The sequence below is a fragment of the Triturus cristatus genome, chromosome 7, assembly GCF_964204655.1.
Source record: "Triturus cristatus chromosome 7, aTriCri1.1, whole genome shotgun sequence".
Lineage (NCBI taxonomy): Eukaryota > Metazoa > Chordata > Amphibia > Caudata > Salamandridae > Triturus > Triturus cristatus.
The window spans coordinates 1,165,681,848-1,165,825,579 of record NC_140590.1 but is presented as its reverse complement, the minus strand read 5'-3'; positions in this window follow the sequence as shown (position 1 = coordinate 1,165,825,579).

Below are 143,732 nucleotides of genomic sequence, written 5' to 3'. Positions count from 1 at the left end.
ACTATTTCTCATTCCCCGCATTTTATTAATTTTACCGCAAATATATTACCCTTGACTTCGACTTTCTTATATCAAGAAGTAAAACAATCAGTTTTTACATATTACGAGAAGGGTAAACAGACATAATATCGAATTCAAAATATCGAGAGGACAGAATATCGAGTTTTTAATATAGAATGGACAGAATATCGAATTGCCAAAATATAGTGGTGAAGAATATCAAAAATCAGGTAAGAAATAAAATATCGATTTAAATAATATAGAAGTAAGTAATATCGACAGTCATAATATTGTTGTTAAAAATATCGAATTTTTTTATAGTGTTTTAAGTGTTAGTATATGTGTTAAAAGTATGTATACATTTTTGAATGTATGTTTGAATATTTTTTAAGTAATTAATTTTATGTTATTTAATTTTTGTGTAATTTAATTCCGTAGCGGGTTGTGGGTTTATAGGGGATTAGGGTGGGAAGTAATTTAATTATAGTACATTAAGGTGTTGATTCCGATCCTGTAAAACCTGGGTACAAATGGTCGTACGGAGCATTTTTTCCGTCCGACTCGTACCCGGGAAAAACACCTTACAAACTCGCAAGTACGATTTGCACAGAAATACCATTACCGCCCGAGTCGTAAAAAACACCGACCGGCAAAAAATTACATACAAATCTCTGTCTGGACGGCGCACACGCGACGTCCGGACGGAGTCAGGCAGCGTTTCACGGACCAGCAAGTACGATTCGTGCCAACATCACTCCGCACGCAGCAGTTTTTACGGGAGCCAAAAACTGCCGGGAAATTGAGGACGACGCCAACAAGGAGTCCCGGCACGCCACGGACAGCGATGGACCCCAACCTACGGGTCATCCCGGCCCTCATAGCCTACCACCTCGTATACAGAAACGACGCAGACGCCACAGAAGGTCAGAACAACCCCCAGGGACAAAGGGGGGTGTGTGTGTGTGCAAGGGTTAGGAAGCATAGCCCACACCCCACAAATCACTAAAACATCATGCACAGTAATTACCACCATGGACTGGTCACTTCGGGGGGCGTGTCCACCAATCCCACGTCCCGCCACAACGGAAGTGGATGTGGACGCGTACCCGTCACCACCACAATGGTGGTACGGAACATACCACGCCCACCCCTACGTCACACCAACAATGGCGGTACGGCCTGTACCCACGTCCCAAAGGCATGGGTACGGGCCGCACCCCCAAAGTTGGGGTGCCCTAGGGGTACAGGCCCTACCCAGGCCAACAGCGCGTGTGTATGGCACATACCACACCCACCCCTACGTCACACCAACTACGCCGGTACGGCCTGTACCCACGTCCCAAAGGCATGGGTACGGGCCGCACCCCCAAAGTTGGGGTGCCCTAGGGGTACGGGCACCCCAAAAGTTGGGGTGCCCTAGGGGTACGAGCCCCACCCAGGCCATCAGAGCGTGGGGACGGCTCGTAACAAGACAGTGGACAGATACATAGGGGTGTGTACCTATCACTCCCAGCAGTGGCCAGACATATGAGGGGTGGGTGCCCATCACTCCCAGCAGTGCCCAGACATATGAGGGTTGGGTGCCTATCACTCCCAGCAGTGCCCAGACATATGAGGGGTGGGTGCAGAGGACCCCCAGCAGTGCCCAGACATATGAGGGGTGGGTGCCTATCACTCCCAGCAGTGCCCAGACATATGAGGGGTGGGTGCAGATGAACCACAGAAGTGTCCAGACATATGAGGGGTGGGTGCCCATCACTCCCAGCAGTGGCCAGACATATGAGGGGTGGGTGTAGAGGACCCCCAGCAGTGGACAGACACATGGGGGTGGGTGCATCGGACCCCCAGCAGTGGACAGAGATGTGGGGGTGTGTACATCACCCTCCGATGAGCAAAACTTCATGGGTGCATGAAGACATCCACAATGTGCGACAATGTTGAGAGTGCCATGACAACACATCACTGACAGCAGTGTCCCACTCCCATGAGGATGGACGTCCTTCCCCCACTGCATGACACACCACATGTGGGTGTGATGACAAATTACACATGCATACCCACCCCTGGCGGAGGCAGCACAATACACACACTGAGATCATGCCACAAGACTGCATCCTCATGTCAAACACCACTAAACTAACAGAGCCAATGGGAACACACACTGTCACCCACATTCCAGGAATGATAGGAATGTACAGGTGCCGGGGCAGCCAACAAGTCGTTGCCTCCCATGGAAGTAAAAGGGTGGAGTACACACAGATACAATGCCCACAATTGTCAGGCAGGTGCCCAAATACCCTGCAGAACACGTAACACGTGTGTGAGGCAGGGAGTACACACATGCAAAGTGCGGAAAAGGGAAAATGTCCACATGAAGTCATGTCAATATACTCCATACACAAGTACAGTGTCCACCAAGGATGCCACAAACGATGCAGGTGGAGACATTGCAGAGCATGCATGGCCAAAGTCGAAGGGATGTGTCACACACCGAGGAAATGTTGACACAGCTCAGCACAACAATTGGGAAACACCCTGCAGGGAAGATGACAGGCGCCACAGAGGAAGGAACACACCTTGGGACAATGTCACCATGCAGTAAGAGCTAACATGACCTACGAATATATGCAGACACCTTGTGACGGCATGCAGATACTAGGGTCCACCCCATGAGCAGGACACAACAACATTTACCAGACACCCAACACATCATCACCACCCCAACTCAGGGAGCAGCAGCACCAGCAATACCAGAAAAGAAATAGTGTGCAAACGAAAAAATAACAACCACATTCAGCATCTCGAAGAAAAGTAGCTACAGTACACCATTCAACAAGCCCATAGGCCACGGCAGATGCGAAGTCCAGGGGGGGACACGTTGGGACGCGTCTCCCCAAGCTCGCCTGCACAGTTCACTGTACCATATCATCCACAGAAGGGGGGGCATCATGTGGGGGGGAAGAACCAGGCACCGCAGGGACAGGAGGGGCACGGGTAGGTGTCGTGGCTGCAGGGACGGACGACTCCACCACAGGGGGTGGGGCAGCGCCAAAGAAGGAGGGCAGTATGGCGCTGCACACGGCCGCAAGCTCTTCCAGTGTCTCCCCTACACCCGAAGGCACTACAGGCCCCAAGGAGGGGGGGGGGTCGGAGGGATGGGTCGCAGCACAACTGGGGGAGGGTGTGGATGGGGGGGGGACTCAACTACCCTGCCCGGGGAATCCCTCAAACGCTTGCGGGGTGGTGTCACACTGGGGCTGAGGGACGGACTTGCCATGAAGGACACTCTGTCCGACTGTTGGGCAAGAGAGCCAAGGGGAGTGGTATTGGAGGTAGTGGGTCGTGAGGAATGCGGACTCCTACTGTGACAGCGTGGCTGCTGTTTGCCCCCCGACCCAGTGCCTGTGCCTTCTCCCCCCTGTGTGTGCATGACAGGAGGTGTGCGCTTGGCCTTCCCTGGTTGTGTGCTGCCTGTGTCCGGTGGGGTGCGTGCATGGGGACGTCTGGGTGTGCATGGGACAGGCATGGGAGTGGGAAGTGCGGATGGTGCCGGGGTAGGGGGGGATGGAGCGCTGCAGGAGACCCACCGCTGCCGTCAGTGACAAGTCCATGGACCTCAGCAACATCCGGTGGTCAGACATCGCTGATGACATGCCCTCCATGTACGACACCATCCGTGTCAGCAGTCTGGTGTGGCCATGGAGGACATGCAGAAGCGATGTCCGAGCACCCTGCAACTGGCGCTGAATGTCCACAGACTGCATTGACGGCAGCAGGGGAGACAGGGGCAGGGGGTGCGGTGCCTGGCACGAAGGAGACATGTTTGGCGTACCACAAACTCCCCTCAGAACCCAGAACCCCTCATCCGACTAGCTAAGTGTCCCATTCGTTAGCCGAGGTTGAGCTCGGCGGTCCCAATGTATAGACAACCCAGAACAAGCGACTTACAACATCCTCAGGAATGGTGGGAATCAGACATACCTGTTCGTCATTATTCTCAGATCAGTCCACAACAGAATAGACACAGACAAGGTAAAGTTGAAAGAGTTCATTCAATGAACCTCGCGTCCTAAGATGCAGGACTGTGGCCAACATAAGCAGACAAATGGTTAAGGCCAGAAGCATCAGCATTGTTGCAATATCATAGACATTGAAAGGAGCAATCATAAGAAACTGACAGTGGAAACAGCAACCTTCCTGTCGCCAGTAAACTAATAGTAGTATCATTCGACTAATAGAAGGTCTCTAAGCTAGAACGGGGACCCCCCACCGTACAGATCAGCTCAGTGGAATCACATCACAGGATCATCTAGTCCCATCTCCTGCTAAAGTCCTCCATCACAATGAAACTAAAACGTGCTGCACTGCAATATGGCAAGCACTCGGTATCTGCAGCTGCGTGCATGTTATGGCTAACTAGTGGGACGATCAACCTGCACACAACAACATGCACCGTCTAGTCACCCAGACTGTGTGTGTACACAATGTACAGTACAAGCTCGCTGCTCACTGTGAAGGATGTCAATCAACAGACAGTCCTCATGTGAAGTAAACTCGAGTAGGCATTTCAAAAGTAATAACACGCAACTACAGTGTCGCGTGCAAAAGCAGCAAAATTGGCAAGATGGCTTACTAACAACTAACGCGGTGGTACCAACTTAGCATTGTACATAGGGAGATAGGAATCGTCACTACACCCCCCCTTGTTTGTACCACTAACCACTAGGGGCGCAAATTCGAGAACGCAGAGTTCAAGTTTGATAGAACGGAACCAAGGGCATGAACTGGAAGTCCATAGAAGGGAAGCGAAAAAGTCAGAAAAGAAATGTCAATTATGAACGATGTTGAAGGGCAATTAACCATGTAAAAGGGGAAAAAATATCACATCAACGGATGCACCATGAAATGAGCAGGGCTAAAGTCAATCCATCAAGGTATAAGCACAATAAGTTGCAACAGCTTCCAAGAGGAAATCATCTGAACGTTCTGAAAAATTGTCTGCCATCCAGTTCAGCAGGGGGAAAGAACACACGTGTTCCTCAACAATCGGGGCATCCAGCACAATTTGTGGACAACAGGTGGGGACATCAAGATAACTTCTGGATAAGAATTCATTTGCAGCCGTTCCGATGTCCCAATTGTCTAGGACTCCATGTGCAGCAGCACAGGCCATGATACTGACGGAAGAACAGTCCAACTCATGAGCCACTAAGGGGCTCATCAGTCGATCAAAATCCGGGTCAGGAGACACCGAGTTACACAGGCACAAATCCAGAGCCCATTCGAATGGACAATCTAGGCAATGAAAGACAGGTTGCACGCAGGTAAAGAAGGGAAACCGGAAGGACAATCCATAGGCACTGCTTAAGGTCGCCAGCGGCAGAGTGCCGTAGAATTCAAGCATCTTGTTCCGAAGATGGAGCAGCCGGTGCATGCTGCCTTGTAACGCAAGTTGTGAAGCCACAGCGTAGTACGCAGATCAATTATGGCACCCCAGCAATGTGGGCGAGAAGCAAAGGGACACCTCCGAAGACGCTAGACAAAATCGAATGATGAAATGCGGGGATCACACCAAACAGAGTTTGGAAGGAGGACACGAGGCCGGAGCCCACAATGTAGAAAAAAACAGCCAGGCCACCTGTTGACGAGGCATGAAAGATAGTCTGAATCCGAGTCCAAAATATGTAGTGGGAGATCAGTGTTAAAAAGCGCTTGCACCTCTGTGCGCGTGTGAGCTACGTGAAGGACAAATGTTTCTCGGGATGAAGTCAACACGACTTGTTTTTGAGACAATGGAGCCCCTATTCTGCTCATCTTGTTGAACTCTGCTTTCAAGGTTGGAATGGAAGGCCAGATGGATACATCCAGCCGGCCATGCAGGGGTGGGAAAAGGACGTAATGACAGAAAACCACTCGTAGTGATACAGTCACGATGTCAGGAATTTCCGGAAGCATCCCACAGCAAGCTTCATCATTGGATAGCACATAATTACCGTTAGCAAGCAGCGTACAAGACGGGGTCATGACTGGCACACGAATCCCTATCAGAATACAAGCTACATCATGAGCGTGCATGTGACAAGCACCTTGCTATTGAATGTGCCTACACACCACAGAATGATCCGGACTGGAAGTGCACCCTTCACCTCTTAAATACACCTCCTTGCCATCTCTCACGCACCTGTTGTCGCCTAGCACGGACACAAAGGACCCGAGCTACTGGGAGGGCGGTGATGAGAATGGAGGGTGCGGCGAGAGATGGAGTGCTGCTTTCAGCTCTGGGAGCAGCCTCCGCCCCCTCTGGGGGCTCAGCCTCGGACCCGTCAGCGTCATAGTCGGTGTTGGGACTGGACAGGTCCTCCGCCTGACTCCCCTCGGCCTCCGTGCCACTTGCTGCGCCAGACTCCCCAGCACTGGTGGCCCCGGTGCTGGATACCTCCCCCACGCCTGTGCCTGTGTCTCCCTCGGTTTCCCCCGACAATGCTGTGGCCAAGGTGAAGAGACAGGAAATGATCAGACACCTGTATACATATGACACATGAGTCCAAACTACATAGGACACAGCGCATAGCATGAACAGCAACATGAGTGACATCTACAATACTACAAACATATGTAGGCCCTGCACCACACAGTTGGTTTACCCACCATGCCACTGGGAAACAATGGGGAGCATGACACAACAGCAAATCACTTGATCTAAATCGATACAGAGGAGCTACTCTCTGGGGACAGTCGAGCACTGCATCACTGGCATGGCACAGTCACCTACACCCGCAACTGTCCCCCGATGCCAGGGACACGGATAATGACACCTGACATGTGACTATGTCATGTGTGTGTCATGTGTTCCCATGAGCTTGCTGTAGTTGTTCCGTGACATGCATCTGCAGTTGCTGCATCCAACATATGTGTGTGCGTGTCAATGGGCATGGCACATTATTACGCACACCAGGCCACATGTGGAATCAAACGTAACGGGTGTATGTATGCATCGCACATGGACTTGTGAGACAAGGACATATCTGCGTAGTCTCAATGTATGTGTGATCATTCCTGACATGTACCCCTTCATGGCAAGGTGTGTGGACTGTCCTATTTCAAGGACATGTGACCTGTGCCTCTAGTGTCCCGCAACCGGTCTGTGTGATAATATATCCTTCTTATGTCTGTCACTCCTGTAATGCGTCAGCCTCTTCACTTACACTGGCCCACAACTAGTTCCATGGCATGTCATGTTGACCTTGCGCACCCACGTGTGTAGCTGACTGTTGTTAGGGGTGTTACCTGGCTGGCATACGTGTCCTGGATGCATTGCACAGTACAGACTCTGTATGTAGCATATGTGTAGTAGCTGTTGAACATGTGCTCAGTCCATTGACAGTGGTGTAGTGCTGTACTCAATCTCCGTATTCCTTCCAAATTTCTGCAGGGCACGGCCTCTCCCCCGACCAATGCCAGACTTGGCTGCCATGAGGGAACGTGACTGTATACGCCGCTACCGCTTCTCCCACCCGTTGATTGACAACTTGACCACAAGGCTCGAGCCACACCTCCAACCGCTACACAGGTATCCTATTGCACTGACCCCCAAGATGAAGGTGATGGCAGCCCTACATTTCTTTGCCACGGGTACGTTTCAATTGACCATAGCTGATGTAGGTGGCATGTCCCAGACCATGTTCAGCCGTGTCCTGCATGATGTGTTAGAGGCCATGTTGTTACACCTGGATGAATTCATAACTTTTCCAACTCATGAGCAGTTGACAGGTGTCAAGGGTGAGTTCTATGCCCTGGGAGGGATGCCCCATGTCATTGGGGCCATTGATGGGACACATGTGGCTTTGGTGCCACCACACACACAGGAGGTAGGCTTCCGTAACCGCAAGCATTACCACTCCATCAATGCCCTTGTGGTATGTCTTGCTAACATGATGATATCCCATGTCTGTGCCCGATTTCCAGGATCAGCACACGATGCCTACATCATGAGACGTAGCAGGGTGCCTGAAATGATGCTGCAGCTGCGCAACGAACGTGCATGTTTTGTTGGTGGGTATACTCTGTCAGTCCTGTATTTAGCGGTTTCTTCATATCTTACTGCTTCTCCTGACCCACTTCTGTCCATGATGTTTCCATGTAGGGGACGCTGGCTATCCCAACATGCCATGGCTGATGACGCCTCTCCGCAACCCCAGAACAGCCGCAGAACACCGGTACAACGACACCCATGGGCAGACAAGGCGCGTGATTGAGAGGACATTTGGACTCCTGAAGAGCAGATTCTGGTACCTCCACAAGACCGGCGGCGCCCTCCCATATGCCCCGGTGAAGGTCTGCAAAATCTTCCTTGTGTGCTGCATGCTGCACAACATGGCAGTGGAGAAGGCCGTGCCACTCATCCTGGATCCTGATGAGCAAGATCATCCACCCGTGGAGGATGAAGGGCTTGGGCACGGGGCAAGTGACGATGAGGATGAGGACATCTGGAGTCAGCTTATCCGCAGCTTCTTCTCATGATGGTGAGTCCCTGTGTCTGAGTGTGCACGCTTAGAGCCTTGTGTGGCATGTGTTGCAATGTGTGTGTCGAGCTGACTGTGTGCCAAGTGACTTGGAGGTGTGTTCTGATGTGTCATACATGTGATAATGTCATTCCCCATATTTGTGCAGGAACACAAAATTCATTATTACCATGGTGTCATAATCAATCCTGTAGAGTGCATGTACATGTCTGCGGATTACTAGCTCCTCGCTGACTTGTTGTGTGTCTGTCCTCCCCAGGTTCCTGCGGCTGTCGTCTGCTCATGTCATCATTGCACTCGGGCTATTCCTCATGAGTATTGCAACGTGTGCTGGATCAGAGTTACATGCACAGAGATGGTGAAAAGTCATTTGGGGTAAGGAGTGCAGCAAGGCGTTTTGTGGGTGGTACGTGTTTGTGATATGTGGGGACTGCTCCTGTGCATGTTGTGTTACCATGCATACATGTCGACTCACCATGGGCCATGTGACGTCTTGCATGGCTCCCATGAATTGATAGTCACCCTTCATGACAGTCATCTGTCATGGATTGTGGATTCTGATGAAGGCATCAATGTGTGTATAACGTCCCTTAGGAACATACGGGATGGCCATGGTGGACATGGTGTGGGACATCCCCATATGAGGCTCAATGTGGAATTGTAGACTCTCCGTGTGCAGCGAGGGGTGTGAGGCTCAACCCCTTCATTTGTGTGCCAGCTCAGTAGGATTTACCACATCTGTGTGTTGCAGGGGGTGTCCAGTGTAGGTCACACATGTTCAGCCGAATGACCTGTGCTTCTGTTCCAATGGATGCAATTCCATTAGTGTGAGGATGAGTAATAAAGGTGTTCGTCACACTCCAAGGTGCCTCGTCTCTGTCAATGCAGGTCTCTTGCCACTTGGCATGCGGCATCTCTGGCATACTTGCTGTAGATAATGCATAGGAGTCCATGTGTAGTTTAGCGACATGCATGCAGTTGATCATGGATTAGGCTCCCTATTGGGCATGTAGTACATGGTCGTGTATGTTTTTTGGCGAGGTCAACCACACAATGGGCCATCACCAATTGCTGAGGGTGTGTCTCCAGTGCGAAGGTCGACCTTCAGTTACCTGATCCGGTGTAATGGTTCTTTGGTGACTGTGCATGCATTGTCTCTGGGTGTGCCATGTGACACTGGACACTCCTCACTTTACACACGCGCCTGTTGCAGTTGTCCTTCTGACATCCTAGTCTTTGTGTGCAAAATGGGCCATTTGGCAGGGAGATGGCGCCTGCTGCTGCAGGCCCTGCACAAGCACCCAGTGGCCACACACACAAGATGGTGTGCATCATGTTTGGCTCGCTCACATATGCCATGCTAGTCCACTGCATCTGTACCTCATGCTGCAACGCCCTCTGCATCATGCACATGATCCACAGATATATCCACTCCAAGTTACGACAGACCATCCCCCAGGTCTATGACAACATCCATCTCATATACTGCCCTGCCCTCTACGGAGCAAGTACATCCAAACTCCAAGGACACTGGTCCACTTCCAGGGGGCATCTGCACACCTCAGCTTCTACACCCTGCGCCCCAGCCACCTCACCGTCCACCATAGATAGCTGCAATGGATCACTGTCTGCTGCAGGGTGTCCTCCACACACCCCACCCACACTCAGGAGGCAATCCACAAACCCGACCCCACACCAACCTTTTACGTCTGTCATCCCAGATCCCGTTGGTCCATCTCCGTGCATCCAACCTTGCCCTGGCCACCGTTCTTCACATCCACTGTACTCCAGCATACAGGACATAGTTCTCCCACCTGGCCACAAATACCTGGGACTCCCTCCCCGGGTACCTCCACATGGGCCATGGCCTCTACGCCCTGATGATGATCTCCCAAATAGGTCTGTCCGCACAGTTTAGCAAGCACCCCCTCAGCAGCCAGAGGCCATCACAGGTGAGTGTTGTGCTCCATGCCTACATTGAATGATACTTGTGACCCATGTTTGTCCTGTACCAGACTCTGTTCCCAGGGGATGGATGGCTGGAGTTGGTTCAACACTCAGGCATAGTTAGACATTTCCACACGCATATGTCGTGGAATAATGCAAAATGACAGCAACATCTCATGTGCAGAACAATGTGAATTTATTTTTGGTGGGGTGAGTCTTTTGGTAGATGTGCTAAGGTGCTCTACCGGGGGAATAGAATCCAAAGTTCACTGGGGGAGATGGCATTCTTGGCATTGGAAGTCATCAGAGTCCAGACCACAGTGTTGGTCATCATTGGTCAGACTGTGACCAGCAAGTGCATGTGGCAGAGAATGTCATTGGGTGAGGTGCTGCTGTTGCGCCAGAGGGCCAGGTGCCAGGCCAGGTGACCTGGCAGATGGGGATGGTCCGCTGACTCTCACGGTCTTTTACGTGGACGACCCACTTTCCTCCGGGGACCCTCAGATGCAGGCCTTGTCGATGCTAGGGACGCTCCGTCAGATGAATCCTCCTCCTCCTCCTCCCTCCCTGTGTCTGGTGCTGGTCTACGCCTGGTGGCACAGGGAGGGTTTGCCAGACTTTGGGCGATCTGACGGAGTGATTGGCTCACGTCCCTGTGCACCGCCAGGAGCTCAGCCAGTCTTGCCTCCATCCGTCCTTTGTGTTGTTGATGACTGGCATGATGCTCGACCTGCAGGTTCTTTATCTCATCGAGGGTCCCCTGCATCCCGGAAAGTCTGGACACGACCTGGTCCATGCCTCTGGTGTCACGCCGGTATGAGTCCAGGATGTTGCGTATGTGTGACATACCGGTGTCCTGAGCTGGCTGGTCAGGTTCGCGCCTCCGCCTGCCTCCACTCCCACCACCCCTGCCCACACGAGCCTGGCCTGCCGTTGTGGGCACATCGGGTCTACGGGACCCCTGAGGGATGGCATTGGCAGGGTTGTCTGCCTCCTCCTGGGTGCCCGCAGAACCTTGTCCCTCCTGGTCAGACTGGCTGTGTTGTTCAGTGCGAGCAGGGATCCTGGGTGTGTCCTGGGATGTGGCGGGAATGGGGGTGGTGGTTGGCACAGATGTACCTGACGCAGGTGCTGCAGGTGCTTGTACACCAGAGGGGCCAGGTTGGTCGGGGTCATCCACGGAGTGGTGAGAGTCGTCGCTGCCGGTGGGATCCTCTTCACGCGGTGCCTGGGACTGTGATTCTTTCCCCCCAGTGTTGGGGGGAGATCGTCGATGTTGCCCTGTGTGTGAGAGAGAGGCAATGTTAATGCTGTTTCATGCCACATCCATGTTTCATACATATGCAAGTTGACACAGTTCCCCCAGGTAGTTGGATGTCCCTAGCATTCCTCTCAGTGTCCACTTGGGGATGGGTATGTTGCGGAGGACAGATTGGGATGTTCTCCTGAGTGTGTGACCTGTAGATAGTTGGCTCTGATCAGGCGCGCAACACCCATTGGGCTCACCGGGCTTCAGCCCCCCCACGTCATGTGTGTCAGCCCGGCTGAGACAGCCTTGCGGGCTGGCGTCCGTCTAATTGCAGCCGGACCCGAGTACTTCACAGGTCTTTGGAAGACCATTTACTCGTTAATGAGGTTTTTGTTGTGTTTTCACCCCTTCTTACAGCCACTCTGCCTATGGCTGGAAGATTTAGCCCCCCCCCCGAAATCTTCTGCCCCCCCGGGATTTGGCTCTAGTTGCCCGCCTGGCTCTGATGCTTACTTGGCTCTGGATTGGTCTTGTTGTGTCACATGTCCATTGTGGGAGTGTGTGTATCCGTTGCCTGCCCCGGGGGTGTGTGCTTGTGTTGGGGGGGGGGTGTGACCAGGCGTGCTGTTGTGTGTAGTGTGAGTTGTGATTGGGTCTCCCAGGTGATGTGTGTGTCCCCTCATGGTGTATGCTGGCATGACAGTGTGTGTGAGTTCCTGTGCTAGATACCTGTGCTTGTGGAGTTGGTGTTTGAGTGTACAGTGGTCCCAGGAGGGCCTTGTGCTGCATACAGCAGGGCCCAGTGTCAGTGACCTTGTTAGTAGTTTGCCAGTCCCTGTGCATTGTGCATGGGTATGTCCCTATGCCATATGGGCTGAGGACATTGTTGTCTGCGTCTCATTTTCACGATGTGTTGTGTGGGGCCCACACTCCCAGACTCCCGGACATCCAGTCTTGTGTTTGTGGTTGTTGTAGCCTTGGACATGGCCGTGCCTTGATTTGTGAAGGGTGAATGGTGACGTTCGTGGCATGGGCGTGGTTATTGAGTGTGGTTGTGTGTGGTGAGTGCTTGGGGGTAGGTGCATGCATTTGTTGTGGTTGGGGTGTGGATGCCATTCCCCCCATGTTACGTGAGTTGTTTGTGTACTCACCAAGCTCTGCGACTCCTTCCACTCCGTGTAGTCCCACCGGCGGTAGCATGGCCATCACCTTCTCCTCCCAGGGATGGTAGTGTACGGGTCTGCGGGGCGGCCCACCTCCAGTGATGTTGGTCTGGGCATGTTCTTCATTCATCTTCCTCTTGACCGCCCCTGCGCAGATCGTACCACCTGGCTTGGCATTCATGCCTGGTCCTTCGAACGGGCGCAACAGCATTCACCTTGTCGACGATCCTCTGCCACATGGCAGATTTTTCAGCTATGCTGGTCTGTCTGACCATTGTTCCAAACAGCTGTGGCTCGACTCTGATGACTTCGTTGACAAGGAGCTCCAGCTCCGCCGTAGTGAACTTTGGATTCTTGTCTGTGGGCATGGTGTGGGGTGTGGGTGTGGGTGGTTGTGGGTGTGTGGGTGTGAATGTGTGTGTGTGTGAATGTGAAGAGGGGGATGTTTGTGGGGGAGGTTGTGTGGAGGTGTGTGAGTGGCGGTGTAGCGGTGTAGCGAAGGTATGAGTTATGTGGGGTGGTTTGTGTGTGGGCTCTGTCCGCAGTAGGTCTGTTGCAAAGGCTCATGGTTTGTGTGTGTGGGCCCTTTTTATTGGTCAATTTTTGGGTGTGGCTGTGTTTGACTTTTGGTGGGTGTGTTATAAGAGGTGGTTGTGTTTGGGGCCTCTGTTGGCCAGTTTGGATGTGGCAGGTCAGTCATTGAGTTGTATTTTGTCGTGTAGACGTGTTTTGTGTTGTTGTGCGAGTCGCTTTGACCCTCCTTGTGCTGTTTTCCACTGTCCTGGTTCTGTATGTGTCTTTTTGGTGTAGGCACGATCCGTACATACGCGATGCTGGGTGAGGGTGCTGGGGTACGGTGTTGGTGTGCGGCACGTACATGCGGTGGGGGGGCTGGGGGCACAGTGCGTACATGCGGTGTTGGTGTGCAGTGCGTAAATGTGGTGGGGGGCTGGGGGTACAGGGCGTACATGCGGGGCTGGGGTACAGTGCGGACAGGGTGGTGTACAGGTGCTGGCATATTTGGGGGTGGGGGGGCTGTACGGCTTGTACACGGGCATGAGTTTACCCGTGTACATGTGTGCTCCTGCGTTGGCTCCGGACGGGCCTTTTTACGTGCGATTGTGTATTCGGACGGACGGTCGGGATCGTACTTGCGCGCTCGGACTTGTGTTTTACGATTTGTACGTGAGACTGTCCGGCTCACTTTCGTACACTTTTCCCGACGATATTTGGACGTGAAAACATTCCGACGCACTCTCGTAGACTTTTCCCGACGCTATTCGTAGATATCTTTCACGAACGAATCGTACTTGGCCGTTTGTACGGTGCTTCTACGACTCGTACGTAAAAAAATACGGATACGAGTCGTACGCGAATTATTTTTAACGGATCGGAATCGGCACCTAAATAATAATTTTTAGGATTTATTAATTATTTTTAATTTCATTTTGCGTTTTACTTCTGTAGCGGGTTGTGGGTTTATAGGGGAATAGGGTGGGAAGTAATTTAATTGTTATTAGGTAATTATTAATTGGTATTGAAAATTAATTGGTTGTTGATTAATTATTAATTGGTAAATAATTTGTATTAATTGGTAATCAATTAGTATTAATTGTTTAATTGATAATTATGTTAATTGTATTAATTGATTATTTGTAGCGGGTTGTGGGTTTATAGGGGAATATGGTGGGAATTAATTTAATGTAAATAATTAATTATTGAAATAATTGTTGTATATTGCTAATTAATTTATTCTTAAGTAATTATTAATTGGTATTAATTTTATTTATTCATTTTTGGTATTGAAAATTAATTGGTTGTTAATTAATTATTAATAGGTTATTAATAAAAAAACATTGGTATTTATAATAAATACATTTTTAAATATCGAGTGATTGGTAATTAATTTTAATATTTTTATTTGGTATTAATAATTTATTTATTTTTAATAAAATATTAAATTATTATTTGCCCTACTATTGCTTTCAATGGAGTGGGAATAGTAATTTTTACCCCTACGCTATCCAACGCTTTCCCTACTATTGCACTCTTTGGAGTGGGAATAGTAATTTTTACCCTCCAGCTATCCAACGCTTTCCCTACTGTTGCACTCTCTGGAGTGGGAATAGTAATTTTTACCCCTACGGTATCCAACGCTTACCCTACAGTTGCACTCCCTGGAGTGGGAATAGTAATTTTTACCCATACGCTATCCAACGCTTTCCCTTCTGTTGCACTCTTTGGAGTGGGAATAGTAATTTTTACCCCTACGCTATCCAACGCTTTCCCTACTGTTGCACTCTCTGGAGTGGGAATAGTAATTTTTAACCATACGCTATCCAACGCTTTCTCTACTGTTGCACTCTTTGGAGTGGGAATAGTAATTTTTACCCCTACGCCATCTGACGTTTTCCCTACTGTTGCACTCACTGGAGTGGGAATAGTAAATGTTGCCCTACCGATATCCAACGCTTTCCCTACTGTTGCACTCTCTGAAGTGGGAATAGTAATTTTTACCCCTACGCTATCCAACGCTTTCCCTACTGTTGCACTCTCTGGAGTGGGAATAGTAATTTTTAGCCCTACTCTATCCAACGCTTTCCCTACTGTTGCACTCTTTGGAGTGGGAATAGTAATTTTTACCCCTACGCTATCCAATGCTTTCCCTACTGTTGAAGTCACTGGAGTGGGAATAGTAAATTTTACCCTCCCGCTATCCAACGCTTTCCCTACTGTTGCACTCTCTGGAGTGTGAATATTAATTTTTACCCCTACGCTATCCAATGCTTTCCCTATTATTACACTGTCTGGAGTGGGAATACTAATTTTTACCCTCCCGCTATCCAACGCTTTCCCTACTGTTGCACTCTCTGGAGTGGGAATAGTAGTTTTTACCCTACCGCTATCCAACGTTTTCCCTACTATTGCACTTACTGGAGTAGTAATAGTAAATTTTACCCGCCCGCTATCCTACGCAAAAAATATAGCATTTTCTAAATAAATATTACGTTAGTATATATGTATTATTATTATTTTTTTACTTACATTAATTCTTTATTAATTTTAAACTAATTGAAGTATTTTTAAGTATGTTTCAGTTAATGATATGTTTTATTTCATTAATTTTACATTAATTTTAAGACATTAAAAAAAATTCGATATTGTGACTATATTTTTTACAACGATATATAGGATTCTATATTTTTGTACTTACCTGTTTGGAGATAGGGCTTCGATATTTTGGCATTCTATATTTTTCCTTTGATATTTTGGCAATTCGATATTCTTCTTCTCGATATTTTGTCAGTGATCCTACGAGAAGCATTAGCGCCTATATACTTCTTGCACTTCGCACTCAGCACCCTTAGAGAATGCTACGCTCTTCGTTCTGTACAAATACTCATTCGCCACATTAATGAAATTCCATCCTTCCAATACCTTAATAAGCGGTTTCCATCTCCGTAACCGGTTTCGTCTGCCTTGGTATGTTGCCAGAAAGTCGCGGTAAACAAATAACTCCATATTTATACCCCAAACCAAATTATTCGAGATGGAGTACACCTGGCTTCCGCGTCCGCATTCGGCATGGACTGATGACATCATGAAGAAGTCGGACAATTAGAACAGCTATTTTCACTACGGACATACCGAAAAAGGTGTCGGCCATTTTAAAATGTCTGTATATTCTACATATACATTGAAAATATAATCCCACATTTTAATTTAAAAGGCAAAAAAAGGGTTGCAAAAGACAAAATTTGTAGAGTTATTCTTCCCATATTCTTCTAAAATTAACACTTAAATAAAAATGACATATTAATTTATATGTCGTTATAGTAGTATTTATATTCTGTATTCTAAATTTTAAATTCTAGACTATAGAGCGGTATCCTATTTGTCTCTTTCTCTGAAAGATATGTTTTGCAGGATTCTGCACTTTTCCGAAGAAACAGTGAATAGCTTTTCTCTGGATTGAGTTACGAATTATCTATTTTTTCACTCTGAGGTGAGAAATGTCATGCTACTATAAATAAATATTATGTTAAAGAGAATTAGATGCAAAGTAGGAATGTTTTCCGCCCTCCCTTTTTTCCTCTTTTCTTCATTCTCAATAGTACATTTGATTTTAATTAATCTAAAGGTTATATTTCTCTTTTTTAACCTTTATATATGTTGTTGTCTTAAAAAATTTTCTTTGAGGCGTTAAATGTTTTTTGCTCCTTTTGTATTGTATATGTCTTCAAAATTACATGTTGTTATGTTTATTTTTAGTCTGTATTATGTTATTTTGGATAAGACTCAGCTCTTGCTTTGTGTTTAAGAAAGAAATATGCTCAGTTAAGCATTATGTTAGTTGAGTCCTCTTTTATGTCACTGTCCGGCGTTTTTTAAAATGTATTTTAATGTATCTTATATAAATGTTTTTATGTTTATTTCAGCCCTGAAGAAGTTCCATTATCTATCTATTTAGGAACGAAACGCGTTGGCTGTTGTTGTGTACACCTATGATATAAAACTCAGAAAAAGAAAAGAAACAATTTGGACTCTTGTGTTTTACGTTTAGTGCACCTCCTTTTTGAAAAAATTGTTTGAATCTGTTCACAGAGGCACCCTTAGGTGACGGGTGCTGGAGTTCTAAGCGCACAAACGGCCTGATAAGGCGGCATTTGAATAAGTGAGGTGCAATCAACTATGTCCGTCACCTGGTAGTTTTTTGTTGTTATCAAGCGCGATGTACGATGCGGAGTCTTCCTGGCATTGCGTACTACGGTAATTGGGACCTTGGGTGTGCAGGCTCAGGGTACGGTGCGTAAGTACGGCACTTTCCAGCTCGTTGCGGCGTTCGCGCCGTACCGTAAGATCGGCAATCTTGGGTTCGAAACGCTGGCTACAAACACTCGTACGCTCCGCACAGTGGAGATGTATGCAACCACCACACGCGCCGCAGCCTTCCCAAAAGCAGGGGAAAGGAGCGTACGCTGGCAGTACAGTTCGTAGGCGGGCAGAAGCAAGTACGGGTCACAGTCCTTCCGTTACGGTGCGAGCTACGGCTCGTAGGGGCCAGATAGTTGCGTTGCTCAGGCCGGACGATACCTTCCTTTGCGGTGCGAGCTACGGCTCGTAGAGGGGCCTCAGTCACTTTGTTCGGGCCAGACAGCGGGTTCAAGCTTCCAGGGGGGGTACGCTTCGATCGGGAAGCGCACAAAGCAGTTCTCTTCAAGATTTCTTTTCTTCCTCTTCTTCAGCAGCAAGGCAACCACTGCAGGCCAATCTCCCAGGTCAGGGACAGTACTCATCCATGCAGTTTTCCCTGTTCCTCCTCGTCGGACAGAGGTTTCTTCTTGGCAGGACAGGATCTAGTTTCTTAGTAGCAGGGCTCCTACATTTATACCACAAATCTTTTGTTCTCCCCGGCCAGGGGGGCCCTTGCCTAATTCAGTCCAGTTCTGGAGCACTTTGTTGATGCGATGCAGGCTTCTTCTTTCAGGGTGCAGGGCAGAGTTATCAGACGCTCCACAGGGGGTGGAGCCAGCATTGTGGTGGCAGAGCACAGTCCTATTCAGAGTCCAGGTGTACTCCTCCCACCCATCTATATGTCAATCTTTCTATTCACCACCAGGCTACCTAGCCCTGCCCCTCTGGGATTCACCAGCCCTGTCACTCACACATGTCAGACAGCAGATACACATCAGCACAGAGGCGGGCCGAAATGGTTAGGCAAACAAATGCCAACTTTCTAAAAGTGGCATTTGCAAACGCAGAATATTAAAATAAACCTTACTAGAAGATGTACCTTATTATTCTGAGTTCAGGCATACTAAACTCGACTTTCTACCATGTTCCCTGGGCCTGTTAGGATCATAGGATGTAACAATCTTAACAGCCCATTCTGGCCTATGAGAACAGGGTAGCCTTACAATAGTGAAAAAACGAAAAGGGCTGTAATTCACTATTAGGACAGGCCACACACATCAGGGCTTGTCCTACCTTATGCTACAATGCACCCTGCCCTTGGGCCTACCATAGGGGTGACTCACATGAGTAAAGGGAAGGTTTAGGGACTGGCAAGTGTGTGCACTTGCCCAGTCAGCAAGTCAGTACAATACTGCACGCAGGTTCTGCAATGGCAGACCTTAGACATATTTTACCAGGCCGCGTCTGTGGGTGGCACAACCAGTGCTGCAAGCCCACCAGCGGCATTTGTATTTACACGCCCTGGCACTCTGGGTGCACTTTACTGGGGTCTGATAGTAAACCAAATAAGCCAATCATGAAATCCAACCAACATATACATTTTACATAGGGAGCACTTGCACTGTGGCACTGGTTGGCAGTGGCACAGGGCTCTGAGCGGCCAACACCATAAAAACACATGAGGCACAGCGACAAAAAGTGGAAGGGAGACTCACGCCAAGGTGCCAGGTCTAACATAGGGGGTCGTGCTGGGGATAGTGTTTTAGGGTTTAGGGCTGTGCAGTGGTGTTCAGGTAGTGTAAGGGGTTGTGCTAGGGTTGGTGTTTTAGGGTTTAGAGCAGTCCAGTGGTGTTTGCACAGTGTACGGAGATGTGCTGGGGGTAGTGTTTTAGGAAATAGGGCAGTGCAGTGCTGTTCGGGCAGTGTAGGGGGTCACACTGGGGTTGGTGCTTCAGGGTTTAGGGCAGTGCAGTGGTGTTCGGGCAGCATAGGGGGTCGTGCAGGGGTGGTGTTTCAGGGTTTAGGGCAGTGCAGTGGTGTTCGGGCAGTGTAGGGGGATATGCTGGGAGTGGTGTTTTAGGGTTTGGTGCAGTGCAGTGGAGTTCGGGCAGTGTAGGGGATCATGCTGGGGTGGTGTTTTAGGGTTTAGGGCAGTGCTTTGGTGTTCGGGCAGCATAGGGGGTCGTGCGGGGGGTGGTGTTTCAGGGTTTAGGGCAGTGCAGTGGTGTTTGGGCAGTGTAGGGGGTCATGCTGGGAGTGGTGTTTTAGGGTTTGGGGCAGTGCAGTGGAGTTCGGGCAGTGTAGGGGATCATGCTGGGGGTGGTGTTTAAGGGTTTCAGGTAGTGCAGTGGTGTTCGGCAGTGTAGGGAGTCGTGCTGGGGGTGGTGTTTTAGGGTTTAGGGCAGATCTGTGGTGTTCAGGCAGTATAGGGGGATGTGTTGGGTGTAGTGTTTTAGGGTTTAGGGCAGAGCAGTGGTGTTTGGGCAGTGTAGGGGTCATGCTGGAGGTAGTGTTTTAGGGTTTAGGGCAGAGCAGTGTTGTTTGGGCAGAATAGGGGGTCATGCTGGGGGTGGTGTTTCTGGGTTTAGGGCAGTGCAGTATAGTTCGGTCAGTGTAGGGGGTCGTGCTGGGGGTGGTATTTCAGGGTTTAGAGCAGTGCAGCGGTGTTAGGGCAGTGAAGGGGTCGTGCTGGGGGTGGTATTTCAGGGTTTAGGGCAGTGCAGTGGTGTTCGGGCAGTGTAGGGGGACATGCTGGGGGTAGTGTTTCAGGGTTTAGGGCAGAGCAGTGTAGTTCGGGCAGTATAGGGGGACATGTTGGGTGTAGTATTTTAGGGGTTAGGGCAGAGCAGTGGTGTTCGGGCAGTGTAGGGGTCGTGCTGGAGGTAGTGTTTTAGGGTTTAGGGCAGAGCAATGGTGTTCGGGCAGAGTATGGGGTCATGCTGGGGGTCGTGTTTAGGGTTCAGGGCAGTGCAGTGGTGTTTAGGCAGAGTAGGGGGTCATGCTGTGGGTGGTGTTTTAGGGTTTCAGGCAGTGCAGTGGTGTTCGGGCAGTGTAGGTGGTCATGCGGGGGGGTGTTTCAGGGTCTAGGACAGTGCAGTAGTGTTCGGGCAGTGTAGGGGGTCATGCAGGGGTTGGTGTTTCAGGGTTCAGGGCAGTGCAGTGGTGTTCGGGCAATGTAGGGGGTCATGCGGGGGTTGTGTTTCAGTGTTAGGGCAGTGCAGTGGTGTTCGGGCAGTGTAGGGGGTTGTGCAGGGGGTGGTGTTTCAGGGTTTAGGGCAGTGCAGTGGTGTTCGGACTGTGTAGGGGTTTGTACGAGGGTGGTGTTTCAGGGTTTGGGGCAGTACTGTGGTGTTCGGGCAGTGTAGGGGGTCGTGCGGGAGTGGTGTTTTAGGGTTTGGGGCAGTGCAGTGGTGTTCGGGCAGTGTATGGGGTCATGCTGGGGGCGGTGTTTTAGGGTTTAGGACAGTGCAGTGGTGTTTGGGAAGTGCAGGGGTTTGTGGTGGGGCTGGTGTTTCAGGGTTTAGGGCAGTGCAGTGCTTTTCAGGCAGTGTAGGTGGTCATACTGGGGTTGGTATTTCAGGGTTTAGGGCAGTGCAGTGGTGTTCGGGCAGTGTAGGGGGTCGTGCTGGGGCTGGTGTTTCAGGGTTTAGGGTAGTGCAGTGGTATTTGTGTAGGGTATGGGTTGTGCTAGTGATAGTGTTTTAGGGTTTAGGGTAGTGCAGTGATGTTTGTGTAGTTTAGGGGGTCGTGCTTGGGGTAGATTTAGGGTTTAGATTAGTGCAGTGGTGTTTGTGTAGTGTAGGGGGTAATGCTGGGGGCAGTGTTTCAGGGTTTAGGGCAGTGCAGTGGTGTTCGGGCAGCGTAGTGGGTTGTGCGGGGGCTGGTGTTTCAGGGTTTAGGGTAGTGCAGTGGTGTTTGTGTAGTGTAGGGGGTTGTGCTAGTGATAGTGTTTTAGGGTTTAGGGTAGTGCAGTGATGTTTGTGTAGTGTAGGGGGTCGTGCTTGGGGTAGATTTAGGGTTTAGGTTAGTGCAGTGGTGTTTATGTAGTGTAGGGGGTCATGCTGGGGGCAGTGTTTCAGGGTTTGGGGCAGTGCAGTGGTGTTCGGGCAGTGTAGGGGAAGGTGCTGGGGTGGTGTTTTAGGGTTTAGGGCAGTTCAGTGGTGTTCGGCAGTGTAGGTGGTCATTCTGGGGGTGGTGTTTCAGGGTTTAGGGCAGTGCAGTGGTGTTCGGGCAGTGTAGGGGGTTATGCTGTGGCTGGTGTTTCAGGGTTTAGGGTAGCTCAGTGGTGTTTGTGTAGTGTATGGCATTTTGCTGGTGGTAGTGTTTTAGGGCTTAGGGTAGTGCAGTGGTGTTTTGGTAGGGTAGGGGGTTATGCAGGGGTAGTGGTTTAGGGTTTAGGGCAGTGCAGTGGTGTTCGGGCAGTGTAGGGGGTCGTGCTGGGAGTGGTGTTTTAGGGTTTGGGGCAGTTCAGTGGTGTTCGGGCAGTGTAGGGGGTTGTGCTGGGGTGGTGTTTTAGGGTTTAGGGCAGTTCAGTGGTGTTCGGGCAGTGTAGGTGGTCATTCTGGGGGTGGTTTTTCAGGGTTTTAGGGCAGCGCAGTGTAGTTCGGTCAGTGTAGGGGGTCGTGCTGGGGGTGGTATTTCAGGGTTTAGGGCAGTGCAGTGGTGTACGGGCAGTGTAGGGGGTCGTGCTGGGGGTGGTATTTCAGGGTTTTGGGCAGTGCAGTGGTGTTCGGGCAGTGTAGGGGGACGTGCTGGGGGTAGTGTTTCAGGGTTCAGGGCAGTGCAGTGGTGTTCAGGCAGTATAGGGGGGCATGTTGGGTGTAGTGGTTTAGGGTTTAGAACAGAGCAGTGGTGTTCGGGCAGTGTAGAGGTTGTGGTGGAGGTAGTGTTTTAAGGTTTAGGGCAGAGCAGTGGTGTTCGGGCAGTGTAGGTGGTTGTGCTGGGGGTGGTGTTTAGGGTTTAGGGCAGTGCAGTGGTGTTTAGGCAGAGTAGGAGGTCGTGCTGTGGGTGGTGTTTCATGGTTTCAGACAGTGGTCTTTGGGCAGTGTAGGAGGTCGTGTAGGGGTGGTGTTTCAGGGTTTTGGTCAATGCAGTGGTGTTCGGGCAGTGTAGGGGGTCGTGCTGGGGCTAGTGCTTTAGGGTTTAGGGCAGTGCAGTGGTGTTCGGGCAGTGTTGGGGTTCATGCTGGGGCTAGTGTTTTAGGGTTTAGGGCTGTGCAGTGGTGTTCGGGCAGTGTAGGGGGTCGTGCTAGGGCCGGTGTTTTAGGGTTTAGAGCAGTCCAGCAGTGTTCGGGCAGTGTAGGGGAACGTGCTGGGGGTAGTGTTTTATGAAATAAGGCAGTGCAGTGCTGTTCGGGCAGTGTAGGGGGTCACACTGGGGCTGGTGTTTCAGGGTTTAGGGCAGTGCAGTGTTGTTCGGGCAGTGTAGGGGGTTGTGCGGGGGTTAGTGTTTCAGGATTTAGGGCAGTGCAGTGGTGTTCGGGCAGTGTAGGGGGTCATGCGTGGGTTGGTGTTTCAGGGTTTAGGGCAGTGCAGTGGTGTTTGGGCGGTGTAGGGGGTCATGCAGGGGGTGGTGCTTCAGGGTGTAGGGCAGTGCAGTGGTGTTCGGGCAGTGCAGGGGGTCGTGCGGGGGTTGGTATTTCACAGTTTAGGGGAGTGCACTGGTGCTCGGGCAGTGTAGGGCATCGTGCGGGGGTTGGTGTTTCAGTGTTTAGGGCATTGCAGTGGTGCTCGGGCAGTGTAGGAAGGTTGTGCTGGGGGTGGTGTTTTAGGGTTTAGGGCAGTGCAGTGGTGCTCGGGCAGTGTAGGGGGTCGTATGGGGGTGGTGTTTCAGGGTTTAGGGCAGCGCAGTGGTTTTCGGGCAGTGCAGGGGGTCGTGCGGAACTGGTGTTTCAGGATTTAGGGCAGTGAAGTGGTGTTCAGGCAGTGCAGCGGTGCGTGCGGGGGGTGGTGATTTAGAGTTTGTGGCTGTGCAGTGGTATTCGGGCAGTGCAGGGGGTCGTGCAGGAGGTTGGTGTTTCAGGGTTTAGGGCAGTGCAGTGGTGTTCGGGCAGTGCAGGGGGTCGTGCAGGGGTGGCGTTTCATGCTTTAGGGAAGTGCAGTGGTGTTTGGGCAGTGTAGGGGGTCGTGCAGGCGTTGGTGGTTCAGGGTTTAGGGCAGAGCAGTGGTGTTTGGGCAGTGTAGGGGGAAAAGCGGGGGGTGGCGTTTCAGGGTTTTATTGCAGTGCAGTGCTCTTCGGGCAGTGTAGGGGGTCGTGTTTCAGGGTTTATTGCAGTGTAGTGGTGTTCGGGCAGTGAAGGGGGTCGTGCGGTGGAGGTGTTTCAGGGTTTTGGGCAGTGCAGTGGTGTTTGGCCAGTGTAGGGGGTGGTGCGGGGGTGGTGTTTCAAGGTTTAGGGCAGTGCAGTGGGGTTCGGGCAGTGTAGGGGTTCATGCGGGGTTGGTATTTCAGGGTTTAGGGCAGTGCAGGGGTGTTCGGGCAGTGTAGGGGGTCATGCGGGGTTTGGTTTTTCAGCTTTAGGGCAGTGCAGTGGTGTTCGGACAGTGTAGGGGGTAATGCGGGGGGTGGTGTTTCAGGGTTTAGGACAGTGCAGTGGTGTTCGGGTAGTATAGGGGGTCATGCAATGGATTGGATTTTCAGGGTTTAGGGCAGTGCAGTGGTGTTCGGGCAGTGTAGGGGGTCATGTGGGGGTGGTGTTTCAGGGTTTGGGGCAGTGCAGTGGTGTTCGGGGAGTGTAGGGGGGCATGCTGGGACTAGTATTTCAGGGTTTAGGGCAGTGCAGTGGTGTTCGGGAAGTAAAGAGGGATGTGCTGGGGGTAGTGTTTTAGGGTTTAGGGCAGAGCAGTGGTGTTCGGGAAGCGTAGCGGTCCTGCTGGAGGTAGTGTTTTAGGGATTAGGGCAGAGCATTGGTGTTCGGGCAGTGTAGGGGGTCGTGCAGTGGAAGTGTTTCAGGGTTTAGGGCAGTGCAGTGGTGTTCGGGCAGTGTAGGGGGTCATGCAGTGGAGGTGTTTCAGGGTTTAGGGCAGTGCAGTGGTGTTCGGTTTGTGTAGGGGGTCATGCTATGGAGGTGTTTCAGGGTTAAGGGCAGTGCAGTGGTGTTCGGGCAGTGTAGGGGATCGTGCGGGGCAGTGTTTCAGGGTTTAGGACAGTGCAGTGGTGTTCGGGCAGTGTAGGGATTCGTGTAGGGGGGTGTTTCAGGGTTTAGGGCAGTGCAGTGGTGTTTGTGCAGGGTAGGGGTTCGTGCTGGGGGTAGTGTTTTAGAGTTTAGGGCAGTGCAGTAGTGTTCGAGCAGTGCAGGGGGTCATGCAGGGTGGTGTTTCAGGGTTTAGGGCAGTGCAGTGGTGTTCGGGTAGTGCAGGGGGACATGCAGGGGTGGTGTTTCAGGGTTTAGGGCAGTACAGTGGTGTTCAGGCAGTGCAGTGTGTGGTGCGGAGATTGGTGTTTCAGGGTTTAGGGCAGTGCAGTGGTGTTTGGGCAGTGCAGGGAGTGGTGCTGGGTGGTGTTTTGGGGTTTTGGGCAGTGCATTGGTGTTCGGGCAGTGTAGGGGGTCGTGCGGGGGATGGTGTTTCAGTGTTTAGGGCAGTGCAGTGGTGTTTTGGCAGTGTAGGGGGTCGTGCGGGGTTTGGTGTTTCAGGGTTAGGGCAGTGCAGTGGTGTTCGGGCAGTGTAGGGGGTCATGCGAGGCGTGGTGTTTCAGGGTTTAGGACAGTGCAGTGGTGATCGAGCAGTGTAGGGGGTTGTGCGATGGGGTGGTGTTTCAGGGTTTAGGGCAGTGCAGTGGTGTTCAGGCAGTGTAGGTGGTCGTGCGGGGGGTGGTGTTTCAGGGTTTGGGGCAGTGCAGTGGTGCTCAGGCAGTGTAGGTGGTCATGCTGGGGCTAGTATTTCAGGGTTTAGGGCAGTGCAGTGTTGTTCGGGCAGTGTAGGGGGTCATGCAATTGTGTGGTGTTTCAGGGTTTAGGGCAGTGCAGTGGTGTTAGGGCAGTGTAGGGGGTCGTGCTGGGGCTAGTATTTCAGGGTTTAGGGAAGTGCAGTGGTGTTCAGGCAGTGTAGGGGGTCATGCTGGGGCTAGTGTTTCAGGGTATAGGGCAATCAGTGGTGTTCGGGCAGTGTAGGGGTTTGTGCTGGGGCTAGGGTTTTAGGGTCTAGGGTAGTGCAGTGGTATTCGGGAAATGTAGGGGGACGTGCTGGGGCTATTGTTTCACGGATTAGAGCAGAGCAGTGGTGTTCGGGCAGTATAGGGGGCGTGCTGGGGTAGTGTTTTATGGTTTAGGGCACAGCAGTGGTGATAGGGAAGTGTAGGGGTCATGCTGGAGGTAGTGTTTTAGGGATTAGGGAAGAGCATTGGAGTTCGGCTAGTGTAGGGGTTCGTGTGTGTGGTGTTTCAGGGTTTAGGGCAGCGCCGTTGTGTTCTGGCAGAATAGGGGGTCATGCCATGGGTGGTATTTTAAGGTATAGGGCAGAGCAGTGGTGTTCGGGCAGAGTAGGGGGTCATGCTGGGGGTGGTGCTTAGGGTTTAGGGCAGTGCAGTGGTGTTTGGGTAGTGTAGGGGGTCATGCTGGGGGTAGTGTTTTAGGGTTTAGGGCTGTGCAGTGGTGTTCGGGCAGTGTATAGGGTCGTGCTGGGCGTAGTTTTTTAGGGTTTGGGGCAGTGCAGTGGTGTTCGGGCAGTGTAGGGGGTCGTGCTGGGGGTGGTGTTTTAGGGTTTAGGGCAGTGCAGTGGTGTTTGTGCAGTGTAGGGGGTTGTGCTGGTGGTAGTGTTTTAGGGTTTAGGGTAGTGCAGTGATGTTTGTGTAGTGTAGGGGGTCGTGCTTGGGGTAGATTTAGGGTTTAGTGTAGTGCAGTGGTGTTTGTGTAGTGTAGGGGGTCATGCTGGGGGTAGTGCCTCAGGGTTTAGTTCAGTGCAGTGGTGTTCGGGCAGCATAGGGGGTCATGCGGGAGTGGTGTTTCAGGGTTTAGGGCAGTGCAGTGGTGTTCGGGCAGTGTAGGAGGTGGGGCGGGGTGTGGTGTTTTAATGTTTAAGGCAGAGCATTGGTGTTCGGGCAGAGTAGGGGGTCATGCTGGGGGTGGTGTTTAGGGTTTAGGGCAGTGCAGTGGTGTTTAGGCAGAGTAGGGGGTCGTTTTGTAGGTGGTGTTTCAGGGTTTCGGGCAGTGCAGTGGTGTTCGGTCAGTATAGGGGGTCGTGTGGGGCTGGTGTTTCAGGGTCTAGGGCAGGGCAGTAGTGTTCGGGCAATGTAGGGGGTCATGCGGGGGTTGGTGTTTCAGGGTTTAGGGCAGTGCAGAGGTGTTAGGGCTGTGTAGGGGGTCATGCGTGGATTGGTGTTTAAGGGTTTAGGGCAGTGCAGTGGTGTTCGGGCAATGTAGGGGTCATGCGGGGGTTGTGTTTCAGGGTTTAGGGCAGTGCAGTGGTGTTCGGACTGTGTAGGGGTTTGTGCGGGGTGGTGTTTCAGGGTTTGGGGTAGTGCTGTGGTGTTCGGACAGTGTATGGGGTCGTGCGGGGGTGGTGTTTCAGGGTTTAGGGCAGTGCAGTGGTGTTTGGGTAGTATAGGGGGTCATGCTGGGGGTGGTGTTTTAGAGTTTGGGGCAGTGCAGTGGTGTTTGGGCAGTGTAGAGGGTTGTGCTGGTGGTAGTGTTTTAGGGTTTAGGGTAGTGCAGTGATGTTTGTGTAGTGTAGGGGGTCGCACTTGGGGTAGATTTAGGGTTTAGGGTAGTGCAGTGGTGTTTGTGTAGTGTAGGGGGTCATGCTGGTGGTAGTGTTTCAGGGGCCGATTCACAGAACTAACTTAAGACAAAATCCTAAACTTACTACTTTTGGTATTCACAGAAGTTAGGATTTTGTCTTAAGTTTGACTTAAGACAAACTTAAGACAGACTTAAGACAGACTTAAGACAAACTTAAGACAAACTTAAGACAAACTTAAGACAGACTTAAGACAATCTTAAGACAGACTTGAGACAAACTTAAGACAGACTTAAGACAAAATCCTAACTTAAGTCTGTCTTAAGTCTGTCTTAAGTCTGTCTTAAGTTTGTCTTAAGTCTGTCTTAAGTCTGTCTTAAGTCTGTCTTAAGTTTGTCTTAAGTCTGTCTTAAGTCTGTCTTAAGTCTGTCTTAAGTTTCTCTTAAGTTTGTCTTAAGACAAACTTAAGACAAAATCCTAACTTCTGTGAATACCAAAAGTAGTAAGTTTAGGATTTTGTCTTAAGTTAGTTCTGTGAATCGGGCCCTCAGGGTTTAGGGCAGTGCAGGGGTGTTCGGGCAGTGTAGGGGGTCATGCTGGGCGTGGTGTTTTAGGGTTTGGGGCAGTGCAGTGGTGTTCGGGCAGTGTAGGGGCTCGTGCTGGGGGTGGTGTTTTAGGGTTTGAGGTAGCGCAGTGGGGTTCGGCAGTGTAGGGTCTCGTGCTGGGGGTAGTGTTTTAGGGTTTAGGGCAGTTCAGTGGTGTTCGGGCAGTGTAGGTGGTCGTTCTGGGGGTGGTGTCTCAGGGTTTATGGCAGTGCAGTGTAGTTCGTTCAACGTAGGGGGTCATGCTGGGGGTGGTATAGCAGGATGTAGAGCAGTGCAGTGGTGTTCTGGCAGTGAAGGGGGTCATGCTGGGGGTGGTATTTCAGGGCTTAGGGCAGTGCAGTGGTGTTCGGGCAGTGTAGGGGGACATGCTGGGGGTAGTGTTTCAGGGTTTAGGCCAGAGCAGTGGTGTTCGGGCAGTATAAGGGGACGTGTTGGGTGTAGTGTTTCAGGGTTCGGGGCAGTGCTCTGGTGTTCGGGCAGTGTAGTGGGTCATGCGGGAGTAGTGTTTCAGGGTTTAGGGCAGTGCAGTGGTGTTCGGGCAGTGCATGGGGTCATGCTGGGAGTGGTGTTTTAGGGTTTGGGGCAGTGCAGTGGTGTTCGGGCAGTGTAGGGGGTCGTGCTGGGGTGGTGTTTTAGGGTTTAGGGCAGTGCTGTGGTGTTTGGGCAGTGTAGGGGTTTGTGGTGGGGATGGTGTTTCAGGGTTTAGGGCAATACAGTGTTTTTCGGGCAGTGTAGGTGGTCATGCTGGGGCTGGTGTTTCAGGTTTTATGGCAGTGCAGTGGTGTTCGGGCAGTGTAGGGGGTCGTGCTGGGGTCATGTTTGAGGGTTTAGGGTAGTTTAGTGTTTGTGTAGTGTAGGGTGTTGTGCTGGTGGTAGTGTTTTAGGGTTTAGGGTAGTGCAGTGATGATTGTGTAGTGTTGGGGTCGTGCTTGGGATAGATTTAGGGTTTGGGGCAGTGCAGTGGTGTTCGGGCAGTGTAGGGGGTCGTGCTGGGGTGGTGTTTTAGGGTTTAGGGCAGTGCTGTGGTGTTTGGGCAGTGTAGGGGTTTGTGGTGGGGATGGTGTTTCAGGGTTTAGGGCAGTACAGTGCTTTTCGGGCAGTGTAGGTGGTCATGCTGGGGCTGGTGTTTCAGGTTTTATGGCAGTGCAGTGGTGTTCGGGCAGTGTAGGGGGTCGTGCTGGGGTCGTGTTTGAGGGTTTAGGGTAGTTTAGTGTTTGTGTAGTGTAGGGGGTTGTGCTGGTGGTAGTGTTTTAGGGTTTAGGGTAGTGCAGTGATGTTTGTGTAGTGTTGGGGTTGTGCTTGGGGTAGATTTAGGGTTTAGGGTTGTGCAGTGGTGTTTGTGTAGTGTAGGGGGTCATGCTGGGTGTAGTGTTTCAGGATTTAGGGCAGGGCAGTGGTATTCGGGCAGCGTAGGGGGTCGTGCAGGGGGTGGTGTTTCAGGGTTTAGGGCAGTGCAATGGTGTTCGGGCAGTGTAGGGGGTCATGCTAGGAATTATGTTTTAGGGGTTGGGTGCAGTGCAGTGGTGTTTGGGCTGTGTAGGGGGTTGTGATGGGGTAGTAATTCAGGGTTTAGGGCAGTGCAGTGGTGTTTGGGCAGTATAGGGGGACTTGTTGGGTGTAGTGTTTTTGGGTTTTGAGCAGAGCAGTGGTGTTCGGGCAGTGTAGAGGTGGTGCTGGAGGTAGTGATTTAGGGTGTAGGGCAGAGCAGTGGTGTTTGGGCAGTGTAGGGGGTCGTGCTGGCGGTGTTTTTTTAAGGTTTAGGGCAGAGCAGTGGTGTTTGGGCGGAGTAGGGGTCATGCTGGGGGTGGTGTTTAGGGCAGTGTGGTGGTGTTTAGGCAGAGTAGGGGGTCGTGCTGTTGTTGGTGTTTCAGGGTTTCGGGCAGTGCAGTGGTGTTTGGGGATTGTAGGGGGTCGTGCAGGGGCTAGTGCTTTAGGGTTTAGGGCAGTGCAGTGGTGTTCGGGCAGTGTTGGGGGTCGAGCTGGGGCTATTGTTTTAGGGTTTAGGGCTGTGCAGTGGTGTTCGGCTAGTGTAGGGGGTCGTGCTAGGGCTGGTGTTTTAGGGTTTAGAGCAGTCCAGTGTTGTTCGGGCAGTGTATGGAGATGTGCTGGGTTAGTGTTTTAGGAAATAGGGCACTGCAGTGCTGTTCGGGCATTGTAGATGGTCACGCTGGGGTTGGGTTTTTAGGGTTTAGGGCAGTGCAGTGGTGTTCGGGCAGTGTAGGGGGTCGTGCTGGGTCTGGTATTTCAGGGTTTAGGGTAGTGCAGTGGTGATTGTGTAGTGTAGGGGGTTGTGCTGGTGGTAGTGTTTTAGGGTTTAGGGTATTGCAGTGATGTTTGTGTAGTGTAGGGGGTCGTGGTTGGGGTAGATTTAGGGTTTAGGGTAGTGCAGGTGTGTTTGTGTAGTGTAGGGGGTCATGCTGGGGGTAGTGTTTCAGGGAATAGGGCAGTGCTTTGGTGTTCGGGCAGCATAGGGGGTCGTGCGGGGGTGATGGTTCAGGGTTTAGGGCAGTGCATTGGTGTTCGGGCAGTGTAGGGGGTCATGCTGGGAGTGGTGTTTTAGGGTTTGGGGCAGTGCAGTGGAGTTCGGCAGTGTAGGGGGTCATGCTGGGGGTGGTGTTTTAGGGTTTGAGGTAGTGCAGTGGTGTTCGGCAGTGTAGGGAGTCGTGCTAGGGGTGGTGTTTTAGGGTTTGAGGTAGGGCAGTGAAGTGGTGTTCAGGCAGTGCAGCGGTGCGTGCGGGGGGTGGTGATTTAGAGATTGTGGCTGTGCAGTGGTATTCGGGCAGTGCAGGGGGTCGTGCAGGAGGTTGGTGTTTCAGGGTTTAGGGCAGTGCAGTGGTGTTCGGGCAGTGCAGGGGGTCGTGCGGGGGTGGCGTTTCATGCTTTAGGGAAGTGCAGTGGTGTTTGGGCAGTGTAGGGGGTCGTGCAGGCGTTGGTGGTTCAGGGTTTAGGGCAGAGCAGTGGTGTTCGGGCAGTGTAGGGGGAAAAGCGGGGGGTGGCGTTTCAGGGTTTTATTGCAGTGCAGTGCTCTTCGGGCAGTGTAGGGGGTCATGCGGGGGTCGTGTTTCAGGGTTTATTGCAGTGTAGTGGTGTTCGGGCAGCGAAGGGGGTCGTGCGGTGGAGGTGTTTCAGGGTTTTGGGCAGTGCAGTGGTGTTTGGCCAGTGTAGGGGGTGGTGCGGGGGTGGTGTTTCAAGGTTTAGGGCAGTGCAGTGGGGTTCGGGCAGTGTAGGGGTTCATGCGGGGTTGGTATTTCAGGGTTTAGGGCAGTGCAGTGGTGTTCGGGCAGTGTAGTGGGTCATGCGGGGTTTGGTTTTTCAGCGTTAGGGCAGTGCAGTGTTGTTCGGACAGTGTAGGGGGTCATGCGGGGGGTGGTGTTTCAGGGTTTAGGACAGTGCAGTGGTGTTCGGGTAGTATAGGGGGTCATGCAATGGGGAGGATTTTCAGGGTTTAGGGCAGTGCAGTGGTGTTCGGGCAGTGTAGGGGGTCGTGTGGGGGTGGTGTTTCAGGGTTTGGGGCAGTGCAGTGGTGTTCGGGGAGTGTAGGGGGGCATGCTGGGACTAGTATTTCAGGGTTTAGGGCAGTGCAGTGGTGTTCGGGAAGTAAAGAGGGATGTGCTGGGAGTAGTGTTTTAGGGTTTAGGGCAGAGCAGTGGTGTTCGGGAAGCGTAGCGGTCCTGCTGGAGGTAGTGTTTTAGGGATTAGGGCAGAGCATTGGTGTTCGGGCAGTGTAGGGGGTCGTGCAGTGGAAGTGTTTCAGGGTTTAGGGCATTGCAGTGGTGTTCGGGCAGTGTAGGGGGTCATGCAGTGGAGGTGTTTCAGGGTTTAGGGCAGTGCAGTGGTGTTCGGTTAGTGTAGGGGGTCATGCTATGGAGGTGTTTCAGGGTTAAGGGCAGTGCAGTGGTGTTCGGGCAGTGTAGGGGGTCGTGCGGGGCAGTGTTTCAGGGTTTAGGACAGTGCAGTGGTGTTCGGGCAGTGTAGGGATTCGTGTAGGGGGGTGTTTCAGGGTTTAGGGCAGTGCAGTGGTGTTTGTGCAGGGTAGGGGTTCGTGCTGGGGGTAGTGTTTTAGAGTTTAGGGCAGTGCAGTAGTGTTCGAGCAGTGCAGGGGGTCATGCAGGGTGGTGTTTCAGGGTTTAGGGCAGTGCAGTGGTGTTCGGGTAGTGCAGGGGGACATGCGGGGGTGGTGTTTCAGGGTTTAGGGCAGTACAGTGGTGTTCAGGCAGTGCAGTGTGTGGTGCGGAGATTGGTGTTTCAGGGTTTAGGGCAGTGCAGTTGCGTTTGGGCAGTGCAGGGAGTGGTGCTGGGTGGTGTTTCGGGGTTTTGGGCAGTGCATTGGTGTTCGGGCAGTGTAGGGGGTCGTGCGGGGGATGGTGTTTCAGTGTTTAGGGCAGTGCAGTGGTGTTTTGGCAGTGTAGGGGGTCGTGAGGGGTTTGGTGTTTCAGGGTTAGGGCAGTGCAGTGGTGTTCGGGCAGTGTAGGGGGTCATGCGAGGCATGGTGTTTCAGGGTTTAGGACAGTGCAGTGGTGATGGAGCAGTGTAGGGGGTTGTGCGATGGGGTGGTGTTTCAGGGTTTAGGGCAGTGCAGTGGTGTTCAGGCAGTGTAGGTGGTCGTGCGGAAGTGGTGTTTCAGGGTTAGGGGCAGTGCAGTGGTGCTCGGGCAGTGTAGGTGGTCATGCTGGGGCTAGTATTTCAGGGTTTAGGGCAGTGCAGTGGTGTTAGGGCAGTGTAGGGGGTCATGCTGGGGCTAGTGTTTCAGGGTATAGGGCAATCAGTGGTGTTCGGGCAGTGTAGGGGTTTGTGCTGGGGCTAGGGTTTCAGGGTCTAGGGTAGTGCAGTGGTATTCGGGAAATGTAGGGGGACGTGCTGGGGCTATTGTTTCATGGATTAGAGCAGAGCAGTGGTGTTCGGGCAGTATAGGGGGCGTGCTGGGGTAGTGTTTTATGGTTTAGGGCACAGCAGTGGTGATAGGGAAGTGTAGGGGTCATGCTGGAGGTAGTGTTTTAGGGATTAGGGAAGAGCATTGGAGTTCGGCTAGTTTAGGGGATCGTGTGTGTGGTGTTTCAGGGTTTAGGGCAGCGCCGTTGTGTTCTGGCAGAATAGGGGGTCATGCCATGGGTGGTATTTTAAGGTATAGGGCAGAGCAGTGGTGTTCGGGCAGAGTAGGGGGTCATGCTGGGGGTGGTTCTTAGGGTTTAGGGCAGTGCAGTGGTGTTTGGGCAGTGTATGGGGTCGTGCTGGGAAGAGTGTTTTAGGGTTTGGGCAGTGCAGTGGTGTTTGGGTAGTGTAGGGGGTCGTGCTGGGGGTAGTGTTTTAGGGTTTAGGGCTGTGCAGTGGTGTTCGGGCAGTGTATAGGGTCGTGCTGGGCGTAGTTTTTTAGGGTTTGGGGCAGTGCAGTGGTGTTCGGGCAGTGTAGGGGGTCGTGCTGGGGGTGGTGTTTTAGGGTTTAGGGCAGTGCAGTGGTGTTTGTGCAGTGTAGGGGGTTGTGCTGGTGGTAGTGTTTTAGGGTTTAGGGTAGTGCAGTGATGTTTGTGTGTCGTACTTTAATATTCGGGACCGCGTAGGGGACAGGGCCCTACCCCTGTCTATCTTGGTATTAGCAAACCGCAAATGGTAAATGCGGTATGTACGAGTGCTTTATATATCGTTCTAGCTATGAATGCACTGTGTACACGTTATTCTGCTTCACTACGCGGGTTCCATTTTGGAAGCAGTGGCCATCTTGTCATTGCCCTCACATAGGCTATAATGGAGTAAATACGGGCCTCACAGTACATGGGCTTCTCCTCTGACTTCTCTGTGACCTGGGCAGCTGGCTCTGCTGCCCCGGGTCAAACTGGTCTCACGAGCTCCCCTTCCTCCGTCCACCTGTGATTAGCATCAGGGCTTGACCCGTCATAAAACCCTTTCATTCTACACAATCCTCCGGCTAATCTCTTTCACACCTGCTTGTTCCTGCTTTATGACTTGTTTCCCAAAACAGGAGATGCTCATGTTTATTGGGGGGTCTATTGACATCCGATGTGGGATCTGAACCTTACTGTGTAAATCATTGTGGGCTGGCCGAACTGGAATGTGGGATGGTCATCATGACTCTGCTTTTTCGTTTGTAATGTATACTTGCAATGGCCGTATCATAAAACCTAGGAATGTATGCTTGAGGCAGGGAAAAGCGTATTTAAGATGAAGTCCGTTCCTATGATTTTCAGCAGTCTCCTGAGAACATACACGCTGTTGTACTTCTAGGATACCTGAAATTGGTCTGCAGCCAATAAACGAATCTTTGACTTCACCCAGAAGACTCTGTGTTTCTGTAGGTCTGGAACAGGGTGAACCCAGAAGTCATAGGGTGTGTGCCCCTGCACCGCTGGGACTAAAATACCCAGTACTTCAGTTTGGCGCCCAACTCGGGACGATTTCAGCGGTACCAGTCCAAGCCAGAGGTTCGTGAGGAGCTTCGTGTGGAAATTCCGGAGGAAGGCCGCCACTTCATCGACCCCTGCATGTCGACGTGGTCCAAAAGTCTTTTCTGCGAGGTTCTCCGCGTCCCGACGGCTACGAAGGACTGCTGCCCTGATTAATCGACCTGTTTTGGACCCTTGACGAGTTTGAGAGAGCGAAACAATCGAGAGAGTCTTCTGGTGACGTCATCGATCGGTAATATTCAGTTAAGTATAAGTGGAGCGTCTCCCATTTGTTTTGGTATCCTTCGGGATCGTTTGATTTGGTAATTTGGTAATTTGGAGTTTGCAAACGCCAAAGCCAGAGGACTCGTGTATTCACGAGACTATCGTAATCGATAATCCTTTGACGTTTGGATCTAGACTAGTGAGCGAAGATGCCTGGTTCTGGAATATTTGGTAGATTATTCTGTTTGGGTTGTGGAAAAGATTTCCAGCTAGAGGAATCATGTCCGGTTCCTCCGGTTGGAACTCCAACTTATGAGCTCTATGTAAAACATGGCGTAGGCCCCATTGCATATAACGAAGTGTGGATCCACTACACCAGGAAAGACGGTGTTTTAAAATGGCCCCAAAATGGTAGTTTCGATACCGATATTTTAGATAATTTGGAAATTAAATTGTTTAAGAAGAAAGCCCGGCCGGCGATGTTTGACTCTTTCCGCTTATGGCGAAAGGAAGCCAAACAAAAGGAAATTAAGTTAGCGAAAAAGAATAAAAGAGAGAGAGGTATGACAGTAATGCAAGCAGCTGTAAAATTTAAAGACAATGAGGAGGAACAGATGAATGAGCAATTGCACAGGCAGCGTAAGTTAGGGATTGACAAATGTTACCCAGCTTTACCACATTCTAAGCAGAATGAGTTAGAAGAAAAGGAGAAAGATCCCCTGATGTCACATTTGTTGAGTTCGCCACCCCCATATGCTCAAAATGCCATGGCACCTCCCCAGCTTGTGAATATGCCACCTCCAGTGAATATACTGCAAGCCTTGCCGCTACCGCCAGCTGCTGCGCAGCCAGCTCTTATCCATATAGCGCAGCCCTCTCAAGGGCCGCCAGCTGTGTTCCCGACTGCCCCCGCGCTTCCTGCGACTTTGCTTAATTCAGCAGCTGCCTCCCCTGACACTCTTCCTTCCACCACTCCAGTACCTTTTTCTACATCTTCTTTTCTTCCCTCTGTTTTTCCCCCTGTTTCCGCCTCAACTTCTCCTTCAGCGCGACAGCGCTTAGCTAATGTGGTTACCACATTAATGTCGCCTCTCTTTGAGTCATCTGGTGCGACTCCTGGTTTACAGCGTAAGCAATTGCGTAGCCAATTGCCTAACCCTGATGAGAAAAAGGTAATAGACAGCATGGCACGTAGATGGATTGTTTTCCCTTCATTGTATGATGTGGAATCAGTTGTCAACGTTTTCCATCAGTGGGATGCCCCAAAACAGAGATATGTGTTCGAGAAAATGTGCGAAATTCTCTGTGAAGAATTGGAAGATAGTGGTAAAAATCCGAACCCGCAGGAGTTGTGTAGAGTGAGGTTCCATTTTGGAACTGGTATAATTGTGGACCGCGAAGTAGATAAAGCAGTTGCGGTTGTATTGTCCTTCAGGAATGATGATTGTCAACAGTGATTGTTTGAACAAGATGTCCTTGTGGGGAAAAAGGTAAAAGCGCGACAATACCCCATGAGAGAAGTTCCCCCGGTATGGAAGGAAGCAGTTGCAGCTGATGCTAACGCCGGTATTGCCGCTGCGCCAGCGCATTTCCAGCGTGTTTGGGTGCATGTTCCATGGAAAAGATCTGAGGTGTTAGCGCTTAAGCAGTCATTGCCTGATCCCCGTAAAAACCCAGCAGGTTATTATAAAGAGTTGTCACAGACGGCAGGGTCATGCGTTATGAATCTGGCCGACATAGACATGTTGTTTGGTAATGTTGTTCCACAGCCTCTATGGGGATCAATTCGTAATGCAGATCACGATGCAGAACTAGGGGATACATGGGCTAACATCGTTGCTGCTGATGCTAGACAAACTGGTGGCGCGAAACCAGAACCTTTAATAGCTGAACTGCCTGGTAGAATCATCACGTATATGAAGACAATAATGCCCGCGATGCGCGTAAATTGGGACAAGTTATCTGCATGTAAGCAGAAGAAAGATGAGACAGTGTCAGACTTCTTTACTAGGTTTGAAGAAACATTTATTGACCACAGTGGGCAGGATATGAGTACTGAGGGTGGCCAACGGTTATTTGTGGATAAGTTTGTGCAGAATTTACTTCCTGACCTGTGTAAAAAGTTGAAAGACTCAGAGAGTTCTTGGGCTGTTTCTTCTTCAGCGCAAATACTGGCTACTGCACAGTATTATGAAAATAGAGATAAAGACGAGAAAGATAGAACAGAAAAGAAAACGAAGGTATTAAAGACAAAGGTCCTTTTACAGCAGGCTTACCCACCACGAGGAGGTAAGAACAATTATAGACAACCCCAAGGTGTCTATCACCAACCCCAACAGTTTCAGAACAACCAGCAAATGAATGGGTATTATCAACCACGTGTCCCTGTAGGTCCCAACCAATGTTCATACTGCAAAGAGGAAGGTCATTATAAATATAGTTGCCCTAAATTAATGCAGCGGAACGGTAATGCGTATGGCGCAAGAGGTAGGGGTGGTCAGCAAGCTCCTAGAGGCAGAGGGCGTGGAAGTGTTCCCCAGAACGCGCGTCCTCTTCCGCCCCAAAGCGCCATTAATAGCTTTGATCAGCAAGCTAACGCGACTAGTAATACGGCCCAGTATTATAATAATGATTATTATGCAGAGGATGGCGATGCAGAAAATAATGATTATTAGGACAGCCATAGACAGAGAGAGGGAGTTGTTTCAGTGCCAGTGGATCAGAGCGGACCGTATGTTGAGGTGACTACAGCAAATGTAACGGAGCCTTTTCTGCTAGACACTGGTGCTGCAAAGAGTTCAATTATGCATTCCAAACTCCCTGGCGCACCTTTGTCTGGCGATATAAATGTTTCAGTAGGTTTTTCTGGCGCCCCAGTTAGGAACCCGATTTCTAGTCCCATGTCACTTTCTGTTGGACCTTGCGAGCTGAAAGCACCCCTGATTCTGACAACAGGTTGTGGTGAGAATTTACTGGGATTAGATTTGTTGAAAAGATTGCACGCTACACTGTATTGTTCTCCTTCAGGAGTACAACTTACATTAGGCAAGAAAGTGATTTCCCCAATGTACTTGTCTAAAAACACAATGCCGCCTGAATTGTCATCCCTTCCGGATGCCCTTTGGGCTATTGGTCCCAATGATGTGGGCCTCTTGGAGATACCGCCATACGTGGTGACTTTAAAGGCTAATGTCAGACTGCCACGTATTCCCCAGTACAAGATCTCTAATGAAGGGCAGAAAGCATTGTTAGACATTGTCAGCGACTTGATTAATAAAGGTGTGATTGAAGAGACAAGAGGCAACGTTTGCAATAGTCCGATTTTACCTGTCTTAAAACGAACGGATCCTTCACAGCCACCTGTTTACAGATTTGTGATCGATCTTAGAGAGGTTAATAAGATTGTTGTGCCACAGTTTCCGGTTGTCCCTGATATAACTGCCTTGTTAACGATGATTCCAGCCTCTGCTGCATGGTTTTCAGTGATTGATTTAAAGAATGCTTTCTTTAGTATCCCAATTGCAGAAGAGAGCAGAGATATTTTTGGCTTTAGTCTGGGAGGCCGAAGCTTCCGCTTCAAACGCGCTCCCCAGGGCTACTGTGAAAGTCCATCAATATACAGTCAAGCTTTGAAAGCGCAGCTTGATGCACTTGTTTTACCTAGTGGCGCTATCCTGATTCAGTACGTGGACGATTTACTAATCGCTGCGGATACTGAAAAGATTTGTAAAGAAGCCACATTGTCATTGTTGCGCCATTTATCTGCTTTCCATCACAAAGTGTCTCTCTCTAAGCTGCAATATTGTCGACAAGAAGTGACCTACTTAGGTCATCTCTTATCGAAGGAGGGAAGGAAACTGACCCCAGAAAGAATTCAAGCCATTGCACAGTTGAGTGTGCCGAAAACACAGAGAGAAGTGCGTGCTTTCTTGGGCATCACTTCATACTGTAGGCATTGGATCCCTAGTTTTTCTTTGTTGGCAAAACCTTTAGTAGCCTTAACATGCAAAGACACACCGAATCCTATCCCATGGTCTGAAGAGTGCCAGAAAAGTTTTGTGGAATTGCGTAATGCATTGTGTTCGGCTCCTGTGTTGGGTACTCCTGACTACAGCAAACCTTTTACATTGTATGTTCACGAGAAAGATGGTTGTGCGTTGTCAGTGTTAACACAGCCTTTTGGCGACAGACCGCGCCCATGCGCATATTTTTCATCAACCTTGGACCCTGTAGCGAGGGCATTGCCAAGCTGTCTGAGAGCGACAGCTGCTGCAGCAATGTCTATCCGACAATCTGCTGGTTTGGTAATGGACAATACATTGATCGTTATGGTTCCACATGCTGTAGACACATTATTAAATAGGACCAAGACACAACACTTGACTAGTGCGCGATTATCAGGCTATGAGCTTACACTGTTAGCAAATCACATACACATAAAGAGATGTAATACGCTGAATCCAGCTACGTTATTGCCAGTCCCAGCAGACTCAGACGAGATTGAGCAACATGACTGTCTGTTCAGAACAGAAGAAGAGACGAAAGGGAGAGTGGATCTAAAAGATACTCCCCTGACTGAGTGTGATGGTACTTTATGGGTGGATGGTTCATGTTTCAAACTCCCTAATGGTGACACGACTGCTGCATATGCTATCACGACTTTACACACGGTTGTGGAAACTGCACGAGTGCCACATAATTCGGCCCAAGCAGCAGAATTAATCGCCCTCACGAGAGCATGTGTGTTGTCTGAAGGAATGAGAGTAAATATATACACAGATAGCCAGTACGCCTTTGGCGTGGCTCATAATTTTGGGCGTTTGTGGAAAGAGCGTGGGTTCCTGACTTCGCATGGAGCTAAAATTCAGAATGGCAAGTTGGTGAATGATCTCCTTGAGTCACTGACCCTACCGTTGCGAGTTGCGATCATGAAATGCAGTGCGCACAGGAAAGTCACAGATGATGTTGGACGTGGGAATGCGTTTGCTGATGAGACGGCGAAAGAAACAGCACAGAATGTGAAGACTAGAATGTATGTTGCAGGCCCCGCAAGATGGGTTGACGATGCTGGGATGTGTGAAAACACAATAGAGAGTGTGAAGTCGCTTCAAGCTGAAGCCACAGTGAAAGAGTTAAGCAAGTGGAGAGAAAGTATGGGTAAGTTGGATGAGAATGGTTGTTGGATTGATCTGACAGAACATAGGCGATGGTTGTTGCCTGACGCATATGTGCTCCCAGTGGTTACTATGGCACATGGAATGGCACACATCAGTACGAAAGGAATTTGTAAGTTGTTGGCTCCAGTATGGCAGAATGCTGGGATTCCCAAGTGTGCAGAGAATGTGGTCAAGAACTGCATAGTATGCTTGAAGTATAACCCTGGTAGGGGAACCCCAACTCCAGCTGGTCACTTTGCACCCCCATCATGTCCATTCGAAGTTTTGCAGCTGGACTTTATTCACATAGAAAGATGCAACAACCTGAAATATGTACTGGTGGTTGTTTGTGCTTTCTCAAAATGGATAGAGGCTTATCCTCTGAAAGATAACACTGCCCTATCCACAGCCAAAGCCCTTGTAAAGGAATTCTTCCCTAGGTTTGGGATGCCAAGAATGGTGTGGTGTGATAATGGAAGTGAGTTTGTGGGTAAAGTGATGAAGAACGTATGTGAAGGGCTAGGGATAAAGCAGAAGTTCCATGCTGCAAATCACCCCCAATCAGCTGGACTAGTAGAACGCTACAATGGAGCCTTAAAGCTCAAGCTGGCCAAAATCCAGGCGAGCACCGGTCTTAAATGGCCTGACGCTCTGCCTTTAGCACTCCTGTCCACCAGAATGACCATACACTCACGAGTGGGACTTAGTCCTTACGAGGTCGTCTTTGGCCGCCCGGCCAACGTATGGGGTGTACCGAGGCCTACGAAGTTTAGTGAGATTGAGCATCCAGTACTACTCGATTACCTGTATGATTTGACTGTTAAACTGCGTGTTTTGCACCAACGGGTACATGATACTCTTCCCCAAGCTTCTGAACCTCCCGGACACCCCATCAACCCTGGCTCGTGGGTCCTGGTCCGAAATTTCCAGCGCAAGAGTAACGACGAGCCTCGCTGGATCGGCCCTCACCTTGTGCTTCTGTCGACAAGATCAGCGGTGCGAGTAAAAGGGAAGAAGCACTGGATCCATGGTACCCACTGCAAAGTAGTCCCCTTGCCTCTGCCATATGACCAGTGGGTCCAGGAGGGTATCGCCGACTCTGAGACAGACACTGTGCCTCGTGACGCACGCCTAAAAGACACAGTTTCAGACCAAGAGAGTGACAATATTCTGCAAGAAGCTGTGCCACTATCAAATCGACTGGACACCACTGAGCCTGAACTTTTGTTTCAAGACCAAACAGCACCTGGCCGTCTCCGCTATAATTTGAGACCAAGACCCATGGACAAATAAAGATTTCCTTACTATTTCCTTTTTGACATTTTTTGCTCTCCCATCTGAAGGACTTTCTTGATTTTTGTTTTTCGAACCACCATCCGGGTTCTGCCGCAGGGTCGCGGTGCTAAGACTTTGGGGTACAGGCCGAAGACGCTAGGTCAACGGTTCTGGTTGGTCTAGGGCGTTTCCCTGGACTAACAGGCGTACTCCTTAGCAGAAGAAACTCATCCGCCGCGAGCGGCCCGATTAGAGGATGGAGTTTTTTAAGATGGAGAGACCCGTTGAGGAAATGAACTTCAAAGCAAGGATGTGTAGAATTGTAAAAACTAAATGTTTTGTATTTTTGTGCCTTTTTACACTGTGTAGTATCATGATGTTTATTGTAGGATTTGTGTTCTTCTCCGCTCAAAAGCCCATTGAACCCACTGAACAGCCTATACCCCTTTCTACTGCCTCCTCTCACTCTTTTCACCCTTTGCCTGAGCACGAACAGACCAGACGATCAGAGTTTGTAAATAACTCGTTTATCCAGCTCTTGCACCAGCACCAACTGGTAATGAATACGACCAATTGCTGGGTGTGCGGGTTAATGCCACATACCATTAACAAGAGTATTCCTTATTTGGTGCTGCCGTATAGTTACAATGGATCGTCATGGGCATTCCAGACCATGTTTCTCTATGCTCTAGATACGTACTCCCCTCGCCAACCGCGTTCCATTAGACCTATCACCAATAATAAGGCTTTGATGAAAGGAGTTGCCGATATGAGTAGGGATATTGATGCATACTCATCCATTCCCAAAGAAGAGCTGAGACCTTATGTAGGATGGAACGCGACGGGGTATAGTATTAGTCTGGGTGAAAGACAGCGAAAAATCTCATCTCCAATCTGGGTCGTACCCCACATGGGTCGGTTCTGCTTACAGGGTAATGGTCAGAATCCTAGAGCTCAACTGGGAAGAAGTGACTGTACTGAAACGTACACTTTCCCGTCACAGTTCTCCCCTGCGTTTTTGGCTGCCAAAGGCACATATTTCATCTGTAATGATCGAGCATATACATGGCTGCCCCCTGATTTCTCGGGCACGTGTTATATTGCGAACTTGCTACCGCCGACATTCACTGCTGCCTCTGATTATCACAAGACCAGAGTTGTGAGAGGTGTAATTAGTAAGGAGGATACTGCCGGTCAGGAAGCGGGAGACTTCTTCTTGGGTTTCCTGCCGTTTTGGGGACCTATGGTGAATAGTAGGAACCTGAGACAGCTGACACGTGTGGTTGAATCCACTATAAATGTAACGGCTGGTGCCCTTGGTAATCTGACAGCTGAGCTCCAAGCGGATCGCCTTATGACTTTGCAGAACCGCATGGTTCTAGACGTTATTCTTGCAGACCGCGGTGGGGTATGCAAGGTCATCCAATCCAGTTGTTGCATTTTCATACCAGATAACGCTCCAACAGTATATCAAGCCATCTCCAAACTCCATAAAATATCTGAATCCATACACGTGGATAAGGGAGACTGGTCACTGGTGGGGTGGTTCTGGGAATTGATATCTGCCTGGGGTTGGAAAGTTCTGATGGTCATTGGAATGATCTTAGCCATTCTTTTCCTGTTCTGTCTGTGCATACAGTGTGCTCCTACGATATGTAGCCTCTGTGCTACCTTATGTGTAAGGAAACCTGTATCGAGGGACGAGCTAAGTAATAGGATGATGCTACAGCAACATCTCCATGACTTCATGAACATCGACCTAGACTCGGATTAAGATGAGTATAGTGATTGCCTATGTAAGGGCAAAAGGAGGGTCTGTCGTACTTTAATATTCGGGACCGCGTAGGGGACAGGGCCCTACCCCTGTCTATCTTGGTATTAGCAAACCGCAAATGGTAAATGCGGTATGTACGAGTGCTTTATATATCGTTCTAGCTATGAATGCACTGTGTACACGTTATTCTGCTTCACTACGCGGGTTCCATTTTGGAAGCAGTGGCCATCTTGTCATTGCCCTCACATAGGCTATAATGGAGTAAATACGGGCCTCACAGTACATGGGCTTCTCCTCTGACTTCTCTGTGACCTGGGCAGCTGGCTCTGCTGCCCCGGGTCAAACTGGTCTCACGAGCTCCCCTTCCTCCGTCCACCTGTGATTAGCATCAGGGCTTGACCCGTCATAAAACCCTTTCATTCTACACAATCCTCCGGCTAATCTCTTTCACACCTGCTTGTTCCTGCTTTATGACTTGTTTCCCAAAACAGGAAATGCTCATGTTTATTGGGGGGTCTATTGACATCCGATGTGGGATCTGAACCTTACTGTGTAAATCATTGTGGGCTGGCCGAACTGGAATGTGGGATGGTCATCATGACTCTGCTTTTTCGTTTGTAATGTATACTTGCAATGGCCGTATCATAAAACCTAGGAATGTATGCTTGAGGCAGGGAAAAGCGTATTTAAGATGAAGTCCGTTCCTATGATTTTCAGCAGTCTCCTGAGAACATACACGCTGTTGTACTTCTAGGATACCTGTAATTGGTCTGCAGCCAATAAACAAATCTTTGACTTCACCCAGAAGACTCTGTGTTTCTGTAGGTCTGGAACAGGGTGAACCCAGAAGTCATAGGGTGTGTGCCCCTGCACCGCTGGGACTAAAATACCCAGTACTTCATGTGTAGTATAGGGGGTCGTGCTTGAGGTAGATTTAGGGTTTAGTGTAGTGCAGTGGTGTTTGTGTAGTGTAGGGGGTCATGCTGGGGGTAGTGCTTCAGGGTTTAGTTCAGTGCAGTGGTGTTCGGGCAGCATAGGGGGTCATGCGGGAGTGGTGTTTCAGGGTTTAGGGCAGTGCAGTGGTGTTCGGGCAGTGTAGGAGGTCGGGCTGGGGGTGGTGTTTTAATGTTTAAGGCAGAGCATTGGTGTTCGGGCAGAGTAGGGGGTCATGCTGGGGGTGGTGTTTAGGGTTTAGGGCAGTGCAGTGTTGTTTAGACAGAGTAGGGGGTCGTGTTGTAGGTGGTGTTTCAGGGTTTCGGGCAGTGCAGTGGTGTTCGGTCAGTGTAGGGGGTCGTGTGGGGCTGGTGTTTCAGGGTCTAGGGCAGGGCAGTAGTGTTCGGGCAATGTAGGGGGTCATGCGGGGGTTGGTGTTTCAGGGTTTAGGGCAGTGCAGCGGTGTTAGGGCTATGTAGGGGGTCATGCGTGGATCGGTGTTTAAGGGTTTAGGGCAGTGCAGTGGTGTTCGGGCAATGTAGGGGTCATGCGGGGGTTGTGTTTCAGGGTTTAGGGCAGTGCAGTGGTGTTCGGACTGTGTAGGGGTTTGTGCGGGGTGGTGTTTCAGGGTTTGGGGCAGTGCTGTGGTGTTCGGACAGTGTATGGGGTCGTGCGGGGGTGGTGTTTCAGGGTTTAGGGCAGTGCAGTGGTGTTTGGGTAGTGTAGGGGGTCGTGCTGGGGGTAGTGTTTTAGGGTTTAGGGCTGTGCAGTGGTGTTCGGGCAGTGTAGGGGGTCGTGCTGGGGGTGGTGTTTTAGAGTTTGGGGCAGTGCAGTGGTGTTTGGGCAGTGTAGGGGGTCGTGCTGGGGGTAGTGTTTTAGGGTTTAGGGCTGTGCAGTGGTGTTCGGGCAGTGAAGGGGGTCGTGCTGGGGGTGGTGTTTTAGAGTTTGGGGCAGTGCAGTGGTGTTTGGGCAGTGTAGAGGGTTGTGCTGGTGGTAGTGTTTTAGGGTTTAGGGTAGTGCAGTGATGTTTGTGTAGTGTAGGGGGTCGCACTTGGGGTGGATTTAGGGTTTAGGGTAGTGCAGTGGTGTTTGTGTAGTGTAGGGGGTCATGCTGGTGGTAGTGTTTCAGGGTTTAGGGCAGTGCAGGGGTGTTCGGGCAGTGTAGGGGGTCATGCTGGGCGTGGTGTTTTAGGGTTTGGGGCAGTGCAGTGGTGTTCGGGCAGTGTAGGGGCTCGTGCTGGGGGTGGTGTTTTAGGGTTTGAGGTAGTGCAGTGGGGTTCGGCAGTGTAGGGTCTCGTGCTGGGGGTAGTGTTTTAGGGTTTAGGGCAGTTCAGTGGTGTTCGGACTGTGTAGGTGGTCGTTCTGGGGGTGGTGTTTCAGGGTTTATGGCAGTGCAGTGTAGTTCGTTCAGCGTAGGGGGTCATGCTGGGGGTGGTATAGCAGGATGTAGAGCAGTGCAGTGGTGTTCTGGCAGTGAAGGGGGTCATGCTGGGGGTGGTATTTCAGAGCTTAGGGCAGTGCAGTGGTGTTCGGGCAGTGTAGGGGGACATGCTGGGGGTAGTGTTTCAGGGTTTAGGCCAGAGCAGTGGTGTTCGGGCAGTATAAGGAGACGTGTTGGGTGTAGTGTTTCAGGGTTCGGGGCAGTGCTCTGGTGTTCGGGCAGTGTAGTGGGTCATGCGGGAGTAGTGTTTCAGGGTTTAGGGCAGTGCAGTGGTGTTCGGGCAGTGCATGGGGTCATGCTGGGAGTGGTGTTTTAGGGTTTGGGGCAGTGCAGTGGTGTTCGGGCAGTGTAGGGGGTCGTGCTGGGGTGGTGTTTTAGGGTTTAGGGCAGTGCTGTGGTGTTTGGGCAGTGTAGGGGTTTGTGGTGGGGATGGTGTTTCAGGGTTTAGGGCAGTACAGTGTTTTTCGGGCAGTGTAGGTGGTCATGCTGGGGCTGGTGTTTCAGGTTTTATGGCAGTGCAGTGGTGTTCGGGCAGTGTAGGGGGTCGTGCTGGGGTCATGTTTGAGGGTTTAGGGTAGTTTAGTGTTTGTGTAGTGTAGGGTGTTGTGCTGGTGGTAGTGTTTTAGGGTTTAGGGTAGTGCAGTGATGATTGTGTAGTGTTGGGGTCGTGATTGGGATAGATTTAGGGTTTGGGGCAGTGCAGTGGTATTCGGGCAGTGTAGGGGGTTGTGCTGGGGTGGTGTTTTAGGGTTTAGGGCAGTGCTGTGGTGTTTGGGCAGTGTAGGGGTTTGTGGTGGGGATGGTGTTTCAGGGTTTAGGGCAGTACAGTGCTTTTCGGCCAGTGTAGGTGGTCATGCTGGGGCTGGTGTTTCAGGTTTTATGGCAGTGCAGTGGTGTTCGGGCAGTGTAGGGGGTCGTGCTGGGGTCGTGTTTGAGGGTTTAGGGTAGTTTAGTGTTTGTGTAGTGTAGGGGGTTGTGCTGGTGGTAGTGTTTTAGGGTTTAGGGTAGTGCAGTGATGTTTGTGTAGTGTTGGGGTTGTGCTTGGGGTAGATTTAGGGTTTAGGGTTGTGCAGTGGTGTTTGTGTAGTGTAGGGGGTCATGCTGGGTGTAGTGTTTCAGGATTTAGGGCAGTGCAGTGGTATTCGGGCAGCGTAGGGGGTCGTGCAGGGGGTGGTGTTTCAGGGTTTATGGCAGTGCAATGGTGTTCGGGCAGTGTAGGGGGTCATGCTAGGAATTATGTTTTAGGGGTTGGGTGCAGTGCAGTGGTGTTTGGGCTGTGTAGGGGGTTGTGATGGGGGTAGTAATTTAGGGTTTAGGGCAGTGCAGTGGTGTTTGGGCAGTATAGGGGGACTTGTTGGGTGTAGTGTTTTTGGGTTTTGAGCAGAGCAGTGGTGTTCGGGCAGTGTAGAGGTGGTGCTGGAGGTAGTGATTTAGGGTGTAGGGCAGAGCAGTGGTGTTTGGGCAGTGTAGGGGGTCGTGCTGGCGGTGTTTTTTTAAGGTTTAGGGCAGAGCAGTGGTGTTTGGGCAGAGTAGGGGTCATGCTGGGGGTGGTGTTTAGGGTTTAGGGCAGTGTGGTGGTGTTTAGGCAGAGTAGGGGGTCGTGCTGTTGTTGGTGTTTCAGGGTTTCGGGCAGTGCAGTGGTGTTTGGGCAGTGTAGGGGGTCGTGCAGGGGGTGGTGTTTCAGGGTTTAGGGCAGTGCAGTGGTGTTCGAGGAGCGTAGGGGGTCGTGCAGGGGCTAGTGCTTTAGGGTTTAGGGCAGTGCAGTGGTGTTCGGGCAGTGTTGGGGGTCAAGCTGGGGCTATTGTTTTAGGGTTTAGGGCTGTGCAGTGGTGTTCGGCTAGTGTAGGGGGTCGTGCTAGGGCTGGTGTTTTAGGGTTTAGAGCAGTCCAGTGTTGTTCGGGCAGTGTATGGAGATGTGCTGGGGTAGTGTTTTAGGAAATAGGGCACTGCAGTGCTGTTCGGGCATTGTAGATGGTCACGCTGGGGTTGGGTTTTTAGGGTTTAGGGCAGTGCAGTGGTGTTCGGGCAGTGTAGGGGGTCGTGCTGGTATTTCAGGGTTTAGGGTAGTGCAGTGGTGTTTGTGTAGTGTAGGGGGTTGTGCTGGTGGTAGTGTTTTAGGGTTTAGGGTATTGCAGTGATGTTTGTGTAGTGTAGGGGTCGTGGTTGGGATAGATTTAGGGTAGTGCAGGTGTGTTTGTGTAGTGTAGGGGGTCATGCTGGGTGTAGTGTTTCAGGGAATAGGGCAGTGCTTTGGTGTTGGGCAGCATAGGGGGTCGTGCGGGGGTGATGGTTCAGGGTTTAGGGCAGTGCATTGGTGTTCGGGCAGTGTAGGGGGTCATGCTGGGAGTGGTGTTTTAGGGTTTGGGGCAGTGCAGTGGAGTTCGGCAGTGTAGGGGGTCATGCTGGGGGTGGTGTTTTAGGGTTTGAGGTAGTGCAGTAGTGTTCGGCAGTGTAGGGAGTCGTGCTAGGGGTGGTGTTTTAGGGTTTGAGGTAGTGCAGTGGTGTTAGGCAGTGAAGGGAGTCATGCTGGGGGTGGTGTTTTAGGGTTTAGGGCAGATCAGTGGTGTTCGGGCAGTACAGGGGGATGTGTTGGTTGTAGTGTTTTAGGGTTTAGGGCAGAGCGGTGGTGTTCGAGCAGTGTAGGGGTTGTGCTGGAGGTAGTGTTTTAGGGTTTAGGGCAGAGCAGTGGTGTTCGGGCAGAGTAGGGGGTGATGCTGGGGGTGGTGTTTCTGGGTTTAGGGCAGTGCAGTATAGTTCGGTCAATGTTTGGGGTCGTGCTGGGGTGGTAGTTCAGGGTTTAGGGCAGTGCAGTGGTGTTCGGGCAGTGTAGGGGGACGTGCTGGGGGAGTGTTTCAGGGTTTAAGGCAGAGCAGTGGTGTTCGGGCAGTATAAGGGGACGTGTTGGGTGTAGTGTTTTAGGGTTTAGGGCAGAGCAGTGGTGTTCGGGCAGTGTAGGGGTCGTGCTGGAGGTAGTGTTTTAGGGTTTAGGGCAGTGCAGTCGTGTTTAGGCAGAGTAGGGTGTCGTGCTGTGGGTGGTATTTCAGGGTTTCGGGCAGTGGAGTGGTGTTCGGGCAGTGTAGGGTGTCATGCGGGGGTGGTGTTTCAGGGTCTAGGGTAATGCAGTAGTGTTCGGGCAGTGTAGGGGGTCGTGCAGGTGTTGGTGTTTCAGGGTTTAGGGCAGTGCAGTGGTGTTCATGCTGTGTAGGGGGTCATATGTGGGTTGGTGTTTCAGGGTTCAGGGCAGTGCAGTGGTGTTCGGGCAATGTAGGGGGTTATGCGAGGGTTGTGTTGCAGGGTTTAGGGCAGTTCAGTGGTGTTCGGGCAGCGTATGGGGTCATGTGAGGGGGGTGTTTCAGGGCTTAGGGCAGTGCAGTGGTGTTCAGACTGTGTAGGGGTTTGTGTGGGGGATGGTGTTTCAGGGTTTGGGGCAGTACTGTGGTGTTCGGGCAGTGTAGGGGGTCATGCGGGAGTGGTGTTTCAGTGTTTAGGGCAGTGCAGTGGTGTTCAGGCAGTGTATGAGGTCGTGCTGGGAGTGGTGTTTTAGGGTTTGGGGCAGTGAAGTGGTGTTCGGGCAGTGTAGGGGGTCGTGCTGGGGGTGGTGCTTTAGGGTATAGGGCAGAGCAGTGGTGTTCGGGCAGTGTAGTGGGTCATGCTGGGGGTGGTGTTTTAAGGTTTAGGGCAGAGCAGTGGTGTTCGGGCAGAGTAGGGGGTCCAGCTGGGGGTGGTGTGTAGGGTTTAGGGCAGTGCAGTGGTGTTTAGACAGAGTAGTGGGTTGTGCTGTGATTGGTGTTTCAGGGTATCGGGAAGTGCAGTGGTGTTCGGGCTGTGTAGGGGGTCGTGCGGGGGTGGTGTTTCAGGGTCTAGGGCAGTGCAGTGATGTTCGGGCAGTGTAGGGGGTCGTGCGGGGGTTGGTGTTTCAGGGTTCAGGGCAGTGCATTGGTGTTCGGGCTGTGTAGGGGGTCATGCGTGGGTTGGTGTTTCAGGGTTCAGGGCAGTGCAGTGGTGTTTGGGCAATGTAGTGGGTCATGTGGGGGTTGTGTTTCAGGGTTTAGGGCAGTGCAGTGGTGTTCGGGCAGCGTAGGGGGTCGTGCGGGGGGGTGTTTCAGGGTTTAGGGCAGTGCAGTGATTTTCGGACTGTGTAGGGGTTTGTGCAGGGGTGGTGTTTCAGGGTTTAGGGCTGTGCAGTGGTGTTCGGGCAGTGTATGGGGTCGTGCTGGGAGTGATGTTTTAGGGTTTGGGGCAGTGCAGGGGTTTGTGGTGGATCTGGTGTGTCAGGGTTTAGGGCAGTGCAGTGCTTTTCGGGCAGTGTAGGTGGTCATGCTGGGGCTGGTGTTTCAGGGTTTAGGGCAGAGTAGGGGGTCGTGTTGGTGTTTCAGGGTTTCGGGCAGTGCAGCGGTGTTCGGGCAGTGTAGGGGGTCGTGCTGGGGGTGGTGTTTTAGGGTTTAGGGCAGTGCAGGGGTTTGTGGTGGGGCTGGTGTTTCAGGGTTTAGGGCAGTGTAGTGGTATTCGGGCAGTGTAGGGGGTCGTGCTGGGGCTGGTGTTTCATATTTTAGGGTAGTGCAGTAGTGTTTGGGTAGTGTAGGCGGTTGTGCTGGTGGTAGTGTTTTAGGGTTTGGAGTACTGCAGTGATGTTTGTGTAGTGTAGGGGGTCGTGCTTGGGGTAGGTTTAGGTTTTAGGGTAGTGCAATGGTGTTTGTGTATTGTAGGGGGTCATGCTGGGGGTTGTGTTTCAGGGTTTAGGGCAGTTCAGTGGTGTTCGGCTAGTGTAGGGGGTCATGCGGGGGTGGTGTATTAGGGTTTGAGGTAGTGCAGTGGTGTTCGGCAGTGTAGGGAGACGTGCTGGGTGAGGTGTTTTAGGGTTTTGGGCAGTTCAGTGGTGTTCGGGCAGAGTAGGTAGTCGTTCTGGGGGTGGTGTTTCAGGGTTTAGGGCAGTGCAGTGTGGTTCAGTCAGTGTAGGGGGTCATGCTGGGGGTGGTATTTCAGGGTTTAGAGCAGTGCAGTGGTGTTCCGGCAGTGAAGGGGGTCATGTTGGGTGTAGTGTTTTAGTGTTTAGGGAAGAGCAGTGGTGTTCGGGCAGTGTAGGGGTCATGCTGGAGGTAGTGTTTTAGGGTTTAGGGCAGAGCAGTGGTGTTCGGGCAGTGTAGGGGTCGTGCTGGGGGTGGTGTTTTCAGGGTTTCGGACAGTGCCGTGGTGATCAGGCAGTGTAGGGGGTCGTGCGAAGTAGTGTTTCAGGGTCTAGGGCAGTGCAGAGGTATTCGGGCAGTGTAGGGGTCGTGCTGGGGTTGGTGTTTTCAGGGTTTAGGGCAGTGCAGTGGTGTTTGGGCTGAGTAGGGGGTCATGCGTGGGTTGGTGTTTCAGGGTTCAGGGCAGTGCAGTGGTGTTCGGGCAATATAGGGGGTCATGCGGGGTTGTGTTTCAGGGTTTAGGGCAGTGCAGTGGTGTTCGGGCAGCATAGGGGGTCGTGCGGGGGTGGTGTTTCAGGGTTTAGGGCAGTGCAGTGGTATTCAGATTGTGTAGGGGTTTGTGCGGGGGGTGGTGTTTCAGGGTTTGGGGCAGTGCTCTGGTGTTCGGGCAGTGTAGTGGGTCATGCGGGAGTAGTGTTTCAGGGTTTAGGGCAGTGCAGTGGTGTTCGGGCAGTGCATGGGGTCGTGCTGGGAGTGGTGTTTTAGGGTTTGGGGCAGTGCAGTGGTGTTCGGGCAGTGTAGGTGGTCGTGCTGGGGTGGTGTTTCAGGGTTTAGGGCAGTACAGTGCTTTTCGGGCAGTGTAGGTGGTCATGCTGGGGCTGGTGTTTCGGTGTTTATGGCAGTGCAGTGGTGTTCGGGCAGTGTAGGGGGTCGTGCTGGGGTCGTGTTTGAGGGTGTAGGGTAGTTTAGTGTTTGTGTAGTATAGGGTTTGTGGTAGTGTTTTAGGGTTTAGGGTAGTGCAGTGATGTTTCTGTAGTGTTGGGGTCGTGCTTGGGGTAGATTTAGGGTTTAGGGTTGTGCAGTGGTGTTCGGGCAGTGCATGGGGTCGTGCTGGGAGTGGTGTTTTAGGGTTTGGGGCAGTGCAGTGGTGTTCGGGCAGTGTAGGGGGTCGTGCTGGGGTAGTGTTTTAGGGTTTAGGGCAGTGCTGTGGTGTTTGGGCAGTGTAGGGGTTTGTGGTGGGGATGGTGTTTCAGGGTTTAGGGCAGTACAGTGCTTTTCGGGCAGTGTAGGTGGTCATGCTGGGGCTGGTGTTTCAGGGTTTATGGCAGTGCAGTGGTGTTCGGGCAGTGTAGGGGGTCGTGCTGGGGTTGTGTTTGAGGGTTTAGGGTAGTTTAGTGTTTGTGTAGTGTAGGGGGTTGTGCTGGTGGTAGTGTTTTAGGGTTTAGGGTAGTGCAGTGATGTTTGTGTAGTGTTGGGGTCGTGCTTGGGGTAGATTTAGGGTTTAGGGTTGTGCAGTGGTGTTTGTGTAGTGTAGGGGGTTGTGCTGGTGGTAGTGTTTTAGGGTTTAGGGTATTGCAGTGATGTTTGTGTAGTGTGGGGGGTCGTGGTTGGGGTAGATTTAAGGTTTAGGGTAGTGCAGGTGTGTTTGTGTAGTGTAGGGGGTCATGCTGGGGGTAGTGTTTCAGGGAATAGGGCAGTGCTTTGGTGTTCGGGCAGCATAGGGGGTCGTGCGGGGGTGATTGTTAAGGGTTTAGGGCAGTGTAGTGGTGTTCGGGCAGTGTAGGGGGTCGTGCTGGGAGTGGTGTTTTAGGGTTTGGGACAGTGCAGTGGAGTTCGGGCAGTGTAGGGGGTCATGCTGGGGGTGGTGTTTTAGGGTTTGAGGTAGTGCAGTGGTGTTCGGCAGTGTAGGGAGTCGTGCTGGGGGTGGTGTTTTAGGGTTTGAGGTAGTGCAGTGGTGTTAGGCAGTGTAGAGAGTCGTGCTGGGGGTGGTGTTTAAGGGTTTAGGGCAGATCAGTGGTGTTCGGGCAGTACAGGGGGATGTGTTGGGTGTAGTGTTTTAGGGTTTAGGGCAGAGCAGTGGTGTTCGAACAGTGTAGGGGTCGTGGTGGAGGTAGTGTTTTAGGGTTTAGGGCAGAGCAGTGATGTTCGGGCAGAGTAGGGGGTGATGCTGGGGGTGGTGTGCCTAGGTTTAGGACAGTGCAGTATAGTTCGGTCAGTGTTGGGGGTCGTGCTGGGGGTGGTAGTTCAGGGTTTAGGGCAGTGCAGTGGTGTTCGGGCAGTGTAGGGGGACGTGCTGGGGTAGTGTTTCAGGGTTTAGGGCAGAGCAGTGGTGTTCGGGCAGTATAAGGGGACGTGTTGGGTGTAGTGTTTTAGGGTTTAGGGCAGAGCAGTGGTGTTCGGGCAGTGTAGGGGTCTTGCTGGAGGTAGTGTTTTAGGGTTTAGGGCAGAGCACTGGTGTTTGGGCAGAGTAGGGGGTCATGCTGGGGGTGGTGTTTAGGGTTTAGGGCAGTGCAGTGGTGTTTAGGCAGAGTAGGGTGTCGTGCTGTGGGTGGTATTTCAGGGTTTCGGGCAGTGGAGTGGTGCTCGGGCAGTGTAGGGTGTCATGCGGGGGTGGTGTTTCAGGGTCTAGGGTAATGCAGTAGTGTTCGGGCAGTGTAGGGGGTCGTGCAGGTGTTGGTGTTTCAGGGTTTAGGGCAGTGCAGTGGTGTTCGGGCTGTGTAGGGGGTCATGTGTGGGTTGGTGTTTCAGGGTTCAGGGCAGTGCAGTGGTGTTTGGGCAATGTAGGGGGTTATGCGGGGGTTGTGTTGCAGGGTTTAGGGCAGTTCAGTGGTATTCGGGCAGCGTATGGGGTCATGCGGGGGTGGTGTTTCAGGGCTTAGGGCAGTGCAGTGGTGTTCAGACTGTGTAGGGGTTTGTATGGGGGGTGGTGTTTCAGGGTTTGGGGCAGTACTGTGGTGTTCGGGCAGTGTAGGGGGTCGAGCGGGAGTAATGTTTCAGTGTTTAGGGCAGTGCAGTGGTGTTCGGGCAGTGTATGAGGTCGTGCTGGGAGTGGTGGTTTAGGGTTTGGGGCAGTGAAGTGGTGTTCGGGCAGTGTAGGGGGTCGTGCTGGGGGTGGTGCTTTAGGGTTTAGGGCAGAGCAGTGGTGTTCGGGCAGTGTAGTGGGTCGTGCTGGGGGTGGTGTTTTAAGGTTTAGGGCAGAGCAGTGGTGTTCGGGCAGATTAGGGGGTCCTGCTGCGGGTATAGGGGTTTGTGCAGCGGGTGGTGTTTCAGGGTTTGGGGCAGTGCTGTGGTGTTTGGGCAGTGTAGGGGGTCGTACAGGAGTAGTGTTTCAGGGTTAAGGGCTGTGCAGTGGTGTTCGGGCAGTGTATGGGGTCGTGCTGGGAGTAATGTTTTAGGGTTTGGGACAGTGCAGTGGTGTTCGGGCAGTGTAGGGGGTCGTGCTGGGGGTGGTGTTTTAGGGTTTAGGGCAGTGCAGGGGTTTGTGGTGGATCTGGCGCGTCAGGGTTTAGGGCAGTGCAGTGCTTTTCGGGCAGTGTAGGTGGTCATGCTGGGGCTGGTGTTTCAGGGTTTAGGGCAGTGTAGTGGTATTCTGGCAGTGTAGGGGGTCGTGCTGGGGCTGGTGTTTCATATTTTAGGGTAGTGCAGTAATGTTTGGGTAGTGTAGGCGGTTGTGCTGGTGGTAGTGTTTTAGGGTTTGGGGTACTGCAGTGATGTTTGTGTAGTGTAGGGGGTCGTGCTTGGGGTAGGTTTAGGTTTTAGGGTAGTGCAGTGGTGTTTGTGTAGTATAGGGGGTCATGCTGGGGGTTGTGTTTCAGGGTTTAGGGCAGTGCAGTGGTGTTCGGGTGGTGTAGGGGGTCGTGCGGTGGTGGTGTTTTAGGGTTTGAGGTAGTGCAGTGGTGTTCGGCAGTGTAGGGAGACGTGCTGGGGGAGGTGTTTTAGGGTTTTGGGCAGTTCAGTGGTGTTCGGGCAGAGTAGGTGGTCGTTCTGGGGGAGGTGTTTCAGGGTTTAGGGCAGTGCAGTGTGGTTCAGTCAGTGTAGGGGGTCGTGCTGGGGGTGGTATTTCAGGGTTTAGAGCAGTGCAGTGGTGTTCCGGCAGTGAAGGGGGTCATGTTGGGTGTAGTGTTTTAGTGTTTAGGGAAGAGCAGTGGTGTTCGGGCAGTGTAGGGGTCGTACTGGAGGTAGTGTTTTAGGGTTTAGGGCAGAGCAGTGGTGTTCGGGCATTGTAGGGGGTCGTGCTGGGGGTGGTGTTTTAAGGTTTAGGGCAGAGCAGTGGTGTTCGGGCAGATTACGGGGTCATGCTGGGGGTGGTGTTTATGGTTAAGGGCAGTGCAGTGGTGTTTATGGAGAGAAGGGGGTCGTGCTGTGGGTGGTGTTTCAGGGTTTCGGACAGTGCTGTGGTGATCGGGCCGTGTAGGGGGTCGTGCGGGTGGTGTTTCAGGGTCTAGGGCAGTGCAGTGGTATTCGGGCAGTGTAGGGGGTCGTGCTGGGGTTGGTGTTTTCAGGGTTTAGGGCAGTCCAGTGGTGTTTGGGCTGTGTAGGGGGTCATGCGTGGGTTGGTGTTTCAGGGTTCAGGGCAGTGCAGTGGTGTTTGGGCAATATAGGGGGTCATGCAGGGTTGTGTTTCAGGGTTTAGGGCAGTGCAGTGGTGTTCGGGCAGCATAGGGGGTCGTGCGGGGGGTGGTGTTTCAGGGTTTAGGGCAGTGCAGTGGTGTTCGGATTGTGTAGGGGTTTGTGCGGGGGGTGGTGTTTCAGGGTTCGGGGCAGTGCTCTGGTGTTCGGGCATTGTAGTGGGTCATGCGGGAGTAGTGTTTCAGGGTTTAGGGCAGTGCATGGGGTCATGCTGGGAGTGGTGTTTTAGGGTTTGGGGCAGTGCAGTGGTGTTCGGGCAGTGTAGGGGGTCATGCTGGAGGTGGTATTTTAGGGTTTAGGGCAGTGTTGTGGTGTTTGGGCAGTGTAGGGGTTTGTGGTGGGGATGGTGTTTCAGGGTTTAGGGCAGTACAGTGCTTTTCGGGCAGTGTAGGTGGTCATGCTGGGGCTGGTGTTTCAGGGTTTATGGCAGTGCAGTGGTGTTCGGGCAGTGTAGGGGGTTGTGCTGGGGTTGTGTTTGAGGGTTTAGGGTAGTTTAGTGGTGTTTGTGTAGTGTAGGGGGTTGTGCTGGTGGTAGTGTTTTAGGGTTTAGGGCAGTGCAGTGATGTTTGTGTAGTGTTGGGGTCGTGCTTGGGGTAGATTTAGGGTTTAGGGTTGTGCAGTGGTGTTTGTGTAGTTAGGGGGTCATGCTGGGGGTAGTGTTTCAGGATTTAGGGCAGTGCAGTGGTATTCGCGCAGCGTAGGGGGTTGTGCGGGGGGTGGTGTTTCAGGGTTTAGGGCAGTGCAATGGTGTTCGGGCAGTGTAGGGGGTCATGCTAGGAATTATTTTTTAGGGGTTGGGTGCAGTGCAGTGGTGTTCGGGCTGTGTAGGGGGTTGTGCTGAGGGTAGTAATTCAGGGTTTAGGGCAGTGCAGTGGTGTTTGGGCAGTATAGGGGGATGTGTTGGGTGTAGTGTTTTAGGATTTTGAGCAGAGCAGTGGTGTTCGGGCAGTGTAGAGGTCGTGCTGGAGGTAGTGATTTAGGGTGTAGGGCAGAGCAGTGGTGTTTGGGCAGTGTAGGGGGTCGTGCTGGGGGTGGTTTTTTAAGGTTTAGGGCAGAGCAGTGGTGTTTGGGCAGAGTAGGGGGTCATGCTGGGGGTGGTGTTTAGGGTTTAGGGCAGTGTAGTGGTGTTTAGGCAGATTAGGGGGTCGTGCTGTCGTTGGTGTTTCAGGGTTTCGGGCAGTGCAGTGGTGTTCGAGGAGTGTAGGGGGTCGTGCTGGGGCTAGTGCTTTAGGGTTTAGGGCAGTGCAGTGGTGTTCGGGCAGTGTTGGGGGATGAGCTGGGGCTAGTGTTTTAGGGTTTAGAGCAGTCCAGTGTTGTTCGGGCAGTGTATGGAGATGTGCTGGGGTAGTGTTTTAGAAAATAGGGCAGTGCAGTGCTGTTCTGGCATTGTAGGGGGTCACGCTGGGGTTGGGTTTTTAGGGTTTAGGGCAGGGCAGTGGTGTTCGGGCAGTGTAGGGAGTCGTGCTCAGGCTGGTATTTCAGGGATTAGGGTAGTGCAGAGGTGTTTGTGTAGTGTAGGGGGTTGTGCTGGTGGTAGTGTTTTAGGGTTTAGGGTATTGCAGTGATGTTTGTGTAGTGTAGGGGGTCGTGGTTGGGGTAGATTTAGGGTTCAGGGTAGTGCAGGTGTGTTTGTGTATTGTAGGGGGTCATGCTGGGGGTAGTGTTTCAGGGGATAGGGCAGTGCTTTGGTGTTTGGGCAGCATAGGGGGTCATGCAGGGGGTGGTGTTTCAGGGTTTAGGGCAGTGCAGTGGTGTTCGAGGAGTGTAGGGGGTCGTGCTGGGGCTAGTGCTTTAGGGTTTAGGGCAGTGCAGTGGTGTTCGGGCAGTGTTGAGGGATGAGCTGGGGCTAGTGTTTTAGGGTTTAGAGCAGTCCAGTGTTGTTCGGGCAGTGTATGGAGATGTGCTGGGGTAGTGTTTTAGAAAATAGGGCAGTGCAGTGCTGTTCTGGCATTGTAGGGGGTCACGCTGGGGTTGGGTTTTTAGGGTTTAGGGCAGGGCAGTGGTGTTCGGGCAGTGTAGGGAGTCGTGCTCGGGCTGGTATTTCAGGGATTAGGGTAGTGCAGAGGTGTTTGTGTAGTGTAGGGGGTTGTGCTGGTGGTAGTGTTTTAGGGTTTAGGGTATTGCAGTGATGTTTGTGTAGTGTAGGGGGTCGTGGTTGGAGTAGATTTAGGGTTCAGGGTAGTGCAGGTGTGTTTGTGTATTGTAGGGGGTCATGCTGGGGGTAGTGTTTCAGGGGATAGGGCAGTGCTTTGGTGTTTGGGCAGCATAGGGGGTCGTGCGGGGGTGATGTTTCAGGGTTTAGGGCAGTGCAGTGGTGTTCGGGCAGTGTAGGGGGTCATGCTGGGAGTGGTGTTTTAGGGTTTGGGGCAGTGCAGTGGAGTTCGGGCAGTGTAGGGGGTCATGCTGGGGGTGGTGTTTTAGCGTTTGAGGTAGTGCAGTGGTGTTCGGCAGTGTAGGGAGTCGTGATGGGGGTGGTGTTTTACGGTTTGAGGTAGTGCAGTGGTGTTAGGCAGTGTAGGGAGTCGTGCTGGGGATGGTGTTTTAGGGTTTAGGGCAGATCAGTGGTGTTCGGGCAGTATAGGGGGATGTGCTGGGTGTAGTGTTTTAGTGTTTAGGGCAGAGCAATGGTGTTCGGGCAGTGTAAGGGTCGTGCTGGAGGTAGTGGTTTAAGGTTTAGGGCAGAGCAGTGGTGTTCGGGCAGAGTAGGGGTCATGCTGGGGGTGGTGTTTATGGGTTTAGGGCATTGCAGTATAGTTCGGTCAGTGTTGGGGGTGGTAGTTCAGGGTTTAGGGCAGTGCAGTGGTGTTGGGGCAGTGTAGGGGGACATGCTGGGGGTAGTGTTTCAGGGTTTAGGGCAGAGCAGTGGTGTTCGGGAAGTATAAGGGGATGTGTTGGGTGTAGTGTTTTAAGGTTTAGGGCAGAGCAGTGGTGTTCGGGCAGTGTAGGGGTCGTGCTGGAGGTAGTGTTTTAGGGTTTAGGGCAGAGCACTGGTGTTCGGGCAGAGTAGGGGGTCACGCTGGGGGTGGTGTTTAGGGTTTAGGGCAGTGCAGTGGTGTTTAGGCAGTGTAGGGTGTCATGCGGGGGTGGTGTTTCAGGGTCTAGGGCAATGCAGTAGTGTTCGGGCAGTGTAGGGGGTCGTGCGGGTGTTGGTGTTTCAGGGTTTAGGGCAGTGCAGTGGTGTTCGGGCTGTGTAGGGGGTCATGTGTGGGTTAGTGTTTCAGGGTTCAGGGCAGTGCAGTGGTGTTCAGACTGTGTAGGGGTTTGTATGGGGGGTGGTGTTTCAGGGTTTGGGGCAGTACTGTGGTGTTCGGGCAGTGTAGGGGGTCGTGCGGGAGTGGTGTTTCAGTGTTTAGGGCAGTGCAGTGGTGTTCGGGCAGTGTATGAGGTCGTGCTGGGAGTGGTGTTTTAGGGTTTGGGGCAGTGAAGTGGTGATCGGGCAGTGTAGGGGGTCGTGCTGGGGGTGGTGTTTTAGGGTTTAGGGCAGAGCAGTGGTGTTCGGGCAGTGTAGTGGGTCGTGCTGGGGGTGGTGTTTTAAGGTTTAGGGCAGAGCAGTGGTGTTCGGGCAGAGTAGGGGGTCCTGCTGGGGGTGGTGTGTAGGGTTTAGGGCAGTGCAGTGGTGTTTAGACAGAGTAGTGGGTTGTGCTGTGGTTGGTGTTTCAGGGTTTCGGGAAGTGCAGCGGTGTTAGGGCTGTGTAGGGGGTCATGCGGGGGTGGTGTTTCAGGGTCTAGAGCAGTGCAGTGGTGTTCGGGCAGTGTAGGGGGTCGTGCGGGGGTTGGTGTTTCAGGATTTAGGGCAGTGCATTGGTGTTCGGGCTGTGTAGGGGGTCATGCGTGGGTTGGTGTTTCAGGGTTCAGGGCAGTGCAGTGGTGTTTGGGCAATGTAATGGGTCATGCGGGGGTTGTGTTTCAGGGTTGAGGGCAGTGCAGTGGTGTTCGGGTAGCGTAGGGGGTCGTGCGGGGGGGTGGTGTTTCAGGGTTTAGGGCAGTGCAGTGATTTTCGGACTGTGTAGGGGTTTGTGCAAGGGGTGGTGATTCAGGGTTTGGGGCAGTGCTGTGGTGTTCGGGCAGTGTAGGGGGTCTTGCAGGAGTAGTGTTTCAGGGTTTAGGGCAGTGCAGTGGTGTTCGGGCAGTGTATGGGGTCGTGCTGGGAGTAATGTTTTAGGGTTTGGGACAGTGCAGTGGTGTTCAGGCAGTTTAGGGGGTCGTGCTGGGGGTGGTGTTTTAGGGTTTAGGGCAGTGCAGGGGTTTGTGGTGGATCTGGTGTTTCAGGGTTTAGGGCAGTGCAGTGCTTTTCGGACAGTGTAGGTGGTCATGCTGGGGCTGGTGTTTCAGGGTTTAGGGCAGTGTAGTGGTATTCGGGCAGTGTAGGGGGATGTGCTGGGGCTGGTGTTTCATATTTTAGGGTAGTGCAGTAGTGTTTGGGTAGTGTAGGCGGTTGTGCTGGTGGTAGTGTTTTAGGGTTTGGGGTACTGCAGTGATGTTTGTGTAGTGTAGGGGGTCGTGCTGGGGGTTGTGTTTCAGGGTTTTGGGCAGTTCAGTGGTGTTCGGGCAGTATAGGTGGTCATTCTGGGGGTGGTGTTTCAGGGTTTAGGGCAGTGCAGTGTGGTTCGGTCAGTGTAGGGGGTCATGCTGGGGGTGGTATTTCAGGGTTTAGAGCAGTGCAGTGGTGTTCGGGCAGTGAAGGGGGTTTTACTGAGGGTGGTATTTCAGGGTTTAGGGCAGTGCAGTGGTGTTCGGGCAATGTAGGGGGACGTGCTGGGGTTGTGTTTCAGGGTTTAGGGCAGAGCAGTGGTGTTCGGGCAGTATAGGGGGACATGTTGGGTGTAGTGTTTTAGGGTTTAGGGTAGAGCAGTGGTGTTCGGGCAGTGTAGGGGTCGTGCTGGAGGTAGTGGTTTAGAGTTTAGGGCAGAGCAGTGGTGTTCGGGCAGTGTAGGGGGTTGTGCTGGGGGTGGTGTTTTAAGGTTTAGGGCAGAGCAATGGTGTTCGGGCAGAGTAGGGGGTCATGCTGGGGGTGGTGTTTAGGGTTATGGGCAGTGCAGTGGTGTTTGGGCTGTGTAGGGGGTCATGCGTGGGTTGGTGTTTCAGGGTTTAGGGCAGTGCAGTGGTGTTCGGATTGTGTAGGGGTTTGTGCGGGGGGTGGTGTTTCAGGGTTCGGGGCAGTGCTGTGGTTTTCGGGCAGTGTAGTGGGTCATGCGGGAGTAGTGTTTCAGGGTTTAGGGCAGTGCAGTGGTGTTCGTGCAGTGCATGTGGTCATGCTGGGAGTGGTGTTTTAGGGTTTGGGGCAGTGCAGTGGTGTTAGGGCAGTGTAGGGGGTCGTGCTGGTAGTGGTGTTTTAGGGTTTAGGGCAGTGCTGTGGTGTTTGGGCTGTGCAGGGGTTTGTGGTGAGGATGGTGGTTTAGGGTTTAGGGCAGTGCAGTGCTTATCGGGCAGTGTAGGTGGTCATGCTGGGGCTGGTGTTTCAGGGTTTATGGCAGTGCAGTGATGTTTGGGCAGTGTAGGGGGTCGTGCTGGGGTCGTGTTTGAGGGTTTAGGGTAGTGCAGTGATGTTTGTGTAGTGTAGGGGTCGTGCTTGGGGTAGATTTGGGGTTTAGGGTAGTGCAGTGGTGTTTGTGTACTGTAGGGGTCATTCTGGGGGTAGTGTTTCAGGGTTTAGGGCAGTGCAGTGGTATTCGGGTAGCGTAGGGGGTCGTGCGGGGGGTTGTGTTTCAGTGTTTAGGGCAGTGGAATGGTGTGCGGGCAGTGTAGGGGGTCATGCTGGGAATTATGTTTTAGGGGTTGGGTGCAGTGCAGTGGTGTTCGGGCTGTGTAGGGTGTTGTGCTGGGGTGGTGTTTTAGGGTTTAGGGCAGTTCAGTGGTGTTCGGGCAGTGTAGGGGGAGATGCTGGGGGTAGTAATTTAGGGTTTAGGGCAGCGCAGTGGTGTTCGGGCAGTATAGGGGGATATGTTGGGTGTAGTGTTTTAGGGTTTTGAGCAGAGCAGTGGTGTTCGGGCAGTGTAGAGGTCGAGCTGGAAGTAGTGATTTAGGGTGTGGGGCAGAGCAGTGGTGTTTGGGCAGTGTAGGGGGTCGTGCTGGGGGTGGTTTTTTAAGGTTTAGGGCAGAGCAGTGGTGTTTGGGCAGAGTAGGGTGTCATGCTGGGGGTGGTGTTTAGGGTTTAGGGCAGTGTAGTGGTGTTTAGGCAGAGTAGGGGGTCGTGCTGTGGTTGGTGTTTCAGGGTTTCGGGCACTGCAGTGGTGTTCGGGCAGTGTAGGGTGTCGTGCAGGGGGTGGTGTTTTAGGGTTTAGGGCACTGCAGTGGTGTGCGGGCAGTGTAGGGGTCGTGCTGGAGGTAGTGTTTTAGGGTTTAGGGCAGAGGAGTGGTGTTCGGGCAGAGTAGGGGGTCATGCTGGTGGTCGTGTTTAGAGTTTAGGGCAGTGCAGTCGTGTTTAGGCAGAGTAGGGGGTCGTGCTGTGGGTGGTGTTTCAGGGTTTCAGGCAGTGCAGAGGTGTTCGGGCAATGTAGGTGGTCATGCGAGGGTGGTGTTTCAGGGTCTAGGGCAGTGCAGTAGTGTTCGGGCAGTGTAGGGGGTCGTGCGGGGGATGGTGTTTCAGGGTTTAGGGCAGTGCAGTAGTGTTCAGGCTGTGTAGGTGTCACAGTTTTCACCCACCTGTACTCCGGTTTGTTCCTTCCAGGGTGCTGACTGTTCCCGACTCCCTCTGGAAACTACCAGCACGGCAAGGAAGATCAACACTTACCGTCCTGAGAGTTCCCTGGGGGAAGGGGGGAATGGGAGTGAGAGACAAAGAAAAAACAAGAGACTGGATTTTGCTGTTCACTCTTGTTGACGATGCCACTAGACTGTCTCTCAGGGTTAAGGATGCTATGGATATCCGTGGATTTTTTGGCGCATGTATCTAGGGAACACATACAATACACACTTACTACGGAAATACTATACAAGCATTTGAAGGAACTCTCACAATTATGTATGTAAACCTACCATGTTAATATAGTGCCTAACATAAGCCTCTTCTACTCAGAAGCGTCCACAGTGTAACTTCTTGTATATGTGGATATGAACACCAGATTTACCTTTCGAAACGTAAAACAAAGAATAACTTTTACTTTATGATCCATTCACTATTTGCAAAGTTTCTATTTCACTCGATTTAAAGAAGAAAATCTTTGTTATGCACATACCTTGCATTAGCTCGTGCTTGTTGTAAAGGGTTTTTCAACTGAAAGATAAATAATAACATAGACACAGCACAGAGCAATATTGTAAATTGGCAGTTCTGATTAACAGAAAGTAAATTGAAGGTTCATACAATCAGGGTTGCACTATAAGGCTTAATCCTTGAAAGTCTTTTGCAATGTCCTTTGTTTTGTAAAATGAAGTTCTTTTAAGTTGCAGCAGATTGAGTGTTCTTTCACTCAAACATACCAAATCAGTCTTTACGTGCTCCAAATACCTTAAATAAGCCAGCCGCTTATTTATACACTAACCAGGCATTTATTTTCTCTTCTCTGGTGACTGTGCAGGTTTTGTTAATGAAGAAAAATAAATGCAAAAGCTTACCTCAAGTCTTTCAATACTTTCTCTTTTGGGCCTGAAAAGGGGGTCGCCTGGCAACCGGAATAACCTTGCTTTTCCTTTTCTTTGTAGGAATGAAGCCGAGGGACTGGAATCAAGAAGGGACAGGAAGCAGCAAAAGCCGGAAGTTTTCTGAGAACAGCTTGAACAGGATGCCTTGCAGGACCGGAGTCAGGTAGGCTGTCTGGATGCATTCATTGCCAATGTGACGAAGCGAAGCGTTAATTAGACACAAGTGCTTCCTTAAATAGCCTGGTGCTTACAAAGTTCTAGAAGACACGTGTGCACTGGGGAGCTGTTGACACGTGCACTTGTCTTTCAATGTAACCGGGCACACCCTGCAGTATTAAACCTAACAAGCACGGGCCAATGCAAGAAAACAAACATTGGCAAAACCAAGTGTGTACATAATTCAACAGTTTTGTCCATATTATAACCCAGATACTGATAATACATATTCAGGATATAATTCAGAACAGTTATGTGGAATCACAACATTTATGGGACATACTGGGAAATACTGGCAAGCATTCCTTAAGGCATACAACAACTACAGAGAAACCAAACCCTGTACTAGGTGGGCATATCATGACAAAACAGCACAATTCCGTTTACCCATAACAGTAGGGGGTCATGCGTGGGTTGGTGTTTCAGGGTTCAGCGCAGTGCAGTGGTGTTCGGGCAATGTAGGGGGTCATGCGGGGGTTGTGTTTCAGGGTTAGGGCAGTGCATTGGTGTTCGGGCAGCGTAGGGGGTCGTGCGGGGGGTGGTGTTTCAGGGTTTAGGGCAGTGCAGTGGTGTTCGGACTGTGTAGGGGTTTATACGGGTGGTGGTGTTTCAGGGTATGGGGCAGTACTGTGGTGTTCGGGCAGTGTAGGGGGTCATGCGGGAGTGGTGTTTAGGGTTTAGGGCAGTGCAGTGTTGTTTAGGCACAGTAGGGGGTCATGCTGTGGGTGGTGTTTCAGGGTTTCGGGCAGTGCAGTGGTGTTCGGGCAGTGTGGGGGGTCATGCAGGGGGTGGTGTTTCAGGGTTTAGGGCAGTGCAGTGGTGTTAGGGCAGTGTAGGGGGTCATGCTGGGGCTAGTGCTTTAAGGTTTAGGGCAGTGCAGTGGTGTTCAGGCAGTGTTGGGGGTCGTGCTGGGGGTAGTGATTTAGGAAATAGGGCAGTGCAGTGCTGTTTGGGCAGTGTAGGGGGTCATGCTGGGGCTGGTGTTTCAGGGTTTAGGGCAGTGCAGTGGTGTTAGGGCAGTGTAGGGGGTCATGCTGGGGCTGGTGTTTCAGGGTTTAGGGTACTGCAGTGGGGTTTGTGTAGTGTAGGGGTTGTGCTGGTGGTAGTGTTTTAGGGTTTAGGGTAGTGCAGTGATGTTTGTGCAGTGTAGGGGGTCGTGCTTGGGATAGAGTTAGGGTTTAGGGTAGTGCAGTGGCGTTTGTGTAGTGTAGGGGGTTGTGCTAGGGTAGTGTTTTAGTGTTTAAGGAGGTGCAGTTGTGTTGGTGTAGTATAGGGGGTCCTGCTGGGGGTAGTATTTTAGGGTTTAGGTTGGTTAGTGCAGTGGTGTTTGGGTAGTGTAGGGTGTTCTGCTAAAGGTAGATTTAGGGTTTAGGGTAGTGCAGTGGTGTTTGGGTAGTGTAGGGGGTCATGCTGGGGGTAGATTTAAGGTTTAGGGTAGTGCAGTGGTGTTTGTGTAGTATAGGGAGTCGGCTGGGGGTAGTGTTTAGGGTTTAGGGTAGTGCAGTGGTGTTTGGGTAGTGTAGGGGGTCGTGTTGTGGGTAGTTTTATAGGATTTAGGGTAGTGCAGTGGTGTTGGGTAGGGTAGGGGGTTGTGCAGGGTAGTGGTTTAGGGTTTAGGGCAGTGCAGTGGTGTTTGGGCAGTGTAGGGGGTCGTGCTGGGAGTGGTGTTTTAGGGTTTGGGGCAGTGCAGTGGTGTTCGGGCAGTGTAGGGGGTTGTGCTGGGGTGGTGTTCTAGGGTTTAGGGCAGTTCAGTGGTGTTCGGGCAGTGTAGGTGGTCATTCTGGGCGTGGTGTTTCAGGGTTTTAGGGCAGTGCAGTGTAGTTCGGTCAGTGTAGGGGGTCATGCTGGGGGTGGTATTTCAGGGTTTATGGCAGTGCAGTGGTGTTCGGGCAGTGTAGGGGGTCGTGCTGGGGGTGGTATTTCAGGGTTTAGGGCAGTGCAGTGGTGTTCGGGCAGTGTAGGGGGACGTGCTGGGGGTAGTGTTTCAGGGTTTAGGGCAGTGCAGTGGTGTTCGGGCAGTATAGGAAGGCATGTTGGGTGCAGTGTTTTTTGGGTTTAGGGCAGAGCAGTGGTGTTCGGGCAGTGTAGAGGTTGTGCTGAAGGTAGTTTTTTAAGGTTTAGGGCAGAGCAGTGGTGTTCAGGCAGTGTAGGGGGTCGTGCTGGGGGTAGTGTTTTAGGGTTTAGGTTGGTTAGTGCAGTGGTGTTTGGGTAGTGTAGGGTGTTCTGCTAAAGGTAGATTTAGGGTTTAGGGTAGTGCAGTGGTGTTTGGGTAGTGTAGGGGGTCATGCTGGGGGTAGATTTAAGGTTTAGGGTAGTGCAGTGGTGTTTAGGTAGTATAGGGAGTCGGCTAGGGGTAGTGTTTAGGGTTTAGGGTAGTGCAGTGGTGTTTGGGTAGTGTAGGGGGTCGTGTTGTGGGTAGTTTTATAGGGTTTAGGGTAGTGCAGTGGTGTTTAGGTAGGGTAGGGGGTTGTGCAGGGGTAGTGGTTTAGGGTTTAGGGCAGTACAGTGGTATTTGGGCAGTGTAGGGGGTCGTGCTGGGAGTGGTGTTTTAGGGTTTGGGGCAGTGCAGTGGTGTTCGGGCAGTGTAGGGGGTTTTGCTTGGGTGGTGTTTTAGGTTTTAGGGCAGTTCAGTGGTGTTCGGGCAGTGTAGGTGGTCATTCTGGGCGTGGTGTTTCAGGGTTTTAGGGCAGTGCAGTGTAGTTAGGTCAGTGTAGGGGGTCATGCTCAGGTTGGTATTTCAGGGTTTAGGGCAGTGCATTGGTGTTCGGGCAGTGTAGGGGGTCGTGCTGGGGGTGGTATTTCAGGGTTTAGGGCAGTGCAGTGGTGTTCGGGCAGTGTAGGGGACGTGCTGGGGGTAGTGTTTCAGGGTTTAGGGTAGTGTAGTGGTGTTCGGGCAGTATAGGAGGACATGTTGGGTGCAGTGTTTTAGGGTTTAGGGCAGAGCAGTGGTGTTCGGGCAGTGTAGAGGTTGTGCTGGAGGTAGTTTTTGAAGGTTTAGTTCAGAGCAGTGGTGTTCGGGCAGTGTAGGGGGTCGTGCTGGGGGTGATTCTGTAAGGTTTAGGGCAGAGCAGTGGTGTTCGGGCAGAGTAGGGGGTCATGCTGGGGGTGGTGTTTAGGGTTTAGGGCAGTGCAGTGGTGTTTGGACAGAGTAGTAAATTAAGAACAAAATGGCTGAGAATGGTTACGGTGGCTGCAGGCAATCTGGTCCCAGTTGGTGCAGGCAGCAGGTGCAGGAGCGGACAGCAGCCTCAAACCTCCCAAGGAGGAGGTCGGGGTCTGCCGGCCAGAGACGGCACAGCAGAGCTGTGGGGAGAGAGTGGACCTAGACCGAGGGTCTAGGTCCACTCCGGCATCGAAATCTATATGGTAAATGCCAGGATTTCTTAATGAATTCTTTACCCAATTTTTCGTGTCTGCCTATGCTCAAGGCAATAGTGAAACTGAAAGTTTGTGACCGGGAGAGCTATTTGGCCATGAAGTAGCCAATCTGTTGATGGTAATACAGCTACTGTGAATGGTAACCGTTCCAGTTTTTCAATTTGCAGCATTGTATATTTAGCTCCCCTTTGTGCCAGTTCTATCTGTGTATCAGTTCGATTGTATTCTGAAAACTGAGACGTACTGTTTATAAAACGCCAAGGCACAATTCCTGCACGCAAAGATTGCGGCGTCCAGCTCAATAACATAATAGAACGTAACTGTGATTGGTCGTGTTGTAATATGGCTAAATCTTGTTCCAGTAGGGGGTCGTGCTGGGGGTGGTTTTTTAAGGTTTAGGGCAGAGCAGTGGTGTTTGGGCAGAGTAGGGTGTCATGCTGGGGGTGGTGTTTAGGGTTTAGGGCAGTGTAGTGGTGTTTAGGCAGAGTAGGGGGTCGTGCTGTGGTTGGTGTTTCAGGGTTTCGGGCACTGCAGTGGTGTTCGGGCAGTGTAGGGTGTCGTGCAGGGGGTGGTGTTTTAGGGTTTAGGGCACTGCAGTGGTGTGCGGGCAGTGTAGGGGTCGTGCTGGAGGTAGTGTTTTAGGGTTTAGGGCAGAGGAGTGGTGTTCGGGCAGAGTAGGGGGTCATGCTGGTGGTCGTGTTTAGAGTTTAGGGCAGTGCAGTCGTGTTTAGGCAGAGTAGGGGGTCGTGCTGTGGGTGGTGTTTCAGGGTTTCAGGCAGTGCAGAGGTGTTCGGGCAATGTAGGTGGTCATGCGAGGGTGGTGTTTCAGGGTCTAGGGCAGTGCAGTAGTGTTCGGGCAGTGTAGGGGGTCGTGCGGGGGATGGTGTTTCAGGGTTTAGGGCAGTGCAGTAGTGTTCAGGCTGTGTAGGTGTCACAGTTTTCACCCACCTGTACTCCGGTTTGTTCCTTCCAGGGTGCTGACTGTTCCCGACTCCCTCTGGAAACTACCAGCACGGCAAGGAAGATCAACACTTACCGTCCTGAGAGTTCCCTGGGGGAAGGGGGGAATGGGAGTGAGAGACAAAGAAAAAACAAGAGACTGGATTTTGCTGTTCACTCTTGTTGACGATGCCACTAGACTGTCTCTCAGGGTTAAGGATGCTATGGATATCCGTGGATTTTTTGGCGCATGTATCTAGGGAACACATACAATACACACTTACTACGGAAATACTATACAAGCATTTGAAGGAACTCTCACAATTATGTATGTAAACCTACCATGTTAATATAGTGCCTAACATAAGCCTCTTCTACTCAGAAGCGTCCACAGTGTAACTTCTTGTATATGTGGATATGAACACCAGATTTACCTTTCGAAACGTAAAACAAAGAATAACTTTTACTTTATGATCCATTCACTATTTGCAAAGTTTCTATTTCACTCGATTTAAAGAAGAAAATCTTTGTTATGCACATACCTTGCATTAGCTCGTGCTTGTTGTAAAGGGTTTTTCAACTGAAAGATAAATAATAACATAGACACAGCACAGAGCAATATTGTAAATTGGCAGTTCTGATTAACAGAAAGTAAATTGAAGGTTCATACAATCAGGGTTGCACTATAAGGCTTAATCCTTGAAAGTCTTTTGCAATGTCCTTTGTTTTGTAAAATGAAGTTCTTTTAAGTTGCAGCAGATTGAGTGTTCTTTCACTCAAACATACCAAATCAGTCTTTACGTGCTCCAAATACCTTAAATAAGCCAGCCGCTTATTTATACACTAACCAGGCATTTATTTTCTCTTCTCTGGTGACTGTGCAGGTTTTGTTAATGAAGAAAAATAAATGCAAAAGCTTACCTCAAGTCTTTCAATACTTTCTCTTTTGGGCCTGAAAAGGGGGTCGCCTGGCAACCGGAATAACCTTGCTTTTCCTTTTCTTTGTAGGAATGAAGCCGAGGGACTGGAATCAAGAAGGGACAGGAAGCAGCAAAAGCCGGAAGTTTTCTGAGAACAGCTTGAACAGGATGCCTTGCAGGACCGGAGTCAGGTAGGCTGTCTGGATGCATTCATTGCCAATGTGACGAAGCGAAGCGTTAATTAGACACAAGTGCTTCCTTAAATAGCCTGGTGCTTACAAAGTTCTAGAAGACACGTGTGCACTGGGGAGCTGTTGACACGTGCACTTGTCTTTCAATGTAACCGGGCACACCCTGCAGTATTAAACCTAACAAGCACGGGCCAATGCAAGAAAACAAACATTGGCAAAACCAAGTGTGTACATAATTCAACAGTTTTGTCCATATTATAACCCAGATACTGATAATACATATTCAGGATATAATTCAGAACAGTTATGTGGAATCACAACATTTATGGGACATACTGGGAAATACTGGCAAGCATTCCTTAAGGCATACAACAACTACAGAGAAACCAAACCCTGTACTAGGTGGGCATATCATGACAAAACAGCACAATTCCGTTTACCCATAACAGTAGGGGGTCATGCGTGGGTTGGTGTTTCAGGGTTCAGCGCAGTGCAGTGGTGTTCGGGCAATGTAGGGGGTCATGCGGGGGTTGTGTTTCAGGGTTAGGGCAGTGCATTGGTGTTCGGGCAGCGTAGGGGGTCGTGCGGGGGGTGGTGTTTCAGGGTTTAGGGCAGTGCAGTGGTGTTCGGACTGTGTAGGGGTTTATACGGGTGGTGGTGTTTCAGGGTATGGGGCAGTACTGTGGTGTTCGGGCAGTGTAGGGGGTCATGCGGGAGTGGTGTTTAGGGTTTAGGGCAGTGCAGTGTTGTTTAGGCACAGTAGGGGGTCATGCTGTGGGTGGTGTTTCAGGGTTTCGGGCAGTGCAGTGGTGTTCGGGCAGTGTGGGGGGTCATGCAGGGGGTGGTGTTTCAGGGTTTAGGGCAGTGCAGTGGTGTTAGGGCAGTGTAGGGGGTCATGCTGGGGCTAGTGCTTTAGGGTTTAGGGCAGTGCAGTGGTGTTCAGGCAGTGTTGGGGGTCGTGCTGGGGGTAGTGATTTAGGAAATAGGGCAGTGCAGTGCTGTTTGGGCAGTGTAGGGGGTCATGCTGGGGCTGGTGTTTCAGGGTTTAGGGCAGTGCAGTGGTGTTAGGGCAGTGTAGGGGGTCATGCTGGGGCTGGTGTTTCAGGGTTTAGGGTACTGCAGTGGGGTTTGTGTAGTGTAGGGGTTGTGCTGGTGGTAGTGTTTTAGGGTTTAGGGTAGTGCAGTGATGTTTGTGCAGTGTAGGGGGTCGTGCTTGGGATAGAGTTAGGGTTTAGGGTAGTGCAGTGGCGTTTGTGTAGTGTAGGGGGTTGTGCTAGGGTAGTGTTTTAGTGTTTAAGGTAGTGCAGTTGTGTTGGTGTAGTATAGGGGGTCCTGCTGGGGGTAGTATTTTAGGGTTTAGGTTGGTTAGTGCAGTGGTGTTTGGGTAGTGTAGGGTGTTCTGCTAAAGGTAGATTTAGGGTTTAGGGTAGTGCAGTGGTGTTTGGGTAGTGTAGGGGGTCATGCTGGGGGTAGATTTAAGGTTTAGGGTAGTGCAGTGGTGTTTGTGTAGTATAGGGAGTCGGCTGGGGGTAGTGTTTAGGGTTTAGGGTAGTGCAGTGGTGTTTGGGTAGTGTAGGGGGTCGTGTTGTGGGTAGTTTTATAGGATTTAGGGTAGTGCAGTGGTGTTGGGTAGGGTAGGGGGTTGTGCAGGGTAGTGGTTTAGGGTTTAGGGCAGTGCAGTGGTGTTTGGGCAGTGTAGGGGGTCGTGCTGGGAGTGGTGTTTTAGGGTTTGGGGCAGTGCAGTGGTGTTCGGGCAGTGTAGGGGGTTGTGCTGGGGTGGTGTTCTAGGGTTTAGGGCAGTTCAGTGGTGTTCGGGCAGTGTAGGTGGTCATTCTGGGCGTGGTGTTTCAGGGTTTTAGGGCAGTGCAGTGTAGTTCGGTCAGTGTAGGGGGTCATGCTGGGGGTGGTATTTCAGGGTTTATGGCAGTGCAGTGGTGTTCGGGCAGTGTAGGGGGTCGTGCTGGGGGTGGTATTTCAGGGTTTAGGGCAGTGCAGTGGTGTTCGGGCAGTGTAGGGGGACGTGCTGGGGGTAGTGTTTCAGGGTTTAGGGCAGTGCAGTGGTGTTCGGGCAGTATAGGAAGGCATGTTGGGTGCAGTGTTTTTTGGGTTTAGGGCAGAGCAGTGGTGTTCGGGCAGTGTAGAGGTTGTGCTGAAGGTAGTTTTTTAAGGTTTAGGGCAGAGCAGTGGTGTTCAGGCAGTGTAGGGGGTCGTGCTGGGGGTAGTGTTTTAGGGTTTAGGTTGGTTAGTGCAGTGGTGTTTGGGTAGTGTAGGGTGTTCTGCTAAAGGTAGATTTAGGGTTTAGGGTAGTGCAGTGGTGTTTGGGTAGTGTAGGGGGTCATGCTGGGGGTAGATTTAAGGTTTAGGGTAGTGCAGTGGTGTTTAGGTAGTATAGGGAGTCGGCTAGGGGTAGTGTTTAGGGTTTAGGGTAGTGCAGTGGTGTTTGGGTAGTGTAGGGGGTCGTGTTGTGGGTAGTTTTATAGGGTTTAGGGTAGTGCAGTGGTGTTTAGGTAGGGTAGGGGGTTGTGCAGGGGTAGTGGTTTAGGGTTTAGGGCAGTACAGTGGTATTTGGGCAGTGTAGGGGGTCGTGCTGGGAGTGGTGTTTTAGGGTTTGGGGCAGTGCAGTGGTGTTCGGGCAGTGTAGGGGGTTTTGCTTGGGTGGTGTTTTAGGTTTTAGGGCAGTTCAGTGGTGTTCGGGCAGTGTAGGTGGTCATTCTGGGCGTGGTGTTTCAGGGTTTTAGGGCAGTGCAGTGTCGTTAGGTCAGTGTAGGGGGTCATGCTCAGGTTGGTATTTCAGGGTTTAGGGCAGTGCGTTGGTGTTCGGGCAGTGTAGGGGGTCGTGCTGGGGGTGGTATTTCAGGGTTTAGGGCAGTGCAGTGGTGTTCGGGCAGTGTAGGGGACGTGCTGGGGGTAGTGTTTCAGGGTTTAGGGTAGTGTAGTGGTGTTCGGGCAGTATAGGAGGACATGTTGGGTGCAGTGTTTTAGGGTTTAGGGCAGAGCAGTGGTGTTCGGGCAGTGTAGAGGTTGTGCTGGAGGTAGTTTTTGAAGGTTTAGTTCAGAGCAGTGGTGTTCGGGCAGTGTAGGGGGTCGTGCTGGGGGTGATTCTGTAAGGTTTAGGGCAGAGCAGTGGTGTTCGGGCAGAGTAGGGGGTCATGCTGGGGGTGGTGTTTAGGGTTTAGGGCAGTGCAGTGGTGTTTGGACAGAGTAGTAAATTAAGAACAAAATGGCTGAGAATGGTTACGGTGGCTGCAGGCAATCTGGTCCCAGTTGGTGCAGGCAGCAGGTGCAGGAGCGGACAGCAGCCTCAAACCTCCCAAGGAGGAGGTCGGGGTCTGCCGGCCAGAGACGGCACAGCAGAGCTGTGGGGAGAGAGTGGACCTAGACCGAGGGTCTAGGTCCACTCCGGCATCGAAATCTATATGGTAAATGCCAGGATTTCTTAATGAATTCTTTACCCAATTTTTCGTGTCTGCCTATGCTCAAGGCAATAGTGAAACTGAAAGTTTGTGACCGGGAGAGCTATTTGGCCATGAAGTAGCCAATCTGTTGATGGTAATACAGCTACTGTGAATGGTAACCGTTCCAGTTTTTCAATTTGCAGCATTGTATATTTAGCTCCCCTTTGTGCCAGTTCTATCTGTGTATCAGTTCGATTGTATTCTGAAAACTGAGACGTACTGTTTATAAAACGCCAAGGCACAATTCCTGCACGCAAAGATTGCGGCGTCCAGCTCAATAACATAATAGAACGTAACTGTGATTGGTCGTGTTGTAATATGGCTAAATCTTGTTCCAGTAGGTCAATAGTAGAAGATACAATGTTGCCCAATGAATATTCTCTGGAGGTCAAAGTTGTTAACCCATTATCTACCACAGCAAAAGCTTTTTCTAAGTTTATACAGTCTATTTCCTGTATTCTCTCTGCGGCTTCTTGTTGGGAAATCTTCCAGATTTCATTATAGGCAGCACAAATGCCTGCATGTATGAAACGTTTTTGACATTGTTTCCTAGGTCCTTGTAAAAAATCCCTAAGATCCATGTCTTGTGAGAGCAAATATAAGTGTTGTTTCACTTCTGCAAGTCTTGAGGTTTCTAGCCATTCTAGTCACAACTTCCCAACACTATAGAATGTCACTACCCCTGGATGTGCTCTTTGTACATAACGTGGATCTGGCCTATGCATACTTAGTCCCCTGTTGATGTTCAGGAACCGTTTATGACATGTGTTTGTGGCTAAGGGCCAAACCACCCACTCCTTCCAATTTGGGTCTGATCTATTGTACTTTAGTAAGTCACCTACTGTTGCCCCTTCCTTTGTAGAATAATTTTGCCACCCCTGTGTTGGTGTAGGTAACCTTGGAGAGTCCAGGTCCTTTATCTTGGCTATTCCAAGACAGGATGTCTGTTGCACAGTATCATTTACAAAATATCATCTGCTGTGGAATGAGGCATGCTCTAAATAGTGCCGCTGTACCCTGGACTTGCCAGTGTCTTGAACCCCAAATTGATTTCGAGTCAATTTCGTCTTTCCATAGGATGAAACCCTGTTCAGACAATTGGGCCAAAAAGAAAGCAGAGTAAATCTGTTTCATGTTTGTCAACATAATTTTCTGTGCTGATGTTGGTGCAACCTTATAATAAAATGAGGCTGGCTCTGTGGTGTTAAACCCTGAAAAGTATGCAAATTTCTGTGCAAACACTTGTGAACTAGTTTTTGGTGGTGTTGGGCAATGTTCCCACTGATGGTACTCAAATACATTTCTAGGTGAAATGTATTTGTGCAGGAAATGATGACCATAATGTTGAAAACAGTACAATTTGTCATAGTCTGAAGAACCCTCTAACATTTCATTATTAGAAAATGCAGCAGTTTTCTCTAAATCAGACTTATTATGTGCTGTTTCAGTGTCCCAATCATCAGAAAATGTACTGGAGGTAAGGATATCACTTAATGATATTTGAAATACATGATTAATTTTTAAAAGTTCAGTTGGGACGAAAATTTTGACATCAACCTTGTCCCATACTATACCATCGGGTACAGGAACTGCTGTAATGTTCACTGAAGACAAGTCTCTTTGTTCACGATATGATGATGGATGTGGCTTCAGTAGGATGTTTACCTTTTGGGCTGTGGAACCTTGTTGAAGATAGTGTCCATTGATAAGCATACTAAAAGTCAATACTAAGCCTAACCAGAAAAGAAAAAACAATATCTCAGAAATTACCCAGAGTTCAATCCAAGGTGATACCAGGTATGTCTTTTGAAGAAAGAGAAGAAAGTTATTTAATTCATGCTTGAACGTTGTTTTGGCTGGTGTCATTTCCAGCATGTATCAAAGTTAATGAAATAGCCAGAAGCAGTTTGATCAATTGCTGGAATTGCATCGGGATTAGTTGAAATGTAATTTTCGTCTTGACAAGGCATGTTGATGTAGACGTCTGTATTAGGTCTAATTGCAACTTGTGAATTATTCAGTTTTTCATTTAGAATTTGAATGTCTGGTTCAAGTGGAATAAGTTCCATAGCATTGTTGCTTAGTCCTTCATTCCTTACAGAGGGATCTTCAAATGTGATGAGTCTTTCTGTTTGAACTTCTTGGATTGTAGCTAGAGGAGGGCGTCTGCTACAGAGGAGTCCACTAGGCCTACTGTTTAGTATCGGACACATTGTGTGGTTTGATTAAGTCAATTAAGACAAATCTTTTCTCCTTTTTTCCATCAAGAGACGGGAGCAGCACAGTTCTTGTTCCGTGTACTTCAAGGATTGGTACAGGTTTTCTGTAAGAGGGTTCAAATTCCTTTTTGTCCGCAATTTTCTCTCTGAACAGATCCCCGACTTTTGGGACTTTCGGGAATTCTTGTCGTGACTACCTTGACTTCCTCATTGGCAGTCTTCTTTAGATGGACATTGCTTAGTTTTGTCCTGGATTTATTTAGATACTGTAAAACAGCCAAATGATCATGGATATCAAATGGTTTTTCATCCACCACTGTGCTTTCACAATCAAAATCAGGTACCCACATTCGTGTCCCAAAGAGGACCTCATATGGAGTGACTCCCCCTAGAGAGTTTTTAGCTGATTGTTTAATGCCCGCTGTTCCCCATAAAGGTGTGTGACCCAACTTCCGCCCTTGCCTAATACCTTAGCTGATAAAGATTGCTTTAAGTCCCGTTTTTTTCTCTCCACAACCAAATTTCCCTCAGGACGGTATGGAGATGAGAACCGCAATGCTACGCTCTTTCCCTCCATGGCCTCCTTGTAAGCCTGAGAGCTAAACGCAGGGCCGCGGTCAGAGTGTAAAGTGCCAACTGCGTATGTACCTATAAAGATTCGCAAATCTTTTATAACAGTTTAAGCGTCAGCAGAACGCTGAGGCCATACCCATAGGAATCTTGAGCATGAATACACTGCAACCATAATATATCTGTAAGCCCCGTCCATTTGTAAGGGGCCGCAGTGGTCCAAGTACACACATGCGAGAGGTTTTTCAGATTTTAGTAATGGCGTCTGTGCCGGACGTGCAACCATGAAGCCTTTCATCTGCTGGCAGATGTCGCATTTTAAGAGTTAGGGCATCATTAGGATGGTGGGCAGACAAAGGGAATGCCCGCCATAAGTTTTAATATTGCGGCGGGCGGTGCTTTCAGCATCTCCTGCCGCAATGCCAAAAATGCATTTTGTGCATATGCATGCACAACGTGGCAGGCACCGTGCGGTGCCTGCCATGTTGTGCAAGCACATGCAGGGTGTACCATAGGTACCCCCCATGTGCCCCCCCACCCCCCAACATCCTGGGGGCTCGCAACCGGCCCCCAACTTCCAAATCCGCATGCCTTTGCCACCACTGCAAGGCTGCCTCCCGCCTACATACTAATATGGATGGCGGTGTCTAGCAGACACCGCCACCATATTAAACTCTTTTCCGCCCGGTTGACTCGTGAACTGGGCAGAAAAGCAGCAGATGGTCTTCCCGTCCACCGTGGTACACCCGCCATACTAATATGGCGGGGGGTAAATGGGTGGCTTGCGGGGAAGGATGTACGGCGGATCGCCACCGCCATGTGGGTGGTGGTAATCCGCCCTACATCCTAATGGACCCCATAGTCTTTAGTTTGCTTAGTTAACCCTGGCCACCAATAGCGCTGTTTCAGTAGAGAAGTAGTCGCTGTAATGCCTGTTTGCGCAGAGCCCAAGCCATCATGTGCAGCTAATATTAAACCTTGCCTACGATCCATATTTGGTAGTACTCTATCCCCCACTCCAGTAATCTGAGCATATGGAATGAGCATATGGAATGTTTTGTGCATCTAACTTGTAGGAGTATTTGAGTGGAAATGTTTTAGGTCCTGCTGTGCTGCCTTTTGCGTGATGCGATGACAGCTACCATTATATCTCCTTCTATTCATGTTTTTGAAAGGGTAAGCGCAACTACGGAAGCTGAGCAAACAGCCCCCTGTACGGCCTCATCTGCCAATGAATTCCCTGCAACGTGAATGCCATCACATTGATGACTTAGTGTATGGATAACGTGAGTCCTTGGTAGCTCGGCTTTCAACTCTGCTACCTGTTCCCATAGCATTTTATGTTTAATTGTGCAACCTTTTGCATCTTTAAACCCGTTTTGTTCCCAATGCTGTAAGTACTCATTGTACGACTGTACGCAGTAAAAAGAATCACACATGATAAGTGTGGAGAATTTGTGATCCGTATTTACAAGTGCCAGTATCAGTGCTTGTAATTCTGCCAACTGAGTCATGCAGTCTCCTAGAGATTGCGTCTTTGTGCAACTAGGATGGAACTTGCCATCACTCATGTGACCTTTAACGATAGCACATGCCGAAAAATATTGCTGCTTACTTCCTATCGCAGGTTGTGCAGATCCGTCAGTGTAAATAATATATTCATACTGATCTAAAGGCAAGATTTCATTTGGTATAGGATATTCCTGTTCATATTGCAGGAATGCTTGTGTTTTTAAATGTGAGTCAAATTCGTATTCAACGTCTGTTGCAGTAAGAGAATTAGCCAATTGTATCCATCTTGGATGTAACGCTTTCGCATTTGGGATGCTGGCTTTTATAAAAGCTTCTAAAGCCGGTACCGGAGTTACGACAATAATTCGTTTCCCCTGAGCCAGTGCTCTTTCTCTTGCTACATCAGTCTGAACTGCTGTCAGTATTTTTTCTGTTGAGGTGAAACGTATTTCTCATTTGTATACCGGTATGATTTGTATGCGATTGGTACAGTTTCTCCTTCATTGAAGGTCAAATAAGTGTACCCGCTTTGACACGCAATTATTCATATCACCAAGTGGCGTACGTTTACTTGTGTTTGGAAGTGTTTGGAAGCAATCATGTCTTCCTGGAGCAAACAAAGAATATTAGTATGTTCTTGTGTCCAATCTCTGGCTGAAAAGTCAGTTTTTATTAAGTCATAGAAAGGTTTTACCCTTTGTGCATAATCTAAAATGTATGTCCTGCCGAAATTTAGGAATCCTAGTATTGATTGTAATTTTTTTTATGATTTTGGAGGCTGGAGCAGCGCACACTTTTCTAAAAAGTTAGCGGCCAGACTTTTGCCTTCACTTGACAGCTCATATCCCAAAAATAAGACAATGAGGTGGGCTATTTTAGATTTTTTAAAGTTACATTTGTAGCCCTCTGTGGCAAATCCCACAATTATGGTGCTTACCCTGGTCAAGTGCCTCTCTAAGTCGGCGTCTGTCAGATAAATATCATCCACATTGGACAACGCTTCTTCATCAAATGTTTGAAGTAACTCTGTTACTCTTGCTGAAAATACCCCTGGGCTATTTTTTTTACCCCTGGGCGAGTCGACAGAATTGTTGCTGGGACCCTAACGCACTGAATGCCGTCAGATACCTGTTTTCAGGCACTATATTTTGACAGAAAAATCCATTTGCGATATCAAGCGTGGTTTTGTATTTTTTGTGCACAATGTTATTTATTAATGTGGCACTATGTGCATTTTGGACAGCAAATGGCTTTGTGCATGAGTTTAAATGTCTGTAATCTAAAACTAGACTATACGAATTATCGGGTTTAACAACAGGAAACAAAAGATTGTTCATTGGAGAGGTACATTTTTCACTGATACCCTGGTATTCAAGTTGATCTAAGATCTCCCTGATCTGTTTTTTAGCTTCTTGCTTTATTGGATATTGCCTTTGAGCATTAGTTGAAACTTTGAATGGAATCACGTGGTAGGTTGAATTCTCATCCCAACCTGCGTGATTTTTTGCGCCATGCAGGGGCTTGGGCTACTCCCACTCCTGTGCATATGTATGTTTAAGGTGAATGGGAACGTGGTTGGAAAATGCAGGAAAAATTACACTTTCTTCCCTGGTGCACTCCATTACGAATGCAGGCGGCCAATCTGTTCTGCTAACAGGATGGCATAACCAGATGATAAGTTCTTCTAAAAAAGAGCTTTTACTTTCCTGGGCTTGTTTCCCTTTATCCGGAGTGTTATTTCATATAACTTATGTGGGACACTCACCCTGGTGTCTGGTGTTTCCACCGTGATGTAATCATTCAACTCCGCTGTCACCAGAAATTCCTTCAGGTTCAGACGAGCTATTGTTACTTCTGCCTCACTGTCTAGCATCGTCAGAGCCCATTCCTCGTTCAAATGTTGTGTCCTCAGAATTCTGGGCATGTCTGATTTTCAGACCAGCAACTTTCTTTTTCTTAAATTGAGGTTTATGAGTTGGCTTATATTCTTTTTTAGAAGTAAAGTCTTGAGCGCACTGCTTGTCTCTGGACTGTGTGCACTCCTTTCTATTTTATGACTGTCCTTCTCTTTCGGAGCTTTTCTTCGAGCCCTGAAAGGAACGAGAGGAATGTGTATCAGTATCCTGATACCTGTCAGGTTTTCTTATATTATCCCCATTCCTAAGGTTGTACCTGTTTTCAGAGGGCTCTTGTGGAGGAGACCTACATTGGGACTGAGATCTTTTGTCTTTAAAGGTTTCTTTTTTATTATCCCACTTCTTTTTAGAAGAAGTAGGTGTCTGCAAAGAAGTGTCCTTTTCATGACTGCCCTGTAGTTGAGGTTTTAAAGCTTTTACCCCCAAACTATCCCTGCCTAATTCTGCATACGCAGTTTCAATTATTTTGGGTAGTTCAGCCCCCTGTATTAACGGGCCGACCTCCCTTATGCATTGGCAAATTGCCACTGATGCTACTTCCCGTTTAATGTTAGTTAGTATTATGGCTGATACCTGGCCATAGTAACTTCATCCCTAAGTGTAGGGCAGGTTCTGCTCCGTACTCATTTTGTATTTGTCTTAATACATCAGGAATTCCTGCTAATGAAGGAATACCATAGTTCTGGTGTATATGGCAGCAAAGGCTGTACCCCAAGAGGTGCAATCCTCTAACTGTGGTGTAATCCCCATGGGCAAACAGATTGTTAACATTCTGTGTTTTTCAAATGGTGTGGTATTTGGAAATACTGCTTCTAGCTGGGTTATTTTCTGAGCTACCCAGAAAGGAATTTGTTCACGTTTTGTGGGCACTTTGCCCATTACCGCGTGTAATTTTTGTGGAGTAATTTAAGTACCTGAGCTCTGTATAGGAGCTGGATTTGGTGTAATTACTGTTGGTTGGACCGCTAGCGTCCTTAAGGCAAAGTGTGTTTTGTTTCTGTAAAGTTTTATCAACTCTTTGTGTTGAACAAGCAGTTCATCACCTGGCATTGTGTCAATGTCTGGATGTGGTGCATAGGTCGCTAATATCGGCCATGTTGCTCCTGGTCTTCCTAAAGGACCAAGCCTTGCTCTTGTTCTTGTATGGGGTAGGGCGCCATTAAACCAGAAAATATGTTCCTGGTAGGTAAGCGGAATTTCAGTCTCCTCAAACGGAGTGTAGGCCACTGGAACGTCTTCATGTGTGTAATAATGAAACGTTTTTCTTACAGCATCTGCTTCTGGGAAGGTAACCCAAGAGTAGAATACCTCTGTTTTGAAATCTTCGTTTGCCTCTATCACGAATATTACTACACCTCCTCTGGGTGATAACCCATGTTTGACAAGTTTAACTGTCAGAGTTTGTCTTAATTTTGGAGCAATATGTTTTACATCTACATCTTCCTCACCAGACTGATTCAGTCCCTGGGCTAGATGGTTATAATCTCCCTCTTGTTCAACCATTGTGTTTAGAACACGGAACAATTGTTTTAAGGAAGTTATGTAAAGGTTTTTATGCAAAGGTTTTATGCACAATTTAGGGAATATTTCCTTCAAGCTTGAATTACCAACAGCCAATACATAGAATATCTTGCCTACTCAACTGTGGCAGAGTTTCTTCCCACTCACCCCAGCCATTTCTGGGTTTTGTAAGTAGGGTCTCTGAGATTAAGCATGACTGAGCTACTCAGATTCTACTGTTAAATATGTACCAAACCAAACGGTTGGGTGCAATGTATAGACCACACTAGGCGCCATGTAGTGTAGTTCCAATAGTACCCTTCATGCAGGACCTACGCATTTGCGGATAACATAAACTGTGGGTCTGGTGGCAGACTGACTCCGTATACCCCCGCCGAATATGTTAGCCTGTTTTTGCATTAGCTAGCTCGTAGTGCTTCTAGAATATCCTGTTATCAGAGAGATTTGTTTTTGCAACCATACAACACAATAACCTCAGACTTGTGGAAACAATATAGTACTTTTCACCCAGTCACTCGTGCTTGCTTGTTTTGCTGTTAGAGAGATACACAGAAGAAACAGTTGGGCATCTTTACAATAAGAAAAGCCGCAGCGTCTCTGGTCAGTGTGTCAGCCTTGAAGTCTCAGTTCCCTCCTGCCTACTGATAGCAAGAGGTGCTGTATTTATACAGTCTATGTGCATATGTTACCTATTGTTCAGTATGAGGATGACATTGGGGATTAAACCTTTGTGCGTATATAGGAGAGGTGAAGTATGCCCCCCTGGAGAGTGTACGTATAAATTATTCATATGTGCTATGGATGACGTCTTAGCAATATCGATCGGGCAGAACCCACCCTCGTCATAGAACTAGGTGAAAGGTTTAGTCCTTAAAAGGTGTCAGTCCTTAAAAGGCATTCAGTACCTATTAAGCATTCTCTCCTTATTTGGAGTTATGTCTTTAAAAGGCACGTTCATATGAAATGAAGGGGAGATGATGTAGGGAAAGAGTACGACGTTCTCTAAACCTATATTAGAGTACCGATATCAAATATAACAGCACCCACAAGAGCAATAGTTTGACACAATGTGTATTAAGGCCTCTTCTAACATCTGCAAAGCATTGCGTAAGGTGCCTGGGGATGTTTTGTTAATATGGGGAGTAAGTGCAAGCTATAAGGAGGCGAGGCAGACTAGATTAAAAAGTGTGAAGTAAAAAGAATTGAAAGACTTAAGGAAGGCAGAAGAGAGAAGGAAGGTGTTGGACGCCCCATTCCTAAGAGATGGGGTAACCTTTGTTAGATGTCCAAATAGAGGAGGATGGGTGGGTAAAGCATTTCCAAAATATTTTTTCAAATCTGAAAGAGACCACGATTGACAATCATAATATGCAGGAGCCAATTAATACGTGCTTACATTTTGAATTAGGAGAATTAGAATGAGCCTAGGGACAGACATGCTTGTTGAAGGCTCCTGGAACTGATGGGGTCCCAGCTGATATTTTCCTTGAGACCAAGGAGTTGTGGGGTCCTGTATTGACAAATGTATTTTATGTGGTGGCTAAATTAGGCCCTCTCAGATCGTGCAAACACTCAGTAATTGTCCCTATATACAAAAAAGTTAATAGCTCGGTCCCCAAAAAGCTATAGGCCCATATCCCTAATCGATAGTACAGAAAAAACTGATGGGACGAGTACTATTAAATAGGTTAGAAGAATGGGCAGGGGAAAAGAAAGTCTTGACTGAGGCTCATTATGGCTTCAGAAAGGGCAAAGGAACAATCAACCAGAGTCTAAATTTGACCATGATAATCACCAAATATATGATGGTCGCCTCAAATAACCTTTATGGATCTCACTGCCACTTTAGCTTGTGTGACCCACATCAAATTATGGGCGATCATGGAAAGTATGGGAGTAGATCCACCTATTATTACTTTCATAAGGCAGTTATATTCAGGTGCAACTGCATGTGTCCGTTATGGCAGAGAAGGCGAATGTAAGAGATCGTTCAGTATTGAAAGAGGTGAGAGACAGGGATACGTCATTGCTCCCTTCTTGTTCTCTTTATACAAATAGGTTAGATGTTTTATGAGAGAGATTATCATGGATTTTCCACATGACGAGGCATACCCACTCCCGATACTCCTCTATGCAGACAATGCAGTGCTCCTGGTCAAGAATCCGTAGGCACTTCAAAAGGTTGTTAGAGGAGCATATGAGATTTATGGCCAATCTGGACTTACACGTAAATGATTCTAAATCATTTCTACTAATTGCTGGGATAAGCCCAAATAAAGCCCCAATATTGTATATAAATAGAAAAGAGGATGGAAGTGGTAGATACATTGTCTTACCTGGGTATGCTTTTCAATAAAAAATTATCATGGAAAAATATGGCTTTAAATAGAGTAACCCTCCTGGAAAACAGTATTATGTCAATTTTAAAATTCTCTAAAAAATTGGGATAAAAACCTATTCCTGAAATTTTAAATATCTATTCAGTCAAAGCAAAGGCCATTGCTATGTATGGGGCAGGAGATACCATGGTTGAAATATGTAGAAACCACTCTGTCAGATCTAGGCCTTCGAACTATGCTTGATTCCCCGTCGATGTGTGTCAGTATCAGTTTCCCAAAAGCTAAGTTGAAAGAGATTTTCCTGACAAGGCTGCTGGGGACAGATGGGAGCTAAACAAAAATAAAAGTACTGTAGCCTTGTATCACATGCTGCCACCTGTGAAGAAGGGAAATCCGGCTTATCTGACTTTTATCTAGAATCCCCATCATCGTTACATTTTGACCAGGTTGCGCTTAAATTATATCCTGCTGATGTTTGTTTTTCCTGCCAATATCCACTCTATACATGAGTTACCTCCTTGCCCATGTGATGGGAGGGTGGCCCAATAAAATGTGCATGTTTTATTCTTCTGTTCTTTTTATGGCCCTCAAAGGGAATGTTTTATTGTGCCTCCTTTACGTAATAACAATTTTAGGCGATGTGGGCCGGCTATATGTTTTATTCAACAGTTGGAAGAGCCTTATGTGTGTAATGCCCTTGCATACTTTTTGTGGGCTGTGTCAAGGCATAGACGATTGTTTTATGAGCTGCGATGGATGTATTGGCTTGATTACATTGGTGTTACATGTTATATAGTGGGCTATAGTAGCCCGTTATGATTAGCCATTGTAATATTGTGTTGCTGTGTGATAAATAACATATGATGTCGGATGAAAGTTGGCTCAAGGGGGAAAAAATACTGTTTTGCATATTGTATATAGGAAATCTGTGCTCTATGTGGGTCCATTTTATGGTTGATTAATGAATGTACTCATTGTTTATTGTTTTAAAATTGGAATTTCAATTTTAACTGCAATACATATGTTTGATCTTTTGGAAAGTATGTATTCTTATGATGTAGGATGGGAGTTTGCTAAAAGGGGAAAATACACTGTTTGCATATCGTAATTAGGGAATCTGCACTTTATGTAGGCCGATTGATACTTGATGAATGAATTTGTTGACTGTTTAAAAATTGGAATTTTAGGAATTTTAACTGTAATACATATGTTAAATGTTTGGGAATGTTTGAACTTTTATGCATTGAAAAACATGTGAAATTAAGGTTTGATTGAGTGATTGAGGGTTTAGCATTTCCTAAAAAGATGTATTTATTAAAGAAAAGTCTAATTTAGGCCTACCAGTAAAAATGAATGCCTGGTGCATTTTGCACATTTTGTGTATGTCTCATTTTAAAATTTGTTTTTCATATTAATACCTCAGGTAAGTAAGCATTATTGTTAATTTGTTCTATAAGCACATTTTCTGCTCTAACAATTCCCCTGTCTCATGGTTATGTTAACCATCACACTAAAGTCATTTCACATGTGAAATCATTCAAAGAGCACTGTCATCATCTGTTGAGTCTTGCCTATTCCTTTTTTGAACTCTGTATTTTAGTGATTTCATGTAATCATCATTCATTACACCATTTAATCCCAAATCTCTTTCCCCTCTTTTTACGCAGAAAATATCTTCAGGTCAAGAATAATGTATACAGAAACAGCAAGTAAGGAGCTATTATTATTGGCATTAAAACAGCCTTTAAAATTCCCCCTCCTGCCATTGTAAACCAATTTCCTATAGTTCAAACACCTTTCCCCAAATTTTGAAAAATACCAGGTTTTTCCAACTCTTCTAATTTAGACTTCAAGTCTGAGATGGTCCTTGCAAAGCCTTCAATCTCCTTTCTGTTTTAAGGATTGTATGAACAGCAGTGGGTTAATTTAAGCATGCTGCAGACTCCAGCCTTTTCTATGACTAAGGTACCTAATGCAAGGTGATCCTGAAGGACCATGGATTGTACAGCCATGAATTCAGTGTTTACCACTAGCAAAGCTCCAGAAGTGTTTGTTGCCATTTTGTCGACAACTGTTGATAGCTTTCTAATCTTTTTGCAATTTAGTATGATGCATACAGGTGGAATGATTGCACCAAATATATCTCCTACTAATTCAGTTCCTATTGAAGTACTACGCTTATGTCTGTGTGCAAGTGTCATTGTTAATACATCTAAACTCTGCACATGGTCATCATCAATCTAGCACTTGTATAGTACAGCTTTGCACCCCAGGGGGTATCCAAGCACCAAGGTTCCAACGGCGTTAGTCAAAGAGCCATGTCTTGAGCCTCTTCCTGAAGTCGGTGAGGGAGGGAGAGGTTCAGAGTTGGAGTGGGGGATTGTTCGAGGTCTTGGCGGTGAGGTAGGAGAAGGAACGACTTCTGCTTTGGCTTCAATGGATGCATGGGGCATGTGCAAGGATGAGAATGGGAGAGTGGAGTTGTCTTGCAGGTTAGTGTAAGGTCAGGTAGTAGTTGAAGTAGGTGGGTCTGATGTTGTGGAGGGTCTTGTATGCGAGAGTCTTCAGCTTGGGCTGGCATCTATTCTGGAAAGGGAGCCAGCGGAGGATTCTGAGGTTGGGGGTGATGCTGGTTCATTTGGGAAGGTTGAGGATGAGTCTGGCTGCAGTGTTCTGTACAGTCTGGAGTTGTTTGAAGAGGTGTGTGGTGTTTCCGGAGTATAGTGCATTTCCGTAGTCAAGTCGGCTGGAGACGAGGGCTTAAGTGACTTTTCCTGGTGTTGACAGGAATCCATCTGAAGATCTTATGGAGCATGCAGTGGATGTTGAAGCAGGAGGAAGACTTTGCATTGACTTCTTACTTCATGGTGAGATGGCTGCAGGCGTGGTCTGCGGGGGTCGGTGTTGGTCCGAGTATTTTGGGTCACCATGTGTTATCCGGGGGGAGGTGTTGGATCTGGTGGTGGCAGGGTTTTCCATGAGGGAGAGGATGGGTTGGGTGGGTCGGAATTTGAGTTAATGTTGAAAGCGTGGGTACGGACGATATCAGCCAGCGATGTCATGTAGATGTTGAAGTGGATGGGGCTGAGGGAGGATCCCTGAGGAAATGGCAGATGATGTTCTTGAGATCTGAAGTGAAGGGCAGTAGGCAGATCTTCTGAGTGCATCCTGTGAGGAAGGATGTGATCCACCTGAGGGTGTTGCCCTGGATATCAACATGGTGGAGTCTGGTGATGATGGTGTGGTGGGAGATGGTGTTGAAGGCCCCTGATAGGTCATGTAGTGTCAGAGCTGCATTTTCACCTTGGTTGAGAAGTGATCTGATGTCGTCTATTGCGAGGATCAGGTCAGTCTCAGTGCTGTGGTTGGAGAAGAAGCCGATTGGGAGGTTTCAAGCAGGTTATTTTCTTCCAGGATTTCATCGAGCTGGTGATTGATGGCTTTCTCTTAGTGGGGAAGGGGAGCAGCAAGATAGGGTGGTAATTTCTTAGTTCACTTAGGTTGGTGGATGGTTTTGTCAGGAGCGGTTTGACATCTGTGTGCTTCCAGGGGACAGTAGCCGTGGTGATGGATGAGTTGAGAATGGTTGTGGGAGCACTGCCAATTTCCTTGTGTCCAAGGTTGAAGATGTGATGGGGCAGGGGTCGGTCGGAGCTCCAGAATGGGTTAAGCTCATGATGGCTGTGGTGAGCTGTTTCCAGTCAGTGAGAAGGTGGCTATGGGTGGCATGACATGGTTGGGTTTGGTTGGTTGTAGGTTACTGAAGATGTCAGATATTTTGTGATGGAAGCAGTCTGCCAGAGTACTGAAGAGGGCTTGGGAGATTTCAGATCAGGTTCTTGGTGAAGGAAGGGCAGGAAAGCTCTCTGACAATGCTGAAGAGTGGTTGTAGCTTGACTCAATTCAGTTGGTTGGGGTGTCCTTCTTCACACCCCTGAGGTGGTGGTGGTATTTGCAGAGGGCTGATTTGAAGGTGATGAGGTCTGTGGGGCTCTTTCTGGACATCATCATTTCGCTAGTCGCTTGCATTCTTGCTTGAGGGGTTGAAGTTCGGGGGAACCGGGTGGCATGCTTGAGGGATCTGTTGGTGCTGCCTTTCTCATGGGGTAGCTCATGTGTGTGACTGTGTTGGCGCAGTTGAGGATCCAGTTGGAGAAGTTCTGGATGGCTTGCTGAAGGTGGCCAGATGGGTCAGGCCTGGTGGTATTGAGGGTGCTCATCCTTTGGCTCTCAGTAAGTATGTTCCATATGCAATGTGAGGGGATGGTAGTTTGGCAGTGGTTTCGTTGAGCCTGTGATGGAGAAGTGGGTGATGCTGTGGTCAGTCCAGGTTAGCTCAGTTTCGTGGGAGAACTTGATTCTGTCAGTGGCTGTGAAGATGGGATTCCAAGTGTATCCTGCATTGTGCGTGGGGCTAAAGATCAGCTGCATGAGGCCAATGTTTCTCATGCTGTCTAGGAGTTAGGTGTTGTTGATGTTGGGGGAGCATTGAGGTGAAAGTTGAGGTCTCTGAGGAAGATATAGTATTTGAAATAGATGGCCAGGGGAAAGATTAAATAAGAGATGGCATTGCAGAAGATGGGATGGGGGCTCAGTGGTCTGTAGGGGTGTGTTCCTCTGATGGTTGTATTTGCAACTGTTTGGATTTGGAAGTTGAGCTATTCCATGATTGGTGAGATGTCATCTTCAAAGGAAGTTGCTGTCCTTGTGGATGATGGCAATGCCTCCCCCATGCTTGTTGGGCAGTCACTGTGTATCATTTTGATGTCAGGAGGCAAAGCGGGTGTGAGCCGGGTCTCTGTAATGAATTTTACATTGGAGGTGAGGGTGGTTATGGTGTCCCAGATCTATATGGCATGTTTGCGGAGGGATCAGACATTGAACAGCAGGCACTGGAGCTGTTCCTCGGGGCCGGCTGTGTGGGAGAAGCGGTTGTTTCGATATTACAGGTGAAACAGCAGAAGTGGCAGGAGAATGGTCCTTCTGTGGACCATGGAGAGGCGCTGCAACAATTGTTTCTTCTACTCGGAAAATTTGCCATGTTCCCCCTGTTAATTAATCAGTGTGTTCACAGCTACTAATCCCTACAAGTCTAGTGTGTTTGGGTGTTCTTCTATAAATGCAAATTTCCTTTAATGTTGACTGTCTGACCTTAGTTTTAGTTGAATCATTTTCTTTCTAATTAATCTTCTTCTTTCATTCAAACTTTTTCAATACATAATTGTGCTTATCTTTAGTACATTTTGGGGCCGATTCCAATCCTGTAAAAAGGCTGTACGAATAGTTGTACGGAGCGTATTCTCCGTACGACTCGTACCAGGTAAACTCATCTTACAACCTAGGAAGTACGATTCGTACAGAAAGCCTTTTACTGTACGAATCGTACAAAAGACCATACGGCTAAAAAAAACAACGATTCTGATCCGAAACTGCTTGTACGCGACGTCCGCACGTATTTAAGCAGCGTTTTCCGGCCCAGCAAGTACGATTCGTCCCTACGTCACTGCGTACGTCTCTTTGATTACTGAAACGAAAAACAGCCGGGAAAGCAGAATTCTACGCAACAGAGCCCTGGTACATCACGTACACGCCATGAACCCTATCGTACGTGTCATCCCGGTCCTCTTGGCCTACGACCTGGTGCACTGCACCCGACGCACACGCCGCAGAAGGTGAGAACAACACCCAGGGGCCAGGGTGGGGGTGAGGGGCAGGAAACATACCCCATACTCAAACCCAAACCTATAAAATGTAGGCAATACATGACCACCAGGGTCTGGTCACTTGGGGGGGCTTGTCCATCAACCCCTGCGTACCGCAACAACGGAAGTGGACGTGTATGGTGCGTACCACACGTACCCCTACGGCACCATTAGAACAGTGATACGGACCGTACACACGCATGAATGCGTGGGTACGGTGCGTACCACACGTAACCCAACGGCACCATTAGAACAGTGATACAGACCGTACACACGCATGAATGCGGGGGTATGGTGCGTGTCACACGTACCCCGTTACGGCAGCAGTAAATTTGGGATACGAGGCATACACACACCAGGAATGTGGGCTTAGAGGACTGGCCATGCATGTTACCTCCATATTGGTGTGTGTTTAGGTCCAGGCCAGCAGTGTACAGCTCCAAGGGGGTGCGTGGGTGGGTGCATATGACTACCAGCAGTATCCAGACATATGAGGGGTGGGTGCATATGACTCACATCAGTGGACAGACATATGAGGGGTGGGTGCAGAGGACTCCCAGCAGTGTCCAGACATATGAGGGGTAGGTGCATATCACTACCATCAGTGTCCAGACATATGAGGCGTGGGTGCATATGACTCACATCAGTATCCAGACACATGAGGGGTGGGTGCAGAGGACTCCCAGCAGTGGACAGACATATGAGGGGTGGGTGCAGAGGACTCCCAGCAGTGTCCAGACATATGAGGGGTGGGTGCATATGACTCACAGAGGGTAGAAAACGGTATCATCAGGAATATTTTATCTGTCCCAGATTCCACACCCACCTTCTCTATCCATGAGGAAATAGGCTTAGCATACATCTCTGATAAATTAAAATTAGCTCCCCTCCTTTTTTGGGTCAAAACGTGGTTGAATCCCGAGCTGACGCTAAACCATGCCATCCTCAAGGACGTCATTGCAAGGGATAACGCCATGAGAATTCCCTGGCTAAAATTTATTAAATCTACTTTACTAATGCTAGGGAGACCGGAACTTTTTAATGACCCATCTAACATCAGGAGGGAGGATGTCAGATGGATTGAGCAGATGTTTCTGGAGAGGGTTCGTATGGATAGCGAAGATTTGGAATTGAGGAAACCCATGGTGAGGGCACATATTGTTTTAACTACTTCGCCCACCATGGAACTCTACCTAAAAACTGTGACTAACCCTCTTCATAGACTCCTACTGACTAAATTCAGGATGAATTTAATCCATTATTCTTTAGGAAATTTTCCGGTGTGGTCAAAACCTGATGATGGGCCGCCATGCGGATGTGATAATTTTTCAATTCAAGATACCCTCCATTTTATATTTTTTTGTGATTTTTACAGCAGTGAAAGGAGGAAATATCTATTCCCTGTCTTGAAAGCGGCGGGCTTTACTCAAATAAGGCCAGCCTTAATCTTCCTCCAAACGTTAGCAGATACTTACACCATGTTTAGTGTTGCTTGCTATCTAACCGCTGCATTTAGATCTAGGAAGAAAAGACTACCCCAGATTGATCTGTTTTAACTCAAACTTGTTTTTAAAGGAATACTTTTAATATTTGTAAATAGACTTGTACTTTCGCATGCAATAATCTGATGAAATGTAATCATTACGCAGAAAACCCTTTTTGTAATGAGATTAAGTGATGTTTTTAAATACTGTATTTGTGTTTGTTGTACGCCTTTTATGATTTTAACAAAAATCGAATAAAGAGTATTTTGACTGACTGACTGACTCACATCAGTGTCCAGACATATTAGGGGTGGGTGCAGAGGACTCCCAGCAGTGGACAGACATATGAGGGGTGGGTGCAGAGGACTCCCAGCAGTGTCCAGACATATGAGGGGTGGGTGCATATGACTCACATCAGTGGACAGACATATGAGGGGTGGGTGCAGAGGACTCCCAGCAGTGTTCAGACATATGAGGGGTGGGTGCATATGACTCACATCAGTGGACAGACATATGAGGGGTGGGTGCAGAGGACTCCCAGCAGTGTTCAGACATATGAGGGGTGGGTGCAGAGGACTCCCAGCAGTGGACAGACATATGAGGGGTGGGTGCAGAGGACTCCCAGCAGTGTCCAGACATATGAGGGGTGGGTGCATATGACTCCCAGCAGTGTCCAGACATATGAGGGGTGGGTGCAGAGGACTTCCAGCAGTGTCCAGACATATGAGGGGTGGGTGCATATCACTACCAGCAGTGTCCAGACATATGAAGGGTGGGTGCATATCACTACCAGCAGTGTCCAGACATATGAGGGGTGGGTGCAGAGGACTCACATCAGCGGACAGACATATGAGGGGTGGGTGCAGAGGACTCCCAGCAGTGGACAGACATATGAGGGGTGGGTGCATATGACACACATCAGTGTGCAGACATATGAGGGGTGGGTGCATATGACTCCCAGCAGTGTCCCACTCCCAGGAGGATGGATGTCTTTCACACACTGCATGACACACCACATGTGGGTGTGAGGACATATAACACATGCATACCCACCCATGGCGGATGCAGCACAATACACACCCTGATTTCATGCCAACAGACTGTATAGTCATGTAACTGCATACAAAACTAAGATAGCCAAAGGGAACACACACTGTCACGCACATCCCAGGAGTGATAGGAATGTGCAGGTGCTGGTCCAGCCACCAAGATGTTGTCTCTCATGGAAGGAATAGGGTTCAATTCCACTAGATACAATGCCCACAATTGTGAGTCAGGTGCCCAAATACCCTGCATAACAAGTACCATTTGTGTGGTAGGCCGTGATTACACACATGCATAGTGCTGCAAAGGGGCAATTTGTCCCCTGAAGGCATTCCTACATACCCAAAACACAAGTACAGTGACTAGCAAGGATGGCACAGACGATTCAGCAGGAGACATCAGTGAGCAGGCATGGCCATTGTTGAAGGGATCCGTCACCAACAAAGTAAATGTTGACACAGGTCAGCACAACAATTGTGCAACTGTTTGCAGGGAACATGTCAGGTGCCACAGTGGAAGGAACACTCCTTGGGACAATGTCTCCAAAGAAAATGAACACACACTACCAATGATTATTTGCATAGACATTGTGATGGCACACGGATACCATGGTCCACCTCATGACCATCATACAAAAACATTTCTCAGAACCCTAACACATTACCAGAACAACAACTCCAGGAGCCTCATCACCAACAAAAAAGGCTTTATTCTGCACCATAAAAAAATAAATTAAAAAGAAACTATGTACAAAGGCCAATGGCCAGTCCATTTCTCAAGTACAAGGGTGGCTGTAGGGCACCGCGTCCACCCCTACCTTGCCTGCACAAAGTAACCTCAAGGATTGTCGACCGGGGGGGGCATCATCAGTGGCAGTACCAGGCACCGCAGGGACAGGAGGGAGATGGGTAGGTGTGGTGGGTGCAAGGGTGGACGTCTCCACCACAGGGGGTGGGGCAGCGCCAAAGTTGGAGGTGAGCTTGGCGCTGCACACTGCTGATAGGATGTCCAGACTAACCCCTGCACCTGAAGATACCCCAGGGCCAAGGGAGGGTGTGGTGGCCGAGGGATGGGGTGCAGCGCTCTTGGGGGAGGGGGTGAACATGGGGGGACTCAACTCCCGTGCCCGGGGACTTCCTCGCCCGCTTGTGGGGTGGTGTCTCAGTGTGGGCGAGGTCCAGCTCACCCATGTAGGTCTCCTTGGGTGAGGCTTTGGCAGGGGAGCTAAGGGGAGTGGTTTTGGAGGAAGCGGGTTGTGAGGACTCCGGACTCCGACTGTGGCTGCATGTCTGTCGTCTGCTCCCAGACTCTGTGGGTGTGCCTACATCCCCCTGAGTGTGCGTGCCAGGAGGTGTGCGCTGTGCCTTACTTGGGGGTGTGCTGGATGTGTCTGTTGGGGTGCGTGCCCGTGACTGTCTGGGAGTGCGTTGGGCAGGCATGGGAGAAGGCAGTGTGGATGGGTCTGGGGTAGGGGGGGACGGAGCGCTGCAGGACAGTAAGTGCTGCCGTCAGTGAAGAGTCCATGGACTGCAGAATCCTGCATAGGTCAGTCATCGTTGCAGACATGCCCTCCATGAACAACACCACCTGAGTGAGCAGTTTAGTGTGGTCATGGAGGACATTCAGCACTGATGCCTGGCCAACCTGCAAGTGCCGCAGGATGTCCACAGACTCTTCACTGAGGGCAGCAGGGGTGACAGGGGCAGGGGGTGCGGTGCCTGGGCCGAAGGAGACATGGTGGGTCTCTGCACGGACAGGAGGGACAGGAGCAACTGGGAGGGCGGAGATGGTAATGGAAGAGGATGCTGCCAGTTGCTGTTGCAGCCTCCGCCTCCTCATGGAGGTTAGCGTCGGACCCGTCGGCGTCGTAGATGCTCTCGCCTCCAGATAAGTCCTCCAACTGACTCCCCTCGCCCTCCGTGCCACTGGCTCCTGCTGACTCCACAGCACTGGTGGCACTGTCGCTGGGTCCCTCCTCCAGGTCCATGCAGGTGTCTCCCTCGGTTTCGGATGATGATGCTGTGGGCAAGGAGAAGAAACCGAAATGCATCAGTCACTTGTATACATCTGCCACATGAGCACAAACCAATTTGTCACAGGGCATATCCGGCAATGCATCATGAGTAACAGCTAGATTACTCCACACATATGTAAGCCCTGTACTGCCCAGTTGGTAGACCCACTATGCCACTTGGACACCAGGACAAAACGAACACACCAGGCCACAACTTGAATGAGAAATACACTGAGAAGCTAGTGTCTGTGAACCGGTGATTACAGCAATACAGCGAAGTCATGCCACCTCTTGTTTACCCTGAAAGAAACAGTAGTGGTGCACCCAAGGTAAACTAACACACCTCAATACTCAAGGTGTCACCACACTCAGAGACCTGTAAGTACTTTGGAACACCAAACTAAAAAATGTGGTTACCTTGGGACTCACAATACTTTACACAATTGACATGTTTTGAATGTGGCAATTCGCCATTTTGTGAAAATAACACTCATGTGCCAGCATGAACATTGTCACACAAGGCAGTGCACACAAAAGTACTTTTACACTGTCATTGAAGAAGCTGGCACCTTTTCTAAGAAGCCACAGTTAGAAATAAATGGGGTTGCAGAAAGTACATATACATGGGCCCACGGAGGTCTTGATGTCTTGAGACTTGTTAGTTTGTAACACCAACAACAAAGGAGTCTCACAAAATCAAGACCACTGTGGGAACTTGTATATGGAGAATCTGCCACACCATTTAATTCTAACAGTGGCTTATTTCAAAAGGTGCCAGCGTGTTCCATGAAAGTGGAAATGTCGTTTGGTGTGCACTTCCTTTTTTTCATGCAGGCACATCAGTGGTCTTAACACAAATCCTCAAATTTCCACATTTAAAACATGAAGAACTGTTGACAAGTGCTGTGAGTGCCAAGGTACAATTGTTTGAGAGTAACAACTTGAATTATGTCAGTTGTCACATGGCCATCCATCACCTGATTACACAGTTGGCTACACATATGACCTACTGCCTGTCATCTGGAGTGGCACATATGTCCACACCCAGGACAATGCATAAGCTAATGGGCCTGCAATTGGGTTGTAAAAAAGCCTAGCAGTACTGTGGGGACACCCTCATGGCAAGCCAGAATGTACACACAGATGTCAGCACACTAAGTCCAAATTGCGTTGCATCTGAACCACACACAGGTGCCAAAAATGTATGAGCCGGATTCATGTTTGTAAAAAACTGACACAGGCTGCAAAGCACGAACATTATGCACTGGCCAGCATCACATGGGCACTGCATGGTGATTTTCGGTACAGCCAATTATCACACACAAGTCAGACCTGGCAATGAAAAATCAGGGTTGCACATGTATGCCTCTCTTGCCCCCCCATACCTGAGTCAATGTGATTGATACAGATCAAGAAGTGACACCTCTTATTCAGGGTTACAATAACTGTGCTTGAAAAATTGCTTCATTTACACAACATCACCTCGTGGGGCTGGCAACACATATTTGTGACACACAACCATCAACAGATTGTTGTGAATAGCCACACAGTCACTGCCCAGTGTGAGTATGCACAAGCAAAATGGTGTATCCCTGTCCAGTGGACACATGTAGCACACATTTGAAAAATACAAACTAGGCCAGGGAACAATGCCACAGAGGCAGACCTATGCTGAACCCACAGTGAATGTGCATAGTGTTGGATGACACACATGATTAGGAGGCCAGGGTGTCTCAGGGGACTGTAGTGGGCACACTGCTCTGTGGTCCTGGAATGAGCTGACTGTACCATGTTCAACCGTCATGGCACTATGCATATCTCCCACTCATGCACATCATGTCTGAGGCCACAATATTGGTCATGCATGCTGCAAGGGTGTTAAGTTGAAAGCTCACACTCCTATGTTGAGAATCATCATCAGTGACAACAAATATGGACCCCCAACATAGTGAACTGGTCATGGCACAGGCAAGGTACCAACACAAGTCACAGACCACCCTCCAACATGATGCAGAAAGCTATGTGCACTTAGATTTACTGGCACCCTAGATGACCATGTGCAAATGTGATTACACACAGACATGGGGACACATGTCAAGGAGGGGAAGGGATGAAAAAGAGCACCAGGTGACATTGGGGAACAGAAAATGCACTGCACATATAAACTCTGGGAGTGTATTCAGGCTACAGAGCAGGCTACAGAGCACTTCCAGAAGCTGGTGACACATAACACGACAAAAAGCCATGTACCTACCCCCTCCTTGCTGCAGTCTCTCCTGTAACTGCCTATCGAGGCCAGGGAAGACCACCGCCAGGACACGTTTCATGTGGGGGGTCAGACGTCGGCGGCCACTGTGGGGGCGAGGACTGTCGAGCCCCAGCTGGACCAAGGCGATCCGCCGGGTCCTGCCACCTCTTGCGGACCTGTGGCAGCTGCCGACTTCGCTCCCCCGCAGTTCTCACGGCCCTGACGACGTTGTTCCAGCACCCCCTTCTCGTAGGATGACAAAGTGACACAACATCAATACACCTGCTCCATGTCCCAGAGACACACATTAGAACATCTTTGAAATGTTGAACAGGGCATAGGATGCTGACAGGAATTTGCTCATTCACAATAAGAAATTGGCCTGTGTGCAAGCCCCAATGCACTATATGGCATTGAAAGTCAACAGGTGACATGAGGGGTGCGACACACTCACTGATCATGCCACACACTGTGCAGCACATGCAACAGCAGGCTGATGGCCAGCAAGTGCCAAGCAGTCACATGTCCCACTCCACTGACGCACCCTCAGCAGACTAAAATGTAAATTGATACTTGTATAGCGCACTACTCACCCGCAAGGGTCTCAAGGCGCTTGTACGAATACCGCTGTGGAACCCATCCTGGCTTTTCCTGTGAGGCGTCCACTCATGGGCACCCCCAAGGTGGAGGCCAGGCATCCTTAGCGTTGTGGGGGCCGTTGTGGAGATTAAGCAAGCTATTGCCCAGAGTTGCAGAGTGGGACTCCATGATTGGAATGGCACCGAGGTGAGAACTATCAGGTCCGTGGAATTTTTGAGCCCAAGACCCGCCAAGATGGGGAATTGAACCCTGGTCCCGGGCTAGACCTCTGCATCAGGGTCTGCCGCTCTAATCATTGAGCCACACTTCTCCACAACTAGACAGACACACCCAGGCACAGATCACTCGCCTGACATTGACAACAGCGGATACAACCCTCACTCTGCACATGTGCCATTTGCCAGTGGGGAGTCACAGGTGTCGTGCTAGCTCTGCAAGTCAGACACAAAGCACGGCTTACTTGTCACATCAGATGGGTAGATCTGTTGCCTCCTCCATGCAGCTGTGGTGCAACACTTCACATAGACACTCACCCACATGACAAGGAACATTCACACACATCAATGTCCATGAGGTCGTACACATCATTTGGACACTCTCACCACAGGTCCACTCAACTCATACACATCTGTGGGTACAGTCACCTGTCACACCTGGGGGGCCACTGAATCACCTCAGGACAACAGGAAAACAAAACACCCATCATTTGCCAGGCTGAATGTGTCATGCACTATGCAGTGAAAGTCACTGTAAGCACTATGCACGTGAGGAGTGCACACAGGAACTACATCATGCTCTGCATGAAAGACATAAGCATGACCCCCCCCGGGACACACTCTAAACAACATTGCATGTCTGTCCCACCTGGACACAATATTGACTGTCACACAACAGGTGCATAGGCAAAGGTAGTGGAGTCAGCACTCACCTGCTCCCCTGGTCTCCCATACAGCCTGGGGTACTGTGGGAGGAGGCTGTCCAGCAAGGCCTCATTCTCCTCCAGGGTGAATGGCTGGGCCATCTCCACAGCATGTGACATGGTCCAGAGGAAGCAGGGACAGCAGCAGTGTGGTCGACTCTAAAGTTGTGCAGGCAAGTGCCCTCTCATGGGTTCTGGCTGCCTTATATGTGTCTTGCTGAGGGGCATTCATTTTGAGGAGTACATAGTGATTGGTCAGAATCATTCGCATCGTACGTTTACTCCAATCCCTTTAAACATACACCAGTGACAGCATTTGCAGCGTTAACATTTTGAGCATCATGTCAAGTCAACAACCACTTTGCAACATTGTATTTTGTGGCCAAATGACTTTTCCAGGACACCTGATGGACAAATTTGAACAGAAAACTCTGTATCCATGACAACCAGAATGCATTTAGGGCCTAATACTTGTCCCTTATGTGTCCCCTATGTAATTTTGAATTACACACACAGGTACAGTGCGTTTCACACATACCCCTATGGCACCAGTTGTACAGTGCGTTTGACACGTACGTGTACGCACTAGTAGTACACGTACGTGTACTACTAGTGCGATCCCTTTACGTGTATGCACTAGTAGTACACGTACGTGTAGTACTAGTGCGTACCCGTAAAGGGATCGCACTAGTAGTACACATACGTGTACGCCCTTGTAGTACACGTATGTGTACGCCCTTGTAGTACACGTACGTGTACTACTAGTGCGTACCCGTAAAGGGATCGCACTAGTAGTACACATACATGTACTACTAGTGCGATCCCTTTACGTGTACGCACTAGTAGTACACGTACGTGTAGTACTAGTGCGTACCCGTAAAGGGATCGCACTAGTAGTACACGTACATGTACGCACTAGTAGTACACGTATGTGTACTACTAGTGCGTACCCGTAAAGGGATTGTGCATACCCGTAAAGGGATCGCACTAGTAGTACACGTACGTGAACTACTAGTGTGTACCCGTAAAGGGATTGCACTAGTAGTACACGTACACGTACGCACTAGTGCGTACCCGTAAATGGATCGCACTAGTAGTACACGTACGTGTACTACTAGTGCAATCCCTTTACGGGTACGTACTAGTAGTACACGTACACGTGTAGTACTAGTGCGTACACGTACAGGTACGCATTTCACACGCTTACAATGGGAATACAGGCGTACACATGTGGCAAGTGGCAAGGTGATGTGTGCCACATAGTGCCCCATCACACATGACATGTGTCCACAGGTCATCACACACCAATTGTGCAACTAGATGAGATGACCTGTGCAATATCACTGGCTGACACACCTAGGGCCTGCACATGAAAGTATGCAATGACAAGTACTTGATGGACATCCTTGTGCGACTCATAGTCCTCCATTCCTGGCATGTGTACACCTGTATTCCCATTGTAAGCATGTGAAATGCGTACACGTACGTGTACTACTAGTGCGTACCCATAAAGGGATCGCACTAGTAGTACATGTACGTTTACTACTGGTGCGATCCCTTTACGGGTACGCACTAGTAGTACATGTACGTGTAGTACTAGTGCGTACACGTACGGGTATGCATTTCACATGCTTACAATGGGAATACAGGCATACACATGCCAGGAATGGAGGGCTACGAGTCGCACAAGGATGTCCATCAAGTACTTGTCATTGCATAGTTTCATGTGCAGGCCCTAGGTGTGTCAGCGGATGTATGACGTTACAACGCATGCTGTTACAACGCATGCTGTTACAAAGAAACTGTTACAACGCAAGTGGATTTACAACGCATGCCATTACAACGCAAGTCTTTACATCTACTTGCGCTAGATGGCGTGCTAACATTAGAAAAGTGTAATTTACTATTCCAGCTCCAGTCCACTTAACAGTAGGGAAGGTGTTGGGATAGTAAACTACACTATTTGTAATGTTAGCATGCCATCTAGCGCATGTCGATGTAAAGACTTGCGTTGTAATTAACCCTGGGTGTAGTTCATGAAGTAGCGCTACGCGTAGCTACGCAAAGTGCACTTCGCACTACGCGAGCTACGCGTAGCACTTCGCGAACTGCGTAGTACCCTGTTCGCACGGTGCAAGATGTCGTTTTCAATGATTGCACAGTGCCGACAAGCAACCGGCACTGTGCAATCATTGAAAATGGCATCTTGCACAGTGCGAGTTGTAGTTTTCTGCTGCTCGAGTAGATTTCTACTCAAGCGGCAGCTTTCTCAACGCGGACTGGTAGTTTCTCATCGCGAGCGGTCGCGAGCATGCGCGACCACTCGCAATGAGAAACCTGACCTCCTCGCGCTGAGAATCTCGCCGGGAGGTTTATTTTCCACGCTCGCGATCGTCAACTTGATGTTGCTGATCGCGAACGAGGAAAAAGTCTCGCCGGGATGTCAATTTGCTTGCTCGCGGTCGCCAACTTGACGTTGAGGACCGCGAGCAAGCAAAAAATGACCGCTGCACTACGCAACACTATGCTATGCGTGTTTGCACTGTGCTACGTGCAATTTGCGTAGTGTGAAGTAGCGCAAACTTCGCAAACTACGCGAGCGTAGCGTAGTGCTTTGCCCAGGCTTAGTTGTAATGGCATGCGTTGTAAATCCACTTGCGTTGTAACAGTTTCGTTGTAATGGTAGTGCGTTGTAAAAGTTGCGTTGTAAAGGTTGTTCCCCGTGTCAGCCAGTGATATTGCAGCAAATTCCGGTGCCTGGATTAGACAGGCAGGTCCCTCCCTTATGTCCCGGAGAAGGTGTGCCAAATGTTCCTTGTGTGCTGCATGCTGCACAACATGGCAGTTGAGAAGGCAGTGCCACTCATCCTGGATCCGGATGAGCAGGAACATCCACCCGTGGAGGATCAAGGGCTCGGTCACGAGGCTAGTGAGGAGGAGGAGGAGGAGGAGGATGATATCCAGAGTCAGCTCATACGCAACTTCTTCTCATAATGGTGAGTCACTGTGTATGAGTGTGCAAGCTTGCAGCATTGAGTGGCATGTGTTGCAATGTGTGTGCCCAGCTGACTGAATGCAAAATGACTTTGATGTGTGTTCTGATGAGTCACTCGAGTGATGAAGTCATGCCACACAGTTTTGCGGAGAGACTTTCTTTGAAATTTACATGTGTCCAACATTGTTCATGTTTTGTAAATGTCCATGTGTGTGGCGAGAATTGTTTTAGGTGACTTCTTGTGTGTCATTCCCAGGTGTTTGCGCCTGTTGTCTGCTCGTGTCATCGTTGTCCTCCTGTCTATTCCTCATGAGGATTGCAACGTGTGCTGAATCAGCATTCCATGCACGGACATGTGGAAATGTCAGTTTGGGTAAGGATAGCAGCAAGGCTTTTTGGTGTTGGTACGGGTTGGGAATGTGTGGGCCTGCTTCTGTGCATGGTGTGGTACCATGCATACATGTCTACTCACCATGGAGCATATAACATGTAGCATCACTCCCATGACATGATAGTCACCCTTCTTGACAGTCATCTGTAGTGGAGTGTAGCGTCTGATGAAGGCATCAATGTGTGTAAACCTTGCCTCTGAAACATTGCGGATGCTACAGGTGGACATAGTGTGGGACATCGCAACAACAGGCCCTATGAGGAATTGCAGCATCTCCGTGTGCAGCAGGATGTGTTTGGCTCATCCCCTTAACTTGTGTGCCAGTTCATTGTGATTTACATCATCCGTGTTGTGAAGGAGGGGTCCAGCGAATGTCCCACATGTTATGTCAACTGACCTGTGAGTCTGTTCATATGGATGCATTTCCCTTTGTGTGTGTATGTGGAATAAAGGTGTTCAGCACAATCCAAAGTGCATCATCTCTGTCACTGCAGATCTCTTGCCACTTTGCATGCGTCATCTATGGCATAATTGTCAAAGATTGAGCATATGTGTGTATGTGTACTTCGGCAACATGCATGCAGTTCTTCATGGCTAATAATATCTATTGTGCATGAAGTACCTGGTTGTGTATGTATTTGTGCAGCTTGCTCCCCTCAACAGGACGTGAACACCTGCTGATGGTGTGTCTCCTGTGCGCAGCTCCGCATTTTGTTGCCTGATCCTGTGTCCGTCCGTTTTGGTGATTGTTCATACATTTTCCCGGAGTGAGCCATGAGTAATCTGACACTCCTTCCTTTACAAACACCTGTTGCACTGTGCCTTTCTGACCTCCTTGTCTTTGTGTGCTACTTTTTGCCTAATTTCTCACCCCTTCCGCCTGCTGCTGCCTCACCTGCAGCACCGCCCCACCGAGTGCCCTGATTCTGCAACCCACACGCCTCCAAAATGCTCAGCCCTTCCCCCTCCACCCATTCTAAATGCAACCAGCAGCTTTTCTGTGCCACTGTTGCACCAACGCCGTGCCAAAGGCAGGACCGTCTGTGCCTACAACGTGCACAGTGCACGACCCTCTGGTCTTTGCATGACCTACGTCACACAACAGGCTCATGCTGCAACCACCCTCCAAGCAATGTCCTCCAGACAATCATCCGCCTTCTATCAGGCAACCCCTAGGCGCACACACGGCACCTTCGCATGCTGAGTGTGCAACTCCAACTGCCTACACAGCGCTGCCCAGCCTACCAGACCCTGTCAGAACAACCAGGTCATGTGCCTCCTACTCCACACCTGCTCCATCCACCAGCACGCCATTGGACTCTGGTATCTCCTCAACACAACAGCCCCACACATCACCTTCATGACAGTAACCTGGGCAAAAGCATCCTCAGCACACGACTTCTTCATTGCCATCTCAGACGGATCCAAGATCACCCACAGGGATGGCAACAACAATCCCGGAGGATGAATTGCAAGTTATTCACAAGTAAACCCTCATAGTCACAAATCCGGTTTTGCAGCAACTCCCTGGCAACCCTCAGAGTAACACTCATCTACAGATCTCCAGGCCTACATCCACAATTCCACTAAGCCATCAACACGTACATCTGCACGCACGCCCTCACCTCCATAGGCTACATGTGGCTGGGTGCCAGTAACTTCTTGCTGGAGGAGAACCACACCACCATCCATCATTGGTCCATCAACATTTGAATCCACGTCTCCGACAAGCAACACACTGCCCCACACCCCGCTACTGATACCCCAAAGATGCTTGATATAAGTCACCACAGACAAGCTGTGTGGGACACTCGAAACAACACCACCGCCACACCCTGCAACCTCACTCACTGGATCAGCAACTGATCCAACAATCATGCCACATTTACGGACTTTCCTGTGACGCATAACAACAGTTAAGGCACCTGGGACAAGGCACACCTACTGGACTCCTACAGACCTAGCCAGACTCTTGTGCAAACCTTGCAACACAAAGAGCCCTCATTTACCTTACAGCCCTGGAACACACCACACACAGACATCACCATATCATCAGCAAGGACAAGTGTAGATCCTTCAGATAGTGCCGAGACACCTAAACACACGACATCAAGGAGCTCATCAGCATTGTGAGTGAACTGACAGTATATCTCCATCCAAGACACCCCACCCTTGCAAGGCAGAACACATCCCTTGCAACTTTGTACCACTGCAAGCTCATGACCATACACGACAGCCTTGGAACACAGAGGCAGACAGCACTATTATCCGCAGGACAAACCCCCCTCAGGTTCTGGACTCCCGTCAGCAGCAAGTACACAACCTGGATCATGTGCACCATCCACTCTGGCTCTCTATCAGGCCCCTTCCCACACAACATCTCAACCACATCATTCCCCATCCTTGAAGCCCACGTCCAGCGCATCATGAATGTCTCCTTTGAGTTTGCCACATTCCATGGGTGCTGGAGGCATGCAGAGACCCAGCCACCTGAGGCTGGACTTGGATAGGACTGAGGTCATCATCTGAGGATTGTCCCCTTACGGCTGGGTCAACTCCTTGTGTCCCACTGGTCTGGGCACCGCACCAGCACCCAGTGGCCACGCACGCAAGCTGGTGTTCATCATGGACCCATCGCTCACAATTACCATGCAACTCCCCACCATCTGTACCTCATGCTGCAACACCCTCCACATGCTGCAAATGGTCCACAGATAGATCCACTCCAAGGCAAGACAGACTGGTGCCCAGGTCCACGACACCAGCCGGCTCAACTACAGAACCCGGCCTCTATGGAGAACAACAGCAAAACTGCAGGAGAACTTGTCCACATCCAGGGTGCATCCGCACACCTCATCTTCAACATCCCCCGCCCCAGCCACATCACCGTCCACCTGAGGTAGCTACAATGGCTCACTGACTCTGCTGGATCACCTTCAGACTCCTCAACCACACTCAGGAGGCAGTCCACAACCCCAGGCCCAAAACCGACCTTGGACGTCTGTCATCCAACACACAGTTGGCCCAACTCCCTGCAGCCCACCTTGCCCTGGCCACCATTCATCACATCCACATAAAAACTGCATGCAGGAGATAGTTCTCCCACCTCGCCAAACAGACCTGGGACTCCCTCCCCGGGCACATCAACATGACCCATGACCTCTACACCTTCATGATGCTCTTCTAAATTGGTCTGTCTGAGCAGTATTGCAAGCCCCCCCTCAGCAGCTTGAGGCCATCACGGGTGACTATTGGGCTCCATGTCTGTATTTGGTGATACATTGTGACTCATGTGTGTTCTCGACCGGACTCAGATCCAAGTGTATGGATGGCTGGAGTTAGTTCCACACTCAGGCATACTTTGACATATCCCCACACGTATGTTGTGGACTCATGCTAAATGACTGCAACATAAAATGTCAGTGTTGGAAATACTCCACTCCCACACCGGAAAGAGTTGGTGGTAACGGGGTACTTCCAGGACATACAGTGGTAGCTTGGCTCGAGTGGTCAGGAATCAGGCACCGTGCTAAGCATACGACATACCCATACAATAACCATGCGTGCATCCGTTCCAAAAACGACTCTACACCGTAAAAATTATGAAAATATCTTTCTTTATCTTCTTTTTCTCTTAGTTGCTGATTAGATAAATAATAACACAATCACAATATACAAGCTTTTTAAATAGTGCAGGTCAAATAAATACTGGCTTAATAATTCAATAAATAGGGGTGATCATAAATAATAAAGGCATAGATATCAGTGCAATACATACAGGCAATTAAATATTCTGAGGCAATAAATACTGCAACCCAATAAATATTGTGCATCAATAAATACTGTGGACCAATAAATACAGTGAAGCAATAACTAGGTTAAATACAATAAATACAGTGCCCTCAATAAATAATTAAAAGCTGACAGTGACACTCATAGAATCAGATCACATTTAAATTCCTATGGGCTGATTTGGCCCAGGCACAGCTTGTGGGGATGTGGAAGGCTTGAGGGTGTCTACTCCCTGGCTTGGACAAGGCTGGGGCCTAAACGGAGACCTGGCTCTCTCACTCTACACAACCCCTCTAAATTAGTCTCAGCTCACCCCTGGCACAGTCCAGCTGGTTCCAGCACCTCTCTAACCCCTAGAGTAGTCTCTTAGGATTCCACAGGGCCTTTGGCGCCCTCTATTCCACTTACTGCCCTTTTTCTGATGTTCCGACGCCGCTGGAGTCGTGTCGACGCCGTGAGGCGGATCCGGTTCGACGTCGGCGGCCTCGGCACAATGTCGGTTCCTGACGACGCCGGTAGGCGGCTCCGGTTCGATGTCGGTGGCCTCGGCTCGATCTCGACCTCCGATTTGATGGCGTCAGGCAGTCTTTATTCGATGTCGACTTCGGGCGGCTCCGGTCCGATGGCGACCTCAGCTTCGATGACGTCGGCCGGCCTTGGCTCGATGTCGACTTCCGGCGACTCCAGAGTGCGATCCTCACTCCCGACCTCCGGTGCTCCTCTCCTCAGGTTTCCGGCGACTCCGGAGTGCGACCTCCACTCCCGACCTCCGGCACGATTCTTTCAGGTTCCGGCGACTCCGGAGTGCGATCCTCACTCCCGACCTCCGGTACACTTCACCTCGGTCTCCGGCGACTCCGGAGGGCGGACTTCACTCCCCCGTCGACGCCGCTCACTCGACCTCGGGTGACTTCCTCCTCGACCTCTGGTACTCCTCACGACCTCCGTCGGCACCCTCTCACGATCTCTGGCGGCTCTGGGTACGACGTCTGCTTCTTCAGTCAGCGCCGCTTCTCCACCTCAGGCTCCAGGTCTCCAAGCTACTCGACGTCCGGCTCCATGGAAACCAATAACAGGTCAGGTACTTGCTTCCTTGACTTCTAAGGCCTGTTCCTGCTGTCCAGGTCCTTAGGATGGTTTTTCTTGCTTCTTCCCACACAGGGCTCCAGGCTGGGCTCAGTCAGTAGAGTCTAGTATCACGGGTGGGTTTATGGACCCCACTCCAGGCACAAGTTTCCACCCCTGCTGCCTCACTCCTTCCTCCTTCAGGTTTCTGCTGCTCACTCTTCACCAGTCAGGTGCCAACTGCCAGCTCCAACTGCCAACTCTCTGTCTTAGCTTCCCAACATTCTAAACCGCCTCCAACTGTCACAGGGTTCTGGAATGTTCTGGAAGGTGCTAGTAGGTTCCAGTGGATGCTGGTGATGTCACAGGTGGCCACCATTTTGTGCTCCAGGCCCTCAGACAGAAGTTTCAGGGGTAGATAAAATGGCTCCCTGAATCTGCAGCAACACGAAAAGGTCTGGTGGTTCCCAAAAAGGAAAAATTCAAACAGGGTTTGAGGCAAAAGTGGGACAAAATAAATAATGATGAGGAGGGACCACCCAAAGGGCTGACAGGTCTAACAGTCAGGTATTCATTTTTTAATTATAGCTCTGGGGTGTGATTTGTGCACAGAAAAAGGTGCAATGCAGGGACCATAGAATCCAAAGTTCACAGGGGGAGATGGGATCCTTGGCATTTGAAGTCATCAGAGTCCAGACCACAGTGTTTGGCATCATTGGTCAGACTGTGACCAGCAGGTCCATGTGGCAGATGATGTCAGTCAATGAGGTGATGCTGTCGCACATGAAGGCCAGGTGCCAGGCCAGGTGACCTGGGAGATGTGGATGGGCCACTGCCTCTCACGGTCTTTTCCGTGGATGACCCACCTTCCTCGGGGGACCCTCAGATGCAGACCTTGACGATGCTTGGGACGCTCAGTCGGACAAATCCTCCTCCTCCTGCCTCCCTGTGGCTGGTGGTGGTCTGCGCCTGGTGGCACAGAGAGGGTTGCCCATGTTGTCGGCGATCCGACTGAGTGAATGGCTTATGTCCCTTTGCACCGCCAGGAGCTCAACCAATATTCCCTCCATCCGTCCTTGGTGTTCTTGTTGACTGGCGTGTTGCTTGGCCTGCTGGTTCTTGATCTCTGTGAGGGTCACCACTACCTGGCTGAACTCCCTGGTGTCATGCCGGTATGCATCCATGATGTTGTGTATGTGTGACATACCGGTCCCTTCAGCTGGCTGGTCAGGTTCTCGCCTCCGCCTGCCTCCACTCCCACCACTCCTGCCCACACGAGCCTGGCCTGCTGTTGTGGGCACATCGGGTCTACGGGACCCCTGAGGGATGGCAGTGGCGGTGTTGTCTGTCTCCTCCTGGGTGCCCGCCGCACCTTGTCCCTCCTGGTCAGGCTGGCTCAGTTGTTCCCTGCGGGCAGGGCTCCTCGGTGTCTCATGGAATGTGGCAGGAATGGGGGTGGTGGTTGGCACAGATGTTCCTGAACCAGGTTCTGCAGGGGCTTGGACACCAGAGGGTCCAGGTCGGTCGGGGTTATCCACAGAGTGTTGAGAGGCGTCGCTGCCGGTGGGATCAGGTTCCTCCCGAGCCTGGGACTGTGATTCTTCCCCCCATTGTTGGGGGGAGATTCATCACGTTGCCCTGTGTGTGAGAGACAGACAATGTTAATGCTTATTCATGCAACATCCATGTTTCATAAACATTCAAGTTGGCACTGTTCCTCCAGGTAGTTGTATGTGCCAAGCATTCTCTTCAATGCTCACTTGTGGATGGGTATGTTGCAGGGGACAGATTGATATGTTCTCCTGAGTCTTTGACATGTCGATTAGTGGCTTGGATGCTTCTTCGGCTATGTATTGGTCTTGCTGTGTTGCATGTCCATTGTGACAGTGGGTATATCCATTGCCTGTCCTGGGGGTGTCTGCTTGTGTAAGGAGTGTGTGTGACAGGGCCTGCTGGTGGGTGTAGTGTGATTTGGCACTGGGGCTCCCAGGTGATGTAGCTGTCCCCCCCATGGAGCATGCTGCCATGACAGTGAATGTGAGTTTCTGTCCTAGATATCTGACCTTGTTGTCTTGGTGTTTGTGTTTGCACTGGTCACAGGAGGGCCTTGTGCTGCCTACACCAGGGCAAAGTGTGAGCTATCTTGTCAGTACTTTCCCAATCCCTGTGCATTGCGCATGGTGCATGGGTATGTAGCTGGGCCATATGGGATGAGGGCAATTGTGTTTGATTTGGAATTCAAAAAAGCGTTTTGTGCCACCCACCCTCCCAGCATACCGGACATCCATTCTTGGGTTGGTGCTTCGTGTAGCATGGGACATATCATGACCTTGCTTTCTCAATGGGGCATACACATGTTATTGGCATTAGCGTTGTTTTTGACTGTGGTTCTGGCCGGTGAGGGCTTGGGGGTAGTTGCGTGCATTTGGTGTAGTTGGGGTGTGGATGCCATTACCCCCATGTGACGTAAGTTGTTTGTGTACTCACCAGCTATGGAACTCCTTGAAGTCCATGTACTCCCACCGGCGGAAGCATGGCCATCACCTCCTCCTCCCAGGGATGGAAATGTACTGGTCTGCGGGGCGCACCACCTCCAGTGATGTTGCTCTGGGCGTAGTCGTCATTCATTTTTCTCTTGACCGCCCTCCGCAGATCGTACCACCTGGCTTGGCATTCGGTCCTCGTCCTTCTGATGGGTGCAACAGCATTCACCCTATCTACGATCCTCTGCCACAGGCGTGATTTTTCTGCTATGCTGGTCTGTCTGACCAATGTTCCAAACAGCTGTGGCTCGACTCTGATGACTTCATTGACAAGGATCTCCAGTTCCTACCTTGTGAACTTTGGATTCTTGTCTGTGGGCATGGTGTGGGGTGAGGGTGTGGATGGTTGTGGGTGTGTGGGTCTGAATGTGACGGTGTGGGTCTGAATGTGAAGAGGGGGTATGTGTGAAGGAGGTTGTGTGAAGGTGTATATGTTAAGGTGGATGGGTGCAGTTGTTGGTGAGTGCTCTCTAGCTGCAGTGAGTCTGTTGCAAAGGCTCATGGTTTGTGTGTGTGGGCCCTTTTTATTGGTCCATTTGTGGGTGGGGCTCAGTTTGAATTTTTGGTGGGTGCGTTATAAGAGGTGGTTGTGAGTTTGCCCCTCTGTTTGTCTGTTTGGATGTGTCCAGGTCAGTCCTTTCCATTTTTTGTGCAGTGTAGACCTGTTTTGTGGTGTTGTGCGAGTTGAATAGACCCTCCTTGTGCTGTTTTACAGTCTCCATGGTTCAGAACGGTACAGGGGTACGAGTCGTACAGGCACATACCCCCATGCATTGTGTATGTACGGTGCGTACACTGCCATTGCTTATGTACGGTGCGTACACCGCCATTGCTATGTACGGTGCGTACACCGCTATTGCTTATGTACGGTGCGTACACCGCCATTGCTAGGTACGGTGCGTACACCGACATTGCTTATGTACGGTGCGTACACCGCCATTGCTTATGTACGGTGCGTACACCGCCATTGCTAGGTACGGTGCGTACACCGACATTGCATATGTACGGTGCGTACACAGACATTGCTTATGTACGGTGCGTACACCGCCATTGCTATGTACGGTGCGTACACCGCCATTGCTTATGTACGGTGTGTACACCACCATTGCTTATGTACAGTGCCTACACCGCCATTGCTATGTACGGTGCGTACACCGACATTGCTTATGTACGGTGTGTACACCGCCATTGCTTATGTACGGTGCGCACACCGCCATTGCTAGGTACGGTGCGTACACCGACCTTGCTGATGTACGGTGCGTACACCGCCATTGCTATGTACAGTGCATACACCGACATTGCTTATGTACGGTGCGTACACCGCCTTTGCTAGATCGTGCGTACACCAACATTGCATATGTACAATTCATTCCCCGTGTACGGGACGGACGTTTTCTGTACAATTCGTAAATCGGTAAGCCGGTCCGGATCGTACTTGTACGATCAGACTGTATTTTTAGGATTCGTAGGGAAAAGTGTCTGGGTCCGTCTCGTACAACTTTTCCCGATCTGATTCGTACGGATAGGGCTGATCCGTATGTATTTTTCCCATACGAATCGTACTTCATGGGTCGGACGGGACTTGTACGATTCGTATGGAAAAATTTACAGATACGAGTCGTACGGGGAAAAAAATTACAGGATCAGAATCGGCCCCTTTATGTTTATGTAGCTATTTTCCTTCTAAAACAATTTGTTTTCTCTAAAGTTTTCATCAAGCAGGTCAAATTATTTTTGTATCTATAGTTCTATGAGGAAAGAAGTAATACCAAGCAGTGCCCATCTCTTTAGCTTGCCGGTGTATATTCATGCACTGTATCAGAGGTAGCCTTGAAATAACTATATCATAGTTAGAATAGAAATACTCAAAGTTTTCTCCCTATATACAAGTGAAAGCAAAATACTTCAAGAAATAGCATGTGATAATTGCATGTGATACTAAGTAATTTCTTTCGATGCAGATGTAGATAAATCAGCCCAGACATAGCAAACTTTTGCGTCTATAGCATGACCATATTCTCGTACTAACCCAGAGTAGACATTAGTGGCTTGTAGCTAACAAAACAAGCTCTAAGTTGGCTTCATCACTAAGGTATGCCGGTGGCTTAGTTGTGTTAACTGTTCTATGTTCTAGTTCTGGGGTTAAATTAAATCCTAATATAGCAATGCTAATCATTATTATTTTTATTACGAACTATTGAGCGCATAATATATTTACACTCATTTCTGATGCAACACATTTCTCCTAAACCAGGCTAGGTATTTTAAAGTTCAGCAATTCAGCATTTCAGTGGTTCAGCAGATCTTCGTCAGTATTTTTTAAAACTTCTTTAGTATTTGCACTTCAGATTTCTAATTAGACAATCCTCAACCCCACTCTATGTTCTTCTATATTGTTATTCCTACTCTTCTACTGCACACGCGGGCCTGGATGAACTTCTGTAAAATTAGAAATTAAACTAACAAAGGTCTAACAGGACAAATCTTTTTCATTGATCAGTTATTATTTTCTTTTCCGCTTTTAATTGTTCTCAGTTATTCGTTTCAGCTTTTCTCCAAGTTTTTCGAACTCAAGAATCATTGTTGTTAATGCAGTTCCGATCTCACATCACACAAATCATCTAATATGACGTTTAATGCTAGATCAACATAGTAAATCTATTCATGTGCTGAATACCTTCGACAAGGCTCTCTTGCTCTCCTTGATCTTCTGAGTGATTGGTTTGCTCTATACCACTTTCATCACTTGACTCAGTTTCTTTGTGTATAGTTGCTGGTACTCAATCCACGGAGGTACTCCTTCTCAGTCTTTCTTGTTCATAGGTTTGAGGCCATTTAGCTCTGTGGGTGAATCTCCTTATTTCAGTGCTTGTTCCTTTACACGGATCTTACAGTAGTATAGCTGGATTCTCAGTAATGTCTTTGGTTTGATGAACAGTCTCTGCTTCATTAGAGACTTTAATGCCACATTGTGTAACTTCAGGCACTTGAATCTGTCTTTCAAACTTCACCCCTCTCTTTCTGTACTTGCAGTGGCATTGCCACTGGTCTGGGTGGTCGTGGGTCAAGTTGTGGCACAGTCATCAGTGTTCTTCGCTTAGGCTCAGAGACCACAATTGCTTCTTCTGGATTTCTCAAGTTCTTGGTGTGAGAAGCCTGAATTCAATTCAGGACTCCAGCACACTTCACAGCAGTATTATCTGAAAGGGGCCTTTTCATCTCGGTTTCAAACAAGTCTTCTGAACGTGCTACTTGATCATGACCCAATCATCTGGCTGGATTGAGGTTGTGGCACAGTTCTTGGTGCGGATCTCTAGAGGCAACTGTAACCTGATAACAAACAGAATGGACCACATCAGTCAGTCCTTTGCAGAAATTGAGTATATCAACTGTGATGTTCAAAAGGGTGCAGGGAAAGAATATCAATGGAAAAATATTGACATGCAGGAATATCGCTGTAAGAATATCAATGTTTTAAAATATCGAGGTAAGTTTTATCGATGTTAAAAATATTGATTTTAATGTTATTTAGAAATATCGAATTTGAAAATATCGATGGTAAAAATATTGATGTAAATAATATTGATTTTATGATATCCATTCTTTTAATGTTCTTTATATTTGTTAAGTATTTTTGTATCAGTAAATGTAGACTGTTTAAATATTTTTTTATGTTTATATAATTTTTTTTGTTTGAATATAATTTTTAGGAGCGGAATGTTGGGTTTATAGGGAATAAGGATGGGGAGTAATTTAAAAATATAGATGAAAATTTATATAATTAAAAAAAAATGTGTATATATTGTAGGAGCGGGAATATTAGTTTATAGGGGATAAGGGTGGGGAGTAATTTAAAAATATTGTGTTGAAAATTTTTTTTTATAACATTTTAAAATTGGAATTTTGTAAATTTTAAAATTATTTGTGCTGCCAAATATTTTATGTACATTTTCAAATGAATATATGATTTTTTATATTTAAAACAATGTAATACATTTTTTTAAAAATGATTATCAACACTTTCAGGTCTATTAGAATGTCGGGCGGTTGCAAGCCGGCCGACATTCTCCTCCGCCCGCATGCCATTTCCGTTTTTTCGCCGGTCACTCAGGAATAGGGGCCTGATATTGTGGTGGTGTCTGCTAGAGGGTAGCAGCCTTTAACGCTGCCACGGAAAGGCATGCAGTTTCCTTAGTTGGGGGCCCGCTGTGGGCCCCCAGGATGTTGGGGGACACCTGCATTTGCATGGATGACGTGGCAGGCACCGCGCGGTGACTGCCACGTTGTGCATGCAAATGCGCACATGCCTTTTTTGTATTGTGGCGGGTGCTGCTGACAGCCCCGCCCACCACAATGCAAGAAATGCGGGATGTGCCTGCCAGTGTGGCGGGCGCTTCCTAATTGCCCATGCGGGCCTGCCGCACCCTTAGCGGGCGGTCCCTTTTCCCGGGGCGATGGCGGCAGATCATAATAGACCCCTAAGTATTAGTAAATACAATTTGTAAAAAAATAAATAATCAAAACATCTTTTTAAATATTTATATATTTAACATTTTTGTTGAGTATTTTAAAAATTTAAATGTTTTACATTTTTTAAAAACAAAGACATTTTTTTTAAAAACAAAGATTTTATTGTTTTTAAAAAATGAATAAAAGTTAAGTACATTTTTTTTGTTAAAAATATGGGGGCTCCTTATGATGGCGGGGGGGGCTGCCACCGCCGGACCGGCGGTGGCGATCCTAACGCCAAATTAGGATAGCAGTGAGAATCACATTGGTTCCGCAGCGGACGGGAAGTCCGTCTGCCATGGTCCCGTAAGACGGTCCTTTTCCGCCTGCCTTGTGGGACCCGGAACCAGGGTATCATTGTGGCGGTCCCGGGCAGGCACCACCATAGTGATTAGGATGAGCCCTTCCACTTGTCTTTTTGCGGCGGATATCCCGCCTCAAAAAAGACAGGCGGGACTGGCTTTGGGGGCCCAGGGTACCATGGGTACCCCCCTACATTTCCATGCACAAGGTGGCAGGCACATCGTGGCATTTTTACATTTCAGATGGTGCTGCAGCCAGCAGCACCGTTCGCAATGTGAAAAGGCAACGATGCACCCGCCAGTGTGGCAGGCGCATCCTAATTGGGCTGGTGGGACCTCCGCATGTCTGACGGGCAGTCCCATCACCATTATGATGGCATGCAGACTGATGTCCACCTGCCATCGTAATGAGCCCCTTATTTTTGTTCGTTGGAAAGATTATTATAGGGAGGTGTTTATGTAGTATTTTCCTTTATTTTTTATTTGGAGTTGGAATAGTAAATTATTATGGTTTACTATCCTGCACTTTCCCTGAGTTTAATTTGATTTGGAGTTGAAATAGTAAATTATTATGGCTTACTACCCAGCACTTTCCCTGAGTTTAGTTGGATTTGGAGGTGAAATAGTAAATTATTATGGTTTACTATTCAGCACTTTCCCTGAGATTAGTTGGATTTGGAGTTGGAATAGTAAATTATTATGGTTTACTATCCATCACTTTCCCTGAGTTTTGTTGGATTTGGAGTTGGAATAGTAAATTATTATGGTTTACTATCCAGCACTTTCCCTGAGTTTAATTTGATTTGGAGTTGGAATAGTAAATTATTATGGTTTACTATCCAGCACTTTCCCTGAGTTTAATTCGATGTGGAATAGTAAATTATTATGGTTCACCATCCAGAACTTTCCTTGAGTTTAGTTGGATTTGGAGTTGGAATACTAAATTATTATGGTTTACTATGCAGCACTTTCCTTGAGTTTACTTGGATTTGGAGTTCGAATAGTAAATTATTATGGGTTACTATCCAGCACTTTCCCTGAGTTAAATTTGATTTGGAGTTGGAATAGTAAATAATTATGGTTTACTAACCAGCACTTTCCCTGAGTTTAATTTGGTTTGGAGTTGAAATAGTAAATTATTATGTTTTACTATCCAGCACTCTCCATAAGTTTAATTGCAGTTGGAATAGTAAATTAATATTGTTTACTATCAACATTTTCCCTGAGTTTATATGGATTTGGAGTTGGAATAGTAAATTATTATGGTATACTATCCCACATTTTTTTTTTAGTTTAGTTGGAGTTGGAGTTGGAATAGTACATTATTATGATTTATTATACAGTAGTTTTGTTGAGAATAGTCATTTTTGTTGTTGTTGGGATTGCAATATTTGGGGGTTTTATTCTGATTTTTGTCAGAGTTTATTTTATTTGGAAGTTAGTAATAGGAATTTTTTATCATTTATTATGTATAATTTTTTTTACAGGTTATTTGTATATTATAATAAGAAAATATTATAGGTTAGTTTTTATTTTCTAAATTTCTTTATGCGAAAACATTTATATTTTCATTTACTATTAAATTCTTTTCATTTTTTGGGTTAGAAAATATATTATAATATTTAAAACATAAATCATACATTTTGATGGTATGAATATTGTTTTACAAAGCATAACATATTTGTAACATTCATTTTTTATGTGTAAATGTTAAACAAATATTGAATTTATGTATATACATTTTTTTATACAGTTTTGGAAGCCCAGGGACCAACGAAGTGTGTGTCTGAGGGGTGGAATCATACCTCCCAGAAGTATGTTTCCAAGGTGTTTGATACCAAACACGACTTGGTTTCTTGCGGCCGGTTTCGAGATAGCATTTTACGCAAACTCATAATGCGCCTCTACCTATATGTCTGGCTTCGTCACTGACAACCTGAGAGAATGGTCCCCAAAGGCTGCAGAGGGGCTCTGCTCATGCAGGGGTACCCTCTAACATAAAACCCACCACCCTGCCTTCAGGATTGTAAAGTCCTGCTATAGGGGTGACTTATAGGTTTTAAATGTAGTGACCTATTTATAAAGCAAACCTATATCTAAAGTAAGTGGTGCATGCACCATCTTACACAGGCTGCAATGGCAGGCCTGTAGTTCCACTTTGCATGGCCTCTCATGGGTGGCATAATACATGCTTCAGCCCATGGGAGGCCTCTGGGGCATCTATACCCTGTGTACATGTGTACCATATCCTAGGGACTGCCATATCCTAGGGACTGACAAGGGTACCCCAGTATCCAATCTGGAGTGTACCTAAGTACCTGCATAACATTTTAGGGAGAAAGCAGATAGACTGGGGTCCTGATTAGCAGGATCCCAGTCAGACTAGTCAAAAACCAGCAAAACACCAGGCAAAAAGTTGGGGTAACCATGCAGTCAGATCCTACCTTTCTACAGGTGTTGTTTAGCTAGTTTATTGTTTTGTGTTTTTGAGTTAGTGTTGGATATAATTAGAATGTTATGTAGTGCTAGTTATATGTTTATTAAATGTATTATTGTGTTTTTAATTATATTAATGCTTGCGGGTATGTATTTTTGTTGTGGGGGGTGTTGTTTTTTTGTTTTTTTTACTGGTTTGTGCTTTGGGGAACAAATGGAAAATGTTATTTCTTGTTTGATAACAAGTTATTTACATTTAATTTTTTTCCCGTGTTGTTGGAGCATTTATTTTAAAACTATTTTCGCGTTTTGAGGGTTTGTTATTAAGAGAATAGCAGCGTTGTATTTTTGAATTTTTGTTGGGCTTTGTTATCCAATGGATTTGTATTTAATTGGTCTGCTGTGGATTTTATCGTTTTTGAAGATATTATACTGCTACATAACTGTATTATTTTTATTTTACTATGGGAGGGAAATGCATCTAGTTTTTCGTTGTTTCTTTTTTAATACTTATATTATGTCATATAATTTTGTGCTGTAGTTTAAATTTTATGACATAATTATAATTATTAAATACAAAAATATGATGTTTATATGTTTTATAGTTGGAAGATTTAAATGATGTTTAGTATTTTGTTTAGTTTAAACAATTGATTTAACAATTATATCTTGGTATTCTAGACCTTGTGTAGTTGGATACAACTTAATTTTATTTTGCAGGTATTCCAACATGGTTTTAGTTTGTTTACTTAGTTTAGGGCCTAGTATGAGTTCTTGGTAGCTCTGTTCTTTTTTAATTGCTTCAATTAGTTTGCATAGTGTTGGTTGTCCCCTTCTTATTGTGGCCTGGAAGGCATTATGCCATCCTTTCACCGCGTTATTTGTTTTGGCTTTTTGAGCCATAGTACTGGCGTATACGTTCCACCAGGCAATCTGAAATTTAGGTTGTCTACGGTGCCCTGACCTATGTAACCTTCCCACCCAGGAGTCTTCGAAGTAGTCTAGGAAGGGACTTGGGGGCTCATTATGATGGCGGGCAGACATCAGTCAGCCCGCCATCATAGTGGTGCAGGTACCACCCGCCAGACATGCGGCGGTCCCACCAGCCGAATTAGGATGCGCCCGCCAGTATGGCGGGCGCATCCTAATTGGGAAGGCCCCCAAAAGACAGCTTCCACCAGCCTTTCCATGGCGGTTCCACCGCCATAGTAAAGCTGGCTGACGCCGGCATTGTGATCGGGTGGGCGGTGCCTGCTAGGCACCACCACCATATCCCCAGTCTGAACTGCTCCGCCAGGCAACGATCGCAACGATTGCCTGTGGCGGGCGCTCTCTGCGCCCGCCACGCTTGTGGAACGATTTCCCCCGCCATCCTAATGTGGCTGGGGAAATGGGAGCCAAATGGCGGTGGGACCCCCCCCCATCGTAATGAGCCCCTTAATTTTGATTCATTAGCTTAATAGAAAGGATTTTCTATAAGTAAGTTGTAGTGATTGGCTACTTCAGTACTTGGGACATAGGTCAGGGCTATTCATCTTTTAATTTGATAAGCAAAACTGCTATTTGTTGAATAATCTATGCTCAAAGTAGATTTCTGTAGGTGCCTCCATATGCTCTGATTAAAATGGTAATAGCTTGTATTGCAGTGTGTTGGTATAGTTTGAGGTTGCATTGAATCATTGCCTGCTCAAAGACTATTATGATTCTTTGTGGACAGTCTAACTATAGTTAGCAGTTCTACATATGTGGTGTTTTGTTTATTAGGCAGTAATGTGTAAATAAAAGGGATATTTGTCTCTTCATATTCTCCGTGAATGGTATACAGCTGATAGAGTGGTTGGGGGCAAGCTTTAAATGTACCATCCATCATCCACGTTGCACAGTTTTTAAGTTTTTGTAAATTTGTATTAGTTGCAAACATAATAATTCTTTTTTTCATGACTTTCATTGTCATAAATAAGGAATTCTTCCTCTTTGTCAGTGATGGTATACTCAGGTAGCATTTGCATTTCTCTAAAGGTTTGGGGGGATAGGTGGAGTTTGAGATGTAGCTGTTTTAGTATTTGCTATTAGTCTTTTAGATAGAAGGTAGTTGTCCTGTGACATGTTCTGGCAGTCTTGTCAAAACATTTTTCAGTATTTGGGCGCTTGTTTGTTGGGAACTTGTGATTGCTTCCCTTATTGTCTCCAGAGCTTCTCTTACTTCAACTTCAGCAGTGGCTCTCCCATAACAGGTGTTGGAATAATATTTGCTACATTTCCAGTGTGTTTTATTTTCAATACCTTATTCTTGGGTATAAGTGCAACTCATGTAGCAAAGCATTTGTTTCCCCTTTTGCGATGGAAGGAATACATCATACCACACCATCATATGAATCTCCTAACCCACGTATGTTGGAGGAGTGGTCCGAGAACTCGACGAAAAGTTCAAGAACTATGCTCTGCATCCTTGTCAAATATGCATGGGAAGATCGGGAGAGCATAATGAAAGAGATACTGGAAATTGAAGAAGAACTCAAAACGCACAATGAACAAGCTGTAATTAAAAAATTCAAAGAAGAACTGAAAATAAAACTCACACCGCATGAAGAAGACATAAAAATAAGGAAACAAAGAAAACTGCATCGTGATTGTACAGACTACGAGACAGGTCGCATATTAACTTATAGCAGGAAGTATGACCATATGTATGATATTCAAACATCAAAAACAGATAAAGAGAAAACGAACATCATAGAAACCATGGCTCAAACGACCACTATAATCGATGACTCAGACACGCATATCTCAGAAAAAACAACCAGTACCACATCCGAAGTAGAAGTAATAACCCGACCGGCCACTTTTTTGGACGAATTCCGAGTGCTGAAGAAGGGGCGGCAATCGGGAAGATCAACCCCTCCACAAGAACAAACACCGAGAGGAAGAGGAAACCGTGGGAGAGGAAGAGGAAGAGGAAGAGGCAGGGGCGCAGCAAACAAAGGAGAACAAGGCGGAAGCACAGAACAAACAAGAGGAAGAACCACAGAGCCAATGGGAACCAGACGGGGAGGCTACAGGAAGAATCAATCATGAATGACAACGTTATGGTAAATAAAAACCATCATAAACCTCACTAACCGGCATCTGTCTGACCTTGAGAAGAGAACACTATGTCTCGGTTTATCCTTTTGCCCCACAGAAGTATTTAACTACTCAAATACAAGAATAGACATGTTTAAATTTATTAGAAAGTTGAAACTTTCTAAATGGCACACCCTCAAAAGTGGTACGTTTGAATACAGTAGTACATTGTTGGACCCAGGTGACCAACCTAGCCTTACAATAGGGGATGCCAACATCGTACGAACCATGCAAAACCTAGCGTATGATACAAACACAGATGATGGCAGTGAAAATACATTTACAGAGATAGACAATATTGTTACCGATAAAGCAGCCATGACGGGCTTTAAGCCAAAATCTATATTCTATCCAGTCTTCCCACATGACAACATTGATACGTTTCATGACATTGTCACTAAATCACTTCTTGATTGTAAGCATGGACGAAACAAAGGGAAGGATAAATCTTTCAATTTAACCATGAAACAGAAATCAATTACTGCATTGGGAAATGACCCTAACCTTGTCATTCGTCCAGCCGACAAGGGGGGCAATGTAGTTTTACAAGAAAAAGAAATGTATCTGAAAGAAGCATATAGACAATTGGGAAATGATAAATTCTATTCCAAGAGCAGCTCAAGAGACTACAATGAAAGTATCACCACAACGTGGGAAAAATTGTCTATATGGCAGCAGCAGGGTCTAATCTCATGGGAGGAATTTTTATTCCTCAAAAGAGATTATCCCAAACTCCCCATAATTTACTTTCTCCCCAAAATCCACAAAGACCCACTTGTACCTCCTGGAAGACCGATTGTCTCATCCATGGGTAGTGTATTTGAAAACATCTCCAAATATGTCGATCACTTTTTACAAGACTATGTGTTTAAATTACCCACACATGTCAAAGACACCAAAGACTTCTTACGTAAAATTGATAGTATTGTGTGGCATGAAAAGTATATGTTTCTAACATTAGACGTATGCTCTTTGTATACTATCATTGAACATAGCCAGGGTATTAGAGCATGCACACATTACCTTAATGAGAGAGACATTATGTATCTTGAACACACTAAGATGCTGACAGAAATGATGAACATGTGTCTTCGCAATAATATATTTTTGTTTAACGGAGACCTTCACAAACAAATCACAGGTACATCAATGGGGACTTGTTTTGCGCCTAGTTTCGCGAATTTGTTTCTAGGTGTGTGGGAAGAAGAAGTACGCAATGATGTTAAATATGCCACTTACCTTAACAAAGTTGATACCTGGTTAAGATACATAGATGATCTGTTTCTTATTTGGAAAGGCAGCGAACAGGAAGCTACAGAATTTGAAAACCTCCTTAATGATAACCCCTATAACATTGTTTTAACTCACAACTTGCAAAAAGAAGAAATAGAATTCCTTGACATCAAGATTACGGCTAAAGGCAATGCCTTAGAAACAAGATTGTACCGGAAAGAAACAGCCGGTAACAGTCTTCTTCATGCCCTCAGCAGCCACCCTGACACCCTGAAATGGAGTATACCTTATGGGGAGCTGCTGAGGGCAAGACGTAACTGTAGTGACAATGAGGGATATCTCAAAGAAGAACAAACGATGTTAAGTAGATTCAGGGAACGTGGTTACCCGGATTGGGTGCTGAACAGGGCTGTTTCCAAAATCAGAAAAATAACTAGAGAGGAAACATTAGAAATTAAGACACATGAAAATGTGATGGAAAATAATGAGACGAGAGTGATCCTAACTTACAACAAAGAATCACGTAAGATTAAAAAAATCCTTACCGACAACTGGAACATTCTTCAAAATGATCCCATCATAGGTCCTAAAATCAGCACTAGACCCAAAATAACATATCGGAAAAGCAAAAGCCTGAGAGATATACTAGTACATGGGGATATTACTGTCAACAGGGACCCCTATCATTACAATTTGAAAGGCTTTCACCCTTGCGGACACAGCAAGGCATGCAGAAATAGCAAGATGGTTAAAGAATTGAGCTTACCTGGGAGAGTTGGTATGAAAAGCATAACACAATTCCTTACTTGTAGTACGACATATGTTGTATATGTTCTTGAATGTCCCTGTGCAAAAAGATATGTAGGGAGTACCACTCACATGGCCAAAAAGAGAGTTCTCGAACACCTGAGAGCAGTAAATAATAAAGATCCACACTACCCCATTGCACGACACTTTGCTGAATTCCACCTTTCCAACAGTAATTTACTTAGCTATTTTGTGGTGGAACAAGTGAGAGTGGGGAGGAGAGGTGGCAACAGAGAACTGTCCTTGAGAAAACGGGAATCTATGTGGATTATGGACCTTGAAACGAAATTCCCGAAAGGTCATAATCAAGACGAGGAATTGGCAACACACTTGATTGAGGACTAGCCCGACTTTATGTTGTCTTTCATCCATTTACATATATGCAGTTTTTACAGTCTGCGTAGATGTTTTTTGAAAACATGATAATGGCATTATTTTAACCATAATTTTTCCTTTTGTTGTTTATCGTTTCAGGAGGAAAGGAAGGGGCCCTCTGTATCTTCACGAGCACTTCACGGGCTCCTACCCTTTTCTTCGTTTCCATTGAAATGAAATCTGCAGATGAGTAGATATGAGAACACTCTTTATTCATTTGTCTTCATTTACTTTCTATCTCACTAGTATTGTTCCACATATTCTCTTTCTCTTTTTCTCACGTTATATTGAATTTTATTGAATGGGATCACATCCGCACCTGAGTACACTAGTGAGTATATATGGATTTATATGCCGGTCTGGAGAATCTTTGTGCTCCTCTTTCCCTTCCTCCCTGTAATGGCACCACCACTTGGTGCGAGTATTTAATCAATCTACGTATAATTTACTAAGTGCATTGCGGGTATAGGAAGTCTGCAAAAACCTCTAAAAAATCTCTAAATACTTTGTCACATTAATTGTTGCCTTTGTAATGTTGTCAGAGATGTTGTCACCATGACGTATAGAGGCTATATTTACGATGCATATACCAAGCTATTAATCGTTTTGAAATGTGTTCAATTCCATTGTTACTTTAAGTTAATAACAGTAATAATGTAGAAGAGGTAGCCATCTTCATCAATTAGTCACTATGACGAGATGTATTGACAAAGGTTTTGATGAATAACTTTAACTTGTAACGTACAAGTGGCCAATTTGTTTTGTTTATCTATAATTTATATCACTTGGTTTTTGTATAATTTTACACCAATACACATTACAAGATGGCCGCCAAAGTCACCTTCTGTTTTGCACTTCCAACCGGCAGTCCTTTGACTATGTTTACTTGACCGTGTACTTATGGATGCTTGTGGTGTGATGCCACACTGTGTGACCAAGGGAGCGTGTCTCCCGAAACGCGTTACAGTGTAAATTAAATTTGTTACTCATACAGCTACTGAGAGTGCGTTTTTGCTTATGAGCAGATACTTTGGATATATAAATATATATATATATATATATATATACATATAAATGTGTAATAATTATGCAATGTTAAATAATAAACATGCTACTATAATTATACAAATTATACTTACATTAGTGTTGCTTTACTTTTCTTGATGGTATGTTTTGATGGTCCTTGTTTATTCACTGTTACATTTTCTGTTGGTATGAATGCAAAATGTTTTTGTTATTAAAATGTTACATATATTTTAATTAAATTGTATTCTTTTGTATTTAGTAATAAAACTATTAATACTTACTAGTTGTAGTTGATTAATTTAATTTCGTGGATGTTTTTTATTGGTGCGGTTTGCTGAAACTGAGAAGAGAAAATAAGTTATTAGTTAAAATTGTTATTTTATTTAATTTATTGTTTATCATTTTGTTCTATTTGTTAGTCTGTTTATATACTTACTTTGTTTGATTTTTTTCTTTAATGTAGATTTTATAGTTTTCTTCTAAGTTGTCTGTTGTAATCCTTTTTGGTGCAGTTGTATTGAAGTGTAAGCTGTGAAGTAAAAGAGAACAGGTTGTATTTTTAGTTTATTAGTTTATTTACATAATTTATGAACACATGTATGAAGCTAAAGAAGTGCGAATCTTTATTAGCCATGTTTAAGGAATTGCTATTTAAGAGCTGGAATTTTTAATGTTTGTAGGAATTACTAAATACATTGTTATTTATACACAATCTGTGATAGGGAGTATAATATTTTGTTATTAATTCCTATAGGTGTAGAGGGTCATACTAATTTATTGGAAACTATTTGTAGTTTGATATTATTTATTTTGCTTTTTCAGGTGATGTGTTTTAATTATACTTCTATTGGTTATAAATGAGGATTTTTTGATAAACGGCTTGTTTTTGACCGGTAATGAGATTGATGCATGTGCTAATTACTTTTTATTTTAAAACATTTTTATAATACAAATTATATACTTACTAATTAGCATTTTATGTACTGGTTTTTGTTGATGTTGATGTTTAGTTGAATATTGTGGCAGTTGTAAATGAAAAATATTTGTTAACTATGTTTTGTATTTTTATTACATTTGAAAAATAATTGTTTATTTTTTATTTTGTATATTAATTTCTATATTTAGTTTGTTACATTTTGAATGATGTTTAGTTAAATATTGTGGGCACTAAAATGTTTCTCCTATATTTTCTAGGTGTATTTGTAATGAAGTTTAATCTGTGATATTTAAAGAAAAACATGTACTGATTTCACTTAATAAATTAGGAAAGGTGAAGTATTTAAAATTTGTTATAAAGGTTGGTTCTTAACTGTGTAGTAGAAATGTATACATAGTTGTTTATGTAGTTATTTTTTCTTCTCTGTTCTCTCTCTCACAAAGTAGCGCTCTTCCTCCTTGTTTGGCCGGTAAAATTGCATTAATTAATTCCTTGATTTATAGTGTTTATTTAATTAGTTAACATTTTCTATTGGTTTGTTTTTGTTAAAATGTATTGGTCGAGATACCTTTTTGAATCTTTTTAACAGTTATCTTTAAATTAGTTTAACACATATATAATGTTTATTTAATGTTTGTATTTATGGTATTTATTGTTATTGAAATATATTTGTAAGCAAATGTAATTTAAAATATTTATAGTTGTTATATATTACTTTAGTTCATTTTCAGTTTGTTGTATACTTATTTAATGTTGTATAGTTAATTTATTTATTTATATGTGCTAGTATTATAATAGTATTTGTTTTAAGTAATTAAATATTTTTTTATATATGTTGTTAAAGTTTATTCTAAGTAATTGGGATATGTAAGTTAATGTTATACTTTTAAATAGTGTTTTTTAATGTTAAATGCTCTTTTCAATGTTGTTTATATGTATTTTATTGATATTTGTGTAGTCAATATTATTGATATCGATATTTTTGATGTATATGTTTTATTTTTAATGTTATGGATATTTTTGTTAGCTATAATTATGTTGTCGTATTTTTATCATCAATATTTTTATAGACAATATATTGTTATCGATGTTTGTGTAATTTCTTGTTTAAGTATGTGATGTCGATATTTATGTTTACGATTTTTTCTGTGATATTTTTATAGAACAATGTTTTTTTAGTCGGTGTTTTATTAGTGATCCTTTCAAAAGTGAATTTGCAGGTACAGCACGCAGTCTTATTGCCCTCCCATCAATATCTCATGGGGTGATAAGTCAATCTTTCTATTTGGGATACATTGGATACCTATGAATACCAAAGACCACGCATCTGGCCATTTCAGTGATGTCGAAGCACAAACGTTTGCTAATTTTGACTCAAGAGGACCATTGACTCGTTGAACAATTCCAGAGGCTTCAGGTCTGCAATTGCAAGGTAATCTTTGCTAAATGCGTAATGCTGTGCAAAACATCTTCAGGACCTCATTGCTGAAATCCGCCCCCCTATCTGATTCAAGAGAAACCGGCTTTCCAAATCAAGAAATCAATTCTTGCAATAACAGTTTTTCTACAATGAGTCTGTAATTTCTTCTGGTAGGATGGGCTTACACCCATTTTGAGTAGGCACACACTATTATTAGGATATGTCTCAGCCCATTGTAAGCAGGCATCTCAATAAAATCCATCTGCATTTTTGATAAAAGGACCACCTGATCTCCCTATATGACTCAGTGTAATGTGTGTTTTCTTTCCTGCATTCATTTGCTGACTTATTACACATATGTAGCAAACTTCTTCTGCCAACTTTTTAAATCTGGGATTGAACCAGTTCTGTTGGAAAAGCCTAATCATAGCATCTCTGGATAAATGTGTAGATCCATGATAGTACCTTGTCTTTGTGAACAACAAACCCTCTCACAACATGGGTCTTTCATATGCTGACATTCAAATGTCATTAGGATTTCTCTCACAACCTTGTTTATTTGAACTATTTTGCTCTGTTTCTGAAACATTTTCTTGTACTCTTTTCAATCCATCCCAATTATCAGTCACTTTCATTAGCAAGGTGGAAGAGGTTTCCTCTTCTGATTTACATGTGAAATTTCCATTAAAAGTTAAGGTCAACAAAGCACAATACTGTGATACTGAATCAACGTATCTATTTTCCATAGTGATGCAACCATTGCCACTTTGATGAGCTGCACATTTAACCATTGCGATTTCTTACGGTAATTGTAACGTTTCCAGCAAATTTTTAATAAAATCTGGAACAACACCAAAGCCTTACTGACTATCTGTAAATATGGTCACTCTCATGTGTGCAGTTCAACTGCATACTGTGGTAAGGGCAAAAGATTTTGCAACTTGTGATAAGGCAACTCCTTGAAGCGAGGAAGCTTTAGCATTATCCTTTATAGTGCACACGGCATATGCTGCTCCCAATGTGCCTTCATTACTTCTGAGACATGCGACACCTACAAAGATAACATGATAGGCTCAATCAGGGGTTTATCTTAATATTAGGGGCTTAGTGCGCAAATTCATGTCATCTAGTCAATCGTGTTAAATGTCATCAAAAACAGTATCATTAATTGACAGAGAGCTGGTGGATTCAATATCTGACACCTTTTTAAAACAATATTATCTGCAGACAAAATTGTTTGTTCATACTTTGTTAATCGATTGTGAGTCATTTTCTGGGTTTTCGTTCTTGTCAATAGAAGCTCCACAGAGTGTGAGACCATAACAGTTAGAGGGTTCTGTTCTCCCTCTTTTCCAAACTTGTGCTCATCGTGCAGCTGTTTTAAGGCAACCGGGAAGACCTGCGGCTATGGGATCAAAGGTAGTAGAAAAAAATGTTCAGGGCTTTCTAGCATCAGCGTGCATCTGAGACAGCACTGAGAGAGTGCAGTCCTCTTGCTCTCATTGAAAAATGATATACATTATTTTCTATATTCTGGCATTCCTAGTGTCGGGGCATAACTCAATCTTTCTCTGAGCTCTAAGAAGGCTCTAATACAATCATTGTCTCAAGGAATCAGATCAGACATATCTCTGTGTGTCAACCTCAGAAGAGGCTTTGCCACTAGGAAACAATTTGGTATCCACTGTGTACAGTAGCCAAATATTCCCAAAAACATCCTGACTTCCTTTTGAGTTTGAGGAGGATTCCTTAGTAGAATGGCTTCCACTCTCTCTGGCGACACCTTTCTTGTTCCTTTCTCAATTGTGTGTCCCAGCTATTGAACTTATTTTTGACAGTACTGCAGTTTACTTGGAGACACTTTGGGGTCCATTAGGATGAAGTCTGCCCGCCACCCTAGCGGTGCTGGGGCCGGCCGCCAGTGGTGCGGCGATCCCGCACATGCAATTAGGATGCCACCGCCACTGTGGCGGTGGCATCCCGCATATATTGCATTGTGGCGGGCGGTGCTGTAAGCAGCACCCGCCACAATGCTATATATGCATGTTGTGCATTGGCATGAACAACGTGACAGGCACTGTGCGGTGCCTGCCACCTAGTGCGTGGCAATGTTGGGGGGTACCATGAGTACCGCCCAAGTGCAGCCCCCCACCCCCATCCCCCTGGGAGCCCGCAAAGGGCCCCTAAAGAGAACTCTGCATGCCTTTTCATGGCGGACCTCCGCCATGGAAAGGCATTGAAAATGCCAGATACTAATATGGATGGCGGTGGCGATCAGCACACCGTCATAATAGACCCCTTTATGTCAGTTCTCAGTCAGTTGATTCAATAAGGTAATTGTGTCCTGTTTACAAGTTTCTTGTGTCTCTGATGCTACAAGGAGATCATCAATATATTGTATAAGTACTAACTTGTAGGGCACCTGTAATGATTCCAAATCTCTTTTTAGGATCTGTTTAAACCAGAAGGACTTTCTGTATACCCTTGTGGGACACAACACCTTGCTAATACTCTTTGCTGGAATACAAAAGAAAACAGAAACTGACTCTCTTCATGCACTGCCACTGAGAAGAAAGCCTGGCACAGATCAACCACTGTAAAACATTCTGAGGGTATTGGAAACTGAAACAATATTGTAGCTGGATTCGGTACTATGGGACAGCAGAGGACCACTGTTTCATTACATTTTTCTCAGGTCCTGTACTATCCAATATTTTCCATTGGGCTTCTGTAAATCCATGATTCGAGAATTAAATGGACTCTCAAATAGTTCCCTCAAAATTCCTTTCTGTAGCTTGTCCTCTATTACAGGAGTTATTTCTGCAAGTGTCTGAGGAGTCAAGTGATATGGTGGTTTTCTAGGATAAACTGCATTTGCTTTCCCTGTAATCCGGACTGGCTCTACACATTTAATTAGTCCAATAACTTTTCCTGTGAGATCCCAAACTTCTGTATTTACAGTGTCTCTTAAATCAGCAGGTAACTCTTCAAATGTCATTAATGGAAACATTCCTGTAGCAGTGTGCTGTCGAATAATGTTGTATTCCACATCCTTGTGTTTGGAAAGCTTTACACCATCTGGTGTGAAACACATTGTACCATTTAACTTTCACAATAAACCTTTCCATAACAAATTTACAGGACTTGAATTACAAACAACAAACTGATATTTTTTCTAAAATGAACCTATTTTATCTGGTCCTTCTCTGAAACTGGATTTGAAAACTGTTTATTTGTTACTCCCACAACTGCAATATTATTTCCAGAGAGAGGTAGGTCTGGAACTTCCACTGCTCTAACAGTTGATCTGGTAGCTCCTGTATCGTTGAGAAATGATACAGGGTGGCCATACACTTGAACATCTACATATGGACCACTCTGGTCTACCTCTAAGTATGCACCAAGGACACAATCTTCCTCCCCTCTCAGGCACCTTCATTGGGAAACATCAGAACTAGAACCATCATTTCCGAAAAAAGGATGCTGTTGCAAAGCATTTGAATTTGAATTTGGAAGTTGCTACATCATATTCTGAAATTAATTAGTATTAATTTTTGCCATTTGATTTAAATTCAATCTAGGATTCTCCATGGTTTGTAGGACTTTTTGACCTGGCAGGAATGGCATCATTGGAATTTGTCCCTGCATAGGCCCCTGCATTTGCTGTGCGGGCACGTTTTGCATCTGTACTCCTATTTTCATTTGCACATTTCAATTTGCATATACCTTTACTCCCTCTTTCAATAACTGACCCTGAGACAGATGTAACAAGGAGTAATTTTCATCATAGCAGCAACATCTGTCTCTGAACTCAGATTAGCTGGAACACCTCTACCTCTGCCCTGCAGCACATTAAATCCTCCTTGTTTACCCTGGAAACCAACCTCTGGAACAACAGCACCTTGCATATTTCCTTGATTCCCTGTAAATGAAGGATTCTGGAAGCCTTTCAGAGCCAATCTCGTTTGTGCCAACATAAATTTCTCTTTTTATCTTTTTCTACTTCATCTCAAGCTCATCACTGCAATACTTTGCTTATCTCAGAACCTCATCAAGCAATTTGTTCTGCCAGCAGATCACACTTTGAGTTATGTGCGAGCTGATCTCTGGTTTCCGCCCTAAAATAAAATGGTACACAAAAATCCCCATTTCCTTCTCTTCAGGCTATTCACCACAACCATGCTGTTGAAACATCTGTAACACCCTCTCATAGAACATATGAACTGATTATTTTGGCTCCTGGGTCATTCAAGTAATCATAACCCAATTGAAATTATTTGGTGGCACTCAGTCCTTCATAAAAGTAATCACAGCTTCATATTTCTACATAACCAGAGGAAATGGTGCATTAGTCCTAGCATTCCTCACTGGTTCCTCTCATGGCCATTGTTCAGCAGTCTTACACTCAGCCCAAAATCAGTTGATACTACAATATCAAAGAAAATATCCAAATAAGCCCACACAACCTTCGAAATCTTTATAAACAGTTCTACCTGTGAGTATCACTGCACTGGTTTGTCTCTCAATTTTGGAAAATTATTCGTAAATGCTGCAAGAGCACCTCTGCTCTATTGCACATGTACATACATCCCCCCTGCTATTTCCCTTAGGGGCAGGCTATAGAGTCGCCATGGTTTTTCCCCTGTTGCTTCAGATTCCCTCTTTTTCTTTTTGTGTTTCTTTTCCCATTTATTTTCCAATTTTTCAGGTTCACCTCATCTGTGAATGCATTTCACTTACTCCATAATATGCAACTGCATTCCTGTTGCAGGCATATTTTCAATTGCTTACATCATCCAATTGAACCCTGTAACTTTTCTGCAAATGTACATTTTTAGAAAGATTAATATATTATTTCTGTGCTAATTCTGTCAATTTATCATGTATGACAGCTGCTCATCTAGCAATTTCTTTACACAGGTAAATTAATTCCTTCTTCTGATATTATTCTAAATGTTCTAACTCTAAACTTCCTCTCATTATCTCCTCCAATTCCACTTATAATTTGGAAATGTCCAAAGGTCTTTCCTTCTCAGAATATATATTTTCTGACGACTCAGGACTCGCTGCCTTCCTAATCCCTGCTGCTTCTTCCAACCAAGGTGCTGATTCCGATCCTGTAAAACCCGGGTACGAACCGTCGGACAGAGCGTATTCTCCATCCGACTCGTACCCGGGAAAAACACCTTCCAAACCCGCAAGTACGATTCGTACAGAAACACCATTTCCGTACGAATCGTAAAAAACATCGACCGGCTAAAATATACCCACAATTCGGATCCAGGACACCACGGACCTGACGTCCGGACGGAGTCAGGCAGCGTTTCACGAACCAGCAAGTACGATCCGAGCCCACGTCACTCCGCACGGATTATATTTTACGGCAGCCAAAAACTGCCGGGAAATCAGGACGACGCGCAGAAGGAGCACCTGTACGCGACGGACAGCCATGGACCCCAACCTATGTGTCATCCCGGCCCTCATAGCAGTCCACCTGGTGTACAGGAACCGACGCAGACGCCGCAGAAGGTCAGAACAACACACAGGGGCAAAGGGGGGGGGCAGGGGAAGGAAACATAACCCCCACCCAAGTTAAAAATCATACATGCCCTGTACATACCTGACCCCCAGGGCCTGGTCACTTCGGGGGGCGAGGGCGTCTCCACCAAGGCCTGCGTCCGCCACAACGGAAGTCGACATGGACGTGAACCGGCAACACAACAATTGTGGTACGCACAGTACCCACGCCTTAAGAGCGTGGGTACGGGTCGTACCATGCCCACCCCTACGTCACCCCAACAATGGCGGTACGGCCCGTACCCACGTCCCAAAGGCATGGGTACGGGCCGTACCGCCATTGTTGGGGTGACGTAGGGGTGGGCGTGGTACGACCCGTACCCACGCTCTTAAGGCGTGGGTATGGGCCGTACCACCATTGTTGGGGTGACGTAGGGGTGGGCGTGGTATGACCCGTACCCACGCTCTTAAGGCGTGGGTACGGGCCGTACCCCTACGGCACCCCAACAATGGCGGTACGGCCCGTACCCACGTCCCAAAGCAATGGGTACGGGTCGTACCACGCCCACCCCTACGTCACCCCAACAATGGTGGTTCGGCCAGTACCCATGCCTTTGGGACGTGGGTATGGGCAGTACCGCCATTGTTGGGGTGACGTAGGGGTACGGCCCGTACCCACGCCTTAAGAGCGTGGGTACGGGTCGTACCACGCTCACCTCTACGTCACCCCAACAATGGCGGTACGGCCCGTACCCTTGTCCCAAAGGCATGGGTACGGGTCATACCACGCCCACCCCTACGTCACCCCAACAATGACGGTACGGCCCGTACCCATGCCTTTGGGACGTGGGTACAGGCCGTACCGCCATTGTTGGGGTGACGTAGGGGTACGGCCCGTACCCACGCCTTAAGAACGTGGGTACGGGTCGTACCACGCCCACCCCTACGTCACCCCACCAATGGTGGTACGGCCCGTACCCACGTCCCATAGGCATGGGTACGGGTCGTACCACGCCCACCCCTACTTCACCCCAACAATGGCGGTACGGCCTGTACCCACGTCCCAAAGGCATGGGTACGGGTCGTACCACGCACACCCCTACGTCACCCCAACAATGGCGGTACGGCCCATACCCATGCCTTTGGGATGTGGGTACGAGCCGTACCGCCATTGTTGGGGTGACGTAGGGGTGGGCGTGGTACGACCCGTACCCACGCACTTAAGGCGTGGGTACGGGCCGTACCCCTACAGCACCCCAACAATGGCGGTACGGCACATACCCATGTCCCAAAGGCATGGGTACGGGTCGTACCACGCCCACCCCTATGTCACCCCAACAATAGCGGTACGGCCCGTACCCATGCCTTAGGGACGTGGGTATGGGCCGTACCGCCATTGTTGGGGTGACGTAGGGGTACGGCCCATACCCATCCCTTAAGGACGTGGGTACGGGTCGAACCACGCCAGTGGACAGACACATAGGGGTGTGTGGCCATCAGCCCAAGCAGTGCCCAGACATATGAGGGGTGGGTGCAGAGTCCTCCCAGCAGTGCCCAGACATAGGAGGGGTGGGTGCAGAGTCCTCCCAGCAGTGCCCAGACATAGGAGGGGTGGGTACAGAGTCCTCCCAGCAGTGCCCAGACACAGAAGGGGTGGGTGCAGAGTCCTCCCAGCAGTGCCCAGACATAGGAGGGGTGGGTGCCTATCACTCCCAGCAGTGCCCAGACACAGGAGGGGTGGGTGCAGAGTCCTCCCAGCAGTGCCCAGACATAGGAGGGGTGGGTGCAGAGTCCTCACAGCAGTGCCCAGACATAGGAGGGGTGGGTGCAGAGTCCTCCCAGCAGTGCCCAGACATAGGAGGGGTGGGTGCCTATCACTCCAAGCAGTGCCCAGACACAGGAGGGGTGGGTGCAGAGTCCTCCCAGCAGTGCCCAGACATAGGAGGGGTGGTTGCCTATCACTCCCAGCAGTGCCCAGACATAGGAGGGGTGGGTGCCTATCACTCCCAGCAGTGCACAGACACATGAGGGGTGGGTGCAGAGTCCTCCCAGCAGTGCCCAGACACAGGAGGGGTGGGTGCAGAGTCCTCCCAGCAGTGCCCAGACACAGGAGGGGTGGGTGCAGAGGACTCCCAGCAGTGCCCAGACATAGGAGGGGTGGGTGCAGAGTCCTCCCAGCAGTGCCCAGACATAGGAGGGGTGGGTGCAGAGTCCTCCCAGCAGTGCCCAGACACAGGAGGGGTGGGTGCAGAGTCCTCCCAGCAGTGCCCAGACATAGGAGGGGTGGGTGCCTATCACTCCCAGCAGTGCACAGACACATGAGGGGTGGGTGCAGAGTCCTCCCAGCTGTGCCCAGACACAGGAGGGGTGGGTGCAGAGTCCTCCCAGCAGTGGACAGAGACATGGTGGTGTGTACACCATCCTACAATTAGCAAAACTCCATGGGTGCATGAAGGCATACACAAAGTGCGACTATATTGAGAGTGGCATGCTAACACATCACTGACAGAAGTGTCCTACTCCCATGAGGGTGGATGTCCATCCCCCACTGCATGACACACCACATGTGGGTGTGATGACAAATGACACATGCTTACCCACCCCTGGTGCTGGCAGCACAATACACACACTGAGAGCATGCAACAAGACTGTATATTCATGTGCCACCCTACTTGTTAGACCTGGCACCTTGGCGTGAGTCTCCCTTCCTCTTTTTGTCGCTGTGCCTCAGGTGTTTTTATGGTGTTGGCCGCTCAGCGCGCTGTGCCACTGCCAACCAGTGTCGCGGTGCGAGTGCTCCCTATGTAAATTGTATATGTTGGTTGGATTCCATGATTGGATTGTTTGATTTACTGTCAGACCCCAGTAAAGTGCGCCAGGGGCGCCAGGGCATGTAAATACAAACACCACTGGTGGGCTTGCAGCACGGGTTGTGCCACCCACAGAAGCGGCCGGTAAAATATATCTAGGATCTGCCACCGCAGAACCTGCGTGCAGTCTGGTACTGACATGCTGACTGGCAAGTGCCCACACTTGCCGGTCCCTGAAACCTTCCCTTAGCTGCATGTTAGTCACCCCTCTGGTACGCCCACGGGCAGGGTGCGTTGTGAGCCTAAGGTAAGACAAGCCTAGATGCGTGGCATGTCCTAGTAGTGAATTACTGCCATCTTGTTGTTCACTACTGCAAGGCTACCCTGTTCTCATAGGCCAGTATGGGCGGCCTGGATTATTACACCCTATGATCCTAACCGACCCAGGGAACGTGGTAGGAGATCGAGTTTAGTATGCCTGAACTCGGAATAATAAGGTACATCTTTTCGCAAGGTTTATTTTAATATTCCGGGTTTGCAAATGCCACTTTTAGAAAGTTGGCCTTTGCTTGCCTAAACATTTCAGCCGCCTCTGCGTGATGTGTATCTGATGTCTGGCTGGTGTGAGTGACCGGGCTGGGGGAACCCAGATGGGCAGGGCTAGGTAGCCTGGTGGTGAATAGGACGATCAACAGGTAGATGGGTGGGAGGAGTGCTCCTAGGCTCTGAATAGGACAGTGCTCTGCCCCCTCAATGCCGGCTCCGCCCCCTGTGGAGCGTCTGAGGACTCTGCCCTGCACTCTGAAAGAAGAAGCCTGCATCGTGTAAACAAAGTGCTCATAAACCGGACTGGACTAGGCAAGGGCCCCCCTGGCCTGGGAGAACAAAAGATTTGCTGTATAACTGTAGGAGCCCTGCTCCTAAGAAACTAGATCCGCTTTTGACCAAGAAGAATCTCTGCCTGAGGAGGAGGCACCGGGAAAGCTGTAGGAGGAAGACTGTCCTTATCCTGGGGGATTGGCCTACAGTGGTGACCTTGCTGCCAAAGGGGAGAAGAGAAACCGTTGCTGAAGACTTTGCTTTATTTTTACTTTCAAGACTTGTTCTTTTCCAAAATGATCTCCAAGGGCTTGGAACTGAGCTTGCCCCCTGAACTGAGCCCCAGGACCATTGGGCTCTACCTGATCTTCACTCGCCTGCCGCTGGACTGTGGTGTCCTTTCCCTCGCCGGAGCTGTGACCCTCGTGCCTCAGTCCCTCCCTGAGCCGTGACCAGGACTGCTTAGCCGCCCCGCCTTGGGAAGAGCCTCGCTCGATCGGAGCTGCTCCCCCTACGCTGTGCTGGGCTGCCCCTGTCACCTCGCTCGCCGGAGGCTCGCTGTGCACCTTCACCCTCCCGCCGGAATCGGCGTTGTGAGCATCTCCAAGCCTCGGACGGCCCGGACGTACTCTGCGTGCCCGGCTGCCCCGCTTTGTTCACCCGCCACCTGCAACACCCCGCTCTTGCCGTGAGCCTGAAGATCAGACCCCCATCGTGAAGTGTGGGAGCCCCGGACGCCGCCTCGCTCTTCTGTCGAAGAGCCGCTGAAATCCCGCACCCGCCTTTGCGTCAAGAAACAAGGTACTGTACTTACGAACTCGACCGCGAGCTCGCATCGGATCCAGGGTCCGCAACGTTCTGATTTCCCTGTCATCTGCCGTGTGCTTCCCGATCACCGCCTCAGCACGAAGTGCGCTGAGGCCTACAGTTACCTTGTGCCCGCCTAAAGAACTTTCCGTAACGAAGAGAACTTTACTGTATTCCTAAGAATTGTGGCCCCATCAGTTCAACGTTACTGGGCCTTGTATTTGAATCTGCTGAAACTACATAAAAGCTTATTTTTATATACTACCTGATTGGTGTCCGTTTGTGGTGCATGCAAGGGGTTTACTGTATGTGTAATTGCATTTGCTTAACCGTGTACGCCTGAGACTTAGCCTAGACTGCTCGCGCCACGCACCTAGAGGGTGAGCAGGGGTTATTCTGGGGAGTCATCCTTCGCCCTGACAAGAAGTAAAGGGTCCCTGCTTGTTGTGGGTTCACACCTGCATCAACCAGAGCCCCCTCATTTCTAACATTGGTGGCAGCGGTGAGGATTTACGGTTTTGCATTTGTGGTTTGCGTATAGTGAATCACTGATCACCACGTAGTGAGAGCAGACCGGTAACACAGCCACAAGACTAGCATTTGTTTTTGTTTTGCCAAGAATCTCCGTTGTTAGAACCATGCCTGGTTCACTTCCCGCCGGAAGGGCAGCTTCTATAATCTCTGGATTTGAGGACATAGATTGGGAAGAAAGCGCACTTCAGGATTATACCAATGAAGAGTTGAGAGGTTTTTGCTCCAAGTTCAGAATTGCCCAAACTGGATTGAAAAGGAAGGAACAACTCGTGAAGGCGCTGAGGGCCTGGTATGAGTCAAAGGCACCAGAGAATCAGGTGGAAATGGTTCCACCAGAAAGTGTCCATGAGTTTGGCAGAGGCCTGTCGCCAGAAGAGTTGGCAGACAGGGCAGCAACCCGGGCACCCTGAGGTGGAGATGGCAAAACTTCATGGGCAAATGGATATGGAAAAACAAAGATTAGCCATGGAAGAGAAGAAACTACAATTAGAGCATGACATGAAGCTGAGGGAGCTGGAGCTGAAAGCAAAAAGTTTGGAGCTTAATCCCTCTGGTGGCAGCACACCGCCAGTACCGGCGGAACCAAGAGTTTATATTCCCAAGGATGTAGTGAAGGAGTTCTTCAAGAACGACGACATCGGGCAGTGGTTCAGAGCCTACGAGGTAGCCATGTCTTCCCACCGGGTCCCTGAGAGAGATTGGGGAGCGGGGTTGTGGGGACGGTTCCTGAGTGAAGGGCGGGACACACTGTTAGATTTACCTGCTGATGTTCATAATTCTTATGCCCATATGAAAGAAGCATTGATGGCTAGGTATGGGTTGACCCCTGAGTTATATAGACAGAGGTTTAGGGGTTGCACTAAGATTCCCAATAGTACGTATGTGGAGTATGTGACTTTCTTTTGCAGAGCGCTGGATGGTTGGGTAAAGGGTAGTAAGGTAAATGATTATCAAGGGTTTCTTGATTTAATGGCATGGGAGCACTTGTCCAGTAATTGTTTTCCTGAGCTACGCCAGCACCTGATAGATAGTAGGCTGACTAACCCTAGGAAGCTTGCTGAGGAGGCGGACCGCTGGGTCAGTACCAGGGTCCACAAGGGTACCGTGGGAGATTCCGCCAAAGGTGGGCAGGGTCCCCAGCAGAAGAGTGGGGGGGACAGGGGTAAACAGAAGCAGTTCCAAAAAGGACCCCAAAGTAGTCCCCAAGGGAACCAGGGGAAGGGTTCTCAGCCTCCCCCACCCCAGAAACCGACCGGGGCCCCGACAGGTCCTCCTGTTCAGAAGGGCCCGTCAGATGTTACAGGTGTAACAATTTGGGGCATTTTGCCTCTGATGTAAACTGTCCATTGTTTGGTAGACCAGCACCCACTGGTGCTCCACCCCGGCAGGTGACTAGTGTAGCCTTGGGGGAGGAGAGGGATGTCCAAGGTGGGTGGGGTCCCGCAGAGATGTCCCTGGTCTCGCTAGGAGACCGTGAAGTGGTCCCTCCAACCCAGCTGCCTGAGAACACTAAGAAGTACAGGCAGTGGGTGACCATAAATGGCCATAGAGTGGAAGCTCTTAGAGATGCAGGAGCCAGTGTGACAGCTGTTAGGTGTCACCTGGTGTCTCAAGAGCAGGTGGTCCCCAATGCATTCTACCCCGTTGTTGCCGCTGACAACACAGAGAGACACTGCAAGATGGCTCAGGTTCCCTTTGAGTGGGGGAGGGTCTCTGGTACTCTTCAGGTAGCTGTGAGGCCCGCCATGCCTGTAGACTGTTTGTTAGGGAACGACTTGGAGAGCTCACCTTGGGCTAAGGTGGAGCAGAGTGCTCACCTGGAGATGTTGGGTATGCCGGATTGGGCATGTGTCACCACTCGGTCCATGGCAGCCAGTGGAGGTACTCAAGAGGTCCTGGAGCCTGAGAGGGAGGCCCAGGAACCGGCCTCAGAGAGAAGGAGCAAGGGGCGCGGGAAGCCGGCCCCTGAAGTTCCCACGGTCCAGGAGGAAGCAGACCTTGAGGGGGATGCCCTGGAGCCTACAGGGGAACAGATAGCTGAACCGGGAGACCTGCCGGAGCTGACCCATTGGCAGCAGGAAGGGGGTCCCACCAGGGAGGACTTTTGTAAGGCACAGAAGGAGTGCCCTTCTCTCATAGGTATGCGGCATCAGGCTGCAGACCAGGCCGCAGGTGATCAGTCAGGATCGCATTTCGTTTACTGGGAGAACGACCTCCTATATACAGAGCCTAAGGTTGCTGAGCCTGGGTCAGCCCGTGCGCTGGTGGTACCCCAGGACTTCAGAGCCTTCCTACTGGGGCTGGCTCATGATGTGCCATTGGCAGGGCATTTGGGGCAGGACAAGACCTTTGAAAGGCTTGTCACCCACTTTTATTGGCCTCAAATGCGCAGGAGTTCGGACACTCACTGCAGGACATGCCAGACTTGCCAGGCAAGTGGAAAGAGTGGAAGGAAGCAGAAGGCTCCACTCCAGCCATTCCCTGTGGTCGGTACCCCATTCCAGCGAGTGGGGATTGACATTGTAGGGCCACTGGACCCCAGGACAGCGATGGGCAATAGGTTCATCCTGGTCCTGGTGGACCATGCCACCCGGTACCCGGAAGCCATTCCTCTGAGGACAGTGACGGCCCCCGTGGTGGGACGTGCACTGATGGGAATTTTCTCCCGAGTGGGATTCCCTCTAGAGGTGGTGTGTGACCGAGGTACCAATTTCATGTCCAAGTTCATGAAATCTCTTTGGCAAGAGTGTGGTGTAACCTACAAGTTCACCACACCTTACCACCCCCAAGGAAACGGGTTGGTTGAGAGATTCAACCGAACCCTCAAAGGCATGATAATGGGCCTAGAAGGACCCATGAGGCATAAGTGGGACGTCCTCTTACCATGCCTTCTCTTCGCTTACCGTGAGGTGCCACAGAAGTCTCTGGGGTTCAGTCCCTTTGAGCTTCTGTATGGTCACCCAGTCAGAGGACCTCTAAGTCTGGTCAAGGAAGGCTGGGAGCAATCTCCCAGGAAACCTCCCCAGAATGTATATAGCTACATGCTGGCCTTCAGGAATCAGACTAGGCGTTTCAGGCAACTTGCTGAGGCAAATCTGGAAGCCAGCCAGGAGGAGATGAAGCGGTGGTACGACCAGAATGCCACTCTGGTAGAGCTTCAGCCTGGGCAGAAGGTATGGGTCTTGGCCCCCGTGGAGCCGTGTGTGCTCCAGGATAAGTGGACCGGTCCCTTTGAGGTGGTGGAGCGCAAGAGTCCTGTTACCTACGTGGTGGACCTGAAGTCTCCTAGGAACCCCTTAAGGGTCCTACATGTCAACCGCCTCAAGCCCCACTTGGAGAGGTCCCAAGTGGGCATGCTCTTGGCAACAGATGCTGGACTGGAAGAGGAGACAGAACCTCTTCCTGACCTCCTGTCAACCAAGGTGCAAGATGGGTCAGTGGATGGTGTCATCCTCTCTTCCACCCTGACCCCTGAGCAACAGAATGATTGTCGCCAGTTGCTGGGACAATTTTCTGATCTGTTTTCCCTGGTCCCTGGTGTCACTGATTGGTGCGTCCATGATGTGGACACTGGGGATAGTCCACCTGTGCGGCACAAGGCCTACAGGGTGACTGACAGGGTGAGGACATGCATCAAGGAGGAGGTCTCCAAGATGTTTGCCCTCGGGGTAATTGAGTCTTCTAGCAGTCCTTGGGCCAGCCCCGTGGTCTTGGTCCCAAAGGCTGCAGCGCCGGGAGCCACACCCGAACTCCGGTTCTGTGTGGACTACAGAAGACTCAATTCAGTCACTAGGACTGACGCCCACCCCATCCCAAGAGCTGATGAGCTCATCGATCGGCTAGGGGCTGCCAACTACCTCAGCACGTTTGATTTAACGTCTGGGTATTGGCAGATCGCCTTGACCGAGGGGGCCAAAGAGAGGTCAGCATTTTCCACCCCAGATGGGCACTACCAGTTCCGGGTTATGCCATTTGGGATGAAGAATGCCCCTGCCACCTTCCAGAGATTGGTCAACCAGGTGTTGGCTGGGCTGGATTCGTTCAGTGCAGCCTACCTGGATGACATCGCGGTGTTCAGCTCCACTTGGGAAGAACACCTGCGACACCTCTGGGAAGTATTGATGGCGCTGCGCAAGGCAGGCCTCACGATCAAGGCGAGTAAGTGCCAGATCGGGCAGGGTTCCGTGGTGTACTTGGGACACCAAGTTGGGAGTGGCCAGGTGGCACCCCTTCAGCCCAAGATAGAAACCATCCTGAATTGGGAGGCGCCCAAAACCCAGACAGAGGTGAGAGCCTTCCTAGGTCTCACCGGGTACTACAGGAGGTTTGTCAAGGGGTATGGCAACATGGTTGCCCCCTTGACAGCGCTGACTTCGAAGAAGCAGCCCAGGAAAGTGATCTGGACTGACACCTGTCAGAAAGCTTTTGAGGCCTTGAAAACTGCTATGTGCACGGCGCCCGTGCTCTTGGCTCCCAACTTCTCCAAAGAGTTTATCGTTCAGACAGACGCTTCAGAGCATGGTGTGGGGGCTGTTCTTTCACAGATTAATGAGGAGGGCCTAGATCAACCCGTAGCCTTTCTTAGCAGGAGGTTACTTCCACGGGAACAGAGGTGGAGTGCTATTGAGCGTGAGGCATTTGCTCTGGTCTGGGCGCTGAAGAAGCTAAGACCCTACTTGTTTGGGTCTCACTTCCGGGTTCAGACGGACCACAGGCCCCTCAGATGGTTGATGCATATGAGGGGTGAGAATCAAAAGCTGTTGAGGTGGTCCATTTCCCTACAGGGTATGGATTTCACGGTGGAACATCGCCCTGGTACAGATCACGCCAATGCTGACGGTCTGTCCAGATTTTTCCGCCTTAGTGATGAGGAACTCCCTGGGGTAGGGTAGTTCTCCCCACTTTTCAGCTGGAGGGGACACGTGTTAGACCTGGCACCTTGGCGTGAGTCTCCCTTCCTCTTTTTGTCGCTGTGCCTCAGGTGTTTTTATGGTGTTGGCCGCTCAGCGCGCTGTGCCACTGCCAACCAGTGTCGCGGTGCGAGTGCTCCCTATGTAAATTGTATATGTTGGTTGGATTCCATGATTGGATTGTTTGATTTACTGTCAGACCCCAGTAAAGTGCGCCAGGGGCGCCAGGGCATGTAAATACAAACACCGCTGGTGGGCTTGCAGCACGGGTTGTGCCACCCACAGAAGCGGCTGGTAAAATATATCTAGGATCTGCCACCGCAGAACCTGCGTGCAGTCTGGTACTGACATGCTGACTGGCAAGTGCCCACACTTGCCGGTCCCTGAAACCTTCCCTTAGCTGCATGTTAGTCACCCCTCTGGTAGGCCCACGGGCAGGGTGCGTTGTGAGCCTAAGGTAGGACAAGCCTAGATGCGTGGCATGTCCTAGTAGTGAATTACTGCCATCTTGTTGTTCACTACTGCAAGGCTACCCTGTTCTCATAGGCCAGTATGGGCGGCCTGGATTATTACACCCTATGATCCTAACCGACCCAGGGAACGTGGTAGGAGATCGAGTTTAGTATGCCTGAACTCGGAATAATAAGGTACATCTTTTCGCAAGGTTTATTTTAATATTCCGGGTTTGCAAATGCCACTTTTAGAAAGTTGGCCTTTGCTTGCCTAAACATTTCAGCCGCCTCCGCGTGATGTGTATCTGATGTCTGGCTGGTGTGAGTGACCGGGCTGGGGGAACCCAGATGGGCAGGGCTAGGTAGCCTGGTGGTGAATAAGACGATCAACAGGTAGATGGGTGGGAGGAGTGCTCCTAGGCTCTGAATAGGACAGTGCTCTGCCCCCTCAATGCCGGCTCCGCCCCCTGTGGAGCGTCTGCGGACTCTGCCCTGCACTCTGAAAGAAGAAGCCTGCATCGCGTAAACAAAGTGCTCAGAAACCGGACTGGACTAGGCAAGGGCCCCCCTGGCCTGGGAGAACAAAAGATTTGCTGTATAAATGTAGGAGCCCTGCTCCTAAGAAACTAGATCCGCTTTTGACCAAGAAGAATCTCTGCCTGAGGAGGAGGCACCGGGAAAGCTGTAGGAGGAAGACTGTCCCTATCCTGGGGGATTGGCCTACAGTGGTGACCTTGCTGCCAAAGGGGAGAAGAGAAACCGTTGCTGAAGACTTTGCTTTATTTTTACTTTCAAGACTTGTGCTTTTCCAAAACGATCTCCAAGGGCTTGGAACTGAGCTTTCCCCCTGAACTGAGCCCCAGGACCATTGGGCTCTACCTGATCTTCACTCGCCTGCCGCTGGACTGTGGTGTCCTTTCCCTCGCCGGAGCTGTGACCCTCGTGCCTCAGTCCCTCCCTGAGCCGTGACCAGGACTGCTTAGCCGCCCCCGCCTTGGGAAGAGCCTCGCTCAATCGGAGCCGCTCCCCCTACGCTGTGCTGGGCTGCCCCTGTCACCTCGCTCGCCGGAGGCTCACTGTGCACCTTCACCCTCCCGCCGGAATCGGCGTTGTGAGCATCTCCAAGCCTCGGACGGCCCGGACGTACTCTGCGTGCCCGGCTGCCCCGCTTTGTTCACCCGCCACCTGCAACACCCCGCTCTTGCCGTGAGCCTGAAGATCCGACCCCCATCGTGAAGTGTGGGAGCCCCGGACGCCGCCTCGCTCTTCTGTCGAAGAGCCGCTGAAATCCCGCACCCGCCTTTGCGTCAAGAAACAAGGTACTGTACTTACGAACTCGACCGCGAGCTCGCATCGGATCCAGGGTCCGCAACGTTCTGATTTCCCTGTCATCTGCCGTGTGCTTCCCGATCGCCGCCTCAGCATGAAGTGCGCTGAGGCCTACAGTTACCTTGTGCCCGCCTAAAGAACTTTCCGTAACGAAGAGAACTTTACTGTATTCCTAAGAATTGTGGCCCCATCAGTTCAACGTTACTGGGCCTTGTATTTGAATCTGCTGAAACTACATAAAAGCTTATTTTTATATACTACCTGATTGGTGTCCGTTTGTGGTGCATGCAAGGGGTTTGCTGTATGTGTAATTGCATTTGCTTAACCGTGTACGCCTGAGACTTAGCCTAGACTGCTCGCGCCACGCACCTAGAGGGTGAGCAGGGGTTATTCTGGGGAGTCATCCTTCGCCCTGACAAGAAGTAAAGGGTCCCTGCTTGTTGTGGGTTCACACCTGCGTCAACCAGAGCCCCCTCATTTCTAACACTACTAAACTAAGAGACCCAAAGGGAACACACACTGTCACGCACATTCCAGGACTGATAGGAATGTACAGGTGCTGGGGCAGCCAACAATTTGTTGCCTCCCATGGAAGGAAATGGGTGGAGTACCCACAGATACAATGCTCACAATTGTCAGACAGGTGCCCAAAGACCCTGCAGAACACGTAACACATGTGTGCGAGGCTGGGAGTACACACATGCATAGTGCGTAAAAGGGAACATGTCCACATGAAGTCATGTCAATATACTCCATACACAAGTACAGTGACCACCAAGGATGCCACAAATGATGCAGGTGGAGACATTGCTGAGCATACATGGCCAAAGTTGAAGGGATCCGTCACACACCCAGGAAATGTAGACAGAGCTCAGCACAACAATTGGGAAACACCCTGCAGGGAAGATGTCAGGGTCCACAGAGGAAGGAACACACCTGGGGACAATATCACCATACAGTAAGAGCTTACATGACCAAAGATTATTTGCAGATACCTTGAGATGGCACACAGATACCAGGGTCCACCCCATGAGCAGCACACTACAACATTTCCCAGACACCTAACACATTATCACCACCCCAAATCATGGAGCAGCACCACCAACAGCAAGACCAGAAAAGCATTCGTATGCAATGAAAACCAAAATGCTTTAATCAGCATAAAAAATTATAGCAAAAGAAATGTCCACTATATACAGGGCCCATAGGCCAGGCCATGTGCGAAGTCCTGGTGGGGGACACTTTGGGACGCGTCTCCCCTAGCTTGCCTGCAGAGTTCACTCTTCCATATCATCCACAGAAGGGGGGGCATCATTTGGGGGGGGGAAGGACCAGGCACCACAGGGACAGGAGGGGCAAGGTTAGGTGTTGTGGGTGCAGGGACGGACAGCTCCACCACAGGGGGTGGGGCAGCGCCAAAGGTGGTGGTGAGCAGGGCGCTGCACACGGTTGCACCCGAATGAACCACAGGCCCTAAGGAGGGGGGGGTCGGAGGGATGGGTTGCAGCGCTACTGGGGGAGGGTGTGGACAGGTGGGGGACTCAACTACCCTGGCCGGACACTGCCTCCACCGCTTGCGGGGTGGTGCCACACTGGGGCTGAGGGACACACTGGCCACGAAGGATTTTTTATCTGACAGTTGGCCAGGAGAGCTAAGGGGAGGGGTTTTGGAGGAAGTGGGTTGTGAGGACTGCGCAATCCCACTGTGGCTGCGTGGCTGCTGTTTGCCCCCCGACCCAGTGGCTGTGCCTACTTCCCCCTGTGTGTGCGTGACAGGAGGTGTGCGCTTGGCCTTCCCTGGTGGTGTGCTGCCTGTGTCTGGTGGGGTGCGTGCATGGGGACGTCTGGGTGTGCGTGGGACAGGCATGGGAGTGGGAAGTGTGGATGGTGCAGGGGTGGGGGGACGGAGCACTGCTGGAGATCCACTGCTGCAGTCAGTGACGAGTCTATGGACCTCAGCAACATCCGTTGTTCAGACATCGCTGATGACATGCCCTCCATGTACGACACCATCTGTGTCAGCAGCCTGGTGTGGCCATGGAGGACATTAAGCAGCGATGTCTGACCAACCTGCAACTGCCGCAGAATGTCCACAGACTCGGCATTGACGGCAGCAGGGGAGACAGGGGCAGGGGGTGCGGTGCCTGGCACGAAGGAGACATGTTGTCGCCTAGCACGGAGGGAAGGGACCCGAGCAAGTGGGAGGCCGGTGATGGGAATGGAGGGGGCGGCGAGAGATGGAGTGCTGCTTTCAGCTCTGGGAGCAGCCTCCGCCCCCTCTGGGAGCTCAGCCTCGGACCCGTCAGCGTCATAGTCGGTGGTGGGACTGGACAGGTCCTCCGCCTCACTCCCCTCGGCCTCCTTGCCACTCGCTGCACAAGACTCGCCAGCAGTGGTGGCACCGGTGCTGGATCCCTCCTCAAGGTCCGTGCCAGTGTCTCCCTCGGTTTTCCCTGACGATGCTGTGGGCAAGGTGAAGAGACAGGAAATAATCAGACACCTGTATACATATGACACATGAGTCAAAACTACATAGGTCACAGTGCATAGCATGAAAAGCAACATGAGTAACATCTACAATACTACGCACATGTGTAGGCCCTGCAACACACAGTGGGTTGACCCACCATGCCACTGAGAAACAATGGAGAGCATGACACAACAGCAAATAACTTGATATCAAATGAGACAGAGGAGCTAGTGTCTGGGGACAGTCGAGCACAGCATCTGGTCCACACACCGTTTCCAAAAAAGGGATGAACAGGAACCATGTCTGTTAACTTTTGGCACATGCATGCTTAGCAAATACATTAAACCATGCCCAACATGACTGGGTCACTGCATGTTGAGTGTATGTCCAGACAATCATCACACACAGGCCAGACCTGGCAAGGAGACATATGGTTTGGACATGTAGGCCTTGCCCGCACAAACACCCCCCTACCTGAGACAACGTGATTGAGACAGAGGAAGTACTTACACCTCGTACTTGGGGATTAAAAAAATGCCCTACAATAAATCCTGATTGTACACAAACTACCCCTCGTGCGCCTGACCACACATATAATTGACAAACAACCATCATCAGATAGTTGTACCAAGACACACAGACACTGGCCACTGTGAGTATGCACAAGCCAAATTGGGTCACCCTGTCAAGTGGACACATGTAGCACACTTGTGTCCGTAAATACAAATGAGGCCAGGGTACAATGCCACAGAGCCCAACCTATGCTGAAGACACAGAGAATGTCCACATTGTTGGCTGACACACATGATACCTAGGAAAAGGTGCCCTAGGGGACTGTAGTGACCACACTCCTCCATGGTCCTGTATGGATATGACTGCAACAGAAGCGACCGTCCCTGCACTATGCATATCTCACACTCATGCACATCATGTCTGAGGGCACAACATTGGTCATGCATGCTGTAAGGCAGTACACTTTTAAGACACACTCCTATGTCGGGACTCAGCAGCAGTGCCAACTAACATGGACCCCACAATGACTGAACTGGCCAGGGCACAGGCAAGCTCACAACACATGTAACACACCACCCCCACACATGATGCTGCAAGCATTGGGCACTTAGATTAACTGCCAGCCTAGATAACCTTGTGCAAGAGTGACTATCCACAGACCCGGGAACACATGTCAAGGAGGGTAAGGGAGGAAGAACAGCACGGGTTGACTTTGTGGAACAGGATATGCACTGCACATATAAACCCTGGCAGTGTATCCATGCGACTGCGCACTTCCAAAAGCTGGTGACACACAACAAACACACATGTACCTACCCCCTTCCTGCTGCTGCTTCTCCAGTAAGTGCCTATCCAAGTCAGGGAAGACCACTGCCAGCACACGCTTCATGATGTGGGTCAGGCGCCGGCGCCCACAGTTCTTCTTCCCTTCTGGTGAGTCCCCCAGCAGGACCCGGGCGATCCTCCTGGTCCAGCACCGGATATCCTGCCAGCGTTTCCTCACCAGGGCCAGGCGCCGCTTCCGACCCTCCACCGACCTCAGGGCAATGACGGCGTGCCTCCAAATCTCCCCCTTGGCATAGGCGCCTACCTGTGAGGATGACAAAGTGAGACTACTTAAATATACATGCTACATGTCACAGAGACACACATTAGAACAATTTGGCTGGTTTGAACAGGGCATAGTTTGCAGCAGACTCATTGCACCTTTGTCATAGGGACATTATCCTCTGTGGAAGGCAAAATGCACTACGTGGCATTGAAAG